General features: G+C 40.6%; 12 protein-coding genes and 1 non-coding gene across 13 annotated transcripts; 3 read left to right on the forward strand and 10 right to left on the reverse strand.

Moving 5' to 3' along the window:
* Positions 1-4,722: 4,722 nt before the first annotated feature.
* Positions 4,723-5,512, reverse strand: LOC108162441 (DNA ligase 1). The gene has a single exon (XM_017297179.2). It carries the CDS (start codon positions 5,433-5,435, stop codon positions 4,803-4,805), a length of 633 nt encoding a protein of 210 aa, XP_017152668.1. The 5' UTR covers positions 5,436-5,512; the 3' UTR covers positions 4,723-4,802.
* Positions 5,513-37,680: 32,168 nt separating this feature from the next.
* Positions 37,681-38,873, reverse strand: LOC108162445 (ficolin-1-like). The gene is made up of 2 exons (XM_017297186.2): positions 37,856-38,873; positions 37,681-37,793 (listed from the first exon to the last, which is right to left on the reverse strand). The coding sequence occupies exons 1-2, from the start codon at positions 38,557-38,559 to the stop codon at positions 37,733-37,735; spliced, it is 765 nt and encodes a 254-aa protein (XP_017152675.1). The 5' UTR covers positions 38,560-38,873; the 3' UTR covers positions 37,681-37,732.
* A 66-nt stretch (positions 38,874-38,939) lies between these two features.
* LOC108161194 (trichohyalin-like) lies at positions 38,940-41,044 on the reverse strand. The gene is made up of 3 exons (XM_033393191.1): positions 40,901-41,044; positions 39,229-40,820; positions 38,940-39,157 (listed from the first exon to the last, which is right to left on the reverse strand). The coding sequence occupies exons 1-3, from the start codon at positions 40,985-40,987 to the stop codon at positions 39,100-39,102; spliced, it is 1,737 nt and encodes a 578-aa protein (XP_033249082.1). The 5' UTR covers positions 40,988-41,044; the 3' UTR covers positions 38,940-39,099.
* A 612-nt stretch (positions 41,045-41,656) lies between these two features.
* On the reverse strand, positions 41,657-43,063 carry LOC117188801 (fibroleukin-like). The gene is made up of 3 exons (XM_033393193.1): positions 42,931-43,063; positions 41,914-42,872; positions 41,657-41,834 (listed from the first exon to the last, which is right to left on the reverse strand). The coding sequence occupies exons 1-3, from the start codon at positions 43,024-43,026 to the stop codon at positions 41,774-41,776; spliced, it is 1,116 nt and encodes a 371-aa protein (XP_033249084.1). The 5' UTR covers positions 43,027-43,063; the 3' UTR covers positions 41,657-41,773.
* Positions 43,064-59,948: 16,885 nt separating this feature from the next.
* Positions 59,949-63,613, forward strand: LOC108162435 (zinc finger protein Noc). The gene is made up of 2 exons (XM_017297169.2): positions 59,949-60,475; positions 61,094-63,613. Exons 1-2 carry the CDS (start codon positions 60,386-60,388, stop codon positions 62,624-62,626), a joined length of 1,623 nt encoding a protein of 540 aa, XP_017152658.1. The 5' UTR covers positions 59,949-60,385; the 3' UTR covers positions 62,627-63,613.
* Positions 63,614-66,032: 2,419 nt separating this feature from the next.
* Trnap-agg lies at positions 66,033-66,104 on the forward strand. The gene has a single exon. It is a non-coding gene; the product is annotated as a tRNA-Pro (tRNA).
* Positions 66,105-67,599: 1,495 nt separating this feature from the next.
* On the forward strand, positions 67,600-68,691 carry LOC108162439. The gene is made up of 3 exons (XM_017297176.2): positions 67,600-68,006; positions 68,064-68,451; positions 68,507-68,691. The coding sequence occupies exons 1-3, from the start codon at positions 67,621-67,623 to the stop codon at positions 68,651-68,653; spliced, it is 921 nt and encodes a 306-aa protein (XP_017152665.1). The 5' UTR covers positions 67,600-67,620; the 3' UTR covers positions 68,654-68,691.
* A 9,159-nt stretch (positions 68,692-77,850) lies between these two features.
* On the reverse strand, positions 77,851-79,692 carry LOC108161195 (protein toll-like). Its single transcript, XM_017295416.2, has one exon. The coding sequence runs from the start codon at positions 79,690-79,692 to the stop codon at positions 77,851-77,853; it is 1,842 nt and encodes a 613-aa protein (XP_017150905.2).
* A 3,863-nt stretch (positions 79,693-83,555) lies between these two features.
* On the reverse strand, positions 83,556-85,397 carry LOC117188680 (protein toll-like). Its single transcript, XM_033392874.1, has one exon. It carries the CDS (start codon positions 85,395-85,397, stop codon positions 83,556-83,558), a length of 1,842 nt encoding a protein of 613 aa, XP_033248765.1.
* A 3,646-nt stretch (positions 85,398-89,043) lies between these two features.
* Positions 89,044-91,907, reverse strand: LOC117188681 (protein toll-like). Its single transcript, XM_033392875.1, has 2 exons — positions 91,612-91,907; positions 89,044-91,532 (listed from the first exon to the last, which is right to left on the reverse strand). The coding sequence occupies exons 1-2, from the start codon at positions 91,905-91,907 to the stop codon at positions 89,261-89,263; spliced, it is 2,568 nt and encodes an 855-aa protein (XP_033248766.1). The 3' UTR covers positions 89,044-89,260.
* Positions 91,908-94,006: 2,099 nt separating this feature from the next.
* On the reverse strand, positions 94,007-95,833 carry LOC117188686 (protein toll-like). Its single transcript, XM_033392878.1, has one exon. It carries the CDS (start codon positions 95,831-95,833, stop codon positions 94,007-94,009), a length of 1,827 nt encoding a protein of 608 aa, XP_033248769.1.
* Positions 95,834-104,041: 8,208 nt separating this feature from the next.
* On the reverse strand, positions 104,042-106,039 carry LOC108162437 (aladin). Its single transcript, XM_017297171.2, has 3 exons — positions 104,348-106,039; positions 104,210-104,290; positions 104,042-104,153 (listed from the first exon to the last, which is right to left on the reverse strand). The coding sequence occupies exon 1, from the start codon at positions 105,535-105,537 to the stop codon at positions 104,368-104,370; it is 1,170 nt and encodes a 389-aa protein (XP_017152660.1). The 5' UTR covers positions 105,538-106,039; the 3' UTR covers positions 104,042-104,153; positions 104,210-104,290; positions 104,348-104,367.
* A 3,292-nt stretch (positions 106,040-109,331) lies between these two features.
* Positions 109,332-111,290, reverse strand: LOC108162436 (cytosol aminopeptidase-like). Its single transcript, XM_033393192.1, has 2 exons — positions 111,206-111,290; positions 109,332-111,149 (listed from the first exon to the last, which is right to left on the reverse strand). The coding sequence occupies exon 2, from the start codon at positions 111,125-111,127 to the stop codon at positions 109,538-109,540; it is 1,590 nt and encodes a 529-aa protein (XP_033249083.1). The 5' UTR covers positions 111,128-111,149; positions 111,206-111,290; the 3' UTR covers positions 109,332-109,537.
* Positions 111,291-125,765: the final 14,475 nt, after the last annotated feature.

Here is a 125,765-nt window from a genome sequence, read left to right on the forward strand (position 1 = left end):
CCTGCTTATGTTTTCTCCTTCGCTAATGAATTTATTGCAATTTTTGTGTACGGCCGAAATTGAAAAATATATGATTTACAACTGTGTGGGCTTTAAAAATGTATTCAAAATTTGTTTGTGGTTAAAGCAATTTAAATTATTGATTGGTAGAAGTATTCCACTACCAATTCGAATTAGAAACGTGTCGCGGGACTTTAAACCAAAGACAACAGTGGCTCCAGGCTATCTGTAACTTTTGTTTTAAGGGACACAAGTACACAGTCCTTTTTTTCTAAGCGCGTTTTACAGCATTCGAACGGTTCAAACGACAGGTTCATTCGTTCCTTCTGGCTACTATAATGATCCATCGAATATGATTCTTCTTAATGATTCTGCATGAACATATTTCACGGTGTGGATGCCACATACTCTGGTGATTTGAAATAACACAAACTATTCCCTACCCACATTCCCAGCATTTCCATGATAAATCCCTAGCCGCCTGCCTGGCTAGTGTCATCCGTTAAGGAGCCCTCTCTGTGCGAAAGACAATAAATCTAGTAGATAGATTTCCACAAAGTCACTCAGCGATCATTAGTTTCTTTATATTTCCTGAACTTGACTCAATTTTTCACAAATTTTTGTTTTTTTTTCTGTTGCGGTCATCAGAGAAGGTGTGAGTCATCTATGACAGGCGGAACTTACTGCCGAGGAGGAGTAAAAGCGAAAGTGATAAACGACAGAGGAAGAAGAGAAATGCCAAAGAGCCCTGACACTTGGACGTGAGCACACAAATAACACTTAACACAATAGCAAACAAACTTTTCGACTAATGACAGTCCAAGTAGCAAACAATTTATCGAATGCCAGAAAAGGAGCAGCCAGCAGCCAGCAGCAGCCACCCAAGCTACACACACTCTCTCCAACAGAGAGTTCCTTTTGCCAAGTCATTAATCTTGTTTCGCTTTGGTCGATAGAGAGAGAGAGGCAGAGTGAGTGTGGAAGTCAGCAGGAGTTCCCAATACCAATTCCCGACCATGTCGTCGTTATCCTTTCAAGCGTGAACACATGCGATTACGTCTTCGGTGTGTCGGTCTGTCGGTGTGTGTGTCCTTGTTGCCAGTTTCCGCATTTTCCTGCGCCAGGCGGCTGCCATGATTAAGTGCCATTTTGAAAAGTACTAAAATCCTGTTGGTCATGGCCTCTCTGGACCTCTCCACCTCGCACCTCCACCGCCCTGGCAATGTCAAAGTGTCAATGATATATGTTATACGCTTCGATAAGACGCCCATTCAACCATCCACCCGTTCAGCCGCCCCCTAGACAGACGGCTACCCTGCTTGGGGGTTCCTGGAAAGGTGGGTTCTGTACTCTCCACAAAATATGTTGCACGTGAACAAAAGCCTGGCTGGTGGAATCAGTGCACGTTCACACAATAACATAATAGTTGGTCATATATTTTGTTGATTTTCCACTTCCGAAACACCCAATCAGCCCCCATCCGTGGCAGTGGTAATTTTTCTTACATTTTCTTTCCTGTGTGAAATATTATTTGCCCATGACATAGCACTGTTTCCGTATACATTTTAAAGCGCTTTCTCTAAAGAAACAAAATCGAATAATATATCTTCTCAGAATTTTAAATATATAAATTTACTTCGGCACCTGTTTTATTCCTTTTCTTTTTATTTGCTTAATTCTGAGAATTTTTATATAGCTTATTGAATTTTAATTTGCTTCATAAATTTACCTTGTTTTTCCTTTTGTTTTTTTTTTTTAGTGTTTTATGTATGAGAATCGATTTGTGGCTGTTATTTAATACAATTAATCAATGAATGATTGAATGGTTTTCGGCTTGAGCGTTTTGTAATCACTTAAGCGATATCAATCAGAGTCAGGTGTCTCGATTTCAGGGCATAAATTACGAAATATATTGAAATATTTATCAATTTACTTTTGGAAGTAGATTTTAAAGTATGAATCATGGTTTTTGGGGGTATTTCGTAAAGCTCTTTTGATTGAGTGTTTAATGGAATATTTATGGGAAAGTGAAGGTTTTAATTAGATAATTTATCTTAGAGATATCTTATTGAGGGTAGGCTTAAATTCGCCCTGAAATATACCCTATAATTACCCTAAGAGTATGAACATTTCCCCATACATTCATTGCAGAATAATTTATTACAATATTCTATCCATTAATTGTCTTTCGTGTTTCTCTCATGTATATCCGAAATTTTGTAGTTCCCCTTTTTGGAGCAAACGATCTCTGTCGATCTTCAGCCAAAAGCAAAAAATCTCTCAAGTAGGCGCGAAATTGATCGTAAACAGTCCTCGTTCCCACCCATTCCCAACACTTTCCAAATACTCAGGCCAACAGGCGAGGCAAAGAGACTGATCTGATCGGATTGGATCGGATCTGATCGGATCGGATGGTTATATATGCATTGGGCCAGATTGGGCCGAAAAGATCCCCAAGAGAGTGCGAAAGGAAAGGCAACCGAACCGGAAAAAATCAAAGGCAAAACAATGATCAAAGCTGTCATTACAGATCGAGGGGCGGTCTTTGATCTTGCACCGCAATGTGGCATACTACACAGTCGGTGAGGGAATGTGGGAATGGGTTTTTCGGGTTTGCCTAGGATTTTATGTTTTGTTTTTTATTTGATTTTCACTTTGTTCTATCAATCAGCGCCTACTACTTTGCGACGCAGACCGCGCAGCATGGAGGATTGGTTTTTTTTTTGGGAGGGGGTAGGGGGTTATAAAATGATCTCGAGAAGAGTCGGTGTCGGTGTCGGTGTGCGTGTGTTTTTCTTACTTTTCACGTAATAAAAACACATTAACAACAACAGCAACAACACGTTAATTTCGTTTAAAAATAAAATAGACGAAATAATTACTACTGCCTCCGCCTCCGCCCCCGCCCCCGCTCCCATACCATATCCATCGATCCGCTTGGTCGGGGAAAATCGCATTTGATGGATGACTTTGGGTAGAGGAAGTCGTCTCTTCGCGCGTCTATTGAGCAAGTTGTCGGATGGTTTTGGTTTTTGCTTTTTGCTGGATGTAATTTCGTTTGGTATTTCGGATTTGTTGTACATTAAAGCATTTTGTGGATTTCCTGGAATTTATGCGGAATTTATCTTTTGTTTTTCCTCTTTCTTTTTCTTTAGGTTTCATCGTTGGTTCCCCATTTTTGTTCGCTTGTGATTGATCTTTGACTTTGGCGATCTGCCGACATCGGCATTTGATTTAAGGTGTAAATAGATTGTAATGATATGGGGGTGTGGGATATGTCTAAGGCGATTGACTGGAACAGGCTGAAACGTCTCAACTCATTGCCCACCAATTGGCTATGGAATTGGCTGGATAACGGAGGAGTTCCAGAGAAACGTTGGTTACGTACCAAAGCTCGTCGATGGGTAGTATTTCAAGAGGCTTATATGCATATGAAAGTGGAAAAGTTTTCGGATATAACACTATTTTTTAAACCCCTTTGACACCTAAATGATGTCTTGATTCCATCGAATTCAATGGCTCTCCCATCGGTACGTATCGCCGAGGTCATAGGCAACACCTAAGCCTGGCTCATCAGGTCTCATCAGCTCCAGGCAGACTGCTGCCAGGAGACACATACCATCCATGCATTCAATTGTGCATACCGGGACATACTGGTCTTTGCGGGGTTCTGTGTCCAACTCTGCCTCAATCGAAGAATAGGGTTACCCTGTGATTCGGTGATGTTTACATGATCGTAACGCGGAGGATCGCTAAAGTTCTCGAAGGTCGAAACCTATCGCATCAGCTCTGCTCTCAGCACCCCGATAGCCCGTAGAATGTGGCACACGAGGAACAGGAGGAAGGCGCTGCCTTCCAAGGGCACTATGGGAGTATTAAAGAAACTGATAGGTTGGCCACCACTTCCACTATCATCGGCAACAGCGTATAGTACTCCTCGGATCCATGGCCAACCATTTAATTGTCCAGTACAAGGCGGCGATTGATCATCGGTTTCCTGAAGAACAGACTTGGTTCTGCTGTTCATTGGGATTGCAAGAAGATTGTTTTCGATTTTACTTAAATAAATTGTATTTATTCCAAGCAAGAACCCTCTCTTTCTTAAGATTTAGAAGCTTTTGTTGGCATTTCAATAATTTCTATTTGTATCCAGTCTAGAGACCACAAAACAGCTGCAAATCTTTTTCCAACAAAATTTCTTTAACCACAAAAATGTTTTTAGGGACAAAGAAGGCAGGGCCTTAACAAAGAAATTTATGGCATTTAGAAACCCCTTTCTTCGACGCACTCGGGCTACAAAATTAGATGGCAACCAGAAGTTTTTCTAATAAAAATCACGTAAACTGTCGCCTTAATTTCAAATGAATCGAAACGATTCCACACTCCACTTCAACTTGGGCACGATTCTGTGTGCCTCTGAACCATAAATAATGGAGGTAGACCCCAGACCCCAGCCAGCCAGCACTCTATTCTGAGAACCCTTTCGATAGACAACGAAAGAAGGGGCCGTGGCAGGGGCCTATCAATTCATGAACATAAACCAGAAACCACAAAGAAATCACACAATGGAAATTTATGTAATGCCTTCGCAGAAGCAGAACCAGTGACAGATTGAAAGGGATCTCTCCACCATTCCCATCTTGATCCACCGATCCACCATCCGTTGGCTACTGTGGCCCGAGACCCGGAGAAATGCCATACTCAAGTGTAACAAATTTTAAGTGCTTCTGTTGTTAACACGTCTAATAAATCACAAAATTGTCCAAACAGAGGTGAAAGATACATTGTCTTTTTGTTTTTGTCTAGAAATCTGTAACGCGTCCCTTGCGCTCCCAGTCGCCATACCGTGTGGGCTCTGGTCCCGCCGGTCCACCGACTTCTCCGGTATATGGATTGGTATTGTTGGGCCATGGCACCAGGGGATCTTTCTCGTGGGCCGGATGTGGTGCACCTTTCGGCAGGCATGTCAGGGGCGCCTCCGATCGTAGCTTTTCCCGGAACTTCAGATAGCGCTCGCTCAGCTTAGACTCGTCGGGTTTGGGCTCCTCTTTTGCTTTATCGAGGGATTGTTGCACTTCATTCATGGTGAGGATTGGCTGCTTTAGCGCCTGACCTTTGAGGATTGGCTGCTTCAGATCCCGCTCTTTGAGGATTGGTTGGTTTAGCTCCTGATTTTTGTGCGGAGGTTCCTTCAGCTGCTTCTCTTCATTGAATGCTGGCATCTCTCCCTTGACTGCTTCCTTCAGCTCCATCTCTCCCTTGACTGCTTCCTTTAGCTCCATCTTTCCCTTGACTGCTTCCTTTAGCTCCATCTCTCCGCTTTTTGGCTCATTCAACTCCTTGACTGCCCCATGCTTCGCTTCGGTTTGGGGAATGAGGCCCAAACGACGTCGGTTCACCAGTTGCCACGTAAGAGCATGGAAAAGGCGCAACATTCTGTAATTTAGTATATATTTTTTTACAGAAATTATTTTTTGAATAGTTGTGGGGACGAGAAATATTTTCCAATGATATCTTGATGTGGAAATATTTTAGTAGAGGAGAAAGATGCAAAAATCCTTAAAGTATAGATCAAAAATAAATCTTTGTCTTTGTAAAAAATAGGATTGAAAATCATTGAAAGTCCCCAAAGAGTTATCCAAACCAAGAAACTGATCGGATGAAGGGGCACTATTCTTGAAGAATCCTACGAAATTTGTAGTAGATCAAGTCCAGGTCTCAATGAACCAGAAAATGTGAAAATATTATTTTCTTTAAAATAAAATATAAATATATCTTTATTTAATTTGTCTTTAGGGCTTGCTGTCTAGTAAAAAATAAAAAAAAAAAATTACTATTATTATTATAATATTAATTATTTTAAATATAGTATTATTTGTATTTTCTTTCTATCTAGCTATCTTCTATCTACGACTATCTGAAGACTGTACATCAATCATTCCAAAGAACCAAAGCAACTCCTCATCGATCCATGGGTAAGTCTATACAGATTTCAGTCTTCAACAAATAAAATACCACCAATCATTGCCAACAATTTAAAATCCAATTAGTTCTCTTTACTCCAAAGTAATGGCCATTTAAAGAGTTCTCTCTCTGCCAAAGGGTATAGCAGATCTGAAAAGATCCTTGCTAATGCCTGTCTCATTTCACAGTGCATTAGATCCACTTCAGTGGATCCACTGACACGATATATACAAACATCGTGTCCAAACACAATTTGACATGGCTCTGGGCCACTGACAGCGCAGATCAAATGTCTGTCTTTCGAGCGGTGGTGCGGGGGGAAACCCAAAACCAGAGCCAGACCCAACTCGAATGGGCACTTCCAAAAGCCGTTCAAGCAGTGCCAAACCAGAGACTGCGACTGACTGAATGACTGACAAGAGTGACAGAGTCTAATGACTTTGAAGCAGCAGCAACAGGAGCAGCAGCAGCTGCGATAGAGATAAACTTCCGGAAACGAGTAGCCTGTCGGTGGCAGTTAGACTCAACTCTGTCTCCGGGGCTGCTGTCAAGTGTGTGGCAGCGGCTCGGGTTTCCCCCTCTGGGCTTGCTCTGCTTTCATTAACAATTAAAAGCCACAGTCGGAGCCTCTCTGGCTTGGCTTCATCTGGAGAACATGCTCTGATCGTGTCATTCAAACATGAGTTGATTTCGCGCCCCAGACACCTCCAGTACCTACTCGTCGTGGATCGTGGATCGTGGATCGTGCATCGGTTCAACTTCAAAGCATTTTAAATATGGCTTGTGCAGAGAATCATCATCATCATGAGCAGCATTCTTCAGAAGATCCCCTTGTCACTGGGGGTTTCTTTTCTGCAAATTTGTTCTGCTATCCAAACATCCCACTCGGAAATCGGTTGTGGCTGCGACTGCGACTGTGACTGTGGCTCCACATTCAAAGTGCCGGCTCCTCGCGGCTGTCAGGCGGAGATTTGCCTTGCATTCATTCCATACCCATACCATCGTTGCGGTCGGTTGCCCCCAATCCCAATCCCGATTCCCGAGACTCTTAATTCGCTCTCTACTCTCTGTCTTTATCTGTCAGCTGGCACTGCCAGTCCTCGCGTCGGTTCTCTTGGGTCTCTCTCTCTCCCTTTCTCTCTGTTTTGCGCGCGCGGAATTGAAATTGTTGCCTTAACGTCGGCATGACAATAATCTCGCAAATCTGTTTAAATTAAGCGAGACAAATGTTCCATTCTGGCCTCACGGACGACTCCACCATCAACGAGTATGTGGCCAAGGCAGCCGCCAGACAATCAGACCTCGGACCAGTCCCCTGTTCCAGTCCCTGTCCCTCTCGCATGTTCCAGGCCATCACCTCCTCCTCCTCCTCCTCCTCTCACAGACATCTGCTGCTGCTCTGGCTTGTTATTGGAGGACAAAGCGATGGTCTGCCATCTTCATATGGATTTATCTTTGGCTTGGTACCGGGCAAATTTTGCTTTATTGCCAGAAAATAAAAAAACAAGTTATGAAAGAAAATTGTATGATCAATGTATGGTTTTTAAAGCAGAGCTAGCATTAAATCAATTCTAGAATTATTTAGAAGAATTTCTTTATATTTATGATATATTTCTCACAATAAAAAGGTAAATTGTAACCCTTTTCCTTTCCTTTTCTTAGCCTTTCACATATTTTATTACCCCATCCATCTTCAATCTTAAATATAATTCTTTTTCGGGTTTCAGTTAAAATTTTAATTTCCGTAAAATACCAAAAATATACGATAAATAATGCACATTAAAATGAAATGAAAATATCGTGCGTAAAGGTCTTTGATCAGCCGTCAAGTGGTTTTGATCGATTTCCACAATAATAAAAATCCACCGACAACTTGTCTATAATCAAAAAAATCTCTCTCTCTCCCTCTCTCTCTTTCTCCGGGATTCTGCTGTTTTTGTGGTTCTGGGGGCATCAATCACAATGAAAAAATTGCCTGCCCCGCTGTCCGAATGATCTGGCATTTCAGATCAGATCGCGCCCACCCATAAATTTGTTTGATCCTTGTTTTTTTTTTTATTCCCCTGTGTGTGTGTTTTACGGAAGAATCGAACATTTTCACACAGTAATAAAAATCTCAAACATGTTTGTAAAGTTGTTAGTGCTGCTGCCTTTTTTTTTGGTTGATTGTAGGCGGTAGCAGAACATATAAATTAACATTTTGACTGCCAACTGGCGCGGCAAATGATCAAAGACACACTGTGCCGTCATCGTCATCAACATCATCATCGGGGGGCACACAGGGAACAGCCCGGGAACAGGCATCAGGGATCAGGCATCAGGGAAACAGCGGCAACAGCGCGAACATCATTCCACGTTTACGATCCATCAACACGAGCCATCAAATTGTATACAAACAAACGCAACAAAGATCAAAAGCCATGTTACCTCCACACACAGATACACAGAATCTGTGCCGATGGCGATGCCTCTGCCTTTGCCTTTGCCTCTCCCTCTCCCTGACTCGTTTCGATTTTCTTTATTTTCTTGGGAATACCCTTTTGAAAGGTTAGGGTATTATGATATAAATTAGAGGTTTAAATCGCAAAAAAGGTGGGTTTTTTTAGAGAGAAGAAATGTCGTAAGGCAGATACATTTAGTATAAAATTTTTCTATAAAGATCCTTGCTATTAGCTGGATTTCAAGCCTTTCTTCTGAAATAAATATATGCATTTGGAGTATTGAAGAGTCCAACAAGGTATATTCTTAATATATTATTCCAAAAATTGATTTATCTATCCCAAGACAATTTTTTATTAAAAAAAACTTTTAGTAAAAAAACAATCCACATCAAATGACTGAACCATCTATGCATCTTTAGCCTTAAGCGTGCTTCTATCTATAAAGATCCTTTCTATCATCTGGACTTCAAATCCTGTGTGTTTTAAGAATATATTTATATAGAGTATTGAAGAGCCCAAAAATAAATATTCTTTATATATTTTTCCATAAATTTATTTATCAAATCGAATCGACTGAATCATCTATGTATCTACCATTGAAACATTGAGCCCTTAAGGGTATCTATTGCTTTTAACTATAAAAATCCTTTCTATTAGCTGGACTTCAAGTCGTCTTTGTTTTAATAATATATTTATTCAGATTACTGAAGTCTAAGAGTGAATATTCTTTATATATTTTTCCATAAATTTATTTATTTATATCTTTCCTGTAAAAAAGATGGATCTCTAGACAATTTTTTATTAGAAAAACTTTTTAAATGTAATCCGCATCAAATGACTGAATCTATGTATCTCCCATTGAAACGTTTAGCTCTTAAGGGTATCTATTGCTTCTACCTTAATTTGTGCTCTCTTTCAAATTCATTAAAGATCTGGTGGTTGCTGTGGTTCAGTCGCCTTTCAACAGCCAACGCTGAAGAGACCGATCTGCCTGCTGCAGCCAGCAGTCCAGAGAGCAAATGCTCTTTCCCCCACCCCCTCTAAAGAGATCTCTGTACGCATGCTCTCACCTAATTATGTGCCGACGAGAGAGTTGGAGGAGCTATAATTCCCATTTCTCATCTGTTTCCGTACGTGTGTGAGTGTGTGTGTGTGGGAGAAACGATACGCGGATGAGTGTATGCCGGAGGAGTATTTCTTCTTGCCGCTTGGCAGATCATCATAATGATAATAATACAGATGCCAACGATGATTATGATGATGGGTTTCGTGTGGGTGGGATGGGAATTCGTGTATACGGGAGATGGCGCTAATAAATGAGGCAACGATTGAATACGTTTATGGTTGAATGTTTTGAAAGATTCATTTTTGAGATGAAATATTTGGGGAATTTATCATTCGGTAAGGTCTATAGATTGTTTGCAAAAACGATGGAATGGAGTTTAATAAAATTATAGCTTAAACTAGGAAGATGTACTTTGAAAAGAAGTTCTAAAGGGATCCTTAAAAATGTTAAATTTTATATTGATTATATTATAAAAGAAATGGATATTATAGAGATATTTGCATTATAAATACCAACTTTAAAAATTCATTTATGATAATACAAGACCTCTACCGAAAGTCTGAATTAAGATCATGTTTCTAAAGATCAAACCAAAGCATAAACTCATCGATTTCCAATCATAAATCGCAGCAAAATCACCCAAAATAAAACCGAAAACTAGTTCCAACAAGCACTCCTGATAAACCAAAACATCTAAAAAAGAAAATGAAAGGCCGAATGGCGAATAGTCGATTGTCATAACACCATTAGCCATATCAAATGTCAGAGCATCGTCAGAAAGCTGTAAATTTATATGTTGCCCATTTCCGGAGACTACTATGGAGAATTTTTCAGATTTAATGCTTGTGAACGGCATGTCAAATTCAATTTGAAACCCCTAAAAGGCGAGAGAACGGGATGTCAGGGCAGCAGCACCACCGCACCACCACACCGCCATCAGGCAGGCAGGCAGGCAGGGAGCGACCCCAATAAAGTGCAATTAGCCAGATTTATGATTATCCCTGTTATGCACATATAATTTTTAGGCAATTTCATATACGGTCTGGTTTGGTCTGCTTTCGTCTGGTCGTAGCACGTACGCAATGCCCGAGACACGACACGGGATATGGCAAAGACCCGGAACGAGAATTTATAACACCAAAAGCAAACAACAAAGAAGACAAATCGCTTTATTCACGGCCGCCGCAAAAACCACCCTCCAGACACCCCATACACCCTTTTGCCACGAAGCGTCGTCTTTGTTTTCCGATTTTCCAGGACTGCAGAAATATATAGATTGCAGGAGGGAGGAAGGAACGAAGGAAGGAAGGACGGAAGGTAGAGCACATGCCCATGGGCCTGCTCGGCCCTGCCCTCAACCGGAGGCATATAAAATCAAATTGAAATCTGTTTGAAATTCGATATCATCCATGGACACTCCGCACGCACTCTCCTCAATCACGGTATGATGTGTGGGTTCTCGAAGGGAGTTGGATCGCCTTTATTATAGGTTTGGTTTGGTTAGCTCTTGAGGCACACCCTCTAGGGTTTCAATAACCCAAAAGGTGTTGATACTCGTAGTTTTCCAAGGGGAGTTGTTTTGCTGAGAATCGAAACAAATTAAAGTGAAGCTGTTAGGAGGGGTAGAGAGTATATTGAGAGGAAGACCACAAAAGGGAAGGAGTTGGAGATCGATACGAAATGTTTAAGGGAATCTGTTAGGAAGAAAAGGGAATAACTTACTTGTCGGTCAAAAAAATTCCACTACAAATACACAGTCTTCAAAAGAAGTTGAGGAGCGATAGGAAATGGTTGAGAAATTCTGTAAAGAAGAAAAGGGAATAACTTACTTTTCGGTCCCAAAAATTCAACAAAACATACACAGTCTTTGGAAGAAGTTAAAGAACGAAAGGAAATGGTTAAAGGAATCTATTAAGAAGAACTACTCTTAAGGACACCCTCTAAAAATATTAAATCAAGAGCTATTTTGCTTTGTAATAATTTAAGAACAATCTTTTAGACATTTAGCTACTTTTTATGTACCTTCAGAGTTTTGAGAATATTTTGATCTCGAAATCCCACCCACATTTTGAATATATTACCATATTAACCAAGAAAATATCCCTCCTCAGGTGTTATCCTTTCCTCTTATCCTCTGCGCACATATGTACGTACGAATAGCCCTCGGGTGGTTTATGGTCAACCCCTGTTTAACCCCTTGAACACCAGTTTGCCTTTTTTTTGGTTGTTCCTTGGTTCCTTGGTTTCCTCCAGATGGTGATGATAAGTACCTTTCGGGTGGCAGTTGTTTTTGTTTGTAGATGTTATTAATTTCGCGTAAAAGAGGGCGAGATTTTTGCTCGCTCAACTCGAAAAAGGGGCCCAGAGAGCTGTCAATGTCACTATGGGGTGGATGGATGGATAGATGGATGGATTTCGGAGAGGGGAAGCTGCTGAACCCATAGCCAAAGGGGGCGCTATGTGTAGCGGGCGTGTGCTGTCAAATTTGACAAATGTTGACAAATGGTTGGAAAATAATATATCATAAGAACGCAACTCCCTCCCACTCCCACTCCCAGTCCTGGAATATTTATATATTATTTGCCTTCATTAGTGGCATGTAACCCGAGGCGTACAACCATTTCGCACTTGTTGTAGCCTCTCGATGCTTTTTGCATAGGTCTCGTCTCGTCTCTGCTCGTCTCGTCCTTCATTGTTGTCCTGTCAAATCAATCATTGTCTCTGGTTCTCTACCTTTTCCTCTTTTTTTTCGCACACTTGGATTTTGCCTTTGTTATTGACATAAAGCCCTGGGCCATAATTTTTCATTGCATCGCACACGCATGACATTAATTTTGGTTGACAGTTTTCTTTTATTTCATTTTGCTTTTGTACTTATTTTTCCATGTCCTTCGTTTGCCTGTCAGCACGCATTTACATGTGTCACACGAGAGACCTCTGCTGTCCCGTCTGGGAGGGAGGGCGGTGGGATGAGAGGGATTTCTGGTCATCCAAGGGGTGCGATGCGGATTTTGTGGTTTCTGTCAAATTTTTGTGCATTTTTGCGAAAGAGTTTTTCCCTAATTGAACTTGTCGTTTCTCATATCCCCAAAAGTATTTATTCTGTTTTTCCCATAATCGTTTTCTTTTTCTATATTTGTTATTTGTATTTCTGTTTCTGTTGTGCATTTTGAATGAATTATGAACGAGACATTTTGTGTCAGTTTGACATGGGTATTGGTTGGGTTTGTTTTTGCACATGAGAACGGAAGACTTTAAAATATTTAAAATGTAATTGGTAGATGAAATGTGTGTGTGTTTGATCTAAACAAAACTGTCTCTTGGGGGGCAAAAACTGTCTTTGAATTTGTTTAATTGAAATATGCATACAATTTGTTTGTTTTTTATTTGGGAATTGTATTTTGAGTACAACCAAAAAAATATAAAATATCAAGATATTGCTTTAGGAAGAAATGGGATTTTAATTGTACGTGGACGGGGACGCTGGGGCTTCTCTTTTGAGAAATCTGTAACCCCTGACCACGCCTTGGGCAGCTGAGTCGGTCCCAAAAACCAAGAACAATATACACAGACGTTGACGTGATGCAGACTTGATTTTCAGTCCGAAAAATCCAACAACAAACATAAAACACGGTCCCAAGAATACAAAAACAAAATATAGATCCTATTCGTCTTAAGCATCTGAGTCGAACCCAATCGAAGAACAATTTCCACATCCTTTGTTGAGGCAAAGATGACACAGTCTTTGGAGGAGCCCTAAATCGGTCTGAATCGGTCCCAGAATCCAACAACAATATACACAGCCTTTGGAAAAGCGCAGAAAATACTTAATTTTCGGTCCAAAAAATCCGACAACAAATTCACAGCACAATCTTTGGCGGAGCTAAAAACTGGTCCCAAGAAAGCAAAAAAGAAAATATAGATCCTGTTTGTCTTGAGCAGATGAGTCGGTCTCAAAATTCAAGAAAAATCCAACAAATTCACAACAAAGTTTTCTGCAAAGCCTAAAAATCGGTCCCAAGAAAGCAAAAACAAAATATAGACCCTCTTTGTCATACAATTTCCCCTAAATTCTCGAGCATTGCCACCTGTTTCAACTCGTTGCAGTTGATGGGCATTAATTATGGCACAGAACTTGAAGTGCATATAAATATCTTAACGAGCGCGCCTTGTTAAATGTAAAAACACAACTCGATAGACAGACAGACAGAGAGATACATTCAGACTCTCAGATGCCTATGTATCTATCGAGAGACAGACAGAGACACGAGACACCTGAGATATGGCAGGTCTTTTGGTCGAAACGAAACGAAATGAAATGAAATGACGGCATCCGACAGGCGACATGCATAATTTACAAGATTAACGATTCGAAAATTGATTTCAATGCCACTAAAAATGTCGAAAATAATCTCAGATACATAAAAAGTTGTAAGGTTTTTATTTTCTTGAGGTTTTTATTTATTATCGGGCGGGGTGTGTCCGCTAAGTAGTGAGTGGAAATGGGACACCATTTAAGTCATTTAAATTTTATAGTGAAATAATTTTTATGGCCCCAGGTACTTAAGGGACTTCTCAAAGTTGGAAGTTGTGTTTCGGGGCGTTATAGGGTTTCACTTTAATGTCTTTATAACAACTTCCAGTCGCGACTTCTTTGGCTTTCTCTAATTTTGAATTATTTTACGAGTGAAGGCATCGACGCCTGTCTTTCGTAATTGCCGCTTCCAGATTTGATTTGTCCTCCTTTTGTGAGTATGAAATGTATTCCTTCGAGACTAGAGAAACTGTCGTTTTCTCGTTTGCTTTTATCTTTGCTTTGATTCCCATACCGTCTCGTCTCGTCTCGTCTCTCTTGTGTGTGTGTCAAAGTTTATATTTTTATTTGTTTCGACAGTAAACTTGATGTGTTTATGACACATCTTGACAGTAAGTAGCAGCCGCTGCTGTTGCCGGCTTCTGTCAGTCACTTGACCTTTTTTTTCATTCTCTTTTTATTGGATTCCGTTGTACATCTCGGGGGCTAAGCGTCCACTTATGATGTGATCTCTTGTGGCGAGGGTGAATGGGCACAAAGATATAACTTGTTTGCCCCCACATGATTGATAGTTGGATTGGCTTGAGTTCGAATGGTTTCGAATGAAGTTGAGAGAAAATAGAGAAGAGAAAGAGTAACGAGTGAGGGAATGAATGGAAGAGGAATCCAATACTTTGGATTTTTAGTTTACTTGTCAGTGGTATAGGATTTTTTTAGGGTGCCTTTTGAGCTGGCTCTAGGTGTTTCTCTTTCCAGATCTTTATCCTTTCAACTGTATGCACATGCATATTGAAAGATATACATATATATCTTTCAGGAAGATATAATAAAAGTCCTACAAATTTATCTGATCTAATTATCCCTCCAGCATCAGGGCCGCATGCGAACCTCCCCCTTAAAGCTCCTTAAAGCCCTAGCCCAAAAGCCAATCAATAAATGTGTGAAGCATGTCAAAAGTTGAGCAATTGAAGCGCCTCCAAATCCACTCCGACATATGGGATGAAAGACAGCTAAAGTTGAAAAATATTTTTTTGTGGTGGTTGGTGAAAAAAAAAAAACGAAACCTCAAGAAAACGAAAGCCGCAAAATTGAAAAATACATCAAAAGTTGTGTCTGCGGCATAAAACCTAAAAAAAACGTAGGAAAGTAAAAAAAATAAAAACACAAGGAACACAAATGGAAACGAGGCGATACGATACAGTGGTGAGGGGGGGTTGATACGAAGGAACATATTCAATAACGAGAGATGTCAAAAAGCCATCATAAACAGATGACATTTCCCATATTGAGTGGCGAAAGTAAAATTTAATAATAATACGACAACGACAGCAGCGGCATCGGCATCGGCATCGGCATCGGCATCGGCCAAGTCAAAGTTGGACGAGGAGAGGGCGTTATGCGAGACGTTATGTGGTATGATTGGGGGAGACCTCCTCCTCTTCTACAAGGCGGCAGGCGGCAACACGTCAACAACGAAAATTGACACGCCGACATAAACACTCGCACATGTTGTGTTGTGATGTCGTCGTGGCTCGTCGACGAGAAGCGAGTAGCGAGGTTCGAGGTTCGTGGCTCTGGAGGCGCCTCACCTTGCCTCGCCCCCCTGCTGACTGCTGCCTGCTGCCGTTTGGAATGTATGGCAAAAATGTCAATATGTTGTTCGGGGCTGTCAGGCCTGTCATGTCATGCAGCAGTGGTAGTGGCAGAGGCAGAGGCAGTGGCAGAGGCAGTGGCACCACCGAAACGTATCTTAGTTTCAGAACAGTGCCGTGCCGTGCCCCCATACCACCTATCATCTCGTTTCCCTCACTCACGCATGAATGTTTGTGGCACATAATTGAAAGCTAGCTAAATTAATTTCAATGCAAAAGGCGCCAACCTCGGAACCGGTTCGTGCTCCCGTGCTACCCTGCTCCCCCGGAACATCCACCCACACACTCCAGTCCTTCCACTCCTCTCTCTCTCTTTCTCTCTTTATCATGCGGTGGGTGCCAACAACTGACTTTTCACACATGACTGGCTGACTGACTGAATGACTTTGACTGGCAGCTCGTTAACCGAAGCTTCCACTTAGTTAACTGATAGTTAGCATAGGTTAGCGCGTAAACATTCTGTGCACCACGTACTCAGCGAAAAGAATGAGGTATATTGTATCTGTAAGAGGTGGCTATCGAAATTAACTAATGTATGATATGGTGTATATGGTCGAATAGTTAGTTTTGCATTCGATATTCCCTACTTGTATGGGTAACTGATATTAGTTTAACATATGGAAAAATCTGATTAATGTAGAGCTGAGAAATGTTCAAATTACGGTAAGAGATAGGAAAGATATCATGGCAGTCCTTCTACAGGAACAACTCGATCATACTAAAGTCATTGAGAGCTTGGAAAGTTAGCTGGCAAATGTGGAAACTCAGCCCTCGATTAAGCCAGACGGAAAAGCTGGAAGAGCTTCTAAAACAAAAGATTAAATCCTTAGTTGAGAAGTAAGAAGAAATAATTCAGAAAAATTCAAGAGAAGGAAAACTCCATTAAACACAAAGAAGACTCATTTAATCAGAAAGAAGAATCCTTAATAGATTTGGGAGAATTTTTGGTAGAATAAACTGAAGAAATTGTAAAAAGCAGACATTCTTAGATGAAACACGTATAAAAAGCTGGAAGAATCCTTAAAATAGAAAGAGTATACAGATAACAAAGAAGTCTTCAATCAGGAGTCAGATTTAGCCGAATATTATTATGAAGACGAGGATGACAACCCTGTCAGCTGTCGGGATTTCGATGACTCCAACGTAATCCATACGATCTGTGTCCCCGAGATCGAACCATTCAAAGTGCTCTAGAGCTCAAAGATCGCGGTTGATCTAGTTGGATTATCATTCAGAGACAGATCAACTGGGACGTTGACGTTAATGAAGGCTTTGGCATTCTCAAGGGGGACTTCTTTATAGGCTTGGAGATGGAGGCCAATCCTCAGGAAGCAATACATTGACCGAAGCGAGAGGCATGGCTACAGACTCATCGGGTGATGGAGACCACAGGTATATAAAAGTGAGGTCTTCAAATGTATAAATTTGAACATTATAAGCATTCTAATTGTTGAATCTAAGGATCGGAAAACCCTAGAAAATACTTTACTACTTTTAATAAATAAATTTGTGCCTTTTTTTAAAATAATTTCAAACATAAGTGTAGATTTTAATCGTGATAAACTGAATAATAGCTAGTCTGGGTGTTCACACGTGGAGACCCTTAACACACAAGGCAGGGGTGAGACATTTGGCCATATTTATGATGTGTTCTGTACGATTTTTATGAATCTAGTTGGTAAGATCATTGTAGATAATTCTGCTTACATGCATTTCCCCTATCTTGTGCTCCTGAAAGTCTTTTCATCCACAAAAGTCATTTATTAAATTTATGTTCAATCAAGCCAATTATTAGAAATTAATTGAGAAACACACACAAAGGAAGAGAACCCTGAGAATCGCAAATAGAAAGTCTTTAAGTGACTTTCATTCCAGATATCGATCTATGGGTCCCTGCACTCAATTGTAATTGTCGCCTATTCAAGTGAGAAGCGGAAGTGTTGGGTCATTGTTCAGGCGACTGGCATTGTCTTTCCGGTTCAAGGAATCGGAAATGTGCCTACGAGGAGTGCCCCTACCCTCTACTCTCTACCCTCTTACCCTCTTATCCTCTTACCCTGCTTGGTGGTCATTTATCGCTCTGTCATAATTCGCTTCCTGTTTATTCAACTGTGGATGAGAGTGGCACGGCAGAGCAGGGCAGGGACGTTTTTGTCAACTAATAAACCGAAGAACGAAATACTCGTAACCAAAATGAAATAAAAACGAGTCTGAACTGAATTTATTGCCATCCTCAAAACGTGACCAATGCCCAAAAATACCAAATACCCGGATTCCCTTCTGATATACTCGTTCCCGTATGTGTATCAGTGCCTTCAGTACGGAACGTGTAAATTGGTTTACGGAGAGACCGGGAATGTCTCCTGCGGATGGTCGTAAAAAACAAAAGTTCCATGTTCTCTTTATATATCTTTCTTTCCTGTGGAGTGTCCCTGGGATCGTAAAAACTAACCACCGCATGCAGGGATAAGCCCCAACGCTTTTGCTAAATGTTCGATAATTTTTGGCCGCAATTGCAGTTTTATGACATTTCATGGATCATACTGTGACTCGGCCCATAAATTGTAGCCAGCTTTTGCTGCGGCTATCTCTGCCATTACGAGTATGTCTGTGTCCTGGCCATAAACTCCGAAACGAAACCGACTCCCATCGTCGCCAAGGCAGCTGTCGTCGACTGCTTCTCTTAATAACTATTTCTATTACACTTGGCACTCGCCTCACGCCGACGGAGCGGGGGGAGGGGGGAAATACTAGAGTCCTGCCAACGGTTTCTACTTATCTTTGTGGCCTTACAGTCGTCCATCCCATGGGCTTAGGGATGCCGGAAAATCAGAACATTAGGCGTGTATCCTAAGGATATTGCATCTTGTGAAGTATCTTGTAAAGCAAAAGGAGAGAGATTTTTTAAGGATTAGCAAAAAAATGTAATGGAAAGCTTTGATTTTCACATATTTCTCCCCCTTTCTACATCCCTTAATCCTACTATATTTAAATATATATATTCTCTTTTAGCCTTTACTCTCTGTAACAAACCTTATGCCTAAGGAGGGCTGCCTTGTAGCATAGAAAAGATTTTTATGTGACAATTTCTATGCCAAAGAAATGACTGAGTATTTTTATGGTTTTTAATAACATGCCCATTTGGCTTTTATGGTGGCCCTCTTTTATATAACCATTTAACACATCTGAAAGCTGAAATGTTGCTTAAAATATTAACAAAAATTAGCAAACACTAAAATAAACCCAAAACACAACCAGAACGTAAGGCATTTGTAAGCCTTGATTAAATACTATACCCCTAGCAGCGGAAAAAGTGAAATAATTACTGAATAACTTACTGAAGAGTGAGCACGAAAAGAAACCGAAATTTTCGGATCTGTCAGTCCGTTTTTGGGCGATCGATTCGATGTAAAGAGAAAGCTGGGACGCTCTCTATACCATGGATATACCCATCAATTAGCGCACAACTGCGAGATGGATGATGGAGTTATGGATGTTTAAATCATCTGAAGAAGAGTGCAACTTAACATAGAACTGGCGCTCATAATTCTCAACTAATTTAAAATAATTTATAACGGGCCGTTTGTCACATAAATCAAGCCAAGTATAATCCTTTTTGAACGGCACACACAAAGGCGGGAGGATGGGAGAAAGCGAGGGAGAGAGAGAGCTTGACTCCATGTCACTTGAGGATTTATATCTTCCTTTTTGTATCTCAGCTGAGGCGCGCAGCGTAACATCGAACAGAAGCCCTCGTCGAGGCCTCGGAAACCCCTGGTTCCAAGCCTTCAAGTCGCGGCGGTTGGTGCCTTCGGCGGCCTCTCGTTTGATGTGCAAACATTATTAAAAAGCCAATAAAACATTTAAAAACAGCTTGAAATTTTTCATTGTTGAGTTGCTCCCCTCGTTTTTTTGTCTTTTTGGAAATTGAAATGAAAAAAATCAGCCTCAAAGATTCGAAGACTTATTAATGCGACAAGAACGATGCAGCAACGCAGACAATTTAATATCTTTGGGATCCCTTTGAGCTTATACCGATTGCTGGCTGGCTGGCTACGCGGCGAACGGTAGCCCACAAAATGGGGAGGGGAGGCGAGGAGAAGGGCAACGAACAATCACATTTTGCCTGTGTGCTGTCAATGTGACAGCTACCAATATTTATTTTAAATCACCAACTCACAGGAATATACAGTATACGCATCCATCCAGGAGTGGTGTGTGTGTGTGTATAGAGCTGATTGGTTGGTCGCCGCCGCAGCCGATGCCTTGGCGTTTATTTAGGCAGCAGCTACTGTGTTTGTTTTTTGGCTTCCCAATTTTCGTTTGAAACCATCCATTCCCCATTCTCAAGTCCGTCATTCAGACAATCAGACAATCAGACAATCAGACAGTGAGACATTCAGACATTCAGACAGTCAGTCAAAATGAAATACAAATATCTTTGACAGCTACTGTGTGAGGATCGAGTGGAACGGCACAGCACAGCACAGCAGAGCAGAGCACCGACTTTGAAGTCTGGTTGACTTGACTTGCCCATCATTTTGTCTTTGGTTTTCTTTTTTTGTCAGCAGTTGCTGCTTTTGTCATGTCATGTCTCGGAACTCGGCTTGAAATCTCAGCCTCAAACTCTGTCTCAGTCTCAGTCCCAGTCCCAGTCTCAACTCTCGGCTCGAGTCATTTCCTTTTTGGTTACTTTCGATGTGTGACACACATTCCTTCTGCATAATACGGCAATACTTCAAAGGATATCTGGCTAACCGACTGTCTTTTTTGTTTTGTTTTGGTTTTAGTCAGGCGTGTGTGTGTGCGTCTGTGCGGCAGAAAGAAATGCTTTAGTCCTATGCCAATTCACAAAATCAACGAAACAATGCCTATAGGCAAAGTATCGCTCGCACTGGCCTTGAGGCGTTTTGTTGATGTTCCTGGAATCAAATGGTCAGTCAGCCTTAGACAATATTTATTGTCATCGCTAATGATGGTCTTGCAGTTCTTGGGCTCGTACAATCTTCACAAAAGATGCGGAAATGTGAAAAACTTCCAAAGCAGCCTGTGAATCGATGGGAAATAATAAAGATATTTCACTGAGCGGGATCTTTTGAAATAGTAAGGCTCATCAACGCGTTATGCAGCAGCTCCCCTCAGTGACAAGCTTTGCTTTTGAGTCACTCGGGCCATATACCATTTCTTGTCACCTGTAATGTGATTAATTTCCTATTTAGTTCAATGACAAACGCCAAATCGAGTCCCCCGCTTTTATCTATAACTTATTCTATCATAAATGTACCTCTACCCCAATCCATCAGCTCTTCAATCAAAGTGCGACAAACCCAAACCCACCTTAAATTCTTCAACGCCTTTGCGGGCTTCGCTCTCCACACCCCAAAACACGCAAACACAAAGATATAAACATTTATATTTATATATCGGAGGGGCAATCAAATATCACTCATACGGCACATGAATAATTCAACCAATTTAAAAGACAAAAACCAAAGAGGAAACAATGGGTGGAGAGAAATGCAAATTCACATCAAATTATACAATTACAAAATATTAAAACAAAATTATGGATAATCATTTTCAACGCGTATAAACCGCAGAAAGCCAAGCAAAATTTTTATTTATATTGTATTTTATATGCAAAAAATGTTTAAACAACCAAAAATTCAAAAGGTAAGTAACGAAATGCGACGACGCACAAGGAAATGTAAATTGGTGCCGACAAAGTGGTGGCCGATGTCTGATCATTTTCAAAAGACAATCAAAAAAGAAGAAACGGGGCTCGTTAAGAGTTTCGCCTTCGATGGGGGCTTAGAAGCAGCAATACCCTTTACTATTAGGGGAACAGGTAAAGCTACAAGCGTAGCAGTGTTGTAATGAGCCAAACAGTGTTGGTAAAGGTTTCGTGGTGTTTTTCTAAGTGATTGTGGGTGTAGTCTTTTATAACATCACCTTACAAGTTTCGCTCTTATCCCACTTATAAGAATTATATTTTAGTGTTGTATAAGCGAAAAATTTTGTTATATAGCACTGACTCTTAAATTCGATTTTGTATAATAAAGTATTAATAAATTCTGAGTTTTTGCAGAAATCAGTGTTGTATAAGGTAATAAAACAGTGTTGGTAATTAATGCAGGGCATCTGATGCCCACGTTTGGCAGTCAAAGCACCAAATCTTGTACTTTGAAATCTATTAGGGAATTTTCCTAGTTTTTCCGATCTATGTATGTCAGATACCAGTATTGCATAGACCAAAAACAGTGTTGGTAATTATTAAAAGATCTAAGTTCTCTGCTTTATCAGTAAAAGACTGTTTTCTCCTCAAGAATCATTTGCTTTTTGGTTTCTTTTTCACCAAACAATGGGGTATACCCTCACTCAACGAATCCACTGGGTATCTCATTCATTTCTATGCATGCGGGACAAGAGCTCGCGAATGGAACGGAACGAGACGAGACTAGACCCCCATAAAGAGTCTCAACGTTTTCATAGTGTTTTAAATAGTTTACGATTATTGCAGGTCAGCCCTCGTGGAACGAACACGAAAAAAATGCCAATGGGCTGCGATTAGTAAACTGTTTTTCCCCTAACTCTTTGAACTCCTCCGCCGCGAGACTCGGATGCGGCTTTTGGGGTTTTCAGTCGAGGTTTTCCAATGCATTTTTAATTAGGGTCTACACACCGACAGAAGTCCAAAGTAAAGTGTTGATAATCATTGAATTTATCACCTGTGAACCGAGGCTCGTTACCGACCAATCAATTAAATTTACCCTGACTCTCTCGCTCTCTCTAGGGCATAAAATGAAAACTTGTTTTGTGGAAAACTGGAATTTAAAGTCAGACTAAAAGATTCATTTCGATAGCCGCATCACCGCATCATCGTCATCTGGCCATCATCATCATCGTTTTGTTGTGTTGAGGTGCCATTTCATGTCCACGTCAATCACATCATTTCCACATCACAGACCTTTTCACCAAACCCAAAATTGGTGGTTGTTATGGTTTTATAAAACAGTCCCATATACGTACGAGTGTATTTTGAATTATTTGCTAATTGGAGTCTCGCACTCGACTAGTCGAACCATCTAATTGTGTTCAAGTGCGGGACTGAAGTGCACTTCTCTGGATGGGCTTCAAACTTTCTAAATAATGTATAAATTTATTGAGAATTTCAGGGAACTTTTCCAGTGCTTATTAAAGAACATTCCAGAATAGTGATGTACTTTCCATTGAACAAAAAAAATCTCCCAAGTATTTCCTTAATTCTGTGGCATTTCTATGATCCGATCCAAACGCTTGAAGTAATAACTCCTTTAAAAATTGTAAAATTTCCGTTGGATTTGTTTTATGTGGTAAGGAAACCCACTTGCAGACGGCAAGGAGATGAGTGAATGTCCAACTCCAAAGGTATAAAGGAATAAATAAAAGTGAAACGCATTTTTGCTTTTAAGCAATTTCCGCTCGCACATTGAACGACACTTGAAAAATGTACGCCTCAAAATGGGATTTTATCCGCTTCTTTTTTAAATACCCTTGGTTTATGGGGTATTCTGAATATTTTGAAATAAATGTTTTACACCACAGGAGGTATATATAAAGTGAAAAATTAATATATGGCCTTTAAAAACGTGTCCTGGAAACCACAAACTTTTTTGCTATATTAACAAGGAATCAATCTATACAATAAAAATGTATTTAGTATTTATTTATTGGACCAAAGACTATATAAAACCAAGATGCGGCCTGAGCTAACCAAAAAGCTATTCCATGTCGAAGATTTTCGTGACTTTTTGGCACCGAAATTTAAGTATTTTCTGCCCATCGCCAAGGGCTGTGCACTTTGTTGTTGGGACCGACCATTAGGGTATCAAAACCTTCGACCAACGATTCCATCTATTTCTTTTTCCTGTTGGCATCAACAAATGCAATCAAAAATCTGCAAGTGCCTGGCTGCAGCCCTCTCGAGTTAATGATATACACTCACTTCAAAAGGAAGTCTACGGAAGGGGAGGTGGGGGTCTGGGCATTATCTGGGTTTCTGAAGAGGGTTACGTCTCACCACTCACCCCTTTTTTTCGGTTTTATTTGGTTTGAGGCAACACTGTGTCAAGTTTTTCGAAAAATTGCTAAGAAAGCAAGGCAAGGCAAGGCAAGGCGGAAGGCCATTGAGTAGAACCCATTCAGCAGAAACCCAGAACCCGATATGGTTACGCCGCACACCCCTTGACGCGGGGATAATGCAAACACTCTGCCAGCACTCGTACTCGCACTCGCATATGGGGACTTGATAAGGGTAAAAATAAAATATAAAAAAAAAAGTAAAAACGTATCCGGAGTACTCGAGCACTTGAGCCTCAACGACTGACAACCTTTCTTCTTTGCTGAATTGCAACTGTGAAAACAATTAAACTCTAGACATGAAAATATTTGCCCCTCTTCCTCGCTCTCTCTCTCTCTCTCTCTGTCTCTCTCTGAAAAAGGGATAAAAACGTAACCCTCCAACCACTCAACTATGCTCTATAGTGATGTAATAAATCCCTTAACAATGGCTTAATGCCTCAGTTGACTGACTGCTGGTCCGTATACCATACCGTAGAACCCTCGAAGGCATTTCAAGTGTCAACCGGTAGATAGATCCCAAAAGATGGGTAACGCAGTAAGCTGTAAGGGTTGTTGCTTCTCCTGCTGCTGCTGCGATGATGATATCCTCACTTATCCTATCTAATCTTTTAGCTATTTAATTTTGATTAAATCCAGGCAGGGAGTCGCCGTTCCCATGACTAAAAATCAAAAATCACCCACTTCCGAGTCGGAGCATTGAACTTCCTAGAAATATCCAGATAAATGTTCTTAGAGAGGCCAAAATCAATAAATTAGGCAAAAACCTTGATACCCACAGAGCCATGTCAGACCTTCCCGAATCAGCAGGGTTCCAGCGAAACGAATAAGAGGACAAATACCACATCAAAGAGGCACCGACAGGGCCAAAAAAAAAAAGAAGCCGATGCTTCTCTCATTCATGCACAAAACACAAACAGAAATGTGCAAATATTTTGCACTCCATCGAATTTCTTCATAATTTTTGCGGCACCATCAACAGCGGGACACTGTGGTCAAACAATGGATAATGACCACTGTGCGTGCCAAATGGCATATCAAATGGGATTTTCTCAGGCCATCAGCTACTTCCAGAGAAGTGCACATACCCGTACGTAGGGCCACCTTTCATTTCAATTGAAATGGTGTAAAAGGTGTTTTTTTTTTGGTCAAACAAAACCCAAAAGTCGGTGGACCTTATTTGATGTTTTTACAGATATATCACAGGGAAGTACATAAGGAAGTATTTATTTCCCATTCATTAGGAGAAATATTCTGGAAAAAGATTAAGAAACAGATTATTCCACTTATACGGAGTCGATTGTGGTATTTCCTTTAAATATTTTGTACTGTTTATTTATTTTTTTAGTTTATTTGGAGATTGTTTAGTTAAAATTAAGGAACCTTTTGGTTGGAATATCCAATGTCTAAAGAAAAACAAATGTAAATAGATAGTTTTTTACCATGCAAATTTTAAGTAAAACAGATTTTTTTTTTCGCCTTTTTAAAATTAAAAATTCTGTATAGTTGGAATGTTTTTTATTTAAGAATTAAATCTCTTTACAAAGTTCTGAATTAATTTAAGTCGTAAGAGAATACCTCCTTTTTTTTACATAAAATTCTCAAATAGGTTTTTTCAGAACTATCTTCTTCTGAAAATTAAATCATATGATCCCTGTGTGACTCGAAAAAAACGTTTCGACTAGTATATATATACTTTCTTCAAATAGCATAACAAATTAGAAAATTTCTGGTAACTTGAAAAGCTTGAAATTTAGTTAAATTGAGCGCAAAATTATGAAACGATAGAAAAGCAATGCCAAAAGCAGGACTTCATCAACGTGTACTATGCATATTGAGAAGGAGATAGTTTGAGAGAGACAAAAGGGGGAGAGAGAGAGAGGGCGAAAGAGTGGTGAAAGAGCTGCAGCTAACTGACATTTGACTGTCAGATGCTGTTGGCTCTCATTCGTTAATGTCAGAGGCAAGAGTTAATCTCGCGTGCATTTCAAAACAACAAAGAGTGGAGTAGAGAGACAGAGACAGACAGACAGACAGAGAGAGTGGGAGAGAGGGAGAGAGGGAGAGTGAGAAGGTAAAGGGGCAGTCAAGGTACGCACTGGTCTTCGTTTGGATATATTGTAATCAAGCTTTTGTTTTTGCATCGAAGGAAGCCTCTCTTCCTCAGCCTCCATGTGCGGCATGCAACAGAAGCAACAGCAGGAACTACCAGAAAGAGCAATGATGCAACTGCAACTCACTGACAAAAATGTGTCTCAAACAATCCTTTGCAATCTGCAGTAGAAAACAATTATTTAGCACTTCTCAACCACTCGTTTCTCTCAGTGTGTTAAGTGACTGACGGACTGACGTACTGCCAACTGGCAGGCAGAAGCTGCAGCAGAAGCATCAGGGCATCGGGTCTGATGGATGGCTGAAAGGCAGGGAGAGAAACGGAGCGAGAGAGAGAAGAGCCTGCAAAATGTATGAATGACATGGCAAGCATGTGCCCGCCCGGATGATTCCGGAATCCCAGTTGGGATTGAGACTCTCCTACTCGTTCCCTCTCAATGATGAATGCAGATACAGATACTATTTGTGGAAGGTACGAGGCAGGCGGCTTGTTTGGGGGGCAGCCGCGTGATAAGTTGCCTGGGCTCGGTCGCTGGCCAACTGAACTCCAACTGTCCATCAGGCTGGAACATTTGCATATGGCTCGCATTTGTTTCTGGCCCCGGCACAGGCCCCGACTCGGACTCGGGACTCCTGACTCCAGACTCCAGGCTCCCAAGCCCATGCAAAATTGCTTTATGAATTATAAACAATGACCAGACCATCCACAAATGCGAATGCACACACGGACTCCTCCGATGGCGGGGTCTGTACATTGCCATTGCCATTCCCAGTCCCAGTCCCATTCCCAAATGCTCGTTAGCTGCAAAACTATATGTATATTCGGACAATCCCTCTCTGGCTCTCTGGCTTTGGCCTGACAGTGATTATGTCGCCAAGTGACATCCCATCAGCAGCTGGGTAATTTATTGCCTCCAGTCGGAGGACCAAAAGATTGCAATCCCCCTGCCAGAGGCTCTATATGGAGGAGGAACAAGAAGTATTATGGCTTACAGGTGCAATGATATTCATGGGGCTTGTTGAAGAAACGTTTTGGGGGGAAAATACGAACACATATCCAAAAGGAATTCATTTTTAGATATTGGAAAATTATTTTCTTGTATTTGTTATTTTTTTCGGCGTTTTAGTGTGCAATAATTGCAGAAGAGTTTCAAAAAGTTCGTTAAAAATATAACACATGATCACAATAAGTATTATTATATTTATTTTGAGAAAAATTTTAAAAACATCTAGTTCATCATTTTTTTTTACATTTTACCTTCTTTAATTTAAATATCTAGATACATAATATCCTTCGGATACGTTTCTGAATTAAATAAATATCTAAAAGTGTAAAAAATATTGAAAAAAAATGTTTAACTTAAAAATAAAAAATACGTAGTTATAAATTTAAACAAAAAAAGCTACATATACGATTATTTTTCATTGTACTAATAAAAATCTATTATTTTCTCTATTTTATAATTTTATAATAAATAAAATAAACAAATAATTATTTATTTTTATTTAAATAATTTCTCTAAATCGTCAATACTTTCAATTTTTTATTTTTAAACTCTAACCTATTTAAAGAAATATATAATTCAAATTTATGCACTTTTTATATTTTTGGAAAAAAAAATAAATTGAAGATTTTTAATTAAAAATAAGTTTTATTTTTATAATAAAGAAAAATAGATACCTGGTTAAATATAGTACATAGAGTATCCCCACCTATCATCAAGTACAGCCAGCCCTTCAGTGTTTTCTGTTTATTACACTATAATATGAAAATATGAAACTTTTCGCACTTGTCTCAAGCACACACCCGACATTTATTCATATTTATTTAGACCATGGCTCTGGTCTGACTTTGGCACGACTTTGCCACATTTACGTTGACTTTGGGGCCCGTGTGGGGGGTGGGTGGTTGGGTGGGTGGTGGTGATGGCGTGGCATAGACTCCAGACCCATGATATAGTGGCAAAGTAATTTGAAATGAAAATTAATGACATGCAATCAATTCTGGTAGTCGTCGTTATTTGTTATTTTGATGACTTGCCTTGTTGGCCACACTCTTTGCTTTCCACCCACACCCCACACCCTACGCTCTCTCACTCACTCACCCACTCACTCATTTGTCAAGGGCAAAACAATTGGGAGCATGAAAATGAAATATGTCTGCCCGTTGGGAAGTAGCTCAAGCTGTGCGAAAGAGAGCCCCAAAGATAGGGAGAAGACAGAGGGAGAGAGTGAGAGAGAGAGAGATGGTGAGAGTTTGCTTTTAACCGCAATATGCTTAAGTTGCGGTTATTTATTGTCTGGCATTTATAGTGTGCCCAGAGCGGAGAAAGAGGCATTCTTTCTACTCCGTTTTCTTGTCATATTTGGTTCATACCCTTTTTAGGGGTTATCAGGGTTTTAATAGAACAGTGGACAGGATGGTATTTAATGGATAAACAATGAAGCGAGTGAGCCGGGGGTTGCCCCCTAGTAGAAGAACTATAATAGATACATATATATTCTTTATCTGTTTCGACTGAAGCGTCCATAAAGATTTTCGCTTATTTATTTCTTAAAATGCTAGTTCTTCAATTCTGTAGCTCTTCTCTCATTAACGGTTTGTTTTACGAAAATAAATAGTTTTGTATACCAAGAATAAAGAATAATAATATAAGATTAATCGCAGCACGATATCTCATAGATTCCCTAAAAATTTCCTCATATAACCATCACATCAATAATTAATTTCCCATATTTCTGCCCCAAAAACTCCTTCTCCTTTTTTTCCTCCCAGTGAATTCCTTTCTTAAAGGAAATTTTCGTTTGATTCGTATCGACATATTTCGTCCGCATTTTGTATTCCGGCTGTCAACGCCAAAAGTTCAAAATGATCAGAGCTGCCGCCCACCCCACCTCGCCCAAAAAAACCCCCTTCGCAACCACTGTCCTTGCTTCGTTTTTGGGTTTTCTTCTTTTGCCTTTTCGCTCCTCAATGAGTGACTGACATGAGCTTACGTTTTTACCGCCAACCGCCCACCACCCACGCCCCCACCATTCATTCAAGGCTGATTGATGGGCGACAGCAAAAAAGTTGGCACTTCCTTTGGCTCAGAATCCCCAGAACCATCCAATGAACCACCCCCAAACCCAAAAAAAAAACTTCCCCTGCCCTTGGCTGGGAACCCACCAGCACAACACTCAACGAAATAAGTCATCGCGTGCAGTGTAGACATCAAGTCAAAGCCAAGATTGATTAGTTATTGAAAAGACATCAGCTGGAGGCACTTGGGCAACTCCAAATATACAGCCAGATGATACCCTGTAAATGGCGAGAAATTTAGTTCTAGGGACCGATGGCTCTTTATATATTTAAATAGTTTATTTTGGGGTATATTTTTCCAAAATAGAAACCAAATAATAAATGTTTGAGATATTTTGTACTTTTTTTGATTATTGCACAGCACTCCGGAGTTTCGCTCAGTGTAATCACTTCTGTGGCATTCTCCTCCAAATAAGTCATAATGATTTTTGATCGATGCGACCAAGTCGGAAGACGTCAGCGAATCATTAACAAAAACTGAAACCCCCTCCATGCGGTTCTGTGTGGCTGATTATGGAGCGTTTCTCGATTCCCTGTGCATAATCATTTTCAATAAATAATTTTTTCCCCCAAACTTCCACTCGGTTTTCGGTTTTTCTCTTTCTTTTTTTTTTTGCTGGCATAATGACAGCATGACAGGATAAATTACTGCCAAATGAATGAGGCAAAATATGTCTTAAGCGACACACATACACACAAACACACACACACTCTCTTGCACTCTCACTCAGACAGCCACGCCCACTTGGCGCTGGCAAAAGCCAAACATCAAACATTATTTTTCTCTGGTATTTTATGCCAGGTATTTTAAGAGAATGTGGGTATATTGGATTCATGGAGAAGTATGTAATGGGTAGAAGAAAAAATTTCGGAATCCCTAAGGTATATGTATATACTCATGGATATAATCTGTCTGTAGGTTGATTACAGTAAAACCTCTTAAATTTGACTAGAATGAAAGAAAACTTAAGTGTGGATATAAGGCTACATGAGATACAAGGTTTGAAAGGCTATTAGAGCTTAAAAGAATAAAAATGATTACAGCATTAAAAGTTTTTTTGGCACTATCGTTGCAATCGTTTCATCCCATTTAAATACGCTTCTTCACATAATTCCATTTAAAGGGTATCTGATAGTCGAAATATTTATAGTACATCCTCTATATATTTGTTGCTGTTGCGTAATTTACCACCAAACAGCGCAGAGTGGATGAATAGGGGTGACGCCCGCATGGGTAAAATTAATAGGCATAATAATTTTTTGACAGCACACCCAAGGATAACGCACACCCGGACGGACATACAGCAGACAGGCAGCAGCAACCCATCAGAGTCCTTTGCATGCGGTGGTAGTACATTTTTTTTTTTTTTTTTTTGTTTTTGTTGCCCTCGTCTTCTACTACTGGGGGAAAGACACGTTGAGTGACGGGCAGGTTGATGATAAATGATGTCGCTGATGTTGGGTCCCCGCGGCACCCAGCACCCGGCACCCGGCACTTGCCTCTTGCCACGTCATGGAAGCAATCATTTGGGAGGACGGCTCCCCATATCGCCTCTGGCCCTGACAGAGACAGTCAGTCGTTGGCTCAGTCGTCGCCTGATTACTTTGATGACGTTGCCACATATTTGTGTACACTCCGTACTCGTATTCGTATGCTTCTTCCCTTTTTTTTGTGCCCCCCCCCCTCCATGTGGGCTCACAGGAATGAAATTCATAATATTTTGTGCACTCTCACTTAGGGCCTGAAATCGAAAGAATTTGTTTTTTTTTCTTGCTGAAAAGGTTCGATAAGGGAAGTAGAATAATTCTGTTGGTATCATATTTATTTAGGAAACACTATTTGTATTATTTATTTAGAGAGCACTCTAGGGAATGATAATATTTCTTATTGATCTTAAATGTATGTATGTTTTACAATTTCTCAGATGACATTCCTTCAATGGGGTTTCCTGTTCATAGGAGAATGCTTCACAAAAACATATTCTTTAGAAAATAGTACGGAATCCGCATGTACTTTGTACAAATTTTTGAAAAGAAAAGATTGATATGTAATTAGGATTTGTATTGGTATTTGATATAAATGATCATCTTTCCTAAAGGTATTGGAAATTATCTAGGGATATATGTATGTCTAGATTATTGGATCTTAGAGAGCCTCAGTAAGAGATTCATCTTTTTCTTTAGGAGTTATGGAAAAGGAAATTATCGGAGGAAGATGCAACACTTAATCATATTTCCCAAACTGTTTGCAGAGTATCATAAATAAATTATTGCTTTCGAAAAATTAATATATTATCTTGTCTTTTTCGATTATTTTTGGGCTTGGCCAAATAATGTTGAATAATTAATTGATGAAATGTTATTGGTGCGTGTGTCGCCCTGACATTGAATAATTGCTTTCCATTTGGGCAAAAACCACACTCGTCAGAACTCTCTCCCCTCTCCAAATACAGAATACACCTAAAATATATGCCTAGAAAGACCAACCAGCAAAAAGAAAAACTTAAGACAGATTCCATGTGATATGTGCAAAGTCATCAGGATCTAATCTATCAGTGACGATGTGTCAATTTAAAGTGTGAGAAAATTGCCGGGGATGATGGATGCGTGGATAGATGCACGGATGGATGGCTGGATGGATGGATGGATGGTTGATGATTATAATGAAAAGAAGAAAAAGTAATTAGTGCGGTTCAATGATGTGTGTATTCATTATTTTTCAGGAAAATATTTCCAAAGTGTAGATATAATTGAGTTATGAGCAAGAATAGGCCTTAAAAAGTTTCAAAACAAAAGTTTTTCCTGTAATTGGATGGATATTCCGCCTTAAAATCAATACAGTCTTATTTTCAACAGTTTTAATGCACAGTTTTAGCTGATCCCAATTTTGAGAAGCTCTTGTTCTGTGTGCTGTAGTTTGAGAAGCACAGCTTTGCTCTCTCACTTTGACAAGCCCTCGAAAATTCGCTCACTCCACTTTTTTTCTTCCATTCCTACACCATGTGCCAATAAATAGGGTATGGCGCCCACGCTCTTCCAATTGCAGTTCTCTCTTCCCCTCTCCTCCCCTCTCGCTCTGAAACAAAAAGTAAGACCATGTCGCCTCACCTTGCATATCTACACTCTGCAGGAGATCACACTCTCGCACCCGCGCAATCTTCCGCTCTCTCACTCTCTCTCTCTCTCTCAAACCACTCCCGCAAGAATCGTTGACCGCGTGCGGTCAGTGCTGCTGCTGCTGCAATTAATTAATTGATTAAAGTGCTTAAAACCAATCCAATTGCAACGAAATTTGTGTGAAAATGTGGGCAAATGTCTGGCCGGTCGAGTAGTGTAATTAGTTTTGCGCAAAGTCGGCGTTAAATATGCATAAAATGTGTTTTTAATTGCGAATTGCACAATATGCGATGCCAGCATTCAAACGGTAAGTGCTGTACGCCTATGTGTGTGTGTGTTTGAGCTGCTTTTTTTTTCCACAGACGCGCCGTAATTGAGTGATTCTATGAATTAGAGTGTTACTCTAACAAAAACCGTAAAAAATCAAGTGTAATTCAGAAACTATTGACCCTGGGCCGTAAGAGAGCTTTATTAGAGGCTCAGAAGAGAGTCAACGTAACAATGCGAAATAACTGAAATGAACTGAACACGAAAGCGATTCCCGTACGCCATGAAATGGCTCATAAATAAAACAATTGAGTGAAAACATAAATCAAACACTTAATACAATAGTTTCCGCTTTTGTTACTCTCGTATTATGGGTTCGTATCCAACCTCCTTCTACCCGACTCTGCTGTGCACTCGCATAAAATGCTCATAAATTAAAATAACTGTAAAACAAGAAGAGAGATCCAACCGAAGCGAGGGATACCCTAGATGTATCTATTCCTAGATACGTTTCTATGGTTGGTTCTTATTTGTTTAAGCCCAATTGAAACTGTAACCTCTAAGATTTCGACTGATTTTTCCTATGACAAATGGCAATCCGATCTTTAATATTTCAGCTGCTGGAAGGACATATCATGAAGCTCATTGCTAGAACTCTTGCCAGAATCTTCAATCATACCCTCTACGAAGGGTATAATAAACCCATTGTGTGAATTGCACGGAGTGCTGTGCGGGTTGTGGTGTGTGGCCATTGTGAGGCCTGGGCCTCCTCACTAGGCCTGGAAATTAGCATACAAACTGTCTGGCAGAAAATCCACCCATTGAGAGAGGGAACGGGAACCGACTCGAACCAGGTGAGTCGCACGATAATATTAATATGTACCTCACTTAATCATAAATGCCCGGCGACATGCAAAGGCCCCCTCCCCGTGCTGGTCCCCGCCATCCTGTGCGACAATTGATGTATGGAGCGTACTGCCAACCCGTTTTGCATACCCTTTTGTTGAGGGGAGTATAATGGTTTTTGCAAAAAGAAAAAAAAAAAAAGAAAAGAAAAGAAAGAAAAAAATTGTTATCAAGATTATTTTATCAATATTGATAATATTTCTTAACTTAAAACATAAAAAAATTTATAAGAGTTATAAAATTGGTACAATTACTATTATTAAGATATATTTTTGAAGGAAAATTGGTCGATTTATTAACCGAAAAAAAATATTAAGTCGGAAAGCAATTTTAAATCAACACCAGATACAATTTCACCTTTGATTGCTAAGCTACTCTGTGACAGAGTGCAAGAGAGAGGCCTAATTATATATCAATCAAGTCAACAAAAAGTCATCAAAGGGTAACTAAAGCTTAGTGCTCTTTCTCTCCCTCTCTCTTTCTATCTCTCTCGTTAGTTGAAAGCTTAACCGCCAGGCATTTGAAAATTGGGCGTCTCGCTGCCAACAAGTTGCATGTCGCTAACTAGTTAATAATAATGCCTTTGGACAAAAAAGTGGCAACCTGTATGACGTGACGCATTGCATGACATGCAAGGGGAGGTGGTGGTGGTGCTGGTACGGAGCATACCGCGCCACCCCAAAATACGAACCGAAACTAAACCAAATTAGAAGCCTTTTCATTTTGTTGTTGGATAATTTATGAGCCAGCACTTTTCGAGTCAATTCAGCCAAGCGTTAATCGTCGTTTGACTCGTTTTTCGTAGGCCTAACAATGGGCATAACTTGGAAAACAAGTCCAGTCCACAGAGCGGGGCTCGGCGGTCCGTTCTCAATGGAATGCTGGGGGGAAGGGGGGGAATGGGGGGGGTACGAGTACCACCCGGGCACTCTCTTTTGTCGCATTGTCGTCGTTTGTCCGCCTGCCCACATGACGGCTACTGTTTTGTTACTACACTCGTATTATTGTAATTTGCCAGCTCCGGCCACAAGAGGGGGCATGGCCCCAGGCCTGCCTGCCACGTTGACAGCGTGTCATTTTCGTATCGTTTTGTTTAGTCATAGTCACAGTGTGTGCCGTGCCCCCCTTCTCTCCTGTACCCTTGTGCTCTTGTACTCTGTTTCCTCGCTTCAGTTAACTGGTTTACTTTTCTGGGTTTTTTTCTATGGTTTTTCCTCTCTTTGGACTCTTTTTTTTTTTGTTTTTATTTTGTGCTGCCATCTATGGCATGTTTCATAATTAATTGTGAAATTATACGCAGACATATGCAAAAATGGTCAGTCATAATTTTTCATGTGGTTGTCAGTTTTTTTTTTGCCCTTACAAAAAAAAAAAGAAGTGGAAGGCATAGCGAAGTGGTTATTAATGTTGCAAGGTTCCAGAAAATTATAGATGGGGAATATATGCCAGGCTTTGGAGTGGTCTGACATAGGTGGGTAAAAAAGGGTTCTACCTCTTTCCCAGTGAGACTTAGCTTGGGTTTTCATGTGTCCAAAGAACTCAAAGCTGGCTCTATCATAGTGAGACTTGTTTTAATATTTTAAGCATTTATTTTCTATATTTTATTAGTTAAAAAAATGTTTTTAAAGTGTATCTCCAAGTATCTCCATTTATTTGATTTATTATTCAGGGTAATGTTGTTCCTCTGAAAGCCTAAACTTTCATTTTTCTTCTTGTATCCCCATTTATCGGACATTCCCTTTCAACACGTAACAGCACGCAAGGATTTCGAAAGAATAGGTTCATGCCACATGCCTCCAGAAGGCTGTCAGAAATTTGAACTCTTACAATTCATAGAAATTAATTGGTTTCCATGGCAGAGTGGCAACGTCCGTGTTGCGGAAGGAACTACTTGCGGACAGCAACGACGACTACATAAAAGTAGTATAAGACCAAAAGGGGCAATGCAAATCAGGAAACAACCTCAACACCTGCTCGATTCACAAAAACTTGAAGGGCCCCCCAAACGTCACTCCCAACAACAGTCGATGAAACTGCGGAATAACATGGCTCGGGGAACTGTCATTCCCTCCGGTAAATGGAGGTTGTGGGGTTGACGTGTCAACTGTCAATTTGTATTTGATATGCTGTCACTTGGGGCCGGCGGGGTGTACACAGGCCACATTGCCACCCCACACCCTACACCCCACACAGAGAAATCACAACAAATAGACGACAATTGACGGCCCACAAGTCGAAGCCGAAAGTCACGGGGGCCTACAGTGGAGACACCGAGAGAGTCTTTGGTTTAGAAATTATTCCCTGTACTTGCATGTGGACGTACCACTGTATCTTAAATGGGGGAGGCCCCATACGCAGCAGGGGTCACACACTCGGCAATTGAACTTTTGTCACTCGGAGGCGGTGCGGCCCCACCATTCGACTGCTGCTAAATGCTCGTGTCAGGAGACTTTATTTGTCTTACTTATTTATGTTTATGTGTTTTCTTGCACACTCTGCTCTGGGGCGTTTGCTAAATTAGGCGCACGTCCGTTCCGGGAAGAGGATTGGGAATTGCGGATGTGGGGCTATCCGCCCTCCCCCCCTTCCAATCTACCCACACGAACTTCTTCTCTTAGGAGCAGCGACAGCGACAGCAGCTGTGCCTAATTTATTTCATTGGACGTGCCCCCGTTTTGGCCCGCCCATCGACTCGAATCAAACCCAACCAAAACGAAAACCCAGAACGAATCCCACAGTTTGAAGATTTATTTCATTCTGAAGCACATTAAAATTTTACAAATTGCTTAAATCAAATAAATGGCCGCGTTTATGTTGATAAATTGAGTTCTTTGAGGGCGGGCGCGGCAAAGGCAAGTTCTCTGATTCACACAATTTGGGAATTACAAGGGTGATGGAATTAGTGGAATGGAACCATTTTTTAGAAGAGACACTGGAATTAGTGGAATGAATGAGTATTTTGAAGGGGGTTTCCTCTTTCGGTTGTATACGATGGCTTTATAAAGGTTAAAGTAGAGCGAAAGGAGGGTTTTGTTCTCCCTTGAGAGAATTCTTTAATTTCTTCCCTGTAAATGTTTCCCATAAGCAAAAGGATATCATTCGATAGAAATAAGACAATCGAAGGCCTTTAGGGGTTTTTTTTTTTCTTAAAAATAGTAAGGAGTGATGGGTTCTATGATAAAAATACTAGTCCTTTAATCGGATGAGATTATATAATTAAAACTATAAAAATAAAATTAAAAATTTTTCCTTTAATTTGGAATAAATTTTTGGTTTTGTATAAGCGTTTTCTGCATATAATTTATAGTTGCATCCAATTTAGATTCCAACGGAGAGCAAAACTATTACCTTGTTGCCATCTTCGTTGAAGTCCGCTTCCGATAACGATAACGATAAGTACTACTTTTATATGGATATGGGTGTACACCTAAGTGACTCTTTTGCATAATGAATGAAGAACCAAAGAGCAAAGAAGCAACTTAACGACTTGACATCTGCAGACATGGCCACCATAATACTTTGTATGTAAATTTTGCCAATAAAGTAATTTCTTTTAATGAGCCGCGGGCATCGCCACCAGAACCAGAGAACCAGAGAGAGAGAGAGAGAGAGAGGGAGGGAGGGCAGCCAAAGAAGCAAAGAAGATATGGGAGAACGAGGAGAGACATTAAGTATCGCATAAAGTAACAAAATGAATTAGGCCCCGACATGATGATGATGATGGTAGCGCAGTGGAAGTGGTGCTGCCCCTATCAACGTGGTAGTCTCTCGAACGCGCGGAAGTAATTGAGTTAAATATGCACAAGATGACAGCATAAATTATGCGCCACAGAAAAAAACAAAACGAAAGAGTTAAATGTGGTCTTGTGGCCGGGAGAGGAGAGAAGTCGAACCCCCAGAACTCGGCCCGAAGACAGCAAACAAAAGGCAACAAATGAGGGGCAACCTACTTATCAACATCATGGGAACCGAATGCTAAAAACCCTCCATACATCCAGAGGGGTTGCAAGTATGTACTTGAAAAAGTGTGCATAACTAATTTCGATAATGAACTATGAAATTTGTTAGCTGCGTCCCGCGACTGTTACCCCTTTTTTGTTTGTGTCACAAGGATTTCGATTTTTGAATTTATTTTGCTGTCATAAATTTTGAAATAACAATTATAGCCATTTGTAGCGCACGAATTTGCATACTCCACGGCTGTCCTGTCCCAAAAGGAAGACATAATTCATCCTGCCCATTGTCAGAAAACAGAGACACAGCTATAAGGGATAAGAAGGGAAAGAATACCATGAACAATGCGCAGAATGTTTTTGTATTTCGAGCAGGAACCATATTCAGCTCAAAAACCTTTCGCTTAGGGGAAATTTGTATAAGAATTAACGTCATAGGCTGTATTTATTGGAATAAAATATGGAAAATACTCTGCGATGATTTAAACCATTTATTGACGTGTCTTTTGCTGATTTTCCATCAAGTTTGATCTCTAATAATCATCTGCACAAATTCCCTGTAATAATAAAGTCTCGTGGGGCTAATGAAATGAAAAGAATTAAAATAAGAATACAAATTTTAAAAAATATCGTATAAAATTACCTATCAATGTTGGTTTGGCTGTACCACCAGCCTCCATGATTGACATAAGCGGGTCTATAATATTCCTCGACATAATTCTCCCGATCGTAAGTTGAAAATGTGACATTCACTTGTCCTTGGAAATAATCATAGATAGTTCCATTCAGATGACTTATGGACTTGAGGTTAAAGCCCTCATCCTCGTTTCCCAAGCGAAAATCGAACCATTTTCCAAAGAATTCTTTACCGTTTTCTTTTGCATAAAGATACAATTTCTGGGGACTCGCTTTGGTCATCAAATGTAGTTTCTCCAGGCCAATGAAGAAGGTTCCGTTGATTTCACCAAAACCCTGCTTATATTCAGTCCAATTCTTGCTAAAGCTATCCGTACAGCAGTCGATTTTCCGCATAACAACTGTCCAGCCGGGACCAGCCATCTGCGAGTCGCAGGGTACTGCAAAGGGTTGGAGGCCAGGCACATGGATCACATGGATTTCCGAGGAGTAACCGAATGCCCGACAACTAGTGGGCGGAGGTTCGATCTGGATCATCTTTTCCTCCCATGAACTCAGGAACCGAAGCAGGAAGTTGAGTGGCGAAAAGCAAAAGAAGCCGCACTGATCCTCCAAGTTGGTTAGCTTTTGGCCCAAGTCTACATTGGTTTCCGCCATGAAGTTCTTAGTTAAATGCATAAAAATCAACACAAAAATCGAATATTTCAACATTTTAAAGGACAACGTTCTTGTTGCTTGAGGTTCCTGGAGTGAAAAGCAACTGAGCAGCAAGTTCTGGTGGGGCAAGAAAAAGGTCTTTAATCAAGCATCCAGAAATACATTTTATCAGTAAGAAAGTCGCTGAATATTTATAGACTTATCGGCTATAAAGTCGGGTTGTACCTACTCAGAGGGGCATTTGTGCAAGTTTCCAGGGAATGCATTTATTATAGATATTTAAAATGCAAAAATAAGAATGAAAATACTAGAAAAATAATCAAATAAATAATAAAACAATATAATAAAATTACAATACAAATTTGAAGAAAAGTTTGGTGTTCTCCATAATTATTGAACTAAAAAAATAACACAAAAATAAAACATGAAAAATATTAGAAAATAACAGAAAAACCAGCATTAACTTTTATTTTTTAAACTATTTTTTTTTACGTTAGTTCACGGTAGCATCATCGATTACCGAAGAATTTAAAAATGTATTTAAATACATAAAAATACTTCTCTATCAAGGGCGCATAATGGTTTCTTCTTCTATTATTGGATCTCTCTGAACTTAATGGTCAATTGCTTCCAGTCCCTAGAACTGAATGGCCTGCAGATACAAATGAAATAGTTAAATAGAAATGCATCTAATAAGTCAACAATTTTGTAATATATATTTACATTTTTCGTTTCATAAGAACCTGAATCGCTATAAGCGCTTTCATTTCGGTAATGGAGTACTTTCTGTTTGGTAAATTATCATTGACCGACCTCAGTGTGTAGTCTTTTTTTGCGTTGCCCATTTTGAAGCGAATGTCTTGAACCGAAGAACTTCTGCCATCCACAAATTTCACTTGGATAAGAATTTCGTGTGGCGTGGCCAGTGTCATGAAATACAGATTCTTGCGGCCGATGAAAAATGAATCATTTCCATTGTTGAACGGCTTTTCTTTATATTGAGCTAGCTTCTTTTCTAGACTAGCCAATCCCTCAAGTTCTTGCAAAATAATTGTCCAACCACTTTCGTCTGGTTCTTTCAAAGGAACATCGATTGTATGAGTCTCGCTGGTTTTTGGGTCTGCATTATCCAAAATTGGCCTAATAAACTGCTCCTTTTTTTGCTCCTTTTGCTCTAAAAATTCATCCTTGCTCCTCAGTTGTATCTTCACATTCGCGATTTCTTCGTGCAGATCCTTCATGGTACTATCCTTCTTTTTTAATAGTTCATCCTTTTCATCCCTATTTTTCTCCTTCTGTTTTAATAGTTCATCGTTTTCTTCCATCTTTTTCTCCTTTTGTTTTAACATTTCATCCTTTTCTTCCATATTTTTCTCCTTTTGTTTTAACATTTCATCCTTTTCTTCCATATTTTTCTCCTTCTGTTTTAATAGTTCATCGTTTTCTTCCATCTTTTTCTCTTTTTGTTTTAACATTTCATCCTTTTCTTCCATATTTTTCTCCATCTGTTTTAATAGTTCATCCTTTTCTATCATTGTTTTCTCCTTTTGGTCTAAAAGTTCATCCTTTCTCGTCAGTTGTATCTTCACATTCGCGATTTCTTCGTGCAGATCCTTCATGGGACTATCCTTATGTTTTAATATTTCATCCTTTTCTTCCATATTTTTCTCCTTTTGTTTTAATAGTTCATCCTTTTCTGTCATTGTTTTCTCGTTTTCTTTTAAAAGTTCATCCTTTCTCGTCAGTTGCATCTTCACATTCGCGATTTCTTCTTGCAGATTCTTCAAGGTACTATCCTTCTTTTTTAGTAGTCCATCCTTTTCTTCCATATTTTTCTCCTTCTTTTTTAATAGTTCATCCTTTTCTTCCATATTTTTCTCCTTTTGTTTTAATAGTTCATCCTTTTCTATCATTGTTTTCTCGTTTTGTTCTAAAAGTTCATCCTTGCTCTTCAGCTGCATTTTCACATTCGCGATTTCTTCGTGCAGATCCTTCACGGTATTGTTTTTCTGTCTGTATAACTTTTTCAACTCTTCACTGAGCTCCAATCTGAGGTTCTGCACCTTATCGATGGTTTCTTTTAGGTCATTCTTGAGGCCAGAAGAACTTCGCTTATCTACCAACTGTTTATTGAGAATTTCTACTTGAGTTTTGTATTTGGTAACCTCCTCATTTTGGTCTTGAAGTTGGTTCTGCATTCCACTTATTTGTAGATCCTTCTGATGGCATATTCCCATGTATTTAAGCAACGGCTTGACGGTGGGATAACAAACGGCAGCGCATTGATCTTCCAGTTCTCTTGATACAAAACACGACTGTGAATATTTTAGACAATAAGTTAAAAGATATGTTACGGTGTTTACCAATTTTGAAATGCCAGAAAATGTTGTCTTACCTCTTGGTTTTCATGGAAATCTGAACCACGTGTCAAATTCTCCGACAAATTAAAGAAAACCAACACAATAATAAAAATATTCAACATATTCTGGGAATATACCTTGATATTTCTCGAACACAACAGAATACCAACTGAATTCGCATTTGCATGGAAGTTACAATGAAATCTGAAGCTCTTAGCTCGCATGGAGCTCTTATCATGATTCCTCAGGGCAGCATTATATACTATGGGTTCTGCCCTGGTCACATCGGAGTTAAGGGTTATCAGTGTTTTACACAATTTAGCCTACGATTATGTTTGTATGAGATGAGCAATGATTGAGTCTGTACAATGATCCTGGTATTTTTTGTAATATTATTTAATATATTTCTGAAAAAAATACTGGAAAAAATCCAATACAAAATTCTAATAGTATTTGCGGGTATTTTTATTTATTGTTTAATAATTCCATTATTCTTCAATTTCCTTGTATTAAGTATAAATATTATTTTAGTATCTTTCTGGTATATTTATTGATATTTATATTCTGATATATTAATATTATTTTTTCTGCTATATTTATAGTTTTTTATGGTATTTTATAAAAATTTTCTGGTTTATTTTTATTATTTTTCTGGTATTTTTATAGTATAATTCTGGTATATTTATATTATTTTTTTCTGCTAATTAAATTAATGTATTTTTGATGTTATTTTATTGCATTTTTGTGGTATATTTACAGTATTTTTTCTGGTATATTTCTAGTATATTTACATATATTTATTTTTTTATTCAGCAAGCATTAACAACAATCTTGAACAAGAATAAAATATAGATATTTTCTCCAATAACCGATTTCTATCTAGAGTACACAAAGGCTGGTTTTTTCGATCACAAGGTCTCTCTGATCATAATGATCAATTCTTTCCATTCAGGAAGATCATCGAATGGCCTGAAGATAAAAAAGTTTAGTATTTGTTTAGTTCAATAGAAAATCATAAAATAATCAAAAATTCCATAGAGATATTTACAAAAATTGTTTCCTGAACAGAGCGTTGAGTGACACTGTCGTTGCCGTTTGTTGGACGGAGTAGTTTCCGATTCTTGGAATTGTATTGAACGACTTGATAACGTAGTTTTCCTCTTCGTCGCCCATGTACACTTTTGTGCCTTTATAAACTTCAATAGAATCGTCTAGAAATTTCAGCATGACAAAAACTTCGTGTGGCATTTCTCGTGTCATGAGATACAGGTTCTTTCGACCGATGAAAAATGAGTCGTACAGATCTCCGAAACCCTTTTCTTTATATTGATTTAGCTTGTGGTCTAGGCTAGCAGATCCCTCAAGTTCTCGCAAAACGATTGCCCAACCAGATCCAGCGATAATCGAGTTACAAAGCACCGAGAACGGTTCTGTCTCAGGAACATAGATCGTTCGGACCCCTTCGGTGCCTTCAAAGGTCTCACAGCTTCTCGGAAGGTACTTCTCCATCATCTGCTTGATATATTCATCCTTCTCTGCCAATAGCTTATCCTTTTCCTTTATTGATTTCTCCTTTTGCTCTAATATTTCATACTTTTGTATTAATTTGGATTTGACATCAGTTAATAATGACTCTTTGCTCGACAATTCGATCTTTAGTTTTTGCACATCTGCTGCATCGACTCGTTCCGTTCGCTGGGGTCTGGTGTCTTCTTGGAGATACCTAAGCTCGGAACTGAGTTGAAACTGCACCTTATGGACATCTTCGAGGGCTTGCTTTAGTACACTTTTCTGGTCACAAAAGTTGTTTCTCAATTGTTTACCGAGCGCCTCCTTTTCACTCTTACATTTGACGCTTTCAACTCTTTGCTCTCGGACCTCTTCCTCAAGTTGGTTAATTTGCGAATCCTTCTCCTGACACCTGGCCAAATACTGAAGCAGGGGCTTAACAATGGGATAGCAAACGAAACCGCACTGATCTTCCAGATCGCTTGCCATGAAACAAGACTACAAATTGTATTTAAGAGATTTAAAACATTAATCTTTAATCATTGAATGTTATAACCTCTTGATCCACTCCGATGTCCGCCAGAGAATCAATAGCCAAATGGATCAGAACAAGCATAACAAAGAAGAGATATTTCCCGTAATTCATTTTCATTCTTGATATTCTTGCACGTAAACAACTGAAACGCAACTGAGTTTTCTTTTGTTACGGAATGGTATAAATAACGAGAGTTCCACTGAAGTCTTCCCTACTCTGTTAATGCAAATGAGAGAATAATTTCTTATCGATGGAATGAGGAGGGCATTTAATCCCATTTCTGAAACCTATGATTAATTGCTGGAGTATATATTGGTGACTTCGTATCAGCTTTAAAAATATTGATTGTGTGTCCATTCACTCTTATAATCTGTATAACTTTTCTTGTTTAAATAAAAGCTGAAATAAATTTTTAAATATAAATGGAATAAAATATAAAATAAAGAAATAATTTTATTTAATATAAAATATTCTTAGAAACTTCAAAATGTCGAAACAAAAAATCTAAGCTCGGAAAATATTAAAAACAAAAAGGTGGGACTTGTGAGTCACAGGCACTCAAAAGCTCGTAGCTCTGGGGCTAAAAGGGTTCGAAAACCAGGTGTTCAAATAGCCAAACGATTTTAATTTGTGTTCAACTCATTTAGTTTATTTTTCTGTTACTGTAACCCAATAGATATGATTTTTCTTTAAGATTCTGTGTTCTCGATTTACTCATTCCTTTAAAAGTCATGAAGAATATTCTAGAGACCAACGAGAATCTGTTTCATGATTAATTTTACGATTATTACACACATTTTCGATTCTGTTTCAGTTTCGGTGAAGGTTTGTGTTTCCTTCCTTGTGCTGTGCCGAATTTTACGAGCATCGAAGTAAATTTTGAATGAAAAGAAATGTGCAATAAACGATAAAAACTTGAAAGGGAATATTTTGTGGCCCATACAATTCCTCCTCCGATGATGATACGAGTATTTGTGTGATATTTAAACTCAATTTTTATATTCGACTACGGACGAACAGACACACAAAATAAATCAACTGTGAACATTCTGTTCCGGGGGCCTCTGGTCATAAAGTAAAAATTTGTTACAGAATCTGTACGAAAATATGTTGGAAATATGCAAATTTTCTTTAGTCCAAAGAATATTTTACGGCTATTCTGTGTGTGTCTGTGTGAGAAAGTTTTTCGAGAAGAAAAATCTGTGTGTGGATGAGAATTTGTCGTTGGCTACTGCGATTTCTTGACCATTTCCCATTTTCCACATTTTCCACATTTAAATGTAAATTAATGGCCGGTTAAGCTGTCAGTCTCTGGCTCTGGATCGCACTCTGGCCTGTGAGGTCGTCTAACAATTTTCGGTGGATGAATGGGAATGGACATCATCAGAGAACAGATTTGTGGTGTTAATTTGCTGTGAAATGTTGACTGACCGGTGGACCGGTGGACGGTGTGTACACCGTGTGGACCAGTTTGCCAGTTGATGTGGCCATTGCCTGTAATTAATTGTCTGTGTTTAATTTGGGTTAATTTTATTTATGGGCCAGCCTTCTTCGTCATTTACGTCTGAAACCAAGGAATACTTTTCACACGGAATACAATTACAGTATAATATTTCACATTTCCTACTTATTTTTTCTCCCTTTTGCCCCTCTTTTGTTTCAGTTTTTGTCTCTGGAAATCATTGCTGTTGTCAGTTCTTGTTCGCCTGCCTGCCCGTGACGTGGCAACACTGACAGGACACTTTTGACAGCCCAGAGACAGCGAGGACTAAGCTTCTGCTAATGTCAACAGCAAACAGTTCAAAATTGAGCAAAAAAAAAAAAATAAAATAAAAATAAAAACGAAAGACAAACAAAAAGATAAATGTGGGAAAGAAATGTGCGAAAAGAAAGCGACTAGGTGAGTACTCTATAAAAGACTTGTTATTATTCCCTTGGAACTGCACCAGAACTCTGCTTGAATTTTATAAAAAAATCCCAATGTTAGGCATTTTAAATATATATTTATTTTTATAAATATTTCTTAAATGCAAACAAAAAATATTTGAGATTTATTGAAGGATTCTTTAAGGTTGGAAATGGCTTTGAAAAGCTTTTAAATATTGCTAAATAAAATTAATAATTACATTAAAAATACTTCAGATAAATACCACGTAATATACTAAAAATACTATAAGTCCTTAATATAATGAAAATACAACACATACTTAATAATATATAAATTCTTATATTTAAATTTTAAAAAATAATCCCTGATCAGGTACTTATTTTATATCAAATATTATGAACACTTAAAGGCATAGAAAAAAACCATATAAAAGTTGTTTTTTTTTTAAATATGCCTACATAGGTAAAATCTTATTTAAATGCGGCTTAAATGAAATATAAATTTTTGCTTTCCCAGAAGAAATCTTCTCTCAAAAAGTAGTTGAAAAATTCCATGGTTCCCCGGTTTCTGTAGAGCATTTTTGAATATAAAATTGCTTTGTGGGAGCACTGAAGGAGGTCCGGGTCGAGCATCAAGACAGGGGAAAAACAAAAGCCGAGCAAGAAGCAACAGTGACACTGACAGTGGCACTGGCAGGCGGCAGGCGGCAGGCGGCAGGCAGGTCCAGGTCCAAGTCCAGGTCCCTTCTACTTCCACACCCACTCTGCCATTCTGCCACTCTGACTCTGACAGTTGTCAACTGCTGTTGTTTGCTTCCTTTATTTCATATTTCTTTGCCATATTTCATATTCCCTCCGTTGTGCTCTCTCTCTCTCTCTCATTTGCTACCCGAGAATTTTGTCATATTTCTTATATACTGTCGTACTCGGACTCATACTCGTTCTCGTATTTTGTTGGAGGCTTCATTAATGTGCGACATTGGACTGCCTGAAAATCTCTGGGTTCAATCTACGATATGTGCATCAGTTTCTCACTTACCTAGGATTTGGCATTGTTTGTTTCCGCTGGCTCTCTGATCATAAATTTCCTTTTAACCAGTTTAGCCCGAGGTGGGGTTGGGGGCAAAAAAAAATATCATAAAATACAAAATGAAGTACGCCCGACATGACTCGGACACTCTAGAATTTATGTGACAATTTTGTTCAGAATAAATGACTGCTGCAGGACCAAAGCAAAGTGGAGGATGCCATGCCCCATATGTGTGTGTGTGTGTGTGTGTGAACGGTGGCATATTCAGGTTTATGTGAGGTATCTTAGGGGTATATTTGTTGGATGATTCACTTTGTGATCGGAACTAATGAAGAGGCGATTGTGTGCCTCGAGAAGAAGGTTTCCAGAGGTGTTAGGCGTTTGGATTAGTTATAACTCTACAAAACCAAGCAAAGCAACCGAGAGGCACTGCCGCATGATGCGTTTTCTAATTGCATGCCATTGGGTTCATTTTTTTAATTCAAAGAAAGATTTAGTTCTCTGCTTGGCAAAATCCTAATACCCTCTATAAAGGGTATATAAATTAGTTGGGTTAAAAGGCACGCACACACACACACACACACAAACACACACACACCGAAAAGATACCCATAGAAATGGGTTAGGAGAGAGGGATGCTGGCATTTGGCTCCGGCGATTGCCATTCCACAAAGCCCACAAAGTGGGTGCCCACTAAAAACTAACCCACTGGACACCAGGGGATGCCCATGGAAGGTGGGAGGGGTTGTGGCAGTGGCAGTGGCAGCAGCAGTGGCAGCAGCACTTCAGCACTTGGTCTCTCGATTCGCTTTTGGGGCTGTTGTTGTCGGTCATGTTGCATAAATCTCATTTTGGGCTTTATTTACTCTCTCGCACAAAATGGTGCACGTTTTCCAGATGCTTCTTTCTCTCTAACGTGTTATCCTATCTCTTTCTAACCTTCTAGTGCTGTCTCTTTCGGGCAAATAAATTCATTTAGTGGCATTTAGTGGCCCCTTTCACCTTATTGTCGTCCATGGGTCGTCGAAGGCAGGATCCTGTTCGTGCCCCCAGAGGGTTCATATGGTTCCATGGTGTGTGTGTGTGTATTTGTGTGTGTGTGTGTGCATTTTATGGCAGTTTCTGCGCTTTTGTGGCCAAACATGAAGTGAAAATTACACACATTTGGAAGGGACAATGCACACACACACATATGGCAATTGTTTTTCCCCGATTTCAGGGGAATGGGCTTGTGGGAGGGGTTTGTTGCGGCTGCTGCTGCTGCTGGATTTTGGCTTTAGTCGGCAGTTAATTTTCATATTTTCTAGCCGCACTCACGTACTGCCACAGCCCTCCCCCCTAAAAAAACCTCATACTCTTCTCTCATTCTGTGTGGACATTTTGTCGTAAATAAATTTAACAATTTATTTAGATTGCCATGACAGGCGGATGCTATTAAAAGCGAAATTTATGGGATCCTTTCGGCGCTTTCAGAAGGGAAATGGAAGATGCACAAATGAACTTTATGATGTTGCAAAAACCCAGCCGGGGGCCAAGGAACAGTAACCAAATAATGCATTTTTGGTGGGGGAAAACGGAAGAACCTAGGGGTAATTATAATGTAATGTGTATCCAAGGGTAGGTTGGGTTTTCGCTGGAAGAGTAATGGTGGTAATATTTTAGAGCAGATGGGTATTTTAAAATTTAAGGGAAGTAGGCATTTTTGGTGTGCTGCTAAGACACACTGGGAGAGAGATATTTATAATAAAATACGATGCAAAAAATAATAAAAGAAATACTCTAAAAAAAAGAAATACCAAAAAATAATATATAAATAATATTAAGAAGAATAAAACTCTTGGTATCCTTTATTTTCAATTCCATTTGTCATCAAATTACAAAAAGAAGACAAAATCTATTTTCTACACACCAAAGATCCCGCCCTAAAGATCTCCATCTCCAACTTTTCTTCCTAAATGCCACTTGATGGCACAGGAAATGGATTTTCAATATATATCAAGATGCTGATGACAGCCAGCGATTAAAGATCTTTGACTGCCACGAAACCACTTGACCCGAGAGAGCTGTGCCATCAATTAGAAACTTGAACTCTGGTTTCCTGACAGATTGCCATTCAAAAAGACCCGGAATCCTAAAGTAGGGCACTTGTCGGACTGCCATCGTTCTAGATTTCTAAACACACAAATATGTTTTATTTTCGGTTGCGACGAAGGACAAGTTTTCATGAATATTAGTATAATTTATGGACAACTCAAACCCGAAAAAAAAAACTGATAACTGGAAGGAAGTTTGGAGAAAAGGGTTAAAGGCTTTTCTTTGAAGGGCAACCGTGCGTTAAACAAACTTCCTGCATAATCCCATAGACCCATGAATCTTGTCAACCCACAAACCCCCCGCTACCGCTGCAATATCTCTGATATCTCGGACCAAACTATGGAAAGTTAACCCCCCAAAAAACGCGAGGGTAGATATGCTTTTGTTTGCCTGAAATTGACTGATTACCCACAAAATTACCAACATTTATTTGTACGTAATTTGAGACATTAATAAAACGTTTTCCTTTCCTCAGTGGCAGGGCTCGGTCGCCTCGCTCGCTTGGGTGTTGGCTTGGACGTGTGTAGTGTTTCCCGGAAGTAACCCCTTTTCAAGCCTGGGATCTCTGACAGTTGCCCTATAATATTTCAAAGTTTGTAACATTTGTTACACTCTCAAATGACATGAGCTAATTAGCCCGAGAGACGACGGACGACAGACGATGGTTGATGTGTTTTCTGATGTTAATTTGGTTTTATGACCGTTTCACAGGCGTTTTGAGTTTGGAATGGAAATACTAGAGTTCCGTGGGACTCAAAAAGGTTGAGTAGTGGCTGAAGATTCATCTTCTAACACTGGGAATGTGACAAAATATTGAAAATTCATAGATATCTCAAGTATATCTTAGTATAAAGTTTTAATTTGAGCTGACAATTACCGCAAAAAGTATGTTAAAGATTTTTCGCCAATATTTCTTGCACTTTCCCTTAGAAAAATGTTACATTTCTTTTGATTTTTAATACTTTTTAATAATAACAAGTATAAGTATTATATTACGAGTTATTTAATATTTCAATAGTTTTTTTTGGGATAAAACAGCCAAATAGACTCCAAATAAATTCGGTATGTTACAGATGATTTTAGAGGAGCAATACATTTGATCTTGACCCTGCCAACTGTCGTTTTGTGTCTTTTTATTTGTGAAAGATTGAAATTCATTGCAAATTTGTGTAATTAGAAAAAAAATAAGACAAGTGTTAATTTATATTCATTCAAGATATTTGTATTATTTTTTAGATATTTTATTTTCTAAAACAAAACTTCCACCTTGCTAAAAAGTGACTCAAAACTCGACCAAAAACACTTTAAAAACATAAAATAAAATAAAAATCATATGCACTAAATATAAAAATATTATAATAAAATATAATAAATATAAAGTAATAATATTTAAATATAATAAGCATAAAATATTATAATTAAATATAATAAATATAAAATAATAATAATTGAATATAATAAGCATAAAATAATAATAATTATTAATTATTATAATTATAATTTTTATTAGTTAACAAAAAAAAAAAAAATTAAAATAAATAAAATAGAAAATAATTTAAAATTTATTTTTAGGAATATTTGCTATTTAGAATTTAAAAATTTTAAATAACTTTACACAACCTTCTCTCCATATTTTTTTTTACAATTTTCTGACAATTGGCTCAAGTGCATAATTTAAGATGCAATCCGTATGTCGACCAAGTGTTGACGGAAGTTGTGAGAATCATTTAAATTTCTCATGTGTGTGTTGTGTTTTATTTAATTATATTTTAATTTTTTTTTTTTGTTAGAATTTCGAAGAACTAATTGAGCGTGTCTCATGAGGTTTCAGCACTTGAAACGAAGAAGCGAAGCGGCAACCGGCTGCCCGACTACCGACTACCGAGAACTCAATTTACTTTTTCATTAAAGCGAAAGACGACGCTGGCGATGAAGAGGTTGAGCGAATGGATGGATGGACGGATGGTTGGATGGTTGGATGGAGATGCGGTGGAGAGCACTTGAATGCAGCTCCAATTATGGAGAGAAACTGGTGACGTCAGTTGGCGGCTCATAATGAAAACATTTAACCTGTCGTCGTCAGTGATTCGATTCGATTCGAACAACATGAAAATCATTCCTCCTTCAGAGCAAAATAAAAGAAAAAAACCCTCCCTTCGGCCTATCCTATACCACTTTTTCAATTATATTCCGTGTGTATCTGTACGCTATGATCCTTTCGGGCTAAAAGAAAAGAACACTTGAGTGGAAATTGACAGAGAGGCAGGCACAGACACGGGCTGGCAGCCGGGGGTTTCAAGTTGAGTGGATAATACCACCTTTCCTTTTTACGCGGGCTTCTTGTTGTCATTAATGAGACGTCTTCTTCAGGGTTCAGCGGGTCCTTCCATTACGGTTCTGGTTTTCTGTCTTCTGTGTTCTCTCTGTTCTGTTGCCGAGTCATTTCCACTTCAAGTTGTCAAAGGAACTCCATGGACGGTGGTGCCTTGCCTTGCCTTGTCCCTTATCAACATCTTTTGCGTTTCTCTCGTGTGTGTTTTGGACATTTCGGGCATTATGTCGCGCCTACTTTTTCCGCCTTGTGCGCGCCTCAATGTTTAATGAGCGACGGACAAATTCCCGTCTTTGATCTTACGCTTCGTTTCTAATTTGATTATAAACGCACTCGCTCACACACACTCGCTCCACTCTCTCTCTCTCCTGCTGCCACACTCTATTTCTGTTTCTGTGTATTCTAAAATGTCTTCATTTTCGGCTTGAATGCTTGCCGCACTTTCGGACTCCCGTCCATTCCATTCCACCTCATTCCATGCCACCGATGCTGATGAGTACGCGCCGCGGCTTACTCAATGACGCGTTGAAAGTGCCATATAAAAGAAAACGACACGAGACAGGGACCCAAGCGAGAAGGAGATGCCACCACAGAGAGTTAGAAGACAAGAACAAGACAGGGAGTAGGAGAGGGACAGACAGGGTGCAAAGGCGAGAGCGGAGAAGTCATGTCTGGGGTTAGGTGCTGACAGCATTTTAAATGAAATGAAAACGAGATGCTTTCACTTTGCCTTTGCCTCGCCCTGGCAGTGGCGGGTAAATGTCTCACTTGGTTGACTTCTGCTGTTCCCCCCCATCGCCCCACACCGCCCCAACATTGTGTCTCTCGACTGCCAGATTGCCAAAGTAAGCAGAAGTAATGTCAGCGACCTACATGAACTTCTGGGGGCGAACGGGGAGGGAACGGAAGGGTCTCCCTTGTGGAGTGTGTAAAAAGGGTTTAATGTGATGGCTGGCTTTAAAGGCGATTACCGCCAGCCAGTGGGGGGGTGGCGGAGTAGTGGGTGTGCGCTTTACATTTACATCAACATTAGATGCTGATTCAAATCGATCAACTGGAATGATGCGATGATATGATAATACCCCTATAATGGAAGGCATTCATTTAAATTTGAGAGCATTAGCATAAGAATTAAATAGAAAGACTAATAGAATCTAATTTGAGGTAGATATAAATCTATTAACAGAATTTAAATTGTATGTTAGGGCGTACTAAAAAAAGGGTTTCCCAGGAAACAGGCTTTTGAGCTTTGTTTCGACTTGAAATAGTTTTCTATTATCTAAATTTCTAAATACAAATTTTTTAAATATTAGAATTACAAACATAAATATATAGTACATTTTTTTTAAATTTATTAAATTAAAATTTAAAATAAAAAAAAAACTTTTCTATAATTTTTAAAGTTTTAAAAAATGGTTTGACGGTCCTAAACAGGAAATAATATATGATTGACCTGACTGCCCTACTTCTTGGATTCTCATTCTATATTTCTCTCTTACAGAGTATCTTAGCAGTAAAGAATTAATTTTCATTATATTATATGCATAGGAATGATATTCTTTCCCTAAAGAAAATTCTAGAAAAAATAAATACACACATTTCCACCATCCAAAAAAAAAAAAAACAATCCCATAAAGCAGAGTCGGCATTTTTCATGTGTTCTGGGCTGGTTTCTGTTTTCTGTTTCTGTTTGCTCCGCTGAGAATGACGGCGGGGCCTGACAGCAAAATTCACACTTCATTTGAGGCACCTCACGCTTCCCGCAGAACCTGTAGCCGCGACCCATGCCACATCATACCCTCATCGGAGGATTAAAAACCCAAAACGAAAGCCAAGACGAGTGCTAATGTTGCGCATAATAATTTTGTACTAAATTAAATAGTGCGTGGGTCGGGCGGCGTCTCTGATGGATGTGTCGCTTTGCGTCGCCGTCTGTGCAACATGTTGCTTCTCCCTTATTGTTTTTTTCTCTTTCTTTTCTTTTCTTCATGCCACTTGAGCCACAAAGGATATAATTTCGTTTTTATTGCACACGGTTTTGCCTCATCTCTCTGTCTGCCATGAATTCTTGTGTTTTTTTTCTTGTTGGTTTGTGAGGATTCATCAGCTATGCATGGCATGATGTTTGTTTTCACAAGGGTCCTTTACGACTTCTCCGGGCGTTTTGTTGCCACGAATACGACGTACACTCGTAATACAGTCGACTGGCCCGTACGGCTCTGGGTTAACTACTCATTCGCATTGCGTTTTAGTGTTAATTTATTGATGTGCCCGCTTATACGTCACGTGTGTGTCTCTCCATTCTCTTGGTCGCCGCCTTTGATGTGTTCCATAAATCACAGCTTGGGCGGGGGGTTTTGTGAGCATTTAGTAGATGTCTATATAAGAATTTATATGGGATTTTCTTTAAGCATTTTGCCTATTTTATGCGAAGAGCTATGAAAAAAGTTTTTATGGAATAGAGTTGGGTGTGAGGTGAGGTTTATAAATTGGTATTCCAGGATTATGATATTCTAAATGTATTCTTAATAAAACTATAGTCTACAGTAGGTCCAGAGCTATTGCCTGTACTAAGAAATACAACAAAAAATGTTAATCATTTAGTTTTATTTTGTTCTCGGGCTTTAGAGCGATACGCACGCCGTGTATTTTGTTTTTGCATTTTCGGGTTTTTTTTAATTTTTCGCTTGTGTGTCTGGCTATGTGTGGCTCTATGCAAACCTTAAATAATAAAATAAATATTTAATTAAAGGAATTAATAATCATTAAAAAATTTATAAATTTTGTAATTAATATTTGATTAATAATCATTAAAATAATTTTATTAATTTTTAAATAACAATAAATAAATAAAATTAATTAAATATATTTTTTTTAAATGTTGAGGAATTTAATCCCATAAAACATGCAAATTGACTAAGCTACTTTGTAATAGAGAAAGAAAGAGAGTTATTGCTTCAGGATTCTTCTTTCTGGATGTCCTGCTTCTGTATCCACAGATATACGATTCTTTGCTTGTAAATCCCGCCAAATAAACTGCTGAAAACCTTAATCTTCTTCCTCATTTGATTTCTATTCATGGAATTCCCACCTTAGTCCCTTTCGTTTTTAATATTCCACCACCGTTGGCCTGCCTTTAACTTTGAATCATTGCCTGGAATTGATCTTTTGGTTGAATTCCCTTTTTGATATACACATTTCCCGCCACATGTTTAAATGTGCAAAACGTTCACCTCTTCATATATCATAATCAAATCGAGCAGAAGAGAAAACATTGCCAAATGTTCGCCCGCTCGCTCGCACAGCAAACAACAGAAATATTTATGGCCAAACATAAAAATCTTTACGACCTTCCCGATTCAATCAGGGCCAGAAAAGAGAACACAGAACCGAGAACAGAGCAGCAACTGGCGGGTCCCGTTCCCAACGACTGGGCATGGCGCTTCCTGGCGTACGAGGAATACAACAGGATATAGCCATCCATAAGGTGTTTCCATGTGCTTCTGCCCCATGTGTGTGCTCTGTGTGCTCGGTGCGGTGCGCGCTCGCCTTGATAAAGAGAACATAAATTATGGGCTCTATATATCATTGGAAAATCTATCGACAAGGCTGCATTTTTATGGCCATGCCGCCGCCGTTGCCGCCGGAGGAGAAGGAGAACGAATTTAACGAGCCTTCGAGAGTCGAGAGCCGTCTCTGGCGATGTTTATTGATTTACTTGCTAATTTTTCAGCCCAGATTCAAGAAGCGGCAGGACTCTGTTTCTCTCAAGGCTGGGAGTGCGGTCAATCAAGGACAGCAGCAGCAGCAGCAGTAGGCTGGCTGAAAGGCAGGCAGGCGGGCCATTGTCCTTGATTTATGGTCCGTCATTCATTGCCAGCCACCAAAGTTGACACTTCTGCGTATATCCCGCAGTCTCGGTGTCCCGGTGTCCCGGAGTCCCGCAGTCCCGGAGTCCCCTGTCAGTCTCAGTCTTTGATCGTCGGTCACTCCCCTGGCAGGCGGCTCTGTGTCCTGCTTTCCTGTGTGCATCCTGTGACATTTTGACAAATAATTTTATTGATGCTCTCGCTCTGCGTCTCTGTTTGGCTTTTAATTGTCCTACGAGCTCGGTCCGCACGTGATAATTGCTCATTTTATGACGCATTTATCAAAAGTATTTCGAGGTCTCGTCCTTGGCACTGTCCTTTGTCCTTTTTGCATCATGCTGTGCATCTGACAGCAAACAATTCGTACTCTCGTACTCTCCGTACAGGGCGATCCTGATCCCCGGATCCTTCCCCTATTCTCAGTCACTGACAGTCACGCGTCATTTATTTGCCTCGTTTTTGTCCATGACAGTTCTCGTGACACTCTTGATGGCAGATTTTGGTCCCTTTTGAACAAATTAGGGATATACGCGGGGTTAGGTATTTGACTTGGGAAACTCTATTAAATTTTCTTCAACAAATGAGGATTTTTTCTTGTTTTAAACGGGGGGTATATGTAGATATTTGTTTTGTATTACATAGGATATTTGGAATATGATTTTGAGGGGGTTTTCTTATTTAAAAATTTAAATTTTTAATTAAAAAATGTTTTTTAATGCATTGCCCATAAATACAAATTTAAAATTAGATTTAAGGAGCTGGTGGTAAAGAGGGTTATAGAGAGAGGTAGTGCGCTCTCCCTGAGTATATTCCAGACATAAAAAATAGGCTTTTAAAGCTTAGATCTCTGTCCGAGAGAGAAAGATTAAGCTTGTACCTTTATGCCATATATCCTGTGTTCCTTATTCCCCGTAAATCCTTCCCACATGTTTCATCGCTTAAGGAAACATTTGCCCTAATTCATATACCGTTTACACCCTTTAGATCCTATAACCGGCGGACATATATCATTCGAAAGCCGCCCCCTGGACAGACCATAGGTACCAGATATTGTAGGCAATTAATACTTAATGCCAGAAATGGCAATAAAAATTGATTCCATCAATTTATCATTTTAGAATCCTCCACGTGTCAGCGTTGTAGGTATTTCCCCCATTTTTAGAGGTTGGGGGACCCAACGATTAATTTGCTTTATTAATCCGCCACACACACACACACACGAACAGAGGGTGGCCCACAAAAAATGGCAAAGATCCCTTTTTCCTTTTTTTTATTTTTGGGATGCATTACCGTAAAATTTCAATGTCACCATTATTCTTTTTTCTTTCTTTTTTTGCTGTTTTTTTACGTTTGGGCAACTATTACGAGATAAATTGTTGTCAATAAATTATCGACAGGCGGCAGGCGGGAGGGGGGAGCTCCTGGAACCCGGAACAGAGTCACAGCAGGGCATCCCCTGCTGCATCCCCTTTTTGCGTGTTGTGTGCGTGTTTTTTTTTCTTTTTTGGGATCTGTTTGCTCGGGTGTCTGCTTAGTTTTTGGGTTTCATAGGGTTCTTTCTATATTGAATTTATTGCAGTTTGTTTTTCAATTTTTTAAATGGCATTCACGGGTTGTGGGGAGTGCCGAACCTTCGGAAGTGAGTTATTGTTTGGCTGCATGGCACGTAGACACATTCAAATCGGAAGTAATTATGGTGGTACATAAACGATTCGATTTGTGGAGTTGTACGGGATTTTAGAAATAATTTTTTGTTGGTATTTTAGGGGGGGATTTTGAGCTTTATATTATTCTAGAGGTACACTGTGCTAAAAGAGGTCCAAACGTGTGCAGAGGTCCCAAAATTAGCGAATAATTTCTTCTAAATATCATTAGGGCGTAGCAACGTTTTTGTTATTATTATTTATTATGCAAAAATACCAATAAGCTATATTTATTAATATATAAAAATCCCGAATCCCTCATAATGGTCTCTGTTCGTGTCCGTTTGCTTATGGGAAATTTGTACAGCATCAAATCAACTTCTGTGGACTTTCTTTTACAGATGTCTAAAAGAATTTCCAGAAAAAGCTTACGTTTCTTTTTTTATACTAAATTGAAACATTAAAATGTTAAAACATCATAAATTATTCATAAATTCCCAGCATTCTGTGTAATTTAAAATCTTCCCTTGGAAAAGATGTACCACAATCTTGAGAAAAACCGAATATTCCACCCTGAAGTAAGAAATTTCCGCTCAGATAGCCATCGAGTGGCAGGAAAAGGTTCTTCAGACGCCAAAATAAAGCAATTATCGTGGGGGAGTGGCAGGAGACTTTGCCTTTGCCTTTGCCTTTGCCCCATGCGTAAGTCAACTGAAAATCCGCAGACAGTTAAACGACTTTCCCTTTTCCACTGCCACTGCCACTGCCACTGCCACTGCCACACAGCACCCACTTTACGGATATATATACGTTCATATTGCCGGAGATAATGTCAAATTTATTGCATTATTTTTCGCTCCTTTTCCTTACGCTCTCCTTCCCTCATTTGTGGAGTGCGTTGTTTCATGCGTGTGCCGCAGTCCCCACGCCCCAGCCACCACCCAACCACCTCAATAGCCCACTTCTACGGCTGCCGCTTCTGCCACTGCCACAGCCACTGCTGCTGCTGCTGTTGCTGCTGTTGTTGTTGTGGTGCATAAATCAAAAGGTAAATGGCTGCATTTTTATGACTGCGCCGCCATCGTCGTCGTTGGAGTCGTCGTTCATCGTCGTTCGCCTTTTGCGCCGCTTCGCTTTTATCACACAAACATTTCTGTGATAATAAATGCCATAAAAATGAAGAAATATGTGGTTAATTTTATGTGCTACCCCCCCCATGCCCCATGCCTTCGCCATTTGGTGCTGCCGCATCAGTTTTTCCTCCTTTTTATATTCCTCATATAAATGTTTTCGCGGCTACAAATTTCTCTTACTGTCTCTTGTTTTATGTTGTTTCCTTCCTGCCGCCTTCCTGGGCATACACGAGTATCTGGGGTATATTCGTTGAAAGATACTTTTCTTTTAAGATTACAAGATACAATTAGGAACACTTTTTTAGGGAAAATTTTCAAGAAAAAGAGGTATGGGAATGGCAGGTATTTTTCATTGATTTTTGAATTAAAATATATACAAATATACCTTAGATTATATGTATATTTTCTGCATGTTCCCTATTTCAAGAGAATGCATATCTATCTGGAGAATCTGTACTATATCTATAGACATATCTGCATTGATCATTGCTCTATTTTGAGCCTAAAAATAATGAAAAGATCTATTATGATACCATCTGCAGATAGAGTTGACCAAATGTTCCCTGAAAAGGATATAAAAAAGATATGAAAATGCTTCTAAATTATTCTAAGATTTGCATAAGAAAATATAAAATATAAGCGATATTTTTAATGTGCCCAAAAGATCCTTGCAACGTGCAAGACATCCCTAATTTTAAATATACCAAAAAATCGTTCAACCTTTCTGTAATCTTCTATAAATTCTACCTAAAAAGATTAGCCACTAAATAACGAAATTAACATATCAAACGCCTTAGAACCGCTCCAGGGCATGAGCATTAAGAAGGAAAGAAAATCGCTTTAGTCACGGTATCAAGGTGTTCCACACTTCCGCCGCCCCCTGGCATTCGCTGTGGCTTTCCTTGTAATTTATAATATTTTTGTATTATTTATGCGACGACCCCTGCCCGCCGCCAAGGCTCCTCGCTCGCATTCTCGCTAGTAAATAATTCACATACAGGAGAGGAGCAACAAATTTATGACGCTGACAAAGTGGCCATAAAAAAATAACAAATAATAAGGGAAAATACTCGCTTGCAGTCGAGCGGGGAAAATTCTCTAACCTTCGAACACTGAAGACTGTACCTGTACCTGTATCTGTACTCCTGTATTTTGGCAACACTTTGAGCTGGTTTTTTTTTTTTTTTGTTCACGCAGAAACCGCAAATTATGTTTAAGCCGGATCGTAAAGTACGACAGCACGCTCTTACCTAATAAATCCGTCATTTACTGAAGGCCCTCTGAAGGAGGGAACTCTACCTGTGACACGTGAAGCGGGAGAGAAACCGAAATCCCCATTGCCCAAAAATGTCTAAATACTCTTAATCCTGGCATAAGCCGCCTTTCAGTTCCCGCTGTCTTAACGCTTATATTTACACAGATTTTAATTTGCTTGCCAGAGGCTTTGACGGGGGGATTTGAAACTGTCTGACGATTAGGTAATATTTTTCAAATTGCTAAGAGATTGAGATCTCTCCAAAAGATTCCCAAAAAAAAAACTGCCACAAAGTATCTTAAGACTTGGTTTAGCCTTAGATTATATAGATTCTGTATGGATTTCTATGGAATTTCAAAGATAATTTAATATAGATCATGAGATCCAGATGATTAGGGGAGAAAATTTCTTGGATTTGTTGTTATGGCTTTTAAATGCATTCTTAACTATTTTGAGATACTCTACAAGGGATCATAGGGCTCCCAGGATCAATGCTATCAGTTGTTCGTCATGCAAAAGAGCCCCTCGGTCGTTAAGGAGCGAAGTAGACTGCGTTTCTGCCTGGCCTCCTCGAGTAGCAAGCTTCTTCCATTGGTTTTAATGACAGAATCCAATTATTTTCAATTAAATAATATATTTCGTGTGAAATAAAAATAGTTTCAGAAAAGTGTTGACTGGAAAGTGCATTTCCAATTGTTGTGTAATTAAAAATGTAGTGAAATTAACCAACTAAAAGAAAGCCATTAAATCATTAAAAAACTCCGGTTAGCCACTAATTTTGTGGGATGTAACCCTCCCCCCCCCCCCCCACACACATACACACACGCAAACATTATACATGTAAATCAAGAAAACATGTAAAAAACCAATGTGGAAAATGGCTCAGAAAAACTTTGTGAAGCGACAAACAAAACAACGATTTCCACTTAAACGGAAAACCAGGAGCCACAACGTTTTGTGTGGTAGTGGAGGAGGTGGAGTGGTGGTACAGTAAAAACCCACCGCAGAAGTTAATCGAAAAACGCTAAACAAAAGCCTGGAGAGAGGCGCAGAGCAAGGAGCAGAGGAGAGTGTGAGAGAGCGAGCGACAAACAAATTAATTTTTATATGACATTAAAACGAGCGGAACCGTGGCGATGGAAATGGTCTGGAAAAAAAAAACGTGGAGTGTGAGGAGAGAACAAATCTCAGAGCGACGGAAGACAATGCCTCTCTACCACAAGCACATTGCTGCTTCTTTCTCTCACACTGCCACTTATCCCCATCTTCACGCACCCCCCCCCCCCCACTCATATAACTCCTGCTGTTGACAGCCCCATCAAAGCCGCACAAAAAACGAGAACGGGAGAGCGAGAGCGAGCGCGTGACATATGTGTGAAGATAAAATTAATGTGTGCGCGCAATGCAACAACAACTATCGCGATTGAGAGCAGAGAGCCGCTCTCTCTTGCTCGCTCGCCACAACTGTTGCTGCTCTCGAAACGAGTGTTGCCGTGGTGCAAATGTGACAGAGAGAGCGAGAAACCTGTTCCGTTGGCCATCCATCGCATGGCGCATGCGATTGTGATTGGGCAAAAAATACGCCATATTTGAAAATTACGCTCGTGGCGACTCGCTCGCACACAGCTGGCCGGACTGCTCTAGCGCTAGAAGAGAGCGGCCAAACCAGTTTTGAGCGAGCAGAGAGAGAAAGAAAGAGGGAGAGCGAGCGTGGAGAGCGAGCGAGTAGAGAAAGAGCGCGCGAGCGAGTGAGCGTGCACGAACGTGTCCGTTCTTCACTTTGCGGCTAGGTACGTTCGCACCGTCACACGGAGAATACAGTTCGAGTTCAGCCTTCGAATCGTTCAGACGTTGCTCGGAAAAAAGCGGAAAACCAACCCCCCCTTGCACATCCATTGAAATATTCTGTTCAAGAACAGCTGTCCCAAGTGTCAAAAAGTGAACAACAACAGAGAAATAAGAAAACGCCAAAAGTGAAAGAAATTTACACCACAAAGTGATCTAAATCGGATTTCAGGAATACCATTTCCCTGAACTGAACCGAAAAAAGAAAAGTGAAATTTTTGGATTATTATCAAACACACACACACATTTTTGCCGTCGCATTTTCTGTGGATTACTCTTCATCGACGACAAAAACTATAAACGAAAAGCTACAAATTTCTGTGGCCACCGTCAACATTTCCTTGTGGATTAAACTCTTCAATAACCAAACCAACACTAAGCAACAAAAATGGTTGTCTTGGAAGGAGGCGGTGGTGTCGTTACCATCGGCAATAACCAATACCTACAACCGGATTACTTGGCTCCACTCCCGACAACGGTTAGTATTTTATAAACAAACAACAAAATAAATTAAAGACAAAAGACTTATGCAAAAGTCAGAGAAACACCTTTTGAATGAGCTCTATAAAGAAATCGTGGAACAGAATAAAAACTGTTGACAAAAAATTAGGAAAACCAAAAGAAATTTCAGAAAAAAAAAATAAATTTTGGAAAAAGAAAAATTATTTGAAAAGCTGAGATGAAAGACTGATGAATTTGGATACAAATTATATTGAACATTTTAACATCAAGAAAATATGTTCAGAAAATTATAAAAGGCATAAAAAAACATTAAAAAAAAAATGAAATTGGCATCAAACAATTTGAAGTAATTTATAAAATATATACCCCAGAAAGTACGGAAAAATTCAGTTTCAATGAAGAAATTATAAATACAAAAATTATAGAAAATAAAAAGAGAAAAATTAAATCTGTAATGAAAAAATTGAAGAAAAATTTCAGAAATACAAAGACGTGAAAAATAATTTAAAAAGAAATATAAGGAAATAAACCAACAACAAATAGAGCTCAAATTAAAAAAAAGGAAGGAAATTCCTGTGGTAATAAAAAAATATACTAAATCCCAACCTTCTTCCTTTCCTTCCATTCCTTATAGATGGATGCTAAAAAAAGTCCCCTGGCTCTGCTCGCCCAGACATGCTCACAGATTGGAGCCGATTCATCGGCGGTGAAGCCCCTGCTGGCAATGGACAAGAACAAGACGAAGCCGGGCACCTGCTCCTCGTCCTCCACATCCTCCACATCCTCGACCTCGTCGAGCAACGGCGATATATCGGCGGCCAAGTCGCCCGGCAGCCAGGCAAAATCGCCGAAATCCACAACGCCCATTACGGCCACGGCCACCAGCAATACCAGTCTGACAACCACCGGAGAGATCAAGCTGGCCTTCAAGCCGTACGAGACGAACGTGTTGAGCCACCAGAACCAGAACTCCTTCAAGAGCAGCTCCTCCGTGGAGGAACCGATGCGCCCCAGCTCCAAGAACTCCTCGTCCGCCCAGGAGCGTGTGCCGTCGCGCAGCAAGTCGAATGCCACGCCCACAGATGGACACAGCCGGACACAGGAGGCGGCACCCAGCACACCCCATGATAATGGCAGCCGGAAGACAGTGTCGCCCTCGGGCTCCTCGCAGCGCGGCGCCAGCCCCATCGTACGCTCCGGAATGGAGGTCCTGAGCAACTCCAACGGCACCGCACAGCATCCCAAGGAGATGAGCAGCATGGCAGCCGCAGCGGCTGCCGCAGCGGCGGCCTACAAGGCAGCCGGTCCCTATGGCCTCAACCATCTGTCGGCCCTCTGCTGCCCGCCTGGGATGGAGCAGCACGCGAATCCTGCTTTCCGTCCGCCCTTTGCCGGCGGCTTTTCGCACCATCACGCCGCCATGCTGGCGGCGGCTGCAAATGGCGGCTATCCGGGCGCCGGAGGCGGCAATCCCGCCGGACAGCCCAATCCGTACATCAGCTACCAGCGCATCAAGACGCCAGCGGGTGGCGAGGCCATCGTGCCAGTGTGCAAGGATCCCTACTGTCCCGGCTGCCCCTACTCCGCGCACACCCAACAGATGCTGATGGGGGCCCCCTGCCCGGCCGGATGCACCCAGTGCGAGCACCAGAAGTACGGCATGGCCATGGCCAGCGCCGGCCTGCCCCCAGGCCATCCGTACTCGCAGGCGGCAGCCGCAGCGGCTGCCAATGCGGCGGCTGCACGCTCCGCCCCCTACGTCTGCAGTTGGGTGGTAGGCGATGCCTATTGCGGCAAGCGTTTCCAGACCTCCGACGAACTCTTCACCCACCTCCGCACCCACACGGGCAACCTCTCGGATCCGGCTGCCGCAGCCGCCGCTTTGGCCCAGTCGCAGGCGCAGTCCCTGCTCGGAACCCTGTTCCCCCCATCGGCGCTGCGAGGTGGATATCCCACGCCCCCGCTCAGCCCCATGTCCGCGGCAGCGGCAGCAGCCCGCTATCATCCGTACGCCAAGCCGCCGCCAGGTTCCATGGGCGGTGCCCCATCGCCCTTTGGCGCCGGCGGAGCCTTCAATCCGGCAGCAGCCGCTGCGGCAGCTGCTCTCGGACCGTACTACTCCCCGTATGCCATGTACGGCCAGAGGATGGGAGCGGCCCATCAGTGAAGAGGGACAAGGAAAAGGAAAAGGTTTTTAAATGCATACCAAAAAAAAAAGCAAAAGGATATCCCATAGACCCCAGAGGAAACGTTTTTGAAATAATTTCAAACGAAAAAAAGGATGAAATGAGGATCGGGAATGCCGATGGACACCATCTCTCTGCGGCATTCGCGCGCTGTTCTGTGATACTAAACTGTAGTTTGTCGAGCGCTAATTAAACTTAAGTTTCCATTCAACGAAGTAGAAGACGAAGAAGATCATATTTAACAGCAACAAAAATCGTAGCAGAACAAACAGAAAGATCAACTTATTTGCCACTTCACAAGATAATTAATTCATAATTATTGTCTACAGTAATCACACAAATCCAATCGAATCCCCCCCACATCCAAATAGGAGATATACATAGTAGGAATATCATCAGTTTTCGGATGCACATTTTGTGTTTTTTTGAATCAACCAAAGTTTTTTCAAGTCTTAGCAAAGCAGAAAAAAGAAATACAATATTCAATGCGACTTCCAAAATTTGTTCTCTGAGATGTTGAAACATTGTTTTTAATCCACGTTTTGCTTTAATCTTTAAGTTTATTAACTATTATTATTACCAATCATTACAACATTAATGTTCTTTAAGTCAACTTAAATGTAAAACTACGTATAAAATAAATAGTAAACACAAACGAAAAAAAAAACTCAAGAAAAATGCTTAAAAAAAAAAGAACAAATAAAACATGAATATTTCATATAATTATTGTATGTAATGTACTGTGTGTGTGTGTGTAAATTCTATAGATATACAAAACACTAGATTCGCTAATTTACATACTCCCCTTGATGTATGCAGAAAAATCAGAATCACAAAAGCAACAGAATATCAAAAAGAAAGAACAAGATCAAGAAATCCAACACATTCATATGAAAAACTGAAAAATATACATGAAAGAAAAACCAAAATCTTTTGAAAAATATAAACCACAAACATCTTTTACTTGGCAAAAGAATTCTTCTTTTTCATGGTCTTATCTCTTGGCAATACGAGCACGATTATTGCTTGGGGTTGGGGATTGGCTTACTCATTCGAGGGCCATAAAAATAATGCTGATAATGCTGCTTGATTTTACCCCATGGTTTATTTACATAAGGCTGATGACATTGGCACATTCTGCGAAACTTTATCGCGGGGGTCTCTAATCCCCATGAAACCTTTAAGAAGGCAGGCGAAACCGGTTTGGAATGGAGAGCATTCTGCAGAGATTCTTATTTCAGAGGGTATCAAAGCAGAATAGCTTAAGGAACAACTTGCAAAAAGAGCCTCCGTGATATAATTATTCTGAGTGGAAAAACTATGGCAAAAGATGGAATGATGTAGAATTCAAGGAATTATCTATCATATCTGGGAGATGCTTAGATAAGTGATGGTAAAAATCCATAAACAAATCTGAAAAACGAAAATTTTCAATTACAAATAACCTCAAAACGAGTGCCATCACTGGGAGACTCTTTTTCGCAAAGAAAACGATTGAGAGAGGGATTCATTTATCTTTGCATTAAAATTGAAGCTCCCTGAATAAATATTTCAATTTTAATTGAGCAAAACCCTTGGGCTTCTCCCCGAAAATCGAATAAAATCCAAAGAATATTTCGTTCCCACCTCAAAGAAACTTGAATTTTCCTCGAAACCAAAAATAAAACCACATCTTAAATTCAAATTTTCCAGTCACAAACAATTTGATTTGATTTCCGTTTGCATTTCCAATGTAAAACTTTTGTATGCAGCATTTCGAATTCGGCCTAAAACGAAATCGAATTTGAATTTCATGAGTCCATCAGAGCTGTTGCAGTGGCAGTGGCAGTGGCCGGGGGTTGGGGGTTGGGGCAGCATTGATTGGGCAAGCCTTAATAAAACCTGGCGTCTCTGGCGACAGTCATAAAACACCCAAGCTGGAAATTAAAAATCAATAAAAAACCCACCCATTCATACATACAAAGTACATCGTCAGAATCAATTGGCATTCAATGAGCAGCACACGCAAAACAAAACAACAGCAACAACAAAAAATATTATAAATTTATTACAATAAAAATTGCTTACAAAGCACACAAATGACAGACATTTTTCAGAGAGACAATATGCTTCAAAAATCAGTACCAAAATGAGCAACAATTCAACAGCATATTCGAGTGTATCTCATAAATAAATTAATTGTGACAATATTCAATTGATTTGATTTGAAATTATCGCATTCAGCTGTCACTCGCCCCAACGACACACACACACACACGCACACGCACACGCACACAATGCTATTTTCAATTGTTTCAATTTTCAATTTGATTTTTTCCAATTTCTGGTTTTTATTTCTTCTGTCTCTGATTTGATTTTGATTCGATGTGAACACAGAAATCGCTTGGCCCCAATATCCCCCATGTGGGTATGGGAATATATTGTTTGCGGGTCGATTTATCAAAGCAATCAGCCCAGCCATCAGCAATCAACAATCAGTGCTCGCTCTATGGCAAATAAAGTGCTCGATAGCTCCCCCCCCCCAAAGTCGTTTTGTGGGATTTGTGTTGAGTGTTGGAGTCATTTTTTAGTGGTGTTAAGGAAGGGTATTTGATCTACTGTGGGTTATAGATATACAGTATCTCTAACAGGGAGAACAAACTATGGGTGGAGTTTAATTTAAGACCATAATGAAGGAATGAAGAAAGCTGACAACCCTGCCTCGCTCACTATATTTCTTTCCCTCTCACAGCGTCGCTTAGCATTAAAGAGTTAGTTTTCCTGCCTGGCAAGCACTCTCTCCACCTCTCTCTCCCTCTATTTTTCTCTCTCTTTACTGCCAGCTCTATTCCAGTGAGACTCGTACTGGTTTTTCTGTATAAACTCTTTTTCTTTGTAATATTTCCTTTTACATGTTTAAGGGCATTACAAATTCCTGCTAAATCAAAAGTTTTGGTTTTTTTTTGTCGCCCCTCTTGTTGACATCTAGATTTTGATGATTATTAATAATTTTTTGATTCCCCCCTCTACCGATTCCGTTGAAAGATCTGCTTTTGTCCAACTCGTGCATGTGGCTGTCGTTCCAAATTGAATTTATTTACAGGCATCATATTTCTTTGTTTTGCTGTGTGCTTTTTTTCATGTTAAACAATTTGTTTTCGATGTCAACACTGGCACGTCGTCGGGTCTCAGTCCCCCATTCAGAAGCCACAACAAAAAGTAAAAGCAAAAGCCAGCAGAAACCAAAACTGAATCAACTTTTTTGTTGTTGTCTAAAATAGACCACGAGGGAGAGAGGTGGCCAAAGAGAGGGAACTCTCCAACAACTCGAAAGATTTCGTTGGGTCTTGAGAGATCTCTCTGGGGAGTCCGCACTGAAGTTTCACGATGGCCGACAACTTGCCAATCGGCTCGTTGGTCTAGGGGTATGATTTCCGCTTAGGGTGCGGGAGGTCCCGGGTTCAAATCCCGGACGAGCCCAAGTAAAGTACATTTTTTTAAAAATCTTTTTACACTTTTTTTAACAGATTTTTTTTTGCGCCATAAAAGAGCAATAATACCATTTAAAATATGTTTATTACTTCAATTTATGGGGATTATTTGAGCCAAGTCATATGGTTGGTTCGTTGACTCACGATCATTTAATGCCAGGCAATAATCACACTTTTGAAACGTTGTAAATATCAAATATAAGCACGAGTACGGGTACGAGTAGTTTTTGGTATATGACTGAATTTATATTATTTGCAAATACTTTTATGGTAGCTAGACGAGACTTTTGGGACTGGTCCCCTTTTAATCTTGGATGTTTTATGGCCTCATCAAAATTAAGTCTAATCATCGGTTGTGATTTTTGTAGAAAGATTTTCCAATATTATGGTAGATACCACGTAGTCGTTGTTCAAAGAGTTGTTTGGTTACAGAAAAGAACTCAATATGTTGTACAAATGAAAGATCTAACAAGACCAAGATCGTGTTGTACTTGAAATTGAAATTATAGCTCTAAAAATTCATTCTTTGAGTTCTTCTTCAGAGTACTTTTATAAGGAATTCTTAGAGAACTTTGCAAAACTAAGATTATATTCGATAGGAGTTGTTTTTATAATTCTAAAATTCTAGAAATTATTGAATAATTAAAAATAACTATTGAGTATCCAATATTCCTATCACATACTATAATAGTGTTTCTATATCTCTTCATATTTTCTTAGATTTGTTCTTTATTCTTTCTTTATTTATGATTTTGAGCGGCCCCTTATTTATGAGGCACCTTAACGCTGACAACTTGTCGTATGGTTATTGCTATATAGTCATAAAAACCGATTTTATTGTCCGTGTCGTATATAGAGATGTTAACGATTAAACGCCGCGAAGAGCTTGTCTACGAATTTATGATCAAAATAGAAAGAAATGGAAAATGAGGGGAACTTTTCTTCAACATTCCTTAGAGACCTACATATCTCTAGTGGAAGATGATCTTCGAGTTCTTTGGATGTTGATGTGCAATCCCAGACAGAGGTGCGCTGCTGCATGAGGTGCGACACGTAGTCTATCGGAGACCTCGTAGACTTCTAGACTGTTTGGTGTTTTTCCTTTGCCACGGTCGTCGGGGCAATCGTCCATAAATAATATACAGAAATCGGGAACTGAGATTGCATGAAGCTTATATTTGTGGGCCCCTATATACAACACAGACGGACAGCCGGGTCTCGGGTCTCTCGGGTCTCTGGTGTGCTGTGATTTTGCCTGGCGAATTGATATAGCAATGAATGGCACTGACAAGTTGACGTTTTAGATTTGATGATTTATTTGCGGACCCGAGAGCGATCGATGATTTATGAGGTGTCCGTCCCGAGATTAGCGAACGAATGAATGGGGCTCTTTGGGGTTATATAAGCTGATAATGCCTCGCTCCGTCGCTCTGCCCATTAAATAGACATTAACGAAATGTTCTATAAAGCCGGAAGGCATCGCTGGAATTGCAGTTAGTAACAGAATGATATCTCCACTGGTGGCCCTCTGTCTGGTCGGTGGGATCTTGCTTGAGGCACATCTCTCCTCAGGGGCTCGCAGAGCAGCACAGTATACCCTGTGCACCTTCGATTCGATCAGCTATGACAAGTGTTTGGCTGTGGTGAAGGCCGCCAGGGAAGCCAATCGGTCGTCTCCACTGCACTGTATTTCGCGGGAGAATCGTACGGAATGCCTGGAGACGGTGAAGGACGAAGATAATCATTATGTGGTGCTCGATCAGCACGACTATATGGCAGCACGTGAAGCGGGTCTCCGTCCGATTATTTTTGCACGCGAAGAGCGAAAGAACTTCATTATAGCCGTGGCGCCAAGGAATATTAGCCTTATCGAGTACAATGAGGCTTCACTGTAAGCACTTTGGCTTCTTAATTGTGTTTCTTCGAATATTTTTGATACTTTTCACAGCAATGTGGATACAGACGACGAGAGGGCCTTCCATTCCGCCCTGGCATTCAATGCCCTACGTGGCCGCAATGTCTGCCCGGATACCCCGTCGATATCCCAACGTAGATCGATTCGAATTTTGAACTCTGATCAGTATAAACCCGTTGCCGATTCGGAGGATATTTTGCTATGTCCTTTTGCAACCTATGCGGAGACAAATTCCTTTGCCTGCTGCAACTATGATGCAGGTCTGCAGAATGCAGTCTTTGTTTACAAGCAAAGAGGATTTCCACGCCGAAAAGTCCGACAATTGAGAAGGTCTTTGCTCGATCTACTGAACAACTTTAATGGAAAGCAGTATTTCAATTTCTTTGATACTTTCAAGGGCGTAAACGATGTGATATTCAAGGTGAGAGTTCACTTTTCTTCCAAAGCTTCATCTGTATCTTTATCTTAAACTTTAGAACAACACCATTGGATTTGATCTGCAGCCAAGCTATGTGAATGGCATCGATGAGAATATCTTTGGGGAATTGCATTGCAATCAAGCTGATCACAAGGACAATCCAGGACAATTGGGTGATGATTTGGAGACTAAAAATGTATTGTAATTTCTAAATAGAGAACTTTTTCCTCCCTGCATTCCATACCTAAAGAGTTTTTCCCTTAAGACTGGTCTCCGATCCTCGTAATAGGTGTCGTGAACCGATCGCTTGTCGCCCGTAAATTAAACAGCAACAGCTGACTGATGTCGTCGCAGCTAATTAACAGTTTTGTTATAAATTACACTAAAAGTCATTACAGTTTACGTTTCGGGGGGTGCGTCAATCATGCGTGAACCGACAACCTACACACACACAGATGTGACATCCAGCGGATACATTTGTATCTCTTAGTTGTGTGTGTTTGCGTGCCCCCTTATGTCAGTTGTCAACTCCTTAATAATTTTCCATCTCTTGTGTATTTCTTTTTTTTGGTTTTTTTTTTTCTGTGAATTTTACGCCCCCGCTGTGAGTCCAATCCGATCCCAGGGTCTACCTCCTCTGCATCCCATCCATCCATCCCATATCCCATGCTGTGTTGTGACATTGTTGCTGCTGCTTGCTGCTGCTGCCTGTTTTGTTTTAATATTTATGGCTTCCTCGTGTCATTTTCATAATGTTGCGTTTGACACTTTCCCTCTGGGCCCCCACCATCACCATAGCCATCGCCAACAACAACAACACTCAGGGAACACAAGAGCAGCGACATATGGTCTTTCGAAGGTCGAAGTTTTAAGTACCCTAGGAGTAGAATTTTAGTCTGTGAGAGTTATGTGAAAACCAGGGGATTCTTTTCTATGAATTTTGTTTGGATTTTGTGGTATTTTTTGGGTGGGTCTTATATTTATAGATTCAGACAAGAAAGTTCAATATGGTTAGTGATTCTGATAATAGAGAAAAACTTTACTTAATTCATAAATAAAAGTTTTTTTTTATAATTCGTTAATTCAGAAATAAAATAAATTTTGAAAATGTTTTTTTAATTAAAAAATTAACTTTTATGTTTTATTTGTATTTTGAAATGTATAAAAAATATTTAACTCCAATTTTAATACAAAAAATTATAAAAATTAAAAACTAATTTGTGATTTTTTAAATATTATATTTTGTATTTATTGACCACAAATTAATTTTTTTTTATAAAAATATTAATTAAGTAATTTTTTTATAATCACATTTTTGTTTTTATTATTATTTTTTAAAATTTTTATTATAAAAATTAGAACTCTTACGATCCCTACTTTAAAGAGTCGAAGAGCTCTTCACAACTTTTCTCAAATTTCCGAATACCCTCTTGAAGAGCATCCCAAAAATGAAACAAAACACATCCCATTCACATTCCATATTATCTTACATTATATGGGCGGTCGGGGTTCGCCCTGCCTTGGTCTTTGCATGTTTTTCTTCTCTTTTCTGTGTAAAGTTGGTTTTTTTTTTTTTTTTTTGGAAAATGACATTTGTTGCTGACACAACGACAACTGTCAACAGGCACTCGGTAGCCATTTATTTTCGGTTTACGTTGGTCAAACAAGGGGGATATCTCTAGTATTAGGGGGCGACATGATTCAGGTTAAGAGTTGCTTTGGGATACACAGCGCTTGAGTAAGAGGTGTTGAGGGAATCCCAATGATGGGGATGGGATGTCTCTGCACTTGAGTTCCTCGTTAATTAGTCGAATCAGTATCCTTTCCGTGTTGCGCGTCATGCATCGGCACCCTTCGGTCGGTCTGGTATCATGGGAGCCCCCCGATGATAAATTCATGATCGATTTTTTACACGAAACTCCTGCAGTGCACTCGGTCATAAATTATACCTCTACAAACCTCGTATGAAATAAATAAAATATGAAGACAAAATATCTATATTAAATCGCATTGAGAATTTATGGCCCTGCAAGGCCTTCAGCTGTGGGCCGCCGCGGCATAAATACTTCAGCTGTGATTATTATTGCACCCAAGTAGCCACCCAGTGGGCCCCCAAAAAAAAACAAAAAAAAATAACATGAAACTCCACATGGAGCCCCACTCCCAACGGAAACAACTGGAAAGCGACAAAACAGAAATACCTTGAGCCAAGTCGCGTCGTGCAACTTCAAAGGCCGGGCCGCCGCTAGAGTGTTTTTTTTTTTTTGGCGCTAATATATTATTGATAGTTATATCAGTGATATATGTGACACTGGTCAGTGCGGGGGCTTTTGCTTTCCTCCTCGTTGGTTGATTGTAAATTACCCCCAAAAATCAATGAAAATTTTGAAAGGGTTTGCACTTTGCATAGAGTATGGTGTGGTGCTGTGGGTTTCACTGAATGGCATGGAAATGTCACAAACAATCAGGCAACAGATATCCGAAATTGTCGCTGACAGAGCTGTTAATGTATATTTCCTCCTTTTGTGCTTATTTTTTATGTTGGTGTTTCATATTTAATTTTTAATTAATAATGTCAAGTTGTCAGATTAAAAATGTGCCCGGGGGTCGTAGCTTAAGAATCGACTAGAGAATACTCTGGATTGGGATTTTTGTAACATTTTCTAGGATTTCTCAAATTTAATTTAATTGTTTAAAGATTGCCATAATTATTAGTTTATTTGTATATCTCTTTATATAAATATATGTAAATATTAAATATATTTTTTAAAATTTGTTCTATTTTAATGAGTTTCTATAAATATTTAAATTTTTATTGAAATTAATGAGGTTTAAGTACTGTAAAATTTAGACCTAAATAAACATCAGAGATCAATATAGTAAGGAAACTAAACTTGAAACAAATCTGTGCATAAAAGTAATCTGTGATCTACAGAAGATGGTTCAAATATTTGCCTATATTCCATCTATAACAAAAACCCGTCGGAACGTTTGTGTAGAGGAGTGGCTCGACATTACGATACCAGCTACTCAGGAATCTCTTTGAGAAGAGTATAATAATACCAGCACTTCCAAGATTTCCTTTCTATCTTTTTAATCAAACTTTTCCCCGTCTATAGTTTTTCATAAAAAAAAACTCTGATACCCTTTTGCCAGTTCTGGTATGCATTTAATGCTGAAAGTAAACTCTATGTTGAATGCCGCTACAGGGCATAAATATTTCATGCACTGTCAAGATAACCGATAGCTAAAGCCGGCTGGTCTGGCCGTTGAGTGTGATATAGTCAGAAGTTGCTAAATATGGGCTTGACCTGCCTGCCGGTGTTGCCTGCTGCTGCTGTTTGTGGATGTTTTTGTGGCTGCTTCTGTGGTTCTTGGTGGTTCCCTGTGTTGTCCGATGGCCACATTATTAAGCCAATTCAACGGCAGCAGATAAATAAATAAAATTTGAAACATTGCCGCAACAATAAAAGGCGACAGTACACGATTTATTAAACGAAGCTGTGGAGACCAAATGAAGAGGCGAACCAGCGCCAGAAAAACACCAAAAGAGAGAGAGCGGGAGAGGAGAGGAGCAGGAGGAGCTGCTCCGAACAGCAGCTGCCACCGTGTTGTTGCTCACATTACTCTTTTTTGGCGTGGCCCGAACAGACAGACAGATACTCGCACAAAGATACAGATACAGATACATTTGCCGTATAGAAAACACACACAATACTTGAGGTTGAGGCCAAAATGACTAATGACCAGCGATTATCAAGCGATAAAAGGCAAAAGAGAGCCAGCCAACAGCAGCAACAGCAGATAATTTATTATTGTTTTAAACATTTGTGTTTTGCGCTCAAACGAGATACATTTGTCTCCTCCCGAAAACAGAAACCTTTTCTTTGCCCTTTTGTTCATTAAGACAATATAATACTCGTAAAAGTCGAAGAAGGGTCGTCCCCATACATATTTATATATACATGAATACTTTGATGGAGACACACAGGCACACACGCACACAGAGACACACAGAAATCCGTATGTAAATATCCTGTGGCAACTGTTAGTAGAGCGCACCTCTGCACCTTGTAATTAGTTGGCCTTTTATAACCCTTTCTGCGGCCACCGAGTGTCGGCAGCGCTAGAGCCGAGACAGCAATAATAAACTTGAAGATTCATGAAAGCGGCAGAAAGGAAAATAAACAGTCAAAAGCGACGCGTAAATTTCAGTCTTTCAGTATTTCATTTCTTTTGTTGCCAGCCCCCTAGCCAAAACACGGCAAAAACTATCAAGAAACACACAACACAGACACACACACAGAACAAAAAAAAAAAACAATCAAAGAATACATTAAGGGTATAGAATTTTTGGTGCCCTATAGGGCTAATATTTTATTAAATATATAAATAGAATGGGGCTTACCTAGTGATAAGAGATTTTAACTCCTGCTTTCTGGCTTTAAGAAAAGCCTTTTACATATATTTTTAATTCGTTCAAGATCTACTAAAATAAGATCTAAGACTTCGTGGTGTTAATACGATAGATCTTCCGGATGGAAAACATTTCTGTCTCTAAATGTTAGACTACTTTTTCTCCATAAACTAATTTTTTTTTTCCGTTCTGTCTATGGTCTGTTGATAGATGTATAGATAAATTTAAATATATATAGATAGAAAGATAGATTGACGAAATACTACAAACCTATAGGCGCTCGCGCCGATATGAATAAAATATTAAACTACGACGACCCAAAATTGTTTGATATAATAGACAAAATATCCCAAAATACACGCCTTTATTTTTATTATTTTTTTTTTTTTGTAATAATTGTAATTTTTCCTGTAACTGTTGTATAAGTTGTTCTAACAGTAACAGCAAACAACATAATTGTATCTGTAATAATATTTTATAATCAAATAAAAATTTCATAAACAACTAAATAAATAAAATAAAAATAAATTCCTAAAATACTTAAATTTGCCATTAAATTGTGTTTTATCATACACCATAATTACTTTAATTTTTAATTCAATTTGTTTACGATATTTGTTTTTACTCCTATATCATTTTTGATATATTTGTTTTGATTATTTTTGATATATTTTTTTTTATGGACTTCTATGATCTAGTGATCTTTAGACCCCACAATAGTTAGAGTCTTGACTCTTCACTAAGCTATCTCTCCTTTCAACACTGATTCTACTCCCATAACTCATAAAATAAACTTCTATAAAATCCACCAAAAGTAGAGCATACCCTATGCGAATAGGTCGTATCCACACGGAAAAGGGTATACCCGATCTTGGTCTGATTGTTGGCTCTGCTGTAAATGTGAATTGGCCGAAATTAAAAATATATTTATGACTTAAGTGGCAATAAATTATGTTTCTTGTTAAAATTCTATTGTTTCTGTTTCTTCTTTGGTTTTTTTTTTTATATCTCTCCCTTCATTTTTGGCTTTCTTTTTTCCCTTTTTATTTATTTATTTTGGTTATTGTTTCTGTTTCTGCATTTTTTGTTGTTAATGGTTTTTTTTTTCAAAAATTATTCACATAAATTTTGCCCGAAAATTGTGTGCTTCTGACATTATTTACGACTTCTTAATGAAGTTGGTTGGTTGCCGAATTGGATAGTTTTCAATATGTCCTCCTCCTCCTCCCTTCTGGTGGTGTTAGATGAATATTCGTGTATATTTTATGGTTTGTTGCTCGTTGATTGCAATTACTTGTAAATCTGTCCCACAGTCACATCGGGGCATGGAAATAACGCGGCTGATAAGGCGATCGATCGACCACTTGACTGGTGGAAGTAGGATTGGGAGCGACCACATGCCGCCACTTGAGAACAGATCCCAGTCACATAAATACTACACTATAGCCTATTATTTGTTGGTATTTCTATGCTTTTTGTTTATTACTAAATACTTGAGCTGTGGCGGTTCTTTGTTGCTGCTTTTTTGTGTCTGGGGGTCATTCTGGGTGATTTGTTATTTATTAAATACTTTTGACACGTGTTTTTGTGGGTTTTTTTTGTTAACAATTTGATGATTGTGATGTCTCATGATGGGAGTTTACTCTTTCTTAATGTTTAACGTTGTTTAAATTTGAATTTCAATTGATTTTAGTAATATAGGATCTTAGTTTACGATAAACTAAGGTCTAATAATAAATAAAATACAAAAAAATTTTGTTTTTCTTTGACCTTTTTTAAGAACTCTTGAAGTGAACTATTCTTCTTTATTCTTATTGATTTTTATTATTATTTATTATTATTATTGATTATTATTATATATTATTATTATTTTTTTTTTTTATTCTTCTGGGATAGCTTAATGATATTCGTGAGTCTCTATACAGTCTATTTCAATCATACAATATTTAAATTATTTTTTTAATTTATATTAATTTTTGTTCATCAATTTATCGAAAGCCAGGTGTTCAAATAGCCATATTATGCCATTCTGGCTCTAATAATGATCCATTTGCAACGCTTTTGTGCCATCTAGAAGATATATGATCATGCTTGCCATCCAATAGACATCTAGAGTATGCCCCCGTTCGTATAAGCCCCCAAAGATGATTGTAATCTATCTTTCGGGTATTTTGTTCATTCGACACTTTAGTCGCGCCACCACAAAAAAAAAAAAAAAAACAAACCAAAACCTGACAACTAGAACATTATTATTCAGTTTTGGAGTATTCTGTCTGTTTCCGTTGATATTCTTGATGTTTTCCAAGACTCAAAGTGGAATTGATTTAAAAAACGACAAAATAATGGCGATCTAATCTTGAGAGCAATTAAAATGAAAATTTATGACCCTTATGTGCCACATACACTCGCTGGAGTTCAAGAGCCTGTCATCAGCTTATTATATTTTATACAATTTTACGAGTTTGAACAGATTCGAGTGATAATTTCTTCTAGATGGGCAATTAAAAATTTGTATAAGCAACGGTTTTGGGCGGCCGCTCCAAAAAGCACTTGAAAAATCTAATTTTTTTTTGTTAAAAATAACTTGAAGGCGTCTTTTGTGGCATTTTCTAGATAAACATTAGACAGTCGGTCCGCATTGCCGCTGTCAGCGTGTGGGCGCTGTGTTTTCTTTTTAAACATGACAAAAAAACAGCTGCGGGGGTAATATTACTGGCATTTAAGCTACTTGGCTTCCAAGTCAAAGATAATAAACAGAAATTTGTGATGGAATTTAGAAAAGAAAACGTCGCAGGAAAACAAGATAAAGTCACTTTTGGGGTCTCGTGTACGTCGTCGTATCGTGCGGCTGGCCCCCGTGACAAGGCCTGTGCTTCTGTCTAAATATAGTAGTAGTAGTAGTAGTAGTCACTTGGTTAGTTTAACTCTTGGGTCTTCAGCCTGCTGTCGTCTCATTTAGATAAGGGGGCACTCAGTATCATTTGAGGATTAGCCATTTGTGAGAGATTTTGCAAGATTTGTCGGAGCGGGGGACTGCAGCATTATATATCACTGCTCTGGACAGATTATTGTTTGCAGATCTCCTCGGGGTTTATCACGAATTTTATGACACCATTAACTAATTGTCTCTTGTGTGTGGTTTTTTTCTTGTGATTTATTCTTCAGTCTGTGGTCCCAAGTCGAAAGTTCAAGTGTTGCTTGTGTTAATTGTTGAAAAAAGGCTCTGAGAATGCATGGGCTGAGTTTTAGCACTGCTCCACCCTGCTCCTCAATGCATTAAGCGGCTGAGTCGGTCCCCAGAAGGCAACAACAATATACACAGTGTTTTGGCGATATGCAGAAACGATGAAATTACGATGTTTTGTTGCTATATTCCAAAAGATTACAAAAATAAGGAAATAACAACTACATATGTTTCCCAAAACACAAGTAGGGCCACAAGTACATTAATTTCTCGTTCTGAAACCATTGAAAGTTTCATCATATCAATGTCAGCGGCATATCATTATCTCATCAGAATACATAAATAAATACCATCAAACCATTCTCTTGAAACGCTCAAAATAGAAAACAACACAGACACACCACAAAAGTTGGCATGACAAAGCCTTAGAGTTGGGCCCGGGCTGGGCTCTCTTCTCAAAAGCTGTCAGACATTTAAGCCGCCCACCATTTTGGCCGACCATCTGTATCTGTCCATCGCCCTGACAGTGGCACTCACTTCTCTTGGCCATTTAATCACAGTATTAACTCTTTTTGCTGAGCCGCCTGTCACTCATGTCTCATGAAGTGGTGCCACAGAGAGCGGGTGTGGTGCTGCGGGGCAGACAGCGGCGGGGTTGTCGATGTTATAAACACTACTGTCTTCCAACTGTCAAGTTGGTCTAAGTTTTTGAGCGCAAAATAAAAGCCAACTTGACAGCTGAACGGTCTGTCTCCCTTCCGTCTGTTGGCGGCCAAACTGATGTTGTTGCTGCTGCTGATGATGATGATTATTATGTATTTTTGTTGTTGTTGTTGTTGTGTTTTGTATTTTTACCTCGACTCGAACACACTCGGACTCTTTCGCCCATGGCACATTCGTTTAGGCTTTTAAACGCTTAGGCCCGTCTTATGTGGGACTTAACGCGCTGACCGATGCCGATGCCAAAAGCCAACAGTTGGACAGCCTGAAGACGCCTCGACGGCAACGGCAAACGGCAACGACGGTGGCGGCAAAACTTGAAATGAATTTCGAACGCGCTTCGGATAATGAAAACGAAACGAGGCGCGCGCGCGCGCTCTCCGCTCCACCAAACGGTCAGCTTGGCGGGGGGGAGGGGGAGCGGGAAGGGAAACAAAATTAAATAAAAACCGAAAAAAGAAGTCAAGTAAAATCCCAACCGACACAAAGAATAAAAACGTCAAAAGTGATTTTGCGACAGCCGCAAAGTAAAATCAGAAAGAAACAAAAAATACCATCGCTGCCGCCGTCAGCACTTCCACAGGCCCCCACCACCACCCCCGCCCGACCCGGTCCTCTTGGTTCGTACATGGCCAGTGTCCACTGTTAACTGCTTTGTGCAAGCTGATGAGGGGCTGGTGGATTTTGACATTTTATATTTTTGAGCTTCATTTGTTTCTTTTTTTTCCCATGGGTTTTTTTTCTTAATTTTTAGGCACGTACCTATGTATGTACTTTGCCGTGTTTTGGCAACATGAAAGTAGGCTGGAAAGAAGATATTCCGCAGAAGTGTTTGAGTTGTCAGTTGGCTTGATCTTCTGCTATCTGTTTATACGCTCTTCTTATGCACCTTGTCTTCGTTACATAGCTGGCCGTTATTCTTTGCATTTGCCTATTCTACATTACTTTAATTAATTAAAATATTTATGAGAACTTGAAAATAGTTATTGTAATTCATATATATTCATTAAATGGTAAATTTTTTATTTAATTCAATTGTTTAGAATAAAACGGAGAATTATCTGGATATCTTAAGATATCTTTAAGCATTGTGGTTTATGACAGACAGCTCTATTGCCTCTGGATCGGGTTCTTGTTGCACATTCACATGGGGCATTGAATATACCAGCTTATTCCAGAAATTGGGGTCATATCGCTTGAGATACGTGTTCAGCACCATGTAGGAGCGCAGTTCGCTGTCGAGATCATCAAAGTTCTCCACTTCGGGATAGAGGACCACAATGAGGCGCTTGCATCGGTCCTGGGAGGTGGCATGCAGAGCGAGGCGGAACTCCAGTCGCCCCCAAGTCGACTTCAGGAAGTGGTTCGTCATCAGGATGATGACTCGCTTCGAGTCCTTCACGGATTGGCTGATGCACTCGGGAATGGGCCCCCCCACGAGCCAGTCGCGCAGATAGAAGCAGAGTCGGAACTTGTACGCGCCATTCTCCAGTCTCTCCACGAACTCTTCGATGAGCTCCTCGTCCTTGTGGGTGAATGATAGAAACGCATCGAACTTCTTCTGTTTTTCGAACTCCCGCTGGGCGGCGATGTTCAGGCATACATTGTGCTCGTAAAACCAGATCAGGAGTGGCTGCTTGAAGTAAACGATCAAGTTTATAGTTGAGATTATTATCATGAAAGAAATGGTGAGAGTCACATAGTGCACCAAGCCTGAAGGGCATAGATCGCTCTCATCTATAAGCTTCAGGAGCTTTCCCGTTCTACCGCAGTATATATCATTTAGATTTTCAATGTACTGCGAACTTCTCACAAAGAATAGGAAGTCTTTCTCCTCGCAAGTGCAAGTCCAAGGATTCCCAGAGAGTAGGAGCTTCAGCTGGGAGGAGGCGGCTATTCTCTTGTCGAAGAAGTCCCGCATCTGCTTGTGCAGCAAAGAAATGCTATTGTTTCTTATGTCGAGAGTAATTATATTCTCAGGCAGTTGGTCGATCTCGGTTAGCCGATTATTGGCCATGTATAGTTGTCCCAACTTTGCATATCCGGGCAGGGAATTAGATGGCAATGCTTCGAGAAAAATTCCTTCGAAGTGATGGGTCGATTGTCCAGATATTTGTGTAGGTAATGGAGGTATTGCTTTGAGTCCTTTGAATCCCCAGTCGATAATCATCGAAGGCAGTGTAGAATTATCTAAACAGCAGATGCATTTCTCCGGACACGTTCCTGAAGAGAAGATATTACAACGATCCAGGGCGGCGATATACTCCAGAGGTTCCTTCTGCCTCAGAAACGAAAGAAAGTACTTTGCCCGGCAGTCGCATGTCCAGGGATTTTCGGACAGATCGATCTTCCGCTTGGTGCTTCCCTCACGGTCTTTGAAGAAATCGACCACCTGATCATCGAGAGCCTCCAACTTGTTTTTTCGTAAATCCAAATGTGTGATGTTCGTGGGAATCAAGTGCAATGGTAAGTCCATTATTTTGTTCTCAAACAAATACAGTTTTCTCAGGGAAGCGTGACCCGATGAGTGTATAATTCTCTGAATTTTATTCGTATCGAGATGCAGGCTGGCCTTGTAGGGCATGGAATGCGGAAGTTCAGGATAGAATGGCATATCGGCATGCGTACAGTCGATCGTAAAGTGATCTGTGCTGCGGTTGAAGCAACAAAAGCATCCATCAGGACACGGTGCATTCAAATGATGAAGAAAAACAGGGTCTGACCTCGCCGGTAGTGCCTCTTGATGAGAAATATTATGCAGAAACTCCAACATAAGGTTTTCCTCGCAATTGACGATCCATCGATTGCCCGTCTGTGTGAAATCCTTAACATTTGAAAGGTACTTTATTACATCTTTATCGAGTTTTTGGATGGCATTGTTACTGATGTCCAAAGCAACCAGATTTTTTGGCAGTCGATTCATTCTAAGACTAGTTAATAGTCCGATAATAGTATCGGATACATTTAACTTTTTAATGTCATTATATCCACTTAATGTGTTTTCTGGGAGCTCCTCTAGATCATTTCCACCGAAGTTCAGACTTGTATCTCCAATAATCGGAATTGGTAATTGTAGAATTTTCGTAATTTGACGTCTTATACAATCTATATCTAAATTAGAAGGATTCCAACGGTATGCACACACGCAAATATCAGGACACTTTACTCCGTTAATTCCGAGAGTGAACTTGCAGTCATTAAGATACTCTCTAAAGCAAATTATGGCTGTCAGATTCTCAAAGGGTTCGTATTCATTAGCAAAAATGTATTTCAATTTGGAGTAACCTTCAAAGTATTTCATATCCACCTTATCCATATCCATATCATTCTCATCGGCTTTCAGATAAACCTTCTCCAAGTTCTTTTGAAGAGTCTCAGACCTTAAAATAGAAAAAAATACCTAATGACTTTATGAATAGAAAAACAACATTTCCTGATCTGTAGGAAACAGTAGCGATTACTTTCAATTATTTATCAAAATGTCGATCATACGAACCTAAAGAATGAGAAATCCTCTATCACGGCATTATGGAAATCTAATGTCTTTAAGTTTCTTAAGCTGCTGAATACTTTTAAGGAAGGTATTCTAATATCTATATCGTAAAAGTAAAGCCACTTCAAATTTGTTTTTCCTTCAAAAGTATTCTCGTTTATCCAGAATATTCTGTTTTCGTCGATATTGTCATTTGGTGGATATATAAATTTTGGATTATATAAAATTTCAATTCCCTCCACATGATTCAAGGTCATTTGAATGTATTCTTTAATTAAATTTGTAAACCTATTAGCATAAATCTTTATATATTTTGAACCATTTAAATTATTGGGACGTCGCTCATTTGTAATAAATTCTTCAACACTTAAAAAATATTACGATGCTTCTTGTACACCAAGATCTCTCAGGTAATATACTCCTGAACGAAGTGTGGAGTTATTAGAAGATCCGTCGACTCTTAACGTTCGTAGTTTGACATTAGTTTCATTGGAAACTGCGGCAAAATTCCACTCTTTGATATAGCTATTCATCCAAATGATTTTCATATGTCCATTCTGTAACTCCAATTTATAATCGTTTGTAATGAAAGATGATCCAACTTTGCGACACGTTCTGTTACTGTTACTTTTTTCGCAATCATCTTTCCAGTATATTTCACAGTAATCCTCTCAGATGCTTTCCAAGATATTTTCTGCACTAAACGAATTTATTGCCAAAAGTATAAAAAATATCGAAAAAAATATATTCCTCCACATTTTTTCGATGCGATCCGTATCCGAGTGTGATTCGAACTAAGCAAGAAAAATAAATATTATATTGGTTTAGCCGAACCGAAACAAAAAAAAAAAAACCAAAAACACTTTAAATTTATTATTTTTTAAATTGCTCCCACAGCACTTTTGGCGAAATCCGCTGGAGTTTCAGAGCTATGTGAATATTTCATTCGATTATCTTGATAAAGAAATTTTGCTAAATGTTCGACCTAGGGGCCTATGCTCTTACAATCGTGAAAGAAATACCCTCCATGGTTCGCGATTTATCAGGAACTTGCTTGCAGAACCTATTTGGCAGGTCCGAATTGCGTCGAGTGCCGAATACTTTTTATACCCGATACTCAAAATGAGTATAGGGGTATATTAGATTTGTGGTGAAAATGGATGTGTGTAACGTCCAGAAGGAAGCATTTCCAACCTTATAAAGTATATATATACTTGACTAGCATCGTAATTTAGATGGGATATATATAAACGTCGGACTCGATTCTGTCCGTGTTTAAACGATAACGAAGACTTCAATAGTACGGATTCTGCGGCAGCCAGGTCACTGTGCCAACCAATGAAAAACGTTTGCTACATCGACGATCGACTTTTAAGTATCTTCTGTCATGTAGACAGCGCCTAGTTCTCAAAGACCATAAGTGCTAGAGCAACGAAATTTTTTTATCCAGACTTCTGTGATATGTCACTGTTGCAAGTGTATTTCAAAACTTCGCCCTGCCTCCTTTCGCCCCCATAAAGGACGAAAATCTGTGGCATCCACAATTTCAAAGATACGAGAAAACTGAAAACTCAGAAACGTATAGAATGACTATATTTTTTAGACTGCAGAGTCTGAACCACATCGTATTATTATTAAAGCCAGTATGATGAAAAAAATTGCATTTTCTCTCGCTCTATCTCTTTCTAACACACACGTTTTATGGTCGGCCTTGCCCATCGCTAAAATTGAGCGCCTAGATCTCAGAGACTATAAGAGCTAGAACAACCAAATTTGATATCCACACTCCTGTGATATCGAACCTGAACAATATCGAACCCCACCCCTTTCCGCCCCAGCATAATCGTAAAGAATGACAATATCTACCAGATTGCCGAGTCTAGATCAGATCGGATAATTTTTAAAGCCAAAAGGAACATTGTCCCAGCAAGAAAGGGCAACAAAGTCGGAGAAGGACTCTTCTCTGAACAGCTAGACATACGGCACTCCTTCAGGCTCCCTGACCACTGACCACTCTGCCATAGACAGGAAGCGCACCTCTGAGCTCTGCAAACAAGGCAGGAATGACTTTTGCCGTAGCTGTAGAGACGAAGAAGAGGAAGAGACGGTGGAACACCTGATCGGCTCTCTGCCGAAGAAGGCTACAATATCTGGGCACGCCCTTCCTGACCGACATTTCAGAGATGTCTTCTTTGTGTCCTAGGAAGATCGATACCTTTGGTAGAGCATCTGGATGGGATAACTGCTGACACAAAATCCCACTTTGCTGGAAAAGGGAAGATCGTCATATACATATCCGCAAAAAATAGTTTGGATCCCCATAGGATTAGAAAAGAATCACAAAAAAAATTATTACAATACTACTAATGGATGTCGAACAATTAACAGAAAATGGAGAGACAGAACATGGGAGAAGTAAATATTTTATATTTCCAGTACATTTCCGCACGATTCTGAAGGATTACGGAATAATAATATTTATTATATGATAACAAAAACTAATTTTGCTGAGTTACTGAGCATTTTCCGCAGCGTATGTGGGCGATCAATTTATTAAAAGTCGACGATTCTTCGGTTTTATACGTTGAAGTGATAGCGAAAAGTATTCGATGACAGCACGATGAGACTCATCTCTTCGATGATTAGCTGGGTTCAAGAGGGTGTCGCATTGAAGAACCACAGACGGGCCAGAAATGAGTACTAGGTTCAGACTAAATTCAAGGGCAGGCGGCCGAATTGCGCGTGCGAGAGCGCGACAGATCACGAGAAATATAGAGAATGCGCAAGTATTGGTGCTATTGGTGCACCACTGGCTATGCTATACAGATTAAAGCTAATATCGAGCTGAACAACCCAAAAAATGTAATTTACGAAGTCCGTTTCCTAAAATATTTAGAGGACACACTAAATAGTATATTTAGTATATATAATAGTATATATTTGTATGCATACATACGTAGATAAAGAATATGTAGCATACACAAATTAATTCAAAATTATTAGATATTCAATTTATATACTTGTACAAATATATTGGATATCCTTATATAATTCTTAGTGTATTTTGATCCGTTGATTTAGTTGATTAAATTGTGCTCAGTTTATTATCTTCTGCAGGCTGTGGGTACTGGCCGTTATTCATGCCATTTGAGAGAGTTCAGAGAGAGACAGAGAGAGTGCATACTGAAAAAGATAGAGGGAGAAAAAAATGGATGCAAATATTTATGAGAGCCCAACATACTTAGATACTGTAGATACAAATTCAAAAGGGATCTGGTTAGCTTAAGATATTTTTAAGCATTGCGGTTTATGACAGACAGCTCTATTGCCTCTGGATCGGGTTCTTGTTGCACATTCACATGGGGCATTGAATATACCAGCTTATTCCAGAAATTGGGGTCATCTCGCTTGAGATACGTGTTCAGCACCATGTAGGAGCGCAGTTCGCTGTCGAGATCATCAAAGTTCTCCACTTCGGGATAGAGGACCACAATGAGGCGCTTGCATCGGTCCTGGGAGGTGGCATGCAGAGCGAGGCGGAACTCCAGTCGCCCCCAAGTCGACTTCAGGAAGTGGTTCGTCATCAGGATGATGACTCGCTTCGAGTCCTTCACGGATTGGCTGATGCACTCGGGAATGGGCACCCCCACGAGCCAGTCGCGCAGATAGAAGCAGAGTCGGAACTTGTACGCGCCATTCTCCAGTCTCTCCACGAACTCTTCGATGAGCTCCTCGTCCTTGTGGGTGAATGATAGAAACGCATCGAACTTCTTCTGTTTTTCGAACTCCCGCTGGGCGGCGATGTTCAGGCATACATTGTGCTCGTAAAACCAGATCAGGAGTGGCTGCTTGAAGTAAACGATCAAGTTTATAGTTGAGATTATTATCATGAAAGAAATGGTGAGAGTCACATAGTGCACCAAGCCTGAAGGGCATAGATCGCTCTCATCTATAAGCTTCAGGAGCTTTCCCGTTCTACCGCAGTATATATCATTTAGATTTTCAATGTACTGCGAACTTCTCACAAAGAATAGGAAGTCTTTCTCCTCGCAAGTGCAAGTCCAAGGATTCCCAGAGAGTAGGAGCTTCAGCTGGGAGGAGGCGGCTATTCTCTTGTCGAAGAAGTCCCGCATCTGCTTGTGCAGCAAAGAAATGCTATTGTTTCTTATGTCGAGAGTAATTATATTCTCAGGCAGTTGGTCGATCTCGGTTAGCCGATTATTGGCCATGTATAGTTGTCCCAACTTTGCATATCCGGGCAGGGAATTAGATGGCAATGCTTCGAGAAAAATTCCTTCGAAGTGATGGGTCGATTGTCCAGATATTTGTGTAGGTAATGGAGGTATTGCTTTGAGTCCTTTGAATCCCCAGTCGATAATCATCGAAGGCAGTGTAGAATTATCTAAACAGCAGATGCATTTCTCCGGACACGTTCCTGAAGAGAAGATATTACAACGATCCAGGGCGGCGATATACTCCAGAGGTTCCTTCTGCCTCAGAAACGAAAGAAAGTACTTTGCCCGGCAGTCGCATGTCCAGGGATTTTCGGACAGATCGATCTTCCGCTTGGTGCTTCCCTCACGGTCTTTGAAGAAATCGACCACCTGATCATCGAGAGCCTCCAACTTGTTTTTTCGTAAATCCAAATGTGTGATGTTCGTGGGAATCAAGTGCAATGGTAAGTCCATTATTTTGTTCTCAAACAAATACAGTTTTCTCAGGGAAGCGTGACCCGATGAGTGTATAATTCTCTGAATTTTATTCGTATCGAGATGCAGGCTGGCCTTGTAGGGCATGGAATGCGGAAGTTCAGGATAGAATGGCATATCGGCATGCGTACAGTCGATCGTAAAGTGATCTGTGCTGCGGTTGAAGCAACAAAAGCATCCATCAGGACACGGTGCATTCAAATGATGAAGAAAAACAGGGTCTGACCTCGCCGGTAGTGCCTCTTGATGAGAAATATTATGCAGAAACTCCAACATAAGGTTTTCCTCGCAATTGACGATCCATCGATTGCCCGTCTGTGTGAAATCCTTAACATTTGAAAGGTACTTTATTACATCTTTATCGAGTTTTTGGATGGCATTGTTACTGATGTCCAAAGCAACCAGATTTTTTGGCAGTCGATTCATTCTAAGACTAGTTAATAGTCCGATAATAGTATCGGATACATTTAACTTTTTAATGTCATTATATCCACTTAATGTGTTTTCTGGGAGCTCCTCTAGATCATTTCCACCGAAGTTCAGACTTGTATCTCCAATAATCGGAATTGGTAATTGTAGAATTTTCGTAATTTGACGTCTTATACAATCTATATCTAAATTAGAAGGATTCCAACGGTATGCACACACGCAAATATCAGGACACTTTACTCCGTTAATTCCGAGAGTGAACTTGCAGTCATTAAGATACTCTCTAAAGCAAATTATGGCTGTCAGATTCTCAAAGGGTTCGTATTCATTAGCAAAAATGTATTTCAATTTGGAGTAACCTTCAAAGTATTTCATATCCACCTTATCCATATCCATATCATTCTCATCGGCTTTCAGATAAACCTTCTCCAAGTTCTTTTGAAGAGTCTCAGACCTTAAAATAGAAAAAAATACCTAATGACTTTATGAATAGAAAAACAACATTTCCTGATCTGTAGGAAACAGTAGCGATTACTTTCAATTATTTATCAAAATGTCGATCATACGAACCTAAAGAATGAGAAATCCTCTATCACGGCATTATGGAAATCTAATGTCTTTAAGTTTCTTAAGCTGCTGAATACTTTTAAGGAAGGTATTCTAATATCTATATCGTAAAAGTAAAGCCACTTCAAATTTGTTTTTCCTTCAAAAGTATTCTCGTTTATCCAGAATATTCTGTTTTCGTCGATATTGTCATTTGGTGGATATATAAATTTTGGATTATATAAAATTTCAATTCCCTCCACATGATTCAAGGTCATTTGAATGTATTCTTTAATTAAATTTGTAAACCTATTAGCATAAATCTTTATATATTTTGAACCATTTAAATTATTGGGACGTCGCTCATTTGTAATAAATTCTTCAACACTTAAAAAATATTACGATGCTTCTTGTACACCAAGATCTCTCAGGTAATATACTCCTGAACGAAGTGTGGAGTTATTAGAAGATCCGTCGACTCTTAACGTTCGTAGTTTGACATTAGTTTCATTGGAAACTGCGGCAAAATTCCACTCTTTGATATAGCTATTCATCCAAATGATTTTCATATGTCCATTCTGTAACTCCAATTTATAATCGTTTGTAATGAAAGATGATCCAACTTTGCGACACGTTCTGTTACTGTTACTTTTTTCGCAATCATCTTTCCAGTATATTTCACAGTAATCCTCTCAGATGCTTTCCAAGATATTTTCTGCACTAAACGAATTTATTGCCAAAAGTATAAAAAATATCGAAAAAAATATATTCCTCCACATTTTTTCGATGCGATCCGTATCCGAGTGTGATTCGAACTAAGCAAGAAAAATAAATATTATATTGGTTTAGCCGAACCGAAACAAAAAAAAAAAAACCAAAAACACTTTAAATTTATTATTTTTTAAATTGCTCCCACAGCACTTTTGGCGAAATCCGCTGGAGTTTCAGAGCTATGTGAATATTTCATTCGATTATCTTGATAAAGAAATTTTGCTAAATGTTCGACCTAGGGGCCTATGCTCTTACAATCGTGAAAGAAATACCCTCCATGGTTCGCGATTTATCAGGAACTTGCTTGCAGAACCTATTTGGCAGGTCCGAATTGCGTCGAGTGCCGAATACTTTTTATACCCGATACTCAAAATGAGTATAGGGGTATATTAGATTTGTGGTGAAAATGGATGTGTGTAACGTCCAGAAGGAAGCATTTCCAACCTTATAAAGTATATATATACTTGACTAGCATCGTAATTTAGATGGGATATATATAAACGTCGGACTCGATTCTGTCCGTGTTTAAACGATAACGAAGACTTCAATAGTACGGATTCTGCGGCAGCCAGGTCACTGTGCCAACCAATGAAAAACGTTTGCTACATCGACGATCGACTTTTAAGTATCTTCTGTCATGTAGACAGCGCCTAGTTCTCAAAGACCATAAGTGCTAGAGCAACGAAATTTTTTTATCCAGACTTCTGTGATATGTCACTGTTGCAAGTGTATTTCAAAACTTCGCCCTGCCTCCTTTCGCCCCCATAAAGGACGAAAATCTGTGGCATCCACAATTTCAAAGATACGAGAAAACTGAAAACTCAGAAACGTATAGAATGACTATATTTTTTAGACTGCAGAGTCTGAACCACATCGTATTATTATTAAAGCCAGTATGATGAAAAAAATTGCATTTTCTCTCGCTCTATCTCTTTCTAACACACACGTTTTATGGTCGGCCTTGCCCATCGCTAAAATTGAGCGCCTAGATCTCAGAGACTATAAGAGCTAGAACAACCAAATTTGATATCCACACTCCTGTGATATCGAACCTGAACAATATCGAACCCCACCCCTTTCCGCCCCAGCATAATCGTAAAGAATGACAATATCTACCAGATTGCCGAGTCTAGATCAGATCGGATAATTTTTAAAGCCAAAAGGAACATTGTCCCAGCAAGAAAGGGCAACAAAGTCGGAGAAGGACTCTTCTCTGAACAGCTAGACATACGGCACTCCTTCAGGCTCCCTGACCACTGACCACTCTGCCATAGACAGGAAGCGCACCTCTGAGCTCTGCAAACAAGGCAGGAATGACTTTTGCCGTAGCTGTAGAGACGAAGAAGAGGAAGAGACGGTGGAACACCTGATCGGCTCTCTGCCGAAGAAGGCTACAATATCTGGGCACGCCCTTCCTGACCGACATTTCAGAGATGTCTTCTTTGTGTCCTAGGAAGATCGATACCTTTGGTAGAGCATCTGGATGGGATAACTGCTGACACAAAATCCCACTTTGCTGGAAAAGGGAAGATCGTCATATACATATCCGCAAAAAATAGTTTGGATCCCCATAGGATTAGAAAAGAATCACAAAAAAAATTATTACAATACTACTAATGGATGTCGAACAATTAACAGAAAATGGAGAGACAGAACATGGGAGAAGTAAATATTTTATATTTCCAGTACATTTCCGCACGATTCTGAAGGATTACGGAATAATAATATTTATTATATGATAACAAAAACTAATTTTGCTGAGTTACTGAGCATTTTCCGCAGCGTATGTGGGCGATCAATTTATTAAAAGTCGACGATTCTTCGGTTTTATACGTTGAAGTGATAGCGAAAAGTATTCGATGACAGCACGATGAGACTCATCTCTTCGATGATTAGCTGGGTTCAAGAGGGTGTCGCATTGAAGAACCACAGACGGGCCAGAAATGAGTACTAGGTTCAGACTAAATTCAAGGGCAGGCGGCCGAATTGCGCGTGCGAGAGCGCGACAGATCACGAGAAATATAGAGAATGCGCAAGTATTGGTGCTATTGGTGCACCACTGGCTATGCTATACAGATTAAAGCTAATATCGAGCTGAACAACCCAAAAAATGTAATTTACGAAGTCCGTTTCCTAAAATATTTAGAGGACACACTAAATAGTATATTTAGTATATATAATAGTATATATTTGTATGCATACATACGTAGATAAAGAATATGTAGCATACACAAATTAATTCAAAATTATTAGATATTCAATTTATATACTTGTACAAATATATTGGATATCCTTATATAATTCTTAGTGTATTTTGATCCGTTGATTTAGTTGATTAAATTGTGCTCAGTTTATTATCTTCTGCAGGCTGTGGGTACTGGCCGTTATTCATGCCATTTGAGAGAGTTCAGAGAGAGACAGAGAGAGTGCATACTGAAAAAGATAGAGGGAGAAAAAAATGGATGCAAATATTTATGAGAGCCCAACATACTTAGATACTGTAGATACAAATTCAAAAGGGATCTGGTTAGCTTAAGATATTTTTAAGCATTGCGGTTTATGACAGACAGCTCTATTGCCTCTGGATCGGGTTCTTGTTGCACATTCACATGGGGCATTGAATATACCAGCTTATTCCAGAAATTGGGGTCATCTCGCTTGAGATACGTGTTCAGCACCATGTAGGAGCGCAGTTCGCTGTCGAGATCATCAAAGTTCTCCACTTCGGGATAGAGGACCACAATGAGGCGCTTGCATCGGTCCTGGGAGGTGGCATGCAGAGCGAGGCGGAACTCCAGTCGCCCCCAAGTCGACTTCAGGAAGTGGTTCGTCATCAGGATGATGACTCGCTTCGAGTCCTTCACGGATTGGCTGATGCACTCGGGAATGGGCACCCCCACGAGCCAGTCGCGCAGATAGAAGCAGAGTCGGAACTTGTACGCGCCATTCTCCAGTCTCTCCACGAACTCTTCGATGAGCTCCTCGTCCTTGTGGGTGAATGATAGAAACGCATCGAACTTCTTCTGTTTTTCGAACTCCCGCTGGGCGGCGATGTTCAGGCATACATTGTGCTCGTAAAACCAGATCAGGAGTGGCTGCTTGAAGTAAACGATCAAGTTTATAGTTGAGATTATTATCATGAAAGAAATGGTGAGAGTCACATAGTGCACCAAGCCTGAAGGGCATAGATCGCTCTCATCTATAAGCTTCAGGAGCTTTCCCGTTCTACCGCAGTATATATCATTTAGATTTTCAATGTACTGCGAACTTCTCACAAAGAATAGGAAGTCTTTCTCCTCGCAAGTGCAAGTCCAAGGATTCCCAGAGAGTAGGAGCTTCAGCTGGGGGGAGGCGGCTATTCTCTTGTCGAAGAAGTCCCGCACCTGCTTGTTCAGCAAAGAAATGCTATTGTTTCTTATGTCGAGAATTGTTATATTCTCAGGCAGTTGGTCGATCTCGGTTAGCCGATTGTTGGCCAAGTATAGTTGTCCCAACTTTGCATATCCGGGCAGGGAATTGGATGGCAATGTTTCGAGATAATTTCCTTCGAAGTGAAGGGTCGATTGTCCAGATATTTGTGTAGGTAATGGAGGTATTGCTTTGAGTCCTTTGAATCCGCAGTCGATAATCATCGAAGGCAGTGTAGAATTATCTAAACAGCAGATGCATTTCTCCGGACACGTTCCTGAAGAGAAGATATTACAACGATCCAGGGCGGCGATATACTCCAGAGGTTCCTTCTGCCTCAGAAACGAAAGAAAGGACTTTGCCCGGCAGTCGCATGTCCAGGGATTTTCGGACAGCTCGATCTTCCGCTTGGTGCTTCCCTCACGGTCTTTGAAGAAATCGACCACCTGATCATCGAGAGCCTCCAACTTGTTTTTTCGTAAATCCAAATGTGTGATGTTCGTGGGAATCAAGTGCAATGGTAAGTCCATTATTTTGTTCTCAAACAAATACAGTTTTCTCAGGGAAGCGTGACCCGATGAGTGTATAATTCTCTGAATTTTATTCGTATCGAGATGCAGGCTGGCCTTGTAGGGTATGGAATGCGGAAGTTCAGGATATAATGGCATATCGGCATGCGTACAGTCGATCGTAAAGTGATCTGTGCTGCGGTTAAAGCAACAAAAGCATTTATCAGGACATGGTGCATTCAGATGATGAAAAAAAGAAGCGTCTAGCCTCCAGTTAAGTCTCAATTGCTTTGCCATAATTTGCATAAGCGCCAACATTAGATTGTCATCACAATTGACGAGCCATTGAATGCCCGTCTGCTTGAAATCCTTAATAGTTGAGATGTATTTTATTACATCTTTATCGAGTTTTTGGATGGCATTGTTACTGATGTCCAAAGCAACCAGATTTTTTGGCAGTCGATCCATTCTGAGACTCGTTAATGTATTATCGGATACATTTAACTTTTTAATGTCATTATATCCACTTAATGTGTTTTTTGGGAGCTCTTCTAGGTAATTTCCACCGAAGTTCAGACTCGTATTTCCAATAATCGGAATAGGTAATTGTGGAATTGTCGTAAGTCGTCGTCTTGAACAATCTATATTTAAATTAGAAGGATCCCAATAATATGCACACTCGCATTTGGTAGGACACTTTATTCCGTTTATTCCGAGCGTGAATCTGCAGCCATCAGCATACTCTTCAATGCAAATTATGGATGTCAGATTCTCATAGGGCTCGTATTCATTTACAAAAATGTATTTTAATTTGGAGTAACCTTCAAAGTATTTCATATCCACCTTCTGATTAACTTTCAGATAAACCGTCGACAAGCTCTTCTGAAGAGTCTCAGACCTAAAAGATACAAACATACCAAATGACTTTATGAATAGGAAAACAACATTTCCTGATCTAAACTGTATATCATACGAACCTTAAGAATGAGAAATCCTCTAGAACGACATTCTGGAACTCCAATTTCTTTAAGTTTCTCAAGCTGGTGAAAACATTTTGTGTAAGGTTTCTAATATCTGCACCGTCAAATGTGAGATATTCTAAATTTGTTTTTCCTGCGAAAGTATTCTCGTTTATCCAGAGTATGGGAGATGGCTTTGACTTTAAAATTCTTCGATCTTCTGTTATATATTTAATTTTAATCGTCTTCAGATGATTCAGGCTCATCTGAATGTATTCGTTAACTAAATCTGTAAACCTTTTGGCATAAATCATTATATCGGCCGCACCATTTAAATAATTGAGATTTGGCTCATAAATATAAAAATCTTGACTAATTAAAAAATATGTCGATGCTTTTTGTACACCAAGATCCCTGAGATAAAATACACCAGGACGAAGTGTGGAGTTATTATAAGATCCAACGATATAGACCTGACGCAGTTTGACATTCGTTTCATTGGAAACTGTGGCAATATTACACTGTTTGATGTCTGTATTAAGCCACTCGATTTTCAAATATCCATCCTGTAAATGCAATGCATAATCGTTTGTGATGAAAGATGATCCAACTTTACGGCACGTTCTATTACTGTTACTATTTTTGCACTCATTTTTACAGTATACTTCGCAGTAATCCTCTCTGATCTTTGCCAAAGTCTTTTGAGCACTAATATAATTTATTTGCAAAAGTATGCAAAATATCGAAAACATATTCCACGACATTTTCGATGCGAACGATGCCCGAGTTTCAATCGTACTAAACATGCAATAGGAGTATTTTGTGGTTGGGTCCCCAAAAATCGGACCTCTCTAGGGTCTTCTTCCCAAAAAGCATAATAAATTTAATTGCTCTCAAAAGTGCTGTTAAAAATCCACTCGATTATTAGAGCAGCCACGAAGGGAGCAAAATAAATCGTGGATGTTGAATTTGGGGTACAAAATGGCAAAACTATGCCGTTATCCGAGACCAGACCAATTTTTTTGGGAATATTTTGTAGATAGTTGTAGATGTTTGAGTTACGTAAGCAAAATCTTTTAGAGAAAAATACCGAGAAGTGAACTTTGGTTATTTTAATAGGTTTTCACACTAAAGGGAATGAAATTATATGTTAATTGTTTATATCATTTAACTTTCAATCAATTTAGAGAATATCCGGGCAAAAGTATACGGAAATCGGTATTTATTCACTTTTCATATATTTTGGCAAGGCGTACATGGATATTTACGGAAATATGGTCTATGCTCCTAAAATCGTGAAAGAAATACCCTGCAGGGACAGAAACCAATTGGCGGTTCCAAATTTCGACGAATGCGGATTTTTTTATAACTATTGGAATTTGCACAGATTACAAAATTTCTGTTTCGCTTTGGATATCTCGGGAAATTTAAATTTCTGAAGAATTTTACAAAACGTCATCACTGGATTTATGAGGTATTAATGACCTGTATGATGGCCTGTATTCCTGGCTTAAATAATTGACCAGGGGTGATAGATCGATTGCCTTGACTTGTTGAGCATAAGCTTCACCATTCCTATTAGATCCCCTTTGTTCCCTCCGCTTTGAAGATCGAATTATTCCTTACATGAACCGTTTAGGGTCAATGCTCTCTACCACCACTTATTCTCTTCTTCTTCTTAAATAACTAATACTAGCATACATTTCCCGATCACCAAGGCATCGAAGGAAACGAGGCAGCGGACGTTCTGGCTAAGGAAGGAAAATGTAGTCTGTTTCCCCTATAACTCTATAAAGCGATTTAGAGTAACGGAGCAGTGTATAGACCAAAAGCAGGTGGAGAAGTACCACGAGGTATGGAAGAGCGTAATGGAAAAATCAGCCACTACTTAACGCACCTACCACGGAACCCGGGACCATCTCATCTGCAACTTCCCGGTTCTCTCACGGGCAAGGAGAAGACACCTATTTGCCCCGATGCTGACATCAGCAGAAGACGCTTTCAAGAAGACGCCAAGGGATCTACTTCTCTTTGCCAAAAAAAACGTCGATTCTCGATGACTTTTAAACCTCACAAGTACACTCTTGACCAATGTTTTCTATAAAAGTTCAGTTTAGTTATAATTTTCCTTGATTATTAGTCTAACATCTCTCTTTCCTCCATTTACGTGACCGGTTAGGTTAAACGGATGGTCGCATGTGCCACTTGATGGTTCAGTCATTGAATGTCAACGTCCAATGAAATGTATACTCTGTCTTGTCACCGTTACATTGCTGGCCGGATTTTTTTTACATTTGCTTATTTAACTGCTCTACTCGTGAGAAAAGAGTGCGTACTGAGAGAGAAAAGTTTTTTATTTAATAAAATTTATTAGATACAAATTCAAACATTATCTGAATAGCTTAAGAGAGTTTTAAGCATTGCGATTAATGACAGACAGCTCTATTGCCTCTGGTGCGGGTTCTACTTCCACATTGATATGAGGCATTGAATATACCAGCTTATTCCAGAAATTGGGGTCATCTCGCTTGAGATACGTGTTCAGCACCATGTAGGAGCGCAGTTCGCTGTCGAGATCATCAAAGTTCTCCACTTCGGGATAGAGGACCACAATGAGGCGCTTGCATCGGTCCTGGGAGGTGGCATGCAGAGCGAGGCGGAACTCCAGTCGCCCCCAAGTCGACTTCAGGAAGTGGTTCGTCATCAGGATGATGACTCGCTTCGAGTCCTTCACGGATTGGCTGATGCACTCGGGAATGGGCACCCCCACGAGCCAGTCGCGCAGATAGAAGCAGAGTCGGAACTTGTACGCGCCATTCTCCAGTCTCTCCACGAACTCTTCGATGAGCTCCTCGTCCTTGTGGGTGAATGATAGAAACGCATCGAACTTCTTCTGTTTTTCGAACCCCCGCTGGGCGGCGATGTTCAGGCATACATTGTGCTCGTAAAACCAGATCAGGAGTGGCTGCTTGAAGTAAACGATCAAGTTTATAGTTGAGATTATTATCATGAAAGAAATGGTGAGAGTCACATAGTGCACCAAGCCTGAAGGGCATAGATCGCTCTCATCTATTAGCTTCAGGAGCTTTCCCGTTCTACCGCAGTATATATCATTTAGATTTTCAATGTACTGCGAACTTCTCACAAAGAATAGGAAGTCTTTCTCCTCGCAAGTGCAAGTCCAAGGATTCCCAGAGAGTAGGAGCTTCAGCTGGGGGGAGGCGGCTATTCTCTTGTCGAAGAAGTCCCGCACCTGCTTGTTCAGCAAAGAAATGCTATTGTTTCTTATGTCGAGAATTGTTATATTCTCAGGCAGTTGGTCGATCTCGGTTAGCCGATTGTTGGCCAAGTATAGTTGTCCCAACTTTGCATATCCGGGCAGGGAATTGGATGGCAATGTTTCGAGATAATTTCCTTCGAAATAAAGAGTCGATTGTCCAGATATTTGTGTAGGTAATGGAGGTATTGCTTTGAGTCCTTTGAATCCGCAGTCGATAATCATCGAAGGCAGTGTAGAATTATCTAAACAGCAGATGCATTTCTCCGGACACGTTCCTGAAGAGAAGATATTACAACGATCCAGGGCGGCGATATACTCCAGAGGTTCCTTCTGCCTCAGAAACGAAAGAAAGGACTTTGCCCGGCAGTCGCATGTCCAGGGATTTTCGGACAGCTCGATCTTCCGCTTGGTGCTTCCCTCACGGGCTCTGAAGAAATCGACCACCTGATCATCAAGAGCCTCCAACTTGTTTTTTCGTAGATCCAAATGTGTGATGTTCTTGGGAATCAAGTGGAATGGAAAGTCCACTATTTGGTTCTCAAACAAATACAGTTTTCTCAGGGAAGCGTGACCCAATGATTGTTTAATGCTGGTAATTCTATTCTTATCGAGATGCAGGCTGGCCTTGTAGGGTATGGAATGCGGAAGTTCAGGATATAATTGCATATCGGCATGCGTACAGCCGATTGCAAAGTTATCTGTGCTGCGGTTGAAGCAACAATTGCATCCATCAGGACATGGGGCATTCAGATGACGGAAAAAAACAGTGCCTTGACTTCTACGAATAATGTTCTGAAGAAACTTCAACATAAGATTGTCATCACAATTGAAGATCCATCGATTGCCCGTCTGCTTGAAGTCGTTAACATTTGAAAGATACTCTATCACATTTTTATCGAGTGCTTGGATGGCATTGTTACTGATGTCCAAGGCATCCAGTTTTTTTGGCAGTCGATCCATTCTAAGACTAGTTAATCTATTATCGGTTACATTTAACTTTTGTATGTCATTATATCCACTTAATGTGTTTTTTGGGAGCTCATCTAGATAATTTCCACCGAAGTTTAGACTCGTATTTCCAATAATCGGAATAGGTAATTGTGGAATTTTCGTAAGTCGTCGTCTTGAACAATCTATATCTAAATTAGAAGGATCCCAATAATATGCACACTCGCATTTGGTAGGACACTTTATTCCGTTGATTCCGAGCGTGAATTTGTTTGGTCTCTGATCATAGAAGGCAATTATGGCTGTCAGATTCCCATAGGGTTCGTATTCATTAACATAAATGTATTGTAATTTTGAGTAACCCTCAAAATATTTCATATCCACCGTTTCATTGACATCCAGAAAAACCTTCAACAAGCTCTTCTGAAGAGTCTCAGACCTAAATTAGAAAAGAATGCTAAATGTCAGTGTGAAAGGGAAAACAACATACGAACCTAAAGAATGAGAGATCCGACACAACGGTATTCTCGAACGTTAATATCTGTAAGTTTCTCAAGCTGGTGAATACTTTTGGGGTAAGGTTTCTAATTTCTATACTTTCAAAGTCAAGCAATTTCAAATTTGTTTTGCCTGCAAAAGTATTCTCGTTCATCCAGAGAATGGGATATGACTTTGATCGTAAAATTCTCCGGTCATTTGTTTCATATTTAATTTGAATCTCTTCCAGATGATTCAGGCTTATCTGAATGTATTCGTTAATTAAATCGGCTGAACCTTTTAAATAATTTGGATGTCGCTCATATATGTAAAAATCTTGACCAAATAAATAATATGTCTCTGCTTCTTGTACATTAAGATCTCTGAGATAAAATACACCAGGACGAAGTGTGGAGTTATTGGAAGATCCAACGATATATAACTGACGTAGTTTAACATTAGTTTCATTGGAAACTGGGGCAATAGTCCACTGTTTGATGTCGCTTTTGATCGCCTCGATCTTCAAATATCCATCTTTTAAATGCAGCGTATAATCGTTTGTGACGAAAAACGATCCAACATTGCGGCACGTTCTGCCACTGTTATTGTTTTTGCACGCATCTTTACAGTATATTTCGCAGTAATCCTCTCTGATGTAATCCAATATCTTTTGAGCACTAAAAAAACTTGTTTGCAAAAGTATGCACAATATCGAAAATATATTCCACGACATCTCCACGATGCGAACGGTGTCCGAGTTTCAATCGTACTAAACATGCAAGAGGACCACAAGTCGTTTTCCTCTAGGGTCTCCAGCACAAAAAAGATTAAAATAAATTTTTTAAATTATTGTATTGCTCCCAAAAGGGCTGTTAAAGATTCATTCGATTGTCAGAATAAATTGAGAGCTGCAATGTAGTTAGCGCTGGATTATCTTGATACAAGAAAGTTTCTTTTTAAAACGACTTGTTCCACCGATTCAAAGAAATAGTTTGTAGATTCATGATAGCTTTAAAACTAAGAGACTAGCTTGTAAAGAAGCAAACGAAGTTGTGCGAGTTATTACAACATGGGGCTCTCATAATAAATCAATTTTAAAGAATGAAAAAGTAGAATTGATATCATGTGCAGCATTTGTATTTTATGAGTATTTCAATCCATCTTTAAGACTCTGATTCATCATAGAAACACGTCTCAATAGCTCAGCTTCGCTTGTGGCAGGCTTCTGCTCTTGCAAGACCTTTATCTGAAGGTATTCGAACTCCATTCAAGATCGTAGGCGACCCTCCTCTCTTGCATGCCCAAAATTCATGGTCTATGCTTGCGGATAAACGGCTTGAAGAGCAGCGCAAATGGTTGTCTCTTGTAGATGACTGCCAGAAAGAGGTTCAAGGGTTTCCACGGCAATAGCCAGGGCTTAGGCCATAAAAGGAAGGAGCTTTAAATAAAATGCTGCACCATATAGGGTCCATCGATTGTCGCATCAAATAAAACCAATAGAACCCCTCTGGACTTCAAAAAACTCCCCCGTTCAGTTCTGAGTCAACTATAAATATCAACTTCCCATCAAGACGATAAACGATTGACCTCTTGCGAACCATAAATAATCGATAATTGCCCAAGCAGCGACAGAAATAAAAACGAATTTCACAGCTGAGAAATTTCAATTTATTTCCCATACAGTGAATTCGGGTTAAGGCCTGTCCACTCCTCTCTCCTGCCGCTCCCTACACACGCAAAGAAAAAAACAAAAAAAAAAAAAACTGCAGGCCTTCGACTGTTTCTTGTCTGGAAGAAAAATTGTTTATAAATTATTGATTAAATGACAATGCGATGTCAGAGTTTGATTTATGGCCTGGCAGAGTGACCGTGCCCCGCACGACGACACGCAAGCGAATTGTGCATTGAAAAATTATTAAGTAAACAATAAAAGATGGCCGCGTCGTACAGCTCCGAACGATTTATGGCAGAAAATTATATGCGAATGGGAGCTCCAGGGTTCCACGAAGAGAATCAACAAAGTCGCATGTTTTTTTTTCTTTCTTTTTTGTATTAATTTATCATTGGACGAACGCGCGAAAAAAAAGTGACATCGCGCGCTCAGTAATCAATCACGAAATTACGAAATGACTTAAAGAAAACTTTTGGCAATAAATTAACGATAAAATGGGGCTCCAAGCCGACCTTTTGCCAGCTGGGGTTTCACTCAATTAACGCCCCATCGGGAGAATGGAACCAACCCCAAAATGAATACTGTCAAGAGCCAAAAATTACGACGCTTGACTTACAAATCGGTCTTTGTCAAAAGAAAATATTTCATTAAATTAATCTTTCATTTCCTCTTGATGGAAAATCCTCTCAAAGCCCTATACGACAATCTTATCTTTTTAAGAACTTTTAAGAACATGCTAAATTGAATTTGTGGGATTTTCAAGATATGAAGAGAGCTTTTAATGCTATGGGTATTTTCCCTGTTTGATTGTGTCCTATCTGAATTGAGGGTGGATTATATCTATACGCCCAAAAGATTGCAAGTGGAAGGACTTATACTGTGGCACTCCATCAAACACCTATAACCTCATTTAAACCATTTACTACTCAAGCTCTTTATAATATTGAAACAATCTTGTATTCCAGTTTCAGGTGAGTGCCTCCTTTTGCCGTAATCTTTTCATCGTGATATACGATCGTGAGTTGAAAGTACCTACCATATATTATAGAACAGATTTACAACGTTGCACACATCATCTGTCATCATAATCATCATCATCTGGTGTGTATGTGTGTGTGTGGTGTTGTATGGAAGGTGTAAATACCGGGGATTATGCTGCTACTGGTTCTGAGCAAATACGAGTACTCATCGTAATCACAGGAAACCACTTGGCCACTTTCGAAACCCGTAAAGTAACCCCCTTTTTTTCTCATCTGCTGAAAAAACTGTGCAAATATTTGACGAGCATTCAACGCTCTTCGTGCGATATGATATGGAGAGTTCTGTGCCTTTTCCCGGTGTTTATCAAGTGTAACACGCAGTGGCTTTATTTGTTTTCCAACACTCGGTGGCCCCCAGAGAGAGACAGAGAGAAAGGGGCAAACACAAATATACATCGTTGCCTCTCTTGAGAAGATTTACAATCGTTGATGGTTCTGTCTTCTGTCTTGCTATCCCTTGTAATTTCAATTTTTCTTCTTTAAACAAATGGAAATAAATCTGCGTTGATTTTACACCAAGTAAGGCGCATTTTTTCTCATGTTTAACAGACATTAAGACTCTCTCTCTCTGCGTTGTTCATCTGTCCGTTTGGGTGTTGTCACGCTATAAAATATATGTATATATAAAAAACAAACTGATTTATTGCATTTTGATAACCTCTCACTGGGTCGGAGTCGGACCCTGCCATCGAGGCGCCCCAAGGAACTGGAACTGGAACTGTCATCGTCGAGAACTGTGTTGCAAAAAGAATGCCAAGAAGAGGAGAGCACCAGGGGCGCTTTATAATTGCGTTCATAATTTATGATCCGCCTTTACATGTATTTTTCCAGATTTATAGATGTTTGCATATAGACTTATACATATATTACGGGGAGTAACACTGTCTTTAATGATTCTGTTTACAAAACGTATGGGATTTATGCATGACTTTTTTTTTTTGCTCTAAAAAATAATGGCAGAGGCGGAAAAAATAAACGATACAAAATCAACATAAATCACAGATATTTTGTTTGAAGAATATTATTTTCAAATAAAGATTAAGTAAGGAATCTGCAGTAATAAATTTCTAAAAAAAAAAATAAATAAAAATTCAGTTCTATTTAAATATGTCTTTAAATATTTCCTTTAGTTCAAAGTTCCCATTAAAAATTGTCATAGAATTTATTTTCGTCTTGACGCCTGTCATTCTTTAATTTTATGTCTGTCTGTCTTTCTGGACGGACATTTTTGTGTCAAAATATTTGCCCACACAAGCACATATTTTTGTAGAAAGATGGATACTCCAAGTACTTGTACATTTGACGCAATCTGCAAAGTTTGTTCACGTGTGACAAGGTTAATTTTTATTCATAAACGAACTGATAATGCCCCCGTCGTATACAGTGATATGTACATTAAAAATAGTATTCCTTCAGATTGAAAATGATAGAGAGACAGACAAGCAGACAAGCTGGTAGGCAGTCAGACAGTTGTCAGAGATGGATTAAGACATGTATTTGATGGGGCGATAGGAGAAGAAGAAGTCAACAACAGATTTTAACTTTGATTTGAGATAAAAAATAAAAAAATAACTATGAGGGAAGGAAATATACTTGTAAATGGCCATAGACCATGGATACTTAATCATCTTCTAGAAGCGATTGTAATCCTAAAATGTATAATCTCTTTAGGGAGGATCACAGCCCTCAGAGACCGAGGGGAGCTGCTGTATGATGCGCAACATAGGTAATAAAATGTCCTAGAATTCTGCTGTGTATTCATATGATATTCCCTTTAAAATATGTCCCATTTCTCGAGCTAAAAACCCCTTTCGTCACCCAAAAGGAAACAAGTAAAACGTACAAAAGAGCAAAGAGCCCGGGCAGCACCACCTTATGTTGGCTTTCAGTCATTAAGTCATTTACATATTTGCCAACAAAATGTCATGCCATAAAATATAAACTAAAGCAACTGTGAGGCACTCCTCTCAGGCACCAGAAAGAACAGAGAAACAGAGACCAGAGAACCAGAGCACCAGAGTCCCCGAGTCAAGAAGATAAATGGAGACGCAGCTGCTGCGGCTACATCAACGCTAATTGCTCTGTGCATCTTACAGATACATGAGCAGAGGGCAAAGCGAGCGAGCGAGAGGACCCCAAAAGATATATATATACAGAATCATAATTCATATTTCCCTTTGGCGGGTACCGGGGACCCAGCGACAGCAGAAATGTCGAAATGCATTAACATTTAATTGAGGCTAATTTAAGGCGAAATATTTCGCCCGGCTCATACATGCGAGTATATGAAAATTTATGCGTCTCATTTCGGTCAAAAAATGCTCACGGTACTTCTGTTCTTCTTTCTGCCTGCCTGCCTGTCTGTCTGTCTGTCTGTCTGTCTGTCAGAGAGCTCTCCGGATATGTTTGAGAAATGAGTGCATTTTGTAAAAATGTCACATTACATTTAATTTATGCAACGCCAACGCTGAAAGCCACTCGTAGCCGTTTCTGTAGATTTGTATCTCTTGTATCTCTGGTGCCTGGTGTATCTGTAGCTGTATCTCTGTCTCTGAAGTGTTGCATGAAATTGTTTTGATGATGATAATAATGATGTGTTTTTGTTTTCGGTTGGTTTCTAAAAGGGAAAATCTCCATCAATCTTTGAATGCAGGGTATCCGCAAACCGACAACAACTGCCACCAAATGGTCCTACGGCCAGTGACAATTTTGACAAGCAGCTTGGCAGGCGGTCTCCTTCAGTTACTCCGCACTTACACAGTCATTCAACTGTGAGACCAGGACATCGGACCACCAGCTGCTGCCAGGATCGAGGGGCTGCTGGCTGCTGGCTGCTGGCTGCCGCTGTCAAGCTTTTTAACCCAAAAACGTTGTGGACGAATTGATTTGGCTGCACAGCACATCACAGCAGGAGAGAGAAAGAGAGGGAACTGCGGGACGGAGAGCAAACTGACACTGGCAGGCGGTCTGGTCCACTCATCCTCTCCACCTTGGACTTGTCACTGATACGAGGCAGCCCTGGAGTATCCTACGGATTGCTATACGCCCAACAGCTAAACAACAACGTTGTGGGGGAATTGACTTTGTGCGGGGCTCAAGTGGCAGATATACACGACGAGAGTACTCTTCTATGAGAGTCATGGGGGGCATGCTGTGAAATCTGCAAATTGCCATGTCATTATTTGTTAGCATCAAACCGAAACCCAAACCCAAACCAAAACCAAAACCCAAGCCCAACGAACGAGGATGTTGACGCCCCCTTTTTGTGCCCAATCTTAACCCCAAATAACGAACCCCTGGAACGCCTTCCACTGCCGCACGGCGTCAAAAAGTGTAATTGGCAAACCCGCCCGTCAGTTGCCGGGATCCTTTATCGAATACGAGTACGAATATAACCCACTGTCGGCTTACACACTCAAGTCAAGCGTCCAACCGAACCGAAAACTTCCACTTCACTCCACCGCCGCACCGCACCAACTCTCCACTCATCTCTACTGAAGCGAACCTGAACCTCAACCCAAAACCCAAACCCAAAGCGAAAAGAGAGCACAGAAAGACACACAGAGACACAGAGAGGCAGAGACAGTTGGTAACTGTCAGTGGGCATGTTCGACTTGACAGCATAATATTACAAATCCCTGCCGAAAGCAGACAGTAACGATGACAAGCAGGCCGGGCCGTCCGGAGCTTCAGAGCTCCAGAGCGGGGCAAAAGGCAAAAAGGACAACCGCAAAACACAGACACAGAGCAAACGAAGGAGGGGGGAAAAAACACACACACACACACACAGAGGGGGAAAAATCCTCTATAAAAAGGCATATTTTATTCTTCAGGTAAAATGTCCAGCAAAAAAAAAAAATAATTTTTGGCTATGGGCGGGAAATTGGGTTCAACAGGGGGTCATATGATTGAAATGGCAACTCAAATAAGTAACCTCAGTTATTTAGATCCCTTGTGACATTTCAATCAATCAAAAATCAAAGCAAATCTAAGAGATTTTGATAATAAGTTAGCCTTGAGGCATGTTAGGGAAATCAGAGGGGGTATACCAGAGCTTTGATCTTGCTTAAGGGCGAAATATTGAACGAATAAAGAGAATAAAGAGGCCCTAAAATGAGGCCTTAAACCAAGAGACAGTAGTTTTTGGACAATAAATTTGTTCTTCAAGACACCGCTTGTGCGCCAACCCCCGGCTCACTCGCTCTTATCGCACGACGCCGACCCAAATGGAGAGATACTTTCCAAAGTATTGAAAGCTTACTTTACAGACAGCCCACTCTTTGGTTTTAAGGCTAATGACACACACAGTATTACTCGTAACAATCATGACAATCTCGTTGGTCAATGAAAATCCACTTTAGCCGTATATTTTCGGGCTACCAAGTGCGGAGCAACCGCAACGATTCAATAAATACAAGACACAGATAAAGACGACTTCCAGTTCCCTCAATAGTGGATCGTGGTTGCTTATAATCAATTAAATTTGTGTAGAAGGAAATCACATAAATTTGCGTAACATTAAACGGATCGTCGTCGTCGTAGTCGTCGCGGTACGGTCCTATTTCGATATGGTCAACATTTCACAAATTTTACGGGACGCACTTCAAATTGATAGAAACATTTACGAGGCACGGCACTCTTGCTCTAGACCGCTTCGGTCTTTGGTCTTCGGTCTCTGGTCAGTGGTTGGGGGTTTTTTGCCAGGTAGCAAATTGGTAAACAAGTTTATGGCGAGTCTCCATCTCCATCTCCACTCCCATACGCCCAACTCGATCTCCGGCAGTGCACATTTTCTCTCTTGATTCGCCGACATTGCCTATAAATTTATTGTACTTCCTTTTGCATATAATTTTCAAATTAAGTGTTGCTTCATGTAAATTGATACATTTACTGAATGCATTTTCCTGGGCCACGAACGGGTTCGTCACTGTGTAAATTTTCATAGCAGAAAAGTTGTACCATAAAATGTTGCCTATCAATGATTTATGTGTGCAATAATCTGTGGATCTTTGGGAGTGTGGAAAATAGATTGAAATGTTGGTAGTGTTTTATGGAAGTTTATTCGAAACAGCAACAGCAACAGCAACAGCAACATGTGTGTACAATATATATCGTATCGTGTGTTAATCTCTTCCTTCAGAAGCTAAAAAAAAAGATATAATTAATTGATATGTTCGCAATAAACCTGGCAATGCTCACCATCCTTGTTGGTAGTGTTTTATGGAAGTTTATTCGAATAATATTTGAAACAGTGTGTGTGTGTAAATCTTGCTTCAGAAGCTGAAAACACTATATATGATTAATCGGTGTATTGGAGACACACCAGGCAATGCTCACCGTCGTTCAGCCATCTCTTCTTAAAGGTTCTTACACTGAACGTGTCCCGAAGTCCAGGCAATGGCCAGGTTCCGCTTGTCATTCTGGCCATGTTCAAAGCACATGCATGTGGGAAAGATACCTGTGCGGAGAGTCTGATTATCATCGCTATAAATGTATTTCGTGGCTAAAATGCTTAGTTTTTTATGTCTGGCCATGCATAGCTTGAAGAGCCCTACAAAGGGTTGCTTCTTGTAGATGACCGCCAGATAGACGTTCGATGGATCCACAGCAATTGCTTGGGGCTGGCTGCGGCACAACTCCTGGCCGGCAAAGGGTGTTGTTTGTAGATTCGCCACCAACTCAAAGGCCCAGAAAAGCTGAGGCTTCAGGAAAACACCTACTTCCGAATTCCTGGTAATGGCATACAGATTTGTGTCGTTCTTCTGGACAAACAGCAAATATGTGCTGCAGGCTGTCCAGGCGGCCGTCTGTACTCGTCGCCCCTCCAGGATTTGCTCCAGCTTCCAGGACCTACGATCTACATAACAGACGCTAGCCCCCGAATCGCTGGCGGCGCCGAATATCATCTGAAAGTCGGGGCTGTACAGCAGGAAGCTAATCGAAGAGGGGAGCAATCGAATCGTCTGTCCACTCTCCGGCTCCCAGACGATGATATGATGACTTCCCAAGGCCACACTGACCAGGACAGTGCCGTCCTCGTTCCACTGTACAGACGTGACGTGGATGTGCGCTGCGTGCCTCAGCAATCGCTTGTCCCAGAGCGTATTACTGACATGCCGCCAGATATAGATGCCGGCAGCACATCCCACCGCAAGCTCGCGGATCGTGCACGGACGGAAGGCCCCACAGTAGAGATCCACTTGTTCCGCCGACTGAAGCTCTGCCGTAGGACCTACGCCGAACACATGAACAACGTCCTTGTGGGTGACCACCGCCATTTGCACACTGGTTGGGTGAAGGATAATGCAACGAATGTACGCCTCGTCCCAGCCAATCATCTTTCGATAGATCTCCAGACTATAGTCCAATGGAGCCCAACGTGCATACTGTTGGCCCTGGATCAGCTGGAGAAGATAGTCCTTCCAGGTGTGGAAAATATTGCAGAAAGTGGTCCAAATGCTGTTCCCAGCCTCTTGATCCTGCAATGGATCGGACACAAGTCGTTGTGCGTCTTCAATTTGTTCCATTTTGGAAATCTGATGTAGTACACTCTCTAGTACAAAACTTCACTCAACTGAATGTTCAGAAATCTCATGGATATATCGATTATGGAATTTGTTCGCCTAGTGTATCCACAAATATGGAATCTCTTTAGTCCTTTGTACTGTCGTCTGGGTTCTTGATTGCTTCCATCCATTAGCTGGACACTTCATCGCTCTCCTTACCCATGGGAGGTTCATGCCACAAAAGCGCGACTTGGCGTTCCTTTCATTCGGCTGACAGTCACTTCCTGTCAGTTCCCTCCAGCTCTTGCCCCCCCACACCGGCACTCCTGACGGCTCATTAGCATGTGTGCGTGGCCTCCTCTCTCTCCCCCTGTCTTTTTCTCCCTTTCTGCTGCTTCCTTCTTCGCCTGTCAGCTGCTTTGGCCTGCCATTAATTTCGCCAACCTCCTCTCTGTCTCTCCTCCTCTGTCATGGGGTGTATAAAACTAACCTAACCTGCAGTGTAATGCTTTGTATTGTTCACGCAAAATTTATTTCCGCTGCGTCATGAACATCCTGCTGTCGTCGTCGTCGCCGTCGGTGTAGTTGTCCTCCCAACCGTTCTCCTTGGGCCTTTAGTCCTCTCCTCATCATCGTAATACCCTTGTTGGAGGGTAGAAAAGCCATAGAAAAGGTGATACTTCTTTGGAGATTCGAATATATATCAATCGATTAATCGCTTAAGATTACCGACCATATTTTCTATTATATCGGGAATAAAGTTGAAGGCCAAACCTATCTATCGTTTGGCTCTTTGAACACGTGGCCGCGCAGATCAAGTATCTAGAGGTCGCGGCACGTGTTCGGTTTGGGTATAACTTTTCCCAAGAGTATCTTTCAGTTCGGTTTTGTGGAACAAACCTCCGTGGCTGGCTGTTAATTTACGTAATAAATACGCTTGAAAATGTTGCACGCACATGCAAAATGAATTACGTTGCCGGGAAGCACCAGCAGAGGCAGCAACAGCAGCAACAGCAGCAGCAGAGGCAGAGGCAGCTACATCCAACAGCAGAGAGGCAACATCAACTTAACTGTCACTTGTCACTGGGACGTTTCATGGGCCTTTCTGTCTCATTCTCGCTTTCTCCCTTTTGGGCCCCGTCTCTGTCTACCTTTTTGCCCTCTCTCTCTCTCTCTCTCTCTCGCTCTTTCTTTTGCTCCGTTGGCAGCATGTCCTGGCAGTGCGCCGCTGCCGCTGCTGCTGCTGCTGCCTCATCGTACGTTGTCGTCTCTCACATGTCAACGGGCGTCGCTTTGCTTGGCATTTTTGTGATGCGAAATGAAGCAACGAGGTGACAGCAGCAACAGCAGTGGCAGTGGCAGTGGCAGTGGCTGTGGCAGCAGGAGCCAGAGCTGTGTTGGGGCTGTGCCACACCAGCGGCAGCATAAAATGAATTACTCGCGTGAACAACAGAAACTGTCAGAAGGCTGTCAGCTGTGTGTGGGGGCGTGGTGGAACCAGTGGGCGGGTCGGGAAGGGACGGAACGGAACGGAACGGAACGGGACACCCATGTGTCTGTGCTGTTGCCGTTCCTGTGGCTGTTGCAGGAGGTGTCAGCGCATCGCATTTGAAATGCTTACGCCCCTTACACTCTCTCACACAAAAAAAAGAAAGAGAAAAACAGTTGACAGTCAACAGTCAGTCCAGCGACAAAGTATTGCTCCTGACACTCAACGCCCGGCAGCAACAGCCACATGAAGCGTGCAGCAATAGCAACAGCAGCAGCAGCAGCAACATGTTGCCATCACTCGTGTGGCTGCACCATGTCCAGGTTTCTTGCACTCGGCAAAAACTGGAGTACTCAAAGTTTCAAAATCATGGGCTTAAAACCAGGTTAGGTCCTACATGTGCGCGATATTTGAAGGATATCTTTCATCGATAGCAATTTCATTGGTATTCCTGAACAATTTAATCGGTATTCGATATTCAACACCCATCGATACACATCTTTGAACAATATTCAAACAAATACCCATGGGATGCTCTTTTTGTAATAGTTTAAAGAACTTTTTCGTCTGTTTTTTTTTAGAACAAAACCAGGACTTTCATAAGAATCTTTTTAGGTATAGAAATAGAATAGAAATGCAGATATTATTTAAAAATTGAATCATTATAAAAGGATACATGCCATGGATATGGTCTTCTGTAAACCTTAAAGACCAAAAATTATATTATTTTTCCGAGTGTTTCCGATATGAAATATGAGAGCACAATCTTTTGTGGGGGGGTTCCGACTCTAGCCCCATGATTATCTTACCTCAAATTGCTTGCAGCAATCATAAAAAGAGCTCCCCCCGCTCTTCCGCCCCCCACTTACCAATCTCTCTTTATTTTCTTTTGGTTTTTGGTTGCAGCAATTTTCATTTTCGCACTCCATTATAAAGTAATTTTTTTGCATTACTTATGCCTGTCAACCCAACGTCTGCGCGCGTTCTTCTTCCTGTTTCCGCGGCAACGCCTCTGCCCCTCTCTCTCCCTCTCAAGGTTTTCCAGGGTGCCCGACTGGTGGGGCGCCCATGTGGGCGGGAGGGGTAGGTATCCTTCTTGTTGGCAAAGATTAATATGTTGCCGCTGTGCTGTTTCCGGTGAGCGCGGGCGCTCGCATGTGTGACAGTTTGCAAATGTGATTGACAACTGACACTGGCATATAAATTCAAAAGCTTTCGCAAACACACACACACACACAGCCAGCACAGAGCCGTTGACAGTCTGCCAGGGATGGGGGACAGCAGCAGCGGCAGCAGCAGCAGCCTCAGCCAGCCCTGAAGCCATGACTGAATGAGGGACATGCAGGAGGTCTGACTGACTGACTGACTGACTGACTGACTGATGGCCCAGCCCTGACAGCTGGGTGTTGTCCCCACTCGTGCGGGGAATGAATCTTTCTTGGGTATTGCAATTTATCTTGTTCCTTGTGCCAGATTCGAAAGAGGAATTGTTTCTTGGGGATAAGGAATCGATCAGCAAATATATGTATGTATATTCTCTTTATTGTTATATGATTTCGTTGGAGCTTCTGCAGTTCGTAACTTAACTCTAACTTGATTTTGATCATAGCGTCGATGGCCTGTTTAAGTGTACTGTTTTGTCCACAGGGACTTTTCTTTTCTGGCAACTGTTTGTTAAATTTAGCGACGGCACTTTTCCATTTGATGATCTCAAAATCCTGGTCTCGGGTTCTGTCCTTTCGAAGCATTGTTGGATAGCAAACGGCACCGCACGGATCTTCAAAATCACTGGATATCGAACAGAGCTATAAGAAATACAATATAATTATGCTAAAATGCACCATAGACCACGTTGACATGTCACTTCCGAGGTTACCACAGAAATCAGCGAAAAATGTAGACAATCAGAGTTGCATTCCGCATTTTCGTTGATTTCTGGAGAGAATATTTGAGAGACTGAATCGCAACTGATTTGGTGCAATTGTTCATCGGTTCTTTTGTGTATTGCCAATCTCTTTTAAAGCACAACGGCGAATAAAAAGGTGTATTATGATAAATAAATCATAGTTTGATAATATTTAAAAAATTAATAAGTAAGGCAGTATAAATATTATTTCTTGGAGCAACCATTTCAGAGATATCAGCATCAAAATGGTGTTTCCAATCGCCTCTAATAGGTTTAACATATTTACTTGATAATGAGTTTATGCATCTTTTCTTTGAATGGGATACTACCTATGAGGCCTCTCCTTCTGGGCTATAGCGAATGAATGAAACACAGATTCCTTGCCCTACCCAAACACTCCCCTCAAATGATTCAATTTAATTTGTGTTTAGGCCAAAACATTCTATAATTTACTAGTACATCGATATTCTGTTTGTTTTTTGGACCCCTTCAAATTTTGTTATGATTCTGCTGCTGTTGCCCTGTTGCATTTGTTTGTGTGTGTGTGTGTGTGTGTGTGTGTTGTCTTGTCAGAAACAATAAACAATGAAACATTGATAAAAAATATATGATTGTGTAGAACCGCACTACTCGCCGGGACACGCCAACTGGTACAGAAATTGCACCAAAGTTCGGGTCGGGCGTCCTGTCATTTGGCCCGCTCGGAGATATGGCACCAGGCCGTAAGTCGACATTAGCCCAGTGCCAGAGGTGTCCAGATGCGCCCAATCGGAGCACGGGACCAGCTCGTGGAGCACGGCGGCCGCCAGGCAAGATGAGGCCAGCCCATCACCATCGTTGGTCAGATCAAAGCTTAGGTGATTTGCCACACGGCGCCTGTAGAACTCCCACAGCGGGAAACGCCACAATCGATCTCCGGTTAGCGATCCAGCCTTCTGGAACTGCTTCCAGACGTAGTGCGAATTGGACCAGATGCCCGTAGCGCCGCCGCCGACGGCCTTCTTGACGCCCTTGCACATGGATCCAATGTCGACCACCAGACGGGGCTTGTACGTCGTCTGGCCATAGATCATTGGATCCGCAATGACCACCACGCCAGCACGGTCGATATTGCGAATCGCCATTCTCTTGGCGTTCAGGAGGGTGACCACGTCGCCCGGCTTCACGGACATGCCAGAGGGCATGTTTTCGCATAGCGGAAGGATGGCCGTGATGTTGATGGGCAGCGACAGTGCGGCAGCCGCTCGCATGGTCGCCAGGATGCTCGCAGCTCCATTCAAATCGGCACGGAACTCATCCATGCCCTTGCACGGACGCAGATTGATGCCGCCCGAATTGAAGGTCAGACCGAGGCCCACCAGCAGGATCGGCTTGTCCTCGGGCGAGGTGCCGCAGTAGGCGAGCTCCAGGACGACGGGAGGCTCGCAGCTGCCCTTGGCAATCGTGAGGAATGAGTGCAGCTGCTGCTGCTCGATCCACTCCATGGTGCGCACCTCCACGGTGATGCCGCACGGGCAGAGGAAGTCCACGCCGGCCTGGGCCACAGCGGTGGGGGTCATGCAGTTGGCCGGAGACTCGGCGATTCGGCGCGAGATGTTCTGGGCCTCCGCCTTGAAGAGGCCTCGCGTCCAACTGTCCGTATCCGGCGAATCAAATAGCTCCAGCTTGGGCTGGATCGAGCGGTACTTCTTGGACAAATTCTCCTCGAAGCGCCAAGTGGCCAGGGATGCGCCCTCGGCCGCCTGCTCCGCGTAGTCCATGTTGTCCACATGGATCTCAATACACTCTACGGCCTGCAGGGACCGGGCACCAATGCCGGCGGCCACGCGGACGTTTTCCATGCCCTCGTCGAGCATCTCCAGTTCGTTGAAGCCAATCCCTTCGATGCCAACGCCCACCACGCACACCGACCGGAATTCCTCGTCGACGTTGTTGAACACCTTGCCGCGTCCCAGGCGACCACTGATCTTCGACTCGCATATCAGCTCGTTCAGTTTTCCGTGCAGACGGTCGTCGAACTTCTCGCCGGCCGGCGTCAGGCGCGTCCCCTTTCCCGACTCCTTCTCGTACAGGCCCAACACCAGACCCTTTCCCCCCTTGTGGGCGTCGGGACAGGCTATCGATGCAAAATGCCGCTGGTTCGAGGCCAGACGGTAGATTTGGTCACGGCTCACGCGCTTCACCAGAGACCGGGCCACCAGAACTCCCGAATTCATATTTGTCCTTGAATACTTGTCGCTGTGTGCTTTTACCAAATTAAATAGGGTTTACGAAATATGAATACGAACACGAACTGAGTTGATCGGCAGTCGTATGATTTATGATTTATTTTCAACAACTGCAAAGCACATAAATACTAGATCCATCAGAAATGAGGCAAAACAATGGATTTGCTTGGACAGTGTTGGGTATGGGTATGAGGATCATGATATACCTTTGAATAGTTGTCAATTGGTTGCTCTAGATCTGGGCTTTAGAATCTGTTCAAGAAGGCCGGAAAAGCTTCCTTCCACCTCCAATCAATATATCCGTAAACTCTTTTTATTTTTCTTAAGTTTTCCTATATGTGGATCAAAAACCAGCCTTTCTGTGATTAAAAATGCATTACGATGCTCATGTATTTGTTTTTTTTAACTAAGAGCCCTCTGCCAAGTCATTTCCCGCAATGTCCGTCTGTAGAGCGTTTCCTGTTTCTTTCAATTATTCGGCCAAGAAGGTAATTCCAATTATCATGACAACTTCCGTTCCGACATAGCCTAGACTCAAATTACGGTCTAATTGCTATTTAGGGGTACCATTGGCCGACAGCAGCCAGAGTACGGGCCGCGTAATATCCAATTATTCAAACAAGAGGCCATAAATGCTGACACAACGGGTACTGGCTTGATAATAGACTCATCAGACATCGGTGCTCGTCATCATCAGGCCATAGCCAGGCACACAGCAGGTAGCAGTCCAGAGAGAGTGGAGGAACCTCCAACGGACCTGTCGCTCGTGCTCGTGACGACAAAAGTGTCTTCAACGGAAGTGACACAGCACAACACACACAAAAAAATACTTGATTATAAATGCCCGATGCCGCGAAGAAAATAAAACTAATAAATTGATGTTGATCTCAGCGATGCTGCTGGGCTTCCATGGAGCCCAGGCAAGGGAATCGAGCAATGACAATGACAAAATCAACCGGGAGAGAGAGAGAGAGAGAGCTGACAATGATGAAAGTGACAGCAACAATGGCGCTGCTGACTGACTGACTGACTGACAGGAGGATGTGATGGCACTGCTGCAGATTGTGGCAGCAAACAGGAGGGGGGGGCCAGGGACCAGGACCAGCTGTTCGCTAACTCGACACTCTTGGCGTGACTTGTCAACGGGGGCATCATTCAACAGCAGCAGCAGCAGCAGCAGCAAACAGGCCCAGACATAGGCGATAATGTGGTCTGCCTTTTGTTTCTTGAAATTTCCAACAACGACTTCCAGGAAGAACTCTGATTTTCTTCTAATTTATTTTTTAATATTTTTTCTAAGACATTTCAGTGTCTTTAATTTCTCCCACTGTTAACAGAACCCCAGCCTTGGAGAGTCAAACCCATCTACTGCCCCGGAGGAAGAAGACAAGCCAGTGACAGTCCCAGTTCCAGTCCCACTGCCAGTCATCGATCCATCAGCCATTCAATCATTCAGTCATTTCGACTGTTGTCACTCACTCACACTCAAGTTGCATGCGGCAGGCAGACGAGTCAGACCAGAGGGGCCCCCAGCCCATGCTGCACGATTCCGTGGTACGCTTCAATGAAAACAAACTGATATTTGCCTGACACTTGAGATTGATTGTCATCCATCAAGAGAGCTGCTGTCGTTGCTGCTGCTGCCGTGGCTGCTGCTGTCGTTGCTGCTCTGCTGTGAGTGAGTGAGTGATTGAATGGCAAGGATGCGCTGTTTGCATTTCGAATTTACATGTCATCTCCCTGCCTGTCTTCAAACATTTGGGCGTTGGCCTGAATTTATATTCAATTACGACTCTGAAGTTTTATTTCTTCAAGCTGTCACTCGTCCCTCCCGAAGGTTGACCACAAAAGTGGTCGGTCGTTCCTTTGCCTGGCTTTCACACTCCACACACACACACACACACACACACACACACACACACACAAGTGATGCTTGACTGAGAGGCGACTGCCAGGCAACACGTCTCATCTCCATTACCTGGCAACACACAGATGTATGTATGGATGTATGCCGCTGTAATGTGGTGATACTCGGAGCCAGTCCGGAGATCATGTTTGCTTTTGGCACCGCATAAAAGCCGTCAACTCCGATTTGGATAGAGGAGGGCCCATGTGGTCAAGCCAGCAGCAGCTGTTGAGATGCCATATGAAAGACAAATTACTCGAAGACGAGGCTTGAAATAAATCACTGCGAGGATAGGACTCTTATGTTGCCCAATTTAAGAGTACAGCTGTCGCAGATTTGGATGTTGGTCATGGACAAAGCACACCGCACATTTCTCTCAATTTTCTGGATGTGCAGTGCACTATTTTCTGTTTTATTGTTAATTAATTCTGCAAAATATATGGCAACATAATTTTTTCTTTATTGAATGCAGCCTTTTATCGTTCCCTAAAGCTCCCTCTTCTCGAACGCCCAGCTGCAACCTTCATTATGTTTTACGTTTCTATCTTGTTGCCATATATTATGCTTATCCCCCCTACTCTGAAACAGAACACCCAACATTCAAGCCAAGCCCCAGACCCAGACCCAGACAAGAGGACAAATGCACATTTTTCATTTCGGTCTCTCTCTGGCAAATCGTCCAAGTAGCGCATAAAGAAATTGAATTCATTAAACATTAGCTTCCTGACACGATCGTCGGTTGTCGGCTGTCGGTTGCCGCTGAGAGGCCTCCGACAGAAGAGACCTTAAAACATTTAGTGTCGCAATATGCAAATCCATAAATTTTGTGCCCCAGACAGACGCTGGGAGACGGGGCGCAATGTGGATGCTGCGTTGGAGAGGGAGACAGGGGGGGGGAGGGCACCTCAGCTGCAGGAGACAAGACATACACACGCGATAAAGAAATTCGATTAGGCATCAATTTTAAATGAGACGCATATCTCCACCCCCCCCTGGCTCCGCCCTTGCCACGGCCACCGTCTGCCTCTCCTTGGGGCAGTTGTTCGGCTGCCCGCTGTGTGTGGATGCCACGTAACCTGATATGGTGACACTCGTCCATGTCGTTCACGTCGTCGTCGCGGTTGCAATCTAATTTATGACTTAATTATCGGGCCATATTTAATGTGTCCAATAAACTAGTCTACAAAATTATACCAACACATCGTTGTTTAGGCTTTGCCCACGATCTCCAAAGCTACACTGGGGAATAGTTTTGCTTAAGGATTACAAATAAAGTAGAATTAAATATAAAATGGAGTATATTTTGTGCTTGAAGATTGATTAGGATTTAATTCATTCAAAAATTATTGAATATTTAGCATTGCACTAGGATATTTTTTGTATATATAAATTAAAAATATTTTTAAGTTTTTTCAAATTACTTTAGCAGAAGTTTATTTTATATTAAAATTTAATTTAAATCAATTTTTTATTAAAATTCAATTTAATTAAATTTTGTATTAAAATACAATTCAATTAAATTTTTTATTAAAAGTCAATTTAATTTAATTTTTTATTAAAATTCATTTTAATTTAATTTTTATTTAATCAACAAAAAGATCTGCATCTTTACAGCTATGGGAAAGGAAGAAATTATTTTATTTTAAATTATTAGGAACAAAAATATATTATATTTTTGATGTAATTTTTATTTAATTTATACTAAATTATATGCATTTTTACACCCTACAGAGAATAATATAGTTGCGTACTAAAAATTAATTTAATATAATTTATAGATTATATTTGTACTTAAAATTTATTTATTTCTTCGGAATAATTTATAGATTATATTTTTATTTAAATTTTATTTATTTCTTTGGAATAATTTGTTATTCTTTTTTTTTAGATACATTCTGGAAGTCTGGCTTTTATTTAAGAGGAATTGTGAGTAGAAAACATATACATGTTTTATTATATACTTCATATAAGTAATTTCTCTCAGTGCAGTGGTAAGCTTTTGGTTTATGCGTGGACCGTGTGCGACCGGGGGGCAAACTTGAATTTCAGCCACTCGCCACTCGGCAACTGTCCATGGTGGCCTCCTTTAGTTCTGCGGCCATCAATTTGCTTTTAAATGCAACAATTTGGTTGCCATTGCGGCGGCAGCCACCACACCGCCCGAGTCGAGTCCACCGCGCGTCATCGTCACCACAGCATGCAGCTTTTTTTGTTGTTGTTTTTTTTTTTGGCGGGCATGGTCGTCTCTCGGGCCTGGCTGACTCGTTCAGCAATAAAAATTTCGTGAAGTGGCAATAAAATTCCATTTAAAATGGCAGCGATTATGTCTCAACAGACCATTAAAGTCACTCAAATGACAACTACTACTTAGGCACTACCCCGCACAGCCCAGACACCACACAGCCAACCACACGGCACTGCACCACTCGGAACCACTTTCAGCATCGCATATGTACATACATATATCTATATATATATATATATATAGCTTTTTCTGCTCCTTCTGTCTTGGATCATGGATTGCGCGCGGATCGCGACATTTGATGACGGGCAGGCGCCCGGGTCTTCGAGCATCGAACGTTGTGTGTCGCAGGCACAGTGGGGCACATTTTATTGCCCCCGGGTGGTAGTGGTGGTGGTGTCTCTCGTTCATGAGCGAAAGTGTCGCTCCTCCTTGAGTGGGTGTCATCGTCAATGCATCAGTGTGTCTGTGATGTGATGGCTTTCGAAAGTAAGATCTCCAAATTGGTCATTAAAATTTTTGATGGATTTATACCGAATTTCAATTGTTATTCCTTTTACTTTTTTTACTAGTTTTTTTTTAAGGCATGTGGTGCTATAAATTAACCAAATTACGTGATCTGCTGATATAAATAGTGGGAACAGATTTTGTATACCCTGTATTCATGGAGTGCCTCACATGTGGCTCGAAAAAATCGTTTCAATTAGTTATTTTTGCTCTTCCAAATAGTGAAAGAATTTCATATTATTCCAATGATTATTAAGTGTAATTCTTAACTAAAATATCTTTAATAAAATCTGTAAATTTTTAACTATTTTTAAGAATTTTATAAACCACTTTTTATGGATATTTTTGGCAGTTGGAACTAGTTTGAAAATGGTATAACCTTTAGTCTACCGTAAATAATATAATACCCATCCTTTATGGGTATTAAATTATTCTTGATATATATTCCTGATTTGTAAGCAACTCCCCCAGACAGACATGTCTTTTCCTGCTCAAAATTCAATTACCCCTAGACCCCGGGTACCCTCGAGCCTCATCAGGGCCTTAAAACCTCTAACCAAATTGCGTTTTTATTTTATTTTATTTTATTTTTTAGCTTGGTGTCTGAAAACTACCCCGAATGCGAATTTCCTGCTGAGTTTGCATTTTATTATTTGATGGCAGTCTACCTCTCGCTGCTGCCGTCTCGTGCTGCCACGTTTCGCTCGTTTTGGCAAACGACTTTTGGCTGCTTATGGCCGACTTCCTGACCATTTTTGGCACCACACCATGCACTTGTGGAGGCCATGACATCGTCGTGCATCGTTTAGATAAGAGTGTGACACCCCCCATAATTCCTGATGATGCGCATAAATTCTATAATACAGTTTATGCTTCCTTCCTAATTTCGGTTGCACAGAGGAGAGAGATGCGTAAGTGAAATTTAATACAGAAAGGATGTTTGTTTCGCCGCCGCCCCAAAAAAACACTCGAGAAAGAGCGAAATTCAATGCCATAATTTGACTTTCAAGTGGCATGAAACAAAACACGAGTGCCAGAGGAGGAGTGTCAGGATTGTCAAGCCCGAGTCCCATCTTCAGACTCCAGTTGATCCTCATTAGTGGTCACATGTCTGGCTGACGCGCATTTGCTGTATAATTTTGTCATTCATCATTTTTCGCCCATTTCACATTTCGTCGTCATCGTCGTGGCTGCTACATGCCAAAGGACTCGTATTTCACGCTCTCCATCCACGGCCGTGTCATCTTTTTCTGCGTCGGATGACATGTGACAACAATGTGGAACCGTTGTCATTGTCGCTGGTTGTCGCTTGGTAGCTGTTTTGCTGTGACACATTTCAGTGCCCCCACCGCCGTTCTCGGGTCTCTCAGGTCTCTCGGGTCTCTCCGGTCTCTCCGGTCTCCAGCCACAAACAAGAAAAAGAGAAAAAAGAGTAGCCGTAGCCGTAGCCGACTACGAGGTGTGATTTTCAACGAGTTTGTTCATTTTTCTGGTTCAGTTTTCCCATTCTTTCTGCTTTCCACTTTTTCTTCTGCAACGCATTCTTTGGAGCGTGAACACTACTCCATGATGTATCACCCAGCCCCAGCCCCAGCCAAAAACTCAGTAAATGAGTAAGTGATGACTGACCGAATCCGAATGGGTGGCACTAATGAGAGAAATGAGAATTGGTCAGCGGACCCAGCACCAGCCGTCTGTCAGTGGGCATGAAAATGTACGACTACTGACACTTTTACCCAGATGGAGGTGTCTCTGAGTCCGTGTGTGTGTGTAGGCGGGCTAATTGAAGGGTGACAGGAATGCGTGGGAGTATTTCCAGAAATATTCTCAGCCTCCTAAGAAACCTCGAACTCATGGTAGAGAGGTATTAAGTGTAGTGTAATGATGCAAATATGAATTAAGTTCAAACTACTTTAATAATTAAATTGACAATTTATGATCGAAAGTGCTTTCAAGACAGTCAAAAAGGATCACAAGGAGAAGCTAGAGAAGGCAGAGAAAGACAGGGATGCCAGAAAAGTCGGATAAGACTGGGATACCAGAGAAGACAGGGCTGCCAGAGAGGACTGTGATACCAGAGAAGATAGGGTCGCCAGAGAAGACAGGGATGCCAAAAGGACAGTGATTTTCGAGTAGACAAAGAGTATTTTTCGCTGTACAACCGACTGAATTTTAAAGAAATTGCTTACAGCATGCTTCATAACTTATTGTGGAACTGTGCCACAGAACTACTAAGGTTTTGCCTTTTAATTAAATCCAAATGCAGCCCAAAAACTAGTTCAAAATTCCCAAAAGCTCCTTTTTAATATGTGACCCTGTTGGTTGTAGTACATGGCATAGGAAAATGGCTTTAAATAGTTGGTTTAAGATCATAGACTCTTCAATGAAATGTATTTCAAAACAATTTCGAACTATTTTAAACCAATTCGTTCGAAGTGTTTATTGGTTTTCAGTTTCAAATCCAACATATAAAATATACCACCAAAATATGAATGTGCACAGTACCACAAAACTTTTCACAACCTATTTCCCTGAGAGGATATTGTTTGAGTTGTATTTCCTTGCCCAACAAAACAGCAATCCCACAGAAAACTGAGCCGAAAGTATGAAAGATGAGCCACTTTTGACAGCCATCTATTAACTTTTGTGCACTCTAACAACCGTCTGAAGGAGGGCCTATTAGCAACCGGAGCTCAACTATTCAGAAGGGTTTCAGGGAAACAACAAGCGACCAACAAACAAACAAACTTCTCAGGGTACACTCCGTACTCTACTTTTGGGCACCAGCAAAACGTCCGTAATTAAGGTAACCCGAGCTAATTTTCCACGCATACCACACCGCACCACACCGCAGCGACACAGACAACAATTGTCGCCAGATTTCCAGCCCATCCATCCATCCATCCGTCCATTCATTCTTTACCCTTGCGACGATCTATCCAGCCCAACCCCTTGCCAGAATCGAGGCAGGATGTCCATCATGAGACGGGGCCAAAGGACAACCCTTTTGTGGGCCCTGACAGGCGTTGAAAAATATCAAATTTCATGCAATTTAATTGTGAAGTGGCAGGAGCGGTTGAGAGAACCTGAAAACGGAAAGGTTCTGGGGGGAAATATGACGATGACGATGGCTTTTGAGTGACAGCAGCAGCAGCAGCGGCGGCGGCAACACCTAATTCAATTTAACAATTCATTTATCATAATCAGGCATCAAGCCGTTGTCACTCACAATTACGATCAGGCCGAGGGAAAGAGGCCAACAAAAGGATGCGCCCGAAACTTCTTCTTCAACGTCTTCGGTGTCGCCTGATTGCCTGGCCTTGCCCCTGCCTCAGCCGACTACCCGTCTTACCCGTCTTTCCTTCAATCTTCTCCCCATTGTCTCTCGTAGTCCCCGGTTCCATTCGAAGTCTCCGAAGTCTCTGTCTCTGTCGCTTCCTGCCGCTTGTGCCTGGGATTGTCTATCTGTCACTTGGCTGCCAGCGGCTCACAGCACGAAACCCTGAAGCAGTCAGCGGAGAACCAACAACCAGCAAACAGCCAGCGACTCATTGTCAGTTAAAATGTGGAGAGCCACTCACATTTTAAATGAGACAACGGCGAAACAGCTGCGAAAACCCCCGATGATTGCCTCGAGACTCGCGCAAAAGCCAAAGAGAACCTTCCACGATGGTGGAATTTTGCTTTGGCTAAGAGTCAAAGTGGCAATGCCCTACCAAGATCTTAGATATATTATAGTTACGATCATATTTTTGTGGTTTTATCCTCTATATACTGAAGCCCTCGACCTGGAGCTCATCTGTGTTCATTTTCATCTCCGGCCATTCTTCACTCGACTTTTTCCCATTTCTTGGCATGTTTTCACTTTGTATTACAAACCATTTATGACAGTTGCCAAGATGATAAACTGCATAATCCCCATACATGCCCGGGCCATGCATCTGCGTGTGAAGGAGCAAGGACATACGTACTGGCAAAATGCAAACAATTGATGGCGATAGGTGGCGCCTCTGCGGCAGGCAACAACACTCTCCAGAAATCCCTCAACGATACATTAGAAAGACAGATGACACACAGGGTACACAAGACACAGACACAGCGATGCACAGAGAGGCAGAGGCGCAGAGCGAGCTCAAGGTTCAGGGCAGATGACAACTGGCAGGTCATGTCACACCGCCGGAGAGTGACAGCAGAGCAACAGAGTTGCCAAGCGTTCTCCGAAAATGCGAAAATGTCAAATATATAAATGGGATACATACCCACTAAAGGGGACTGCATGCATCCATGGATCGTTCGAAGCACCTAGCTTAGAATTATTGTGAACTATTTATGGTGCACCGAATGATGTCGGTTGGAAGCATGAACTGGAACAGCATTGAAGTTGGATCCCATGAGAAAGCCCTCCCATGGTTCTGGTGGTGTCTAAATTTCAGGTTGTTGCACATTTCCTGAGGCTCACACCGACATTCTTTGTCCATCAGTCAGCACTTTCGAATGAGCGGAATATTCTATATTTGGCTCGTACTCGTACACTTTTTGTGGGGCATTCTTTAGTCGATACACCCCGACTTTAGTCTATATATTTCGTGTGGCATTTCTCTTTGCTCAGCTGCCACTTGCCACTGGCCATTAATTTTAGGGCCAACAACAGTCACAGTAAGGAACCGAACACAACACCCATATGCATTGCCCTGCCCTGTCCTGTCCTGTCCTGTCCTGCCCATTACGTTGCGTTACGTTACGTTATTTGCTCGCTCGCTCTCTCTCTCTCTCCCTGCTTCGCTTTCGCTATTGTCCTTGTCTCTTTCTCTGGCTGGCTGTCGTGGTCCCTTCCCTCTACCCTTTTCGAGCTGTCAGCCAACAATGCTTTCACTGTCAGAAACAGAGCAGAGTTGTAGCTGCTGCTGCTGTTGCTGTGCAATTTGTTATACGTTGCAATCCTCTTGCTGCTGCTGCTGCTGCTGCCTCTTCTGTGTGGATTTTTATAACAATTTCTGCCATGTCGCTGCAGCGTTATAGAGGAGGAGGAGGAGCAGCAGCACGAGGGACGGTCACATGTCAGCAACAACGATGCGTTCTGACAGCCCAATGACATTTTCTACATTTTCGTAAATTGCTTCGATTTGTTTGGTGTGTTGTCGCTGTCGTCGTCGTCGTTGCTGTCACTGTTGTTGTTGTTGTTGCGGGTGTGTTGTATGACCGAAAGGAGAAATGGCTTTCCCCCATTCCGTTATGCAATTATTATAGAGGACGAGTATCTGTACTATCTGCTGTGTGTGTGTGGGCAAGAGCTCATGCATATTTGTAGTGATATTTCAACAACTGCTGCACACTTTTTGTACACGCTGAGAAATAAAAATATGACATTGGAGGTGAAAGGGTTTTAAAGACCTGAAGACTTTCAACCAGGAGAAAACCTTAAAGAATGATTGATTTATGGAATATATTTCTTTGACGGATCAACAGGTATTTTTACAGAGTAATTTAGAGATGAGTTATATATTTATCTATATATAATTCCATCATAGGACTGCATCTTCTATGATACAGCATATAGGGTAAAGGGAAGGCTTTTGGTAGATGTCTTTTGTTGTTGGATTCTTTGTTTTAGTAACGTTTTTGCTGATCTTAACTCGAAGATATAATATGTATCTTTTCTCTGACAGAAGTACGATATAAAATCCTTCACAAAAAGTCTCTGTTTCTGGTAGATATCCTTCAAACTGAGATACAAAACTTCCAGATGCTCTGCCAGAGGGAAACCCATCGTTAACCCAATAACCCCCTAACATTAAATCTATTAAAAAAAGTTGCTTTTAAATGTTTACAACTTCTTTACTTCCAATAGAAGTAGACAGATTTTCTTAACAATTTTTTTTTGGTTTTTGGTTGTCCATAAAACAGTTTAATGGATTTTTATTTTCATTGCAATGTCTCGCAGAAACTGCTATTTACGAGTTTTCTCCCCCTGCGATACGACTCTTTCGTCTGCCTTTTATGTCAACAACTTCCTCTCCATTTAGGTTTTTTTTTATGACAGCCATAAATTTTGATTAAATGTGTATATTTTGTACAATTTCCACACATTTCCTTTCATGTTAATTTGATTTGATGGCTCTCATATACAGTACGAGTACGAGTATATAGTATTTTTTTGTGTTTTTTTCTGTTGGTTTTCTATAATTTTCCACACGCGCCCCACACATTAACCCCATTCGGCAATCGGTCGGGCGGGCGCTTGGTGGGGGCTGTAAAATATGAGCCCAACACGGCACTTAATTCCCAACGAAGCATTCTTTTGCCACAACATGCAACAATGTTGCATGCAAACAGCAACAAAAAAACATCATTCAATGTGCATTTGAGATGGAGCGCGAGCGCGAGCGAGAGCTTGTGCCAAATTGAATGCCTCATAAAGCAAAGACACAATAAACGAAAAACGCACGATTAGCCGCACAGAACTAGTGGGATGTCCGATCGCGAGACTGTACCTTGAATCTCGGAATCTCTATTTAATAATAATATTTATGCACGGCCCGGCAGTCAGACTAATTGACTCATAAATTAGCCAAAGGACAGCGGCCCCAGTGCCCAGTACCCAGTGCCCATGCCCGTGCTTTTTTGTCCTCTTTTATGAAAAATCTTGACAAATTCACCCGCATGTCTGTGACACTTAATACACATCACACAGCGCATAAGAAGGGGTCGGATCTCAGAAATCATCGTGATGGGAACTGCGACAGACAGACAGATAGTGACACAAAGTGCATTTGACAAATGACATTTCACAGACTGCCAGACACAGATCTTCGTGCCGTATGGGCTGTGCGGTGGGGTGCGGTGGGGTGGCGGTTTTTGTGGCACAGAAGACACAGAACATTCTCGAGGCCCATCAAAACCAAAGTGTTTTTAAGTGAATTAGTTTCTTTTGATTTTCTTTTTTTTTCAGCCAAAGAAAGTGTATCTTTTGGGGTTGTTTGAGTTGCAGTTTTACTTGGAAATACTTTGAGAGAATGAGTATTTCGTTTTGCTTTTGGGGAGCTCTAATAGAACCTATCATCCAAGGCTTTCTCGCACAGAAGGAAACTCAAGGCCTTAAATGTGGCCAATACCAACACCAATGCCTTTAAAGTAAGTCTTTCTGCCTGTGTACATTGTTGCTGGATTTTGGGACCGACTCAGCTGGCCAAGGCATACCGTATTTCCCCTCAAATCTCCATTAGAGAGCATTCCCTATTCGTTTGATTATATGTGTTCCTCCTCTTATTATTTATGGCTGCTTATAAGTGCCTTGTGTGGGGCCCCCCTCAAACGAATATTTCTCATTTTTATGAAGTTTTGCGTTGTATTTTATTCGCTTTTCGAGTTGGTCGTCTCCCTGCTTCTTCGCCCCAAAAGAAGATCTCAATTTCCACTTCAATTTGTCTGCTGTCACTGGTAATTGAGTTCAATTTACAATAATATGCTCTGACGTTCGGTGCGGCTGAGGCCAGAGACAGCGGCAGGGACAGGGACAGAGACAGAGACAGGGACAGCGCCAGCTGAGAGACATCAGGGAACGGCAGATATCTGCAGAGAAAGCCAGTGGATGTGGATGTGGATGTGGAAGGACAGCGGGGTGCCAAGCGCCTGGGGTGTGGCAAGTGTACAAATGTCTTGCGCTTGCAATTTGTATTCGCCGACTCTCCCACTCTCCTCACTCTGTTGGTCTCACTCAGGAATCATCGAATGGAGTATCTGCTGCGTTTTGGGGGTCAGCCATGGGGGCAGCATGGGGTTCAACAGTTTCCAATTGTGGGGGCGTGACTGCCGCAGGGCTGGTGGTGGGATAGATGAAAATTGTAATTGATGTGCCTGGATATTGATGGGACTAAGTGGATTTGAAGTTTTCCCCCTCTATTATGCAGTGGGAGGCAACCATAATGTTTGGGTTTTTCTATATACAGAAGATCCTCCCTTCCACGCTTTATAATCGTATCTGAAAGAATACTTCCCTGCCAAAAAGTAGGAAATATGAAGTTCCAGGAGTCAAACAATAAACCCTTTGTCTAAAATAGTACATATCTTTCAGTAAGTGAGAATATTTGTGCGAACTTTTCAAATAAACTTCAAGGGAACATCCCGGAATGGCGGCATGAGAGGTGTACACTTTCGGGCCATAATAAATCTTTTTAACGAAAACAATAAATCGCATTTTACGCATACTATTACACCCAGGCTACACCAGACACAAAGAGAGCCAAAAATAATAAAGCCAAGAGCTAGGAAACAAGTGGGAGGGTAAGTGGGTAAACCCTTTTGGGCCCCAAGAAAACTCTAGAATTTATGCAGAGCGAGAGAGAGAGAGAGAGAGAGAGAGACCTAGAGAGACAGCGGAAAACCCTTGGGCCAAGTAATTTCTCAGCGTCTTGTTGGGGAACAAAAAAACACTTAGTGCTATTTTTTCCCCTTTTTTTTAAGAGATTCCATTCCATGCCCCGTGTGTGTGACTGTGTGAGTGTGATTACACCTACTTGAAGTCATATATCTTTCACTTTGCGCTTTCAACAGTTTGTGACGTCGTCGTCTACACATTTATCCTCCACTCCACACACCACTCGAGGGGGCGGTTAACAAAAGCTCTTTGATATACCGCCAAACGAGTCGACTCGAGTCGAGACTTTCAAGACATGCGCTACCAACACTTGAGCCCTATACCCGGTACCATCCATCCTTTGGTGGCCCCCTGCCACCGCCTCACCTCATTTGCTTTCGTGCCTGGGCCTGGGCCTGGACCTGGGCCCGGGCTTCTTCTGCCCAAAAAGCACAGAAGTGGGCATGTCAGCGAAAATCACCGTAAATTTTCCGCATTGTTTAAAATTTATTACACTTTCAGATTTACCAAACGAAACCGAACCACGTCTCACCCTGTCGCAGGAGGGTGTCGGCTGTCGGTTGATGAGGAAGTCGTTCAGAGGCACGCCCTTTGTTTGCCCCGCTATCTCTGACATGTTGCTGTCTAATAAGTGTAACCAGTAATTTTCTTATCACTTAAACTGACTCATGTTGCTGGCCCCGCTTTAATGGGGCTACTGGAGTTCAAAGTGTCTTGGGGATTAATGGCGGCTTATATGCCAGGAAAAGTCATTTGGTAAGGGCTAAACTTGAGGAGAATGTGTCGTTTATTTAACAGAATTAAATATTTTTGATGGGCTTTTGGTAGGGATCGTTATTTCAGAGTTCAGGAATGGCTAGATGGCATTACAGCTATTTTCGGATACAATTAACACCTTTTATAGGTATTTTTTGGTGTTTTTTTTTTTTTAGAATTTATCCACCAGATCTACTAGCATGTCCCCCAGTCCAAAGACAAGGCACTCTCTTGTGGCTTTTTTACACAATTTTGAGAGAAGCTATTTTCACTAATCCACACTAAAAAATCGTGTACCATTGAAATAATCGTACACCTTATTGTCTCTATTTTTCTCTAATTTCCTATTATTTCTTAATCAAAGGAAAACCGCCTACTATTCCAAAATAATGACTGACTAAACTAATTTTAAAATTTGCATAAAATTAAAAATAAAAACGAAATGACATCGAATGAATGTTATCCCCAAAAGCCGACCGACCGACAGACAGACAGACAGAGCATAATTTATGCATCATTTTCGCCTAAACCATATTTCATGTTGGCCAACAGCATTTGGCGCTATCAAAAACATCCTGTTTTTGTGGAAAAACCATTTATATAGTAAATATATGCATATACATATGTATGTATGTACATATATAATGGATAGATAGGGGCGGATAGGCGAAGCACAGCTCGATTCTCGAGCTCTAAGCTCTGACTGCATCCGCTTGTAAATCATATTAAAATATTTATTCTGCCGCTCAGTGTTTGCCCCACTCTCCCCCCTGCCCTCTCCATGCTGTGCTGTGCAATGCTATTTTATTTAGTCTTTTTCGGGGCATGCCACCGATAAATT

Source organism: Drosophila miranda, chromosome 4 (assembly GCF_003369915.1).
Source record: "Drosophila miranda strain MSH22 chromosome 4, D.miranda_PacBio2.1, whole genome shotgun sequence".
NCBI classification, from domain to species: domain Eukaryota; kingdom Metazoa; phylum Arthropoda; class Insecta; order Diptera; family Drosophilidae; genus Drosophila; species Drosophila miranda.

Excerpts from the sequence above, each read along its gene's own strand:
- LOC117188680 (XM_033392874.1), bottom strand. The coding sequence starts at position 85,397 with ATGAATCGACTGCCAAAAAATCTGGTTGCTTTGGACATCAGTAACAAT.
- LOC108162435 (XM_017297169.2), top strand. The coding sequence starts at position 60,386 with ATGGTTGTCTTGGAAGGAGGCGGTGGTGTCGTTACCATCGGCAATAAC. Across the intron at positions 60,476-61,093 it reads TGGCTCCACTCCCGACAACG|ATGGATGCTAAAAAAAGTCC; the intron begins GTTAGTATTTTA and ends CATTCCTTATAG.
- LOC108162436 (XM_033393192.1), bottom strand. The coding sequence starts at position 111,127 with ATGAATTCGGGAGTTCTGGTGGCCCGGTCTCTGGTGAAGCGCGTGAGC.
- LOC108162439 (XM_017297176.2), top strand. The coding sequence starts at position 67,621 with ATGATATCTCCACTGGTGGCCCTCTGTCTGGTCGGTGGGATCTTGCTT. Across the intron at positions 68,007-68,063 it reads GAGTACAATGAGGCTTCACT|CAATGTGGATACAGACGACG; the intron begins GTAAGCACTTTG and ends TACTTTTCACAG. Across the intron at positions 68,452-68,506 it reads TAAACGATGTGATATTCAAG|AACAACACCATTGGATTTGA; the intron begins GTGAGAGTTCAC and ends CTTAAACTTTAG.
- LOC108161194 (XM_033393191.1), bottom strand. The coding sequence starts at position 40,987 with ATGTTGAATATTTTTATTATTGTGTTGGTTTTCTTTAATTTGTCGGAG. Across the intron at positions 40,821-40,900 it reads ATTTCCATGAAAACCAAGAG|TCGTGTTTTGTATCAAGAGA; the intron begins GTAAGACAACAT and ends AAATATTCACAG. Across the intron at positions 39,158-39,228 it reads GTTCTTATGAAACGAAAAAT|GCCATTCAGTTCTAGGGACT; the intron begins GTAAATATATAT and ends TTGTATCTGCAG.
- LOC117188686 (XM_033392878.1), bottom strand. The coding sequence starts at position 95,833 with ATGGATCGACTGCCAAAAAAACTGGATGCCTTGGACATCAGTAACAAT.
- LOC117188801 (XM_033393193.1), bottom strand. The coding sequence starts at position 43,026 with ATGAAAATGAATTACGGGAAATATCTCTTCTTTGTTATGCTTGTTCTG. Across the intron at positions 42,873-42,930 it reads ACATCGGAGTGGATCAAGAG|TCTTGTTTCATGGCAAGCGA; the intron begins GTTATAACATTC and ends TACAATTTGTAG. Across the intron at positions 41,835-41,913 it reads CTGTTCAGGAAACAATTTTT|GCCATTCGATGATCTTCCTG; the intron begins GTAAATATCTCT and ends TTTTATCTTCAG.
- LOC117188681 (XM_033392875.1), bottom strand. The coding sequence starts at position 91,907 with ATGATTTATGCCAAAAGGTTTACAGATTTAGTTAACGAATACATTCAG. Across the intron at positions 91,533-91,611 it reads GAGGATTTCTCATTCTTAAG|GTCTGAGACTCTTCAGAAGA; the intron begins GTTCGTATGATA and ends TGTATCTTTTAG.
- LOC108162445 (XM_017297186.2), bottom strand. The coding sequence starts at position 38,559 with ATGTTGAAATATTCGATTTTTGTGTTGATTTTTATGCATTTAACTAAG. Across the intron at positions 37,794-37,855 it reads AGCCAAACCAACATTGATAG|CCCCACGAGACTTTATTATT; the intron begins GTAATTTTATAC and ends TCATTTCATTAG.
- LOC108161195 (XM_017295416.2), bottom strand. The coding sequence starts at position 79,692 with ATGAATCGACTGCCAAAAAATCTGGTTGCTTTGGACATCAGTAACAAT.
- LOC108162441 (XM_017297179.2), bottom strand. The coding sequence starts at position 5,435 with ATGTTGCGCCTTTTCCATGCTCTTACGTGGCAACTGGTGAACCGACGT.
- LOC108162437 (XM_017297171.2), bottom strand. The coding sequence starts at position 105,537 with ATGGAACAAATTGAAGACGCACAACGACTTGTGTCCGATCCATTGCAG.